The following is a 144,179-nucleotide window of genomic DNA, read 5'->3' on the forward strand; positions in this document are numbered from 1 at the left end:
TAGAGAAGTGACAGGACAAAAGAAAAGGACTTTGAGCTTCTAAGGGTGGCAAATTGTTGGAAGGTAAATATATGGGAAAACTAATGGTAGATAAGGGCTAGTTTTAGCAAAGTTTGTTATGTATATTCCTCTGGTGCTATCTCTGGGCCGACAAAGGTCTAGAGTTGTCTCTGGTCATTAACTTCTGTACTTCCTGATAGAGCAGGGAGGAAGGACATCTTTACAAATTTATGTCCTGCTTTTAGGCAAATAGGTGGAGGTCAGACAGCTTTTCTTATATCTGCTTTTTCTCAACTGTCTTTGTCTCAAAATAATCAATATGCTAAAGTGGCATACTTTGGGGAGGTATATTCTGCTACCCTTCATTGCCAAGTTTCTATAAAATGTAGTCCTTGCCAATAATAAATTCAAGAGATATATTGGTGCTTACCGATAGGAAAGAAAAAAGGGCCCCAAATGACCTAAGATATACTGAGATATGAACTTCTACGGCAGTGGAGTAAGTTTGAGCTTATTGATTATTGAAATTCTGTCATTTCTGCAGAGAAACCAAACTAATTTTTACTTTAAAATTTGATAAGTATCACTTTTACTCTAACATATATCATGGTCTTAGATATTTTCATCTTTGAAATCATTACAGTGCTTCCTTTTATGTGTTGTGCTGTAAATACTATATCAATATTTTACATAAGTTTATCACTTGGGTGAGGAAATGGCAAGGTCTCACCGTTAAACCTCTAATACTGCTGTTTCTTCCCCAGCCAATGAGATATTGAGCTCATTTCTCTCCTGTGTGTCTAGGAGCTTTCCTCTTCAGAATCAATGAAAGTATGATAACTGAATAAATGGATGAATATGAGAAACCAGTCCTATCGGGGTTTATGGCCCTATAAGAGTTTCACTGCACAGTGAACAAGTAAGAATTATAAGCCAAAACACTGGTAGTCTATAATAATGATATCTGGATTGGGTTTCATAGCAGCAGTGTAGAACTTGAACAAGTGAGAATTGATTTTTTTTCAGGCACAAGTGATAACCATGAAGCAATTATACCACAAAAAGCATGAATTGATAGTAGCAACTATATTTAGCCCATTAAAATGCATCTCCCATTCTTCTCATTTGATCCTTGCAATAACTGTGGGATTAAGTTGAGCATGTATCATTATCTTTAGTGAGACTGAGGCCCAAAGATAGGTAGATTGGGCAGAATCTAACCCGCCAGAGTATACGAAATAAAAGGAAGAGAAGTCAAGTAACAATGGTGGAGATTCGCCTGAGCACGACACTGACATTTCTGAGGTTGATCTGTTCCAGCTGCAATTTATAGTATGTAATTTATATTATCTGGGATTCAATTTATAGTGTTATAAACAACACCAGACCAGGGTTCAATAAGGCCCAGTTAGCAGAAACTGTCAGCTGACATTTCAGGAATGTAACAGTGAATGAGAAAAAGACCTGTGCCTATGTCACCTACATGGTGTAAAGTTACAGGAGCAGCCTGGACGACAAATTGGAGGGCAGCAAGCAGTTTAAGTGAGGGCAAAGCACATTTTAAGGGACTGAAGAATAATGCTTAATCCACAGGTGACATCTGTTACAGTTAAGCCCATAAAGACTGTTAAAAAATTTCCTAGTTGGTTGGACAACTAAGACTTCAACCCAGTGATTTGTTTAACAATCTGTATACCTTCCTCTATGCTACTGACATTGTTGAGCTTTCCCTGAGCCCTCTGCTCCTGGAAAACAGTGACAAGTAATTCCTCTCTTTTGTGTTCTGGGAAAGAGCTTACAACACAGAATCACCCTTCTCCAAAAGGCTTAGGGAAGACTCCCAGATGCCCCCCCTTGTTTACCTATGGCAAGACCACCTACAGACCCTCCAATTTCCTGTTCTTTATCTCATAAGTGATTAGCTGAACTGCTTGTCCCCACTGACGAATGGACAAATGCTTACTAACTTGACATGACCAAAGTTTAGTTAGGCTTCTCTCCTCCCAGGCCCCTGAACTTTAGCCCACCTTTGAGCTTAAGCAAGCATTGAATGCATAACCCACTCTGCTTAATGGTCCCTCCCAGGGAAGCAGCTGACCTCAAGAAAAACATTTCCTGCTTAACTGCCCTGTCAGGTGGAATACCTGCTTATCCCATGTTCCCACACCCAGTTCTTTCTAGACTTGTTTCTTCCTCCCTGTAAAAGAAAAGCCATGTGCCTGACATTTGAGATATTTACAGATCACTTGGTGAGTATTTTCCCTATTGCAATAGTTCCCTTCCTCTTACTGCAAGTCTTTTTTTTTTTTCACATAAAATCTCTCCTTACCTAAGTCCACATTTGTTTCTTATTTGACACTGCACTGGCTCTCTGTTTTTAAGTCAATGACTTCTTATAAATAACAACATTTATGATCACACCCCTCCTTCCCCTACATCCACATTTTGTACCACTCCTGGAAGAGAGGAATATAGCAAAAGAAGGAATCAGGGTAGACATGAAGAAGGATACTCTATGCATCAGCAGAGGACAGGACCCAGATGTATCAAATAAACTTTTTTTCTCTCAGAAAACCTAGTAGATATTTTAGAACTATGTTAGGGCCAAGTTCATATATCAATATTGGGCACTATGGAGTTATCTTGGCTCTATTTCTCTCAGACACTGACATCTTAGGTTAGCCTTTAATTTGCTTTTAGCCTAAACGTTAACCTACCCTAATATTACTTAAGTAAACTTGAATCCCTTGATGCAAGTTTATTGTTTTTTAAATGTGCTCTGTTTTTCTCTTAATGTGACATCTAGAAAACTCAAGATTTGACATTATTTGGTTAAATGAAATACTATTTGGGAGACCTGACAATGAATTGAGGATTAAGTTCCATCCTAAAGAAATATCACTCCTTAGCATTTTTCTATACAAGCAATATGACGCATGCAGAGCTGGCTTGTAAGAACGTAGAACAACTTGTGATAAGATCTGAGTCATGAGAAAAAATTATCCAAGCTCTCCGGAGTTTAAAACCTTGTTAATAATTCTTTTAAGTTCTGAAAATTGTGTTAATAGATTTAAATTTTAATATGACTTCATATTTCTGTCCAGATCTAGCCTTGGATGCAGTCATTTGGCCAAAGTTCTGTGAAATAACTTGTATCAAAAACTCCCAGGATTTTATAAAATATTTTTCCAGGCCACTGCATTGAGTGGAGAACTGTCATTGTAAAGGATATACTTAAAAGGAATTTTTCTCAAATATTGAAAAGTAGGAGTAATAATTTTCCTTTGCAAATTTTAAAGTTATAATTTATTCATAAAAGTCACTATTTTTAAAAAAGTCACTATTTTGTTGATGCTTTACATGTTGCTATGTAATATCATATATATCAAAAAAATATTTTCCTTAAAATTTCGGATTGGTGGCAGTATTTTTTCAATTGTGATAAAATACACATAACAAATTTTACCATCATGTTTAACTGTACAATTCAGTAGTGTTAAGTATATTCACTTTGTTTTGCAACCAATCTCAAGAACATTTTCATCTTGCTAAACTGAAACTCTTTCGTTAAACAACTCCTCATTTCCCCCCTCTCTCCTAGACCCTGACAACCACCATGCTACTTTCTGTGTCTGTGAGTTTGACCACAGGCCTATCTCAGAGATATTGTGGGTTTGGCTCCAGACCACTGCAGTAAAGTGAATATTGCAATAAAGCAAGTCACACAAATTTTTGGTTTCCCCGTGCCTATAAAAGTTATGTTTACACTATACCGTAGTCTATTGTGTTCAATAGCATTACATCTAAAACAATGTACATACCTTAATTAAAAATACTTTATTGCTAAAAATGAAAACCATCATCTGATGATGCAGGGTTGCCACAGACCTTCAATTTGTAAAAAATTGCAGTATTTTCGAAGCACAGTAAAATGCGGTATGCCTGTAATCTAGATAACTCATATAAGTGGAATCATGCTGTATTTGTCTTTTTGTGACTGACTTATTTCACTTAGCATAATGTCCTCAAGGTTAATCCATGTTGTAGCAAGTATCAGAATTTCCTTTCATTTTAAAACTGAATAACATTCCATTGTGGGTATATAGCGTGTTTTGTTTATCTGTTCATCTCTTAATGAACATTTGGGTTGCTTCCACCTCTTGGCTATTGTGAATAATGCTGCTATACAGATGGTAGTATTTTCAACCAGTGGTGGTACATCCCCCAAGGGCAACTGGAAATGTGTGGGAGGTTTTTGGATGTCACAATGACTTGGGTGCTACTAGCATTTTGTACCCAACTGGCAAGGATGCTAAATATCATGCAATATTCAGAACACAGATGATTCATATTAAAGAACTGTCCTGCTCAAAATGCCAGTAGCACCCCCATTGAGAAATTCTAAATAAGTCAGGTGGTTGTTAACATATTGGCTCAATTCTTCCCCAGAATCCAGTGAATTTTAAAGCCAGTATGCAGCTGGCCTTCACTTAATGTGCATGATAATGCCCTTACTTATATACTTGGATCTAAGCCTCTACTCCTTGTGGAGGAAAACTCTATAGCACAGAGCTTTAGGGCCAGGCTTGAGTGCATCTGTGTCTATATGATTTCTGTTATAATGGTAACATATAATGTGTGAGGAAAGGGTAAGCCATTAGAACACTTCTTGACTGGGTAAAAAAAACCTTGTCTTCTATCCCTACACATAAGCACTGAAGCATCAGAGATGCATGGGATCTGAAATAATATAAAAACATTAAAGGAAACCATGGTACCTGGATATGGGAATGGGAAACAGCGTATCTGTGCTGTTTGTATGCCACTCTAGTTTGATGTTCTATTTAAAAATAATCATTTATCAGCAGAATTTTTTTTTCAACTAAGAACTTGTATGGCTTTTATGATAGTGATATCTTTAGCTGTCTTTATAATTAAATTTCGTATGTGTACACTCATAAACAAAATAGTTTAGTTTTACCTGTTTTTAGAACTATAAAAATGAAATCATGTTGAATATATTCTTTTATGTCATGCTTCTTTTTCTCAATATTATTTCTATAATATTAATCCTTTTTTTAAAGATTTGTTAAGGAATTTTCATAATCTCTGGAAACAGCTCTCCTTTGTATGATAGGTTTAATATGTAACATAGGGGATTAGAGCCCTGTATTGAATATACAATTCTTGCTTTTCACTCTAACTCCAATAAGTGGAGCATGATATATAAATCCAGTAAGAAAATTATCAACAGCAAATAGGATCAGGAAGTTACTGTAGAAAAAAAATTATGTTTCCATGCAAAACCGTACATACCTCTAGATTACTGGATTCTAGCCTTGTTCCTTACCTTTGAGCCATTTTACAACCTTGTAGGTTGTAGATAACTGATATATGTGTACATTTTATCCTCTCTGATAGAGATTTAAGTAACATCCCCATCCCCACCACACATATACCTCAGCCCTGGAAAAACTAGCTTTGCCTCAACTTGCAATTCAATTCCTCTACACCATGTACATTTGTGCTTTTTGACTTTTCTTTTGAGCTAGTTATACTCTTTGCCTGATTCTCTCATATGAGTCAGAAAATCTTTACCGTGTGGTCATTTTTATATCCATATGAGAGTCGTGATTTTACCTTTTTCTGAACATTATCTTTTAACATTATCAAACAAACAAAAAGCATTAACTTTAACATTATGAGTAGGGCATAATTTTATAAAGCACTCTCACCTTTGACAAGACTCATCCTTGTTTAAGGACTACCACTTTAGGGAAAATCATACATTCCTAAGGAGCAGAGACTTAGCAACTGTTCAAATCTTGTGCTTTGTAGAGCTGTATCTTCCATTCAGTTAGAGTGAATGAATCACTGTTAACAACCACATTCTTGAATGGTTGAATGCTAACATACTTTTCTCACCAAAGCTACAATTTAACAAATTAGTGTAGATAAAATACTGCCCTATAACTTCCTGGTAAGATCCTCTTTCATCATCATAATCCATAATCGGCTCACAATATCATTGACTAAGTTTAGTGGCATATTAGGAAAGGTATTCCATGACACATTTTAATAATCTTCGTGTACAGACTTATGATATCTAACAGGGGAAAAAAACCCACACATAACTTCAAAATTTCAATGTGACAAAAAAGAGATTGGAATTCTTAGTCCATTGACCTTAGAAAGACTCAGCATGTTGTCCTGAAGTCACTTCAGTGAAGGAAGGCTTTACAAAGTTGTTAATTAATCTAGGGCTGGCACCCTTTGGGAAGAATGCCAGAAAATTGGAACAAAAAAGAGGTGCAGCTTACCTCACAGTAGGAAAGAAGGGACCTTTTAATTGGATTAAATCACATCACCACAAAATTTATGGATCCTGGCCACTGTGCCAAAGAGGTGAGAAAATCTTAAATTAACTCATTAGGCTAGTTGGGAGGGGTAATACTCACCATTCACTCAGAAATTTCAAAGGCAAAGTTTACTAATGCAAAGGCATAAATAAAAGTAATGAAAAAGAAGAGTTCTGAGAGTTTTGTGACATACTCCAAGCTGTCCATTATGTCCTGAAAGCACACATTTAGGTTGGCTAGAATCTCTAAGAACATTCCCAGGGAAAATTTTCTCTTATAAGTAAGAAAATAAAATACCAGTCTACTGTATATTTTCTTCCTAAAAGACAAATTTTAATATGGATACAAAATATGTATTGTACATATGCATTAAAAAAAGAATATCCACACGAGTCTTATATTTAATTCATCATTTAAAATGTTGCAAAGATTTTTGACAGAAAATACTATGGAGTTTTATTATAAATCTTTATAATCATCTGAAACTTATAAAATATGTTTATATTTAAGATAATATAATATTGTAAATTCCTAGTTATCTATCTAGAGAACATCTTGGGAAACTTTAAAAATAATAAATTGTTATTAAACTGATTTTTCTGCGATCAAATGAATCACAAATTGAATTAATTAATTCATGTAGAGTCAGTTGGAAGACTCATAACTGAATAAAGTGGATTTTCATAAAGCTAATTACTGTTTGAGGAGTTGGAAAATAATTTAAGAGCTTTGGTTATGTGTATCCTTATTTCTTCAAGGACTGATAATTTATGTTTTGGATTTCCTTGACCTTCTACTTTCTTACTGTTTATCATCTTTCCTTATTCTCCCACATAAAGAAAATTTGTCAAATAAACTATTTTTAAGATAAAATTAATTCAACTAATTTTAATGATATACATATAGGTAGAAAAAATGCTCTCCAGTGTTTTTCTTTTCCTGGACTTAATGATGTCCTGAAATTAGGAACCAGAATAAGTTGCACATTTTGAAAAGACTGAGACCTCCTCTTAGGGCAGAATTTCATCTTAGGTGATCTGTAAAGTCCATGGAGTGGGCAAGAATGTTCTCTTCTTGGGTAGCAGGCAAATTATAAATTATTAGCTGAAAAAAATACTTGCTGGTAGTTTAGCACAGTATTAGTATTGTTCAAGGAAGAAGAAACTATATATACATCTCTGACCTGCCAACTTATGTTTTAAGTTTCCATAGAATGATTTCCTACTATGAAACAATAACCTTGGTTTTTCTTTGCCATAAAACCAAAATAGGAGTTTTCTAGCATTATATCTATGTATATGAATTAAAGTATGGTTTCTATTAACAAGAAAATAACCAACCAGCCAATTTATGGAATTGAAAATCTGAGAATTGGTCAAAGTTCATCACAATTTGTAATTAAAGAAATAAGAAGAAACTGAAGAGGTTAGCACATAGGTTAGCTAATAGTATGTATTAAACTTATACCATGTACATGACATGATATTAAGGGATTTGTAGTTTTACACTAGGTAGCACTTCCCAGTCTGATAGGGTAACATATGAACATTCAATGATAATTACAAATCAAATTATAAGTCAAAGTAATCTGTATTATATGATTTAATTTTTATAAGCTGCAGAGATTTAATATGACAATGCTGAACTTAACCCTGTGTTCCCCAAAAGCAGGAGTGGTTGAGAAATCTCCCCACCATTTTGTTTTCAGATAAACCTTTAAAGGACCACATTACACTTGAATATCTGAGATAAGATTTACTTAAAGATTTACTTATCTTAATTAAATGAGGATCCACTCTTCCTCAATGACTCATATGAGACCCATCTCCATCCTTCTTGATGGCTCTCATAAGACCTACTGATGACTTCCTTGTTTACCTGCTTCCATAAATCCCAGGCTTCCTTCTTCCTCTTTGAGATGTGCCTCATGAATGAAAGTGTTACCTATTACAATAGCCTGAATAAAATAATCTCCTTAATCGTCCAATTCATTTTGTCTTTCAAAGTTTGGTACCAAGACTCAGATGGAATTGGACCCTGCCTTCAGATCCTCATTTACTCCACCCAAATATAAAGGCTTCTTAGAGCCCTTTGTAATCTGTTCTTGACTGACTGAGACACAAGGATGAGTCTGATTCCTATTTCTGTGCTCCATATTCTTGTCCATCCTAAGGATTTGATTTTGATTCTTTGTGAGTACTGGTTTGATTTCTGGTGCCAGCTTCTTTTGGTTTCATGGTCTGACCATTTGTGATCTATGTAAATGAATTACTGGTTTATAGAGATCTTGTCTCTGTTGGGTGAAAGATGACATGAATCTGCTTTGTTAGTCTTTACTATTTGTCTGTTTTATTATGTTGAGGCCAAATCAATGAAGAATTTCATGTCCACCAGGAAGTGGATACCTAGACTGGTAAGGTTTATGTTTCTATGTTTACGCTTGACCTTTGCCTGAAATTTTAGATTTGAAGCTATATGCTTTCTCTGTGTCTGTGTCTGTATATATGTTTGTGTGTCATTAATTCATATAATTTACCCCTCATTGTGTGAGTGTATAATATATTATACAATATATAATATATTCCTACCTGCAGATAGTATTAATAATAAATAAATAAATACATAAAACTGTAAAATCTCTTAAATTAAATGAGATCTATTCTGATTGGCTTATAAAGATTAAAAACACACATTTAAATATAATATTCTTAAAGTTCTCAGACTATAAGGTGATTTAACTTCCACAACTTCCAGCGTGCTTCATTTAAAAAGTATCCTTACGGAAATCAACTCAGAAATATATTAAGAATTCAAATTTACATAATTTAGGTAAATCTTTGGTAAATGAGACTAGTTTTACATTTTTGGTTTAATAAAAATTATACCTTCTCTGATTTATCAGTGTAAAGTATAATATACATTGTTATACTACTTGGATATGAGCTTCCTAAAATTATACAAGTTTACTCAAATAAGCTAGCATTTCTTCTTTTTTTAAATTGAAGTATAGTTGATTTACAATATTGTGTTAGCTTCAGGTGTACAACAAAATGATTCAGATTTTTTCAGATCATATTCCATTATAGGTTATTACAAAATATTGATTATAATTCCCTGTGCTATACAGAAAATCCTTGTCGCTTATCTATTTTATGAAGCTAGCATTACTTCTATCAAATGTTTAAGATGATGAGAAAAGTAAATTGTGCTTAACCAAATCATATCATTATTTGACAAACTTTATTTCAGCAGCAATTATGTTTTGTATTATGTTAACTTGGACATAATTTCCAAGGTTTAGGTAATTTAAAATCTTGTACTGATACTAAAGTTAATTAATTAATGGATATTCATTAGATGTCTAGATCATTCCTAGGTAAAGTGAAATACTGAAAAGTTGATTAGTGAACATAATTTATATATGTCTATGCTACACAGAGATTATAGATATTTGGATCTACTAATGAACACATTCATCATTGCCACTTTGAGGAGATACAGTATAAGAGAAATTTACGGATATAGACAATTGTAGGAGATTTTTGGAAAATGAATTTTATCTGTTGTGGTCAAAGCTAGCCAAGATTTGATGGGTTTTTAAAATAATATATTCAAAAAGAGCTTTAGGGTCAAATATTATACTGATACAAAACTAGAATTTGTTTTTTCTTTCTGTTAAAATGATAAAATTTTCTTGGATCATTAGTCTGCTCTTAATAAGAGTTTGCAAAATATTATTCTTTTTTAATAGTTATTTTTTATGGTGGCATAGTTGACACATAACATTATATTAGTTTCAGGTGTACAACTTAATGATTTGATATTTGTATATATTGTGAAATGATCACCACAAGAAGTCTAGCTAACACCTGTCACCATATATAATTACAAAACCTTTATTTTTCTTGTAATGAAGACTTTTAAGACCTACTCTCTTAGCAACTTTCAAATATGCAGTACAGTATTAGCTATGGTCACCAGGCTGTACATTACATGCTCATAACTTAACTATTTTATAACTGGAAATTTGTACATTTTGACCCCCTTCACCCATTTCTCTGACCACTGAACCCTTGCTTCTGGCTATTTATCAGAGTCTTGCTACTGCTTTGTTTGATATCAGGCAACAATAGGATATAATTGGAAACATTGGTTATACAACCAAGGCCTTGCATGGAATGTCATATTCAAGAGTGATACTCATATAATAAACTATGACCAGACACTTTTGATGAACTAAAGTTGACTTTATGGAGCCAATACTTACAAAGCCCTCCTGGGAAAACTGGTCTTGTACCTGGCTTACAGGGTTTTTAGGTTTACAGGTGAAGAAGGAGGGTCACTTCCTGGAAGGCCCAGGAAACAGGATATTTTGGAGACCTCAAGAAGAGAGGAATTTGCCTAAACCTGTATTACTACAGGTGGATCCTTAGTGTGAGTTCTTGGTTTGGCTTTTTTGCCTCAAGGGGCTTTTAAAAGTGCAATCCAGGGCTTCCCTGGTAGCGCAGTGGTTGAGAGTCCGCCTGCCGGTGCAGGAGACACGGGTTCGTGCCCGGGTCCGGGAAGATCCCACATGCCGCGGAGCGGCTGGGCCCGTGAACCATGGCCGCTGAGCCTGCGCGTCCGGAGCCTGTACTCCGCAACGGGAGAGGCCACAACAGTGAGAGGCCCGCGTACAGCAAAAAAAAAAAAAAAAAAAAAAAAAAAAAATATATATATATATATATATATATACAGCTTTTTGTCTGTCAATCATACCTCAATAAAGTGGTTAAAAAAAAGGAAAAGTCAAAACAGCACACATTTATATGGAGTGAAGTAATGTTGAGATTAATAGTAAACAGAGGCAAACTGTGGTTTTTATTTTGGGCTATGGGAGAGGACGTCAGTTAAATCTATATCAGCCAGGCCGGTTTAATAGACTGCAGAAATTTAATGTGACATTGTTTTACTTTATTTGAGCCTTGTGTCATCATCAGTTACCTACAGATTATAAAGAGGTGCAAAATAACTCAAAGACAATGAACAAAGCTAAAATCTGATAACTCAGAAGAATGTACTATATAAGATGTATAGTTTTCCATTTAAATACAGTTTTTTTCCTACAGTAGACATGCATGCAACCTGTAAAAAAGAGATGATATTTTACTTTATTATTTCAGATCTCCTTTTTATAAAGAAATCAATTATAATAAATACAGTTAAATTGTCAAGCCCTTCTACTCCCATCCCCTTCCTACCCAAGAGTTACCACTACCCTGAAGTAATTATATATTCTCTCCAAATACCTTTTTGTACTTTTACTACTAATGTAAGTGCCTACAAAAATATAGCATTTGGGCTTCCCTGGTGGTGCAGTAGTTGAGAGTCCGCCTGCCGATGCAGGGGACACAGGTTCGTGCCCCAGTCCGGGAAGATCCCCCCTGAGCCATGGCTGCTGAGCCTGCGCGTCCGGAGCCTGTGCTCTGCAACGGGAGAGGCCACAACAGTGAGAGGCCCGCGTACCGGGAAAAAAAAAAAAAAAAAAAAAAAAAATATATATATATATATATATATATATTTATATAGCATTTGTAATTCTGCACTTAATAATTTAGAAAATTGTATCATTATATTTTTATCCATGTGAAAAATTTTTTCCTCAACAATATATTTTTGAGATAGGAATGTGAATTATGCTCACACGTTCCAATTTTAAACCATCCTGTATTTCTGATATAAAACAATTAAAACCTTTGAGTTATTTAAAAACATATAGCTAAATTTGATTTTCTAATTTTTTGGTCTTTTTTTTATAAGCAGGATTTGTCTTAAATTTTTCTTTCTCATATTGCCATGGCTGATTTTGGCATGAAGGTTATACTCAGTTAATAAAATGATTTGGGTGATTTCTCTCTCTTACATTCTTTGGAACTGTTTGTCTAAAATAAGAATGTTCTAGTCCCTGAAGATTTGTTAGACTGTTGTGTGAAAACTTCAGGCTGGTTTCACCCACCATCTACTAGTTTAGCTGGTGATTCAACTTCTTTAGGAGTTATAGATCTATTTAGATTTTTAAAAATTTCTTACTGAATTGATTTTAGTTCATTATACTTTTTTCCAGGAAATTGTCCATTTTATTACATTTTTTTACTTAGTTGATATAAAGATGTACGTGGTATACTCTTTTTTTAAATTTTAATTTTATTGGAGTATAGTTGATTTACAATTTTGTGTTAGTTTCAGGTGTACAGCAAAGTGATTCAGTTATACATATACATGTATTCATTCTTTTTTAGATTCTTTTCTCATATACGTTATCATAGAATATTGAGTAGAGTTCCCTGTGCTATACAGTAGGTCCTTGTTGGTTATCTATCTTATATATAATAGTGTGTGTATGTTCATTCCAAGTTCCTGATTTATCCCTCCCAGCCATGTTTCCCGTTTGGTAACCATAAGTTTGTTTTCAGTATCTGTAAGTCTGTTTCTGTTTCGTAAATAAGTTCATTTGTGTCATTTTTTAAATTAGATTCCACATGAGTGATATCATATGATGTTTGTCTTTCTCTGTCTGACTTACTTCACTTAGTATAATCTCTAGGTCCATCCATGTTTTTGCAAATGGCATTATTTCATTCTTTTTTATGGCTGAGTAATATTCCATTTTATATATGTACCACATCCTCTTTATCCATTCATCTGTCAATGGACATTTAGGTTGCTTCCATGTCTTGGCTATTGTAAATAGGTATACCCTTTTTTGATGATCATTTTTATTGCTGTAAAAAGCACATAATATAAAACTTACCATTGTAAGTTTTTTAAATGTATAGTTCAGTAGTGTTAAGTATATTTATATTGTTGTGTAACCAATCTCTAGAACTTTTTCATCTTGCAAAACTAAAACTCTATACCCATGAAAAAACAACTCCCCATTTCCCCCTCCCCCCAACCCCTGGCAACCACCATTCCACTTTCTGTTTCTGTGAATTTGACTACTATAGATAGCTCACATAAGTAGAATCAGCCAATATTTGTCTTTTTATAACTGACTTATTTCACTTAGCATAATGTCTTCAAGGTTCATCCATGTTGTAGCTTGTGTCAGAATTTCTTTCCTTTATAAGGCTGAATATATTTCATTGTGTTTATATTTTTGCTTATTCATTTATCCATTGAGGGACACTTGGGTTGCTTCCAACTCTTGGTTATTGTGAATAGTGCTGCTAGGAACTTGGGTGTGCAAATATCTCTGAGATTCTGCTTTCAATCCTTTTGGATATACATCCAGAGGTGGGATTGCTGGATCATGGTAATTCTGTTTTTATTTTGGGGGGGAACTATCATACAGTTTTTCACAGAGGCTGCATCATTTTACATTCCTACCGACAGTGCACAAGGATTCCATTTTCTTCACATCTTTGCCAACACTTATTTTCTGTTTTTATTTGATTGTTTCTTTGATAGTAGCCATTCTAATGGGAGTAAGGTGGTATCTCACTGTGGTTTTGATTTGCATTTCCCTAATGATTAGTGATATTGAGCATATTTTCTGTGTTTGTTGGCCATTTGTATATCATTTTTGGAGATGTTCTATTCAAGTCCTTTGCCTATTTTTTTATCTGTGTTGATTTTTGTTGTTGAGCTGTCGGAGTTTTTCTATATTCTGTATATTAACCCCTTATCAGATATATGATTTGCAAATATTTTTCCATTCTGTAGGTTGCCTTTTCGCTGTTTATTGTGTTAATGGTATACTCTAATATGCAACAAGTTTTGCCATAACTACTGCAGTCATGTATTCTATTTTCACTTTTAATACTGGGTATGTGCCATCTCTCTCTCTCTCTCTCTCTCTCTCTCTCATACACACATGTACATGCACACACATGCACGCGCACCAATCATCCTTTCTCAGAGTAGCAGCAGCAACAACACCTGAAGCAACCAGCAGCACTTCATTTCCCTCTTTTATTTCTGACAACTGGGATTGAGGATTACTCTTTCTTTCTCCTGAAATCAGGCTATGCATTAACTTTTTTGTTGTTGGTATAACCAGCATTCCCAGGTGATTTTAGAGTTTTGTTTTTGATTTTGTTTTTGCTTAATCTTAGTCGTTATCTTTCCACAATGGACCAATGATCTTCCTCTTGAACTGCCAAAGGACTGGCTCCAAATTTCAGCTACTTGGTTACGCAGAGCAATTTAGTTGTCCCTTTGTTATATCTCCCCTCTTCTAAGTGAATCTTCTCCAAAAGTGTTATGAAGGTAACCTTCCAAAGAAAAGACCAGAACACCTAACTGCCTTTCTCCCACTTTTAGAGCTCCCAGCTTAAATTGCAACCATTCTTTTTTTTTTTTTTGCCGTACGCGGGCCTCTCACTGTTGTGGCCTCTCCCGTTGCGGAGCACAGGCTCCGGACGCACAGGCTCAGCGGCCATGGCTCACGGGCCCAGCCACTCCGCGGCATGTGGGATCTTCCCGGACCGGGGCACGAACCTGTGTCCCCTGCATCGGCAGGCAGACTCTCAACCACTGCGCCACCAGGGAAGCCCTGCAACCATTCTTAAGTTGGCATTTCTTTTCTCTAGTATATATTAGATTAAGCCAAGAATTTAATGTAGCATATAGATTAGCTATTTCAATCTTGGTGTGCACTGATGAAAAGCAAACAATCAATGGTAGTGGCAGTCCTGTATGCTGTGTTGGGGAGATGTTCCTGGAACCTTATCAAATGGAACAGTATATGGGGGGAAGGCAGGGAGTGAGGATGCTTAACTCCAGAAGAGAAACCTTACAGGCATATGCCCATTGTTTTCAAATGTTTAATGTGTTGCTGTGTGGAACATGAATTAATTTACTCTAACTTGTTCTGGAGTGCAGTATAAGTTCCAATGGGTACATTTATAAAGATGTAGATTTTTGCTAAGTAGAATACAAACTGTCACAAATAAATGGCTCCTCTTTGGCAGGAATCAGGCTTGGAGGAACTTTAGCAGAGGTAGCTGACTCTGTCACGGGTGTTCTAAGAAGATTTTGGCAAGTGGAGGAAGTTCGAACTAGATAGCTTTCCATGTTTCTTTCAAATCAAAGATTCTTCTTTTCTATGAAGCTCCCACATCTTGAAGCTCTTCTATTATTGCATTTTAGTACTGTGAAATGGTGGGAGGTTTGTTAGCGATTAAAATAGACAGTTAACTATAGATTTTTGAGGAAATAGAAGTTGAAGGCTAGAGTGTATAAATAGATGAGCCAATCATTCTAATATTACTTTATCCCTGCCACTGTGCTGTTCCTCATTACTAATTCTCCTTTTTCTTTAAATGGATATACTATCTAGCCTGTATGAAACCTAGGGCCACAGAATTTATAAATTTATATCCCTGTTTTGTCATAAAAATGCTTTGGAATTCTTGCTTCAAAATTTGATTCTTTCTATGCCCAAATTAAAACCTTTTGTTTCTGAAGTGTCCCTTCCCTTTTCAACGACAGTAGGGCTTTTTCTCATCATTATGGTAGGTCCGTGTTTATTTCTGGTTGTTTTTTTAAAGCTACGCTCAAGTTTCAGCTTTGAAACTTATTTAACACTAAGTGACATGGGTTGAATTTTTATTTTTTTTCCGGCATGCGGGCCTGTCACTGCTGTGGCCTCTCCTGTTGCGGAGCACAGGCTCCGGACGCGCAGGCTCAGAGGCCGTGGCTCACGGGCCCAGCTGCTCCGCGGCACGTGGGATTTTCCCGGACTGGGGCACGAACCCGTGTCCCCTGCATTGGCAGGCGGACTCTCAACCACTGCGCCACCAGGGAAGCCCACATGGGTTGAATTTTATCTCCCTCAAATTCATATGTTGAAGTCCCAGTACCTCAAAATGTGACCTTATTTGGCTAAAAGGTAGATGTGTTACCAAACCAAACTTGGGTCCACTCGCCCACGCACAGTAAAACCAATCTATTGACACCAGGTTTTGTTGAAGGAAAGTGCAGGGTTTGTTGCAAGTCCAAGCAAGACGTCTGGGCAGCTAATGCACAAAAGACCCAAACTCCCCAATGGATTTAAGGGAAGCATTTTTAAAGCAAGTTGAGAGAGTCCCCGGGTACGTGATTAGCACGTGCACAATCCTCTGACTGATAGATGGTGAGGTAACAGGGTGATGTTGCAAGGTTTAACATTATCAATTCTTAGGCTCCAGCTGATCTGGTGGCTATGTGTTCCTGGTCATCATGCAGTTAACTTCTTCCATCTGGTGGGGGTTTTAGCATCTGTATAACAAGATGTGCACCAGACACTCTTATCTGTGTCCTTCAGGGAGTAACTAAAGATTCTGTGACTCTACTATATGGCTGATCTATTCTATAAATTGTTACCAGTTCTCCTGGCCCAACTGCTATTTTCTGTTGCTATCAATTCATGTTCACATTCTTTCAATCATTAATTCTTGAGCCAGACTTTTGTGACTCAGGGTAGGCCTGGGAGACTAAAGCTTTTCTACAAACAAGAGGCAGGCAGAAGACATGGGGGTCTGTCCTGGGAAGTCCCCATGGGGTTCTGCTCAGTTATAATCCCCCTTTTCTTTGATACTCCTCAATCTTGAGGGGAACAGGTGTGGGACAAGAAAGGGAATAAAGTTTTGGATAGAGGGGTTGATCATAAACTTGGCAGAGGAACTTGGTTTTAGGGAGACTTCATTTTAGATACAGATGTAATTTGTTAAAATGAGGTCATACTGGAGTAGAGTAGGCCCTTAGTCTGACTGGTGTCCTTATAAGAAAGGGAAATTGGAACATAGACAGGCACACAAGGAAATTATCAGGTGAACATAAAAGCAGAGATTCGGGTGAGATGTCAAGGAGCCAAGGAATGTCAAAAGATTGCCAGCAAACCATCAGAAGCTGGGCAGATGCATGGGACAGATTCTCCTCATAGACTTCAGAAGGAGCCAACCCTGCCAACACCTTGATCTTAGACTTTTAGCCTCCAGAACTGTGAGACAATAAGTGTTTGCTGTTTAAGTCACCCAGTTTGTGGTACTTTGTTATGGTAGCTGTAGCATACTAATACACCAAGAGACGTGAAAAAACTTGACCTTACCACAAAATAAATCAGTGGGCTTTAGTTTGCAATGTAACAGAAGGTACCTTCTCCCCTTATAATGATCTTGTGAAGTTCCAAAATAGCTTAAAGTCTTAAGAATACACTGAAGTCAAGTATTTGGTAACAATAGAGCATGAATATTTTATTAACAAATATTTTAAATAAGGGTGCATTACTATGCACATATTTAAATTGTTTTCATTTAACCATGCGTTTGCCCTTCGTGTTCCTTGTCACTGACAAATATCCAGTCAGAAAAGCTCTTAACTTTTCAGTTACAAATGAAATGTTTTTCAGTGAAGCAGCAGTTCTTCCTCATTAACAAAAAGACCCTTCAAATTTACTTTTCAAATAAAAATCTCAGAGAAATTGTAAAGTAACCCAAATTAGAAGTTTGTTGCCTGAACAAAAATTAGGCCTATGTGAAAATAAATTAAGCTGAATGCATTATTATAATATTATAATATATTATAATATAAATATTATATTTAATATCAAATTAAATATTATAAATATAATATAAATATTAAATGTATAATATAACAATAAATATGATTCATAGGACAATTAAAACAAGTTCTGCCATGGGTCAAAATTTGAAAGTTTGTTTAAAAATACCAGAAGAGCTTTTAGTTACTGATAGATTATTAGGCTAAAATCCAGAAACATTAAAAGTTGACTTAAGAAGCATTTGACTTCTAGTTAAACAAGCTATAGGAGAACCTTCTATACTCTATACCTAGAGAATATTTTTCACCCTCGCCTTGAGAGATTTCTAGTGTATTCAGTTGGCCAAAAAGTTCGTTCGGGTTTTTCTGTAAGCTCTTGCCTGTAGACTATTAGATTTGCAAGTTGAGGGACCAGTATCAAGGAGTAAGAGAGATTTTAATTAAGTAATGTGGATAATGTATTCTGGAGGCAAAAAAGATCTGGGGTCACATCCCAGCTCAGCCACTTAGAAGCTGCAGACAAGCTTTTAAAATTTCTCAACCTTGGCCTCGGGTAGTCAAGGACCTACTTTGAAAGACTTTAATAATTATGAAAATTAAACGTAAAATGCCTAGCACAGTTTCCAGCTTGTGGTAGGAGGTCAATAAGTAGTAGTTGTTATTATTTTTTTTATTAGGTGTTATTATTAGTTTACCTTTCTTCCAACTAAATCTGATGTTATAATCCTTTCTTTTCCCCCATCTTGCTATGGTTGAACTTGGTATTCATTTTTCTTGCCATATGTGAACTTTCTACTGCTAATTTTAAAAAAGGAAAGAATATGGCTGTAGTGGCTTTAAGGATAAAGTAGGGTGGAGCCTGAATATTGGTCCTCAATTATATCCATGTCCTAATCTCCAGAATCTGAATACGTTACCTTATAGGGCAAAAGGGACTTTGCAGAGGTGATTAAGTTAAGGACTTTGAGATGGGGGATTATCCTGGAGTATCAGATGGGCCTGATGTACTCACAGGAGTACTTATCAGAGGGGCACAGGAAGAGTCAGATTTAGAAGATATGGTGATGTGATGAGGGAAGTAGAGATTGGAGTGATGTGCTTTGAAGGTGGAGGAAGGGGCCAGTAGCCAATGAATACAGGCAGTCACTAGAAACTGAAAAAGGCAAGGAAACAGATTCTCTCCTGGGGCCTCCAGAAGGGACCAGTCCTGCCAAACCTTGACTTCAGTTCTGTGAAACTGATTTCAGACTTCTGACCTACAGAACTGTCATAGAATACATGTATGCTGTTTTCAACCACTAAGTTTGTGGTAATTTGTTACAGTGGCAACAAGAAACTAATACAGGTAGAGATGGTCATTTGAGGTCTGCATCTGTTAGCTAGTGTTACATCATAAACCACCCTAAATTACAATGACTTAAAATTAACACGTATTTATTTAGCTCACATGTGTTTGGATCACATGTACGGTTCTGCTGATCAGGTCTGGGATTGGCTGATCTCAGATGGGCTTACTCATGCATCTCAGGTCATATTGCCAGATCTCCTGTGTGCTGGCTGGTCTAGGGAGGCCTTAGCTGGAGAGGGAAGGTTGATCTCTGTTCGACATGCTCCCAAGAAGAGCTAGCCCCAGCTTGCTCACGTGGTGGGTGGACAGATTTCTGAGAGAGGACAAGGAAGGGTATTTGACTTCTTGAGGCTTAGGCTCAGAATTGACACAGTGTCATTTATGCTACATTCTATTGGCCAAGGCAGATCACAGGGTTAGCCTAGGTTTTAGTGGTTAGTGAAATAGATTTCACTTCTTAATGGGAGAAGTTTCAAAGTCATATTGTAAGGGATGGGGATATGGAGAAAAGTGAAGAATTTGAGATATTTTTGCAATCAATGTACCACACAGCCTCTCTTGGAAAAACATGTATCTTGGTTTTCAACTGATTTCCCAGTTCCTGCATTTGGCCATCCCTTTAACCATCTCATAATTTCCTCTTTTTGCATGATGCCCACATGCCGAGGAGCTTCTGATAACCTACCGTTGGCTATTAGTTTTGAAAAGCTCTGATCAACTAATTCACTTGATGGCATTCATAGCTATTTACCAAGTGAAATTTGCCCCCCTTATATTTATCTTTTAGGGACATATGTCTAATAGTTTTTGTCAAATTGATTTTTCAATATGTGATTCCAGGTTTAACAAGCCTCATCCATATGGAATTACTAATGGGGTATTATTTCAAGACTTTTCTGAGCTCCTTCTAACACAGCTCAGCTGAGGTCTAAAAAGACCGTACATTGCATGCTGCTTTTTCTACATAAGATCTTTCCTTTCTGTTTCTTTATCCAGGTGTTACACTTTTGAAGAAATAATGGTGTAGGCACGTATGTAGATGAATATTAGAGTAAGAGAAGTTGTTGGGCTTGTGTCATGCAAGTTCCAGAGTCCAGATGGATTTGTGTAGCAGCTGTGACTTGATCAACTGTGAAGATATTTGTCCCAGGAAGACTTCACAACAGCAACGCCAATTCCCCAAGAGCCATCTGGGTTAGTTTTTTTTAAATTGAAGTGTAGTTGATTTACAGTATTGTGTTAGTTTCAGGTGTATAGCAAAGTGATTCAGTTATATATATATATTTTTTCAGATTATTTTCCATTATAGGTTATTATGAGGTATTGAATGTAGTACCTTGTGCTATACAGTAAATCCTTGTTGCTTATCTGTTTTATGTATAAGTAGTGTGTATCTGTTAATCTCATACTCCTGATTTATCCCTCCCCTGCCCTTTCCTCTTTGGTAACCATAAGTTTGTTCTCTATGTCTGTGAGTCTCTTTCTGTTTTATGTATAGAGTCATTTGTATCATTTTTTAGATTCCACTTATAAGTGATACCATGTGATATTGTCTTTCTGTGTCTGACTTACTTCATTAAGTGTAATATTCTCTAGGTCCATTCATGTTGCTGCAAATGGCAATATTTTAATCTTTTCTATGGCTGAGTAATATTCCATTGTATATATATCACATCTTCTTAAACCAATCATCTACTGATGGGCACTTGTGTTGTTTCCATGTCTTGGCTATTGTAAATAGTGCTGCTAATAAACATTGGGGTGCATGGATCCTTTTTTTTTAATAGATCTTTATTGGAGTATAATCACTTCACAGTACTGTGTCAGTTTCTGTTGTACAACAAAGTGAATAAGCCATATGCATACATGTATCCCCATATCCCCTCCCTGTTGAGCCTCCCTCCCACCCTTCCTATCCCACCCCTCTAGGTCGTTGCAAAGCACTGAGCTGATCTCCCTGTGCTATGCTGCTGCTTCCCACTAGCTATTTTACATTTGGTAGTGTATATATGTCGCTGCTACTCTCACTTCGCCCCAGCTGCCCCTTCCCCGCTGTCCTCAAGTCCATTCTCTATGTCTTTATTCCTGCCCTGCCACTAGGTTATCAGTACCTTTTTTTTTTTTTTAGATTCCATATATATGCATTAGCATATGGTATTTGTTTTTCTCTTTCTGACTTACTTCACTCTGTATGACAGACTCTAGGTCCATCCATCTCACTACAAATAACTCAATTTCGTTTCTTTTTATGACTGAGTGATATTCCATTGTATATATGTGCCACATCTTCTTTATTCATTCATCTGTCAATGGACATTTATGTTGCTTCCATGTCCTGGCTATTGTAAATAGTGCTGCAATGAACATTGTGGTACATGGTCTTTTTGAATTAGAGTTTTTGTGTTTTCCAGATATTTGCCCAGGAGAGGGATTGCTGGGTCATATGGTAGCTCTATTTTTAGTTTCTTAAGGAACCTCCATACAGTTTTCTATAGTGGCTGCACCAATTTACACTCCCACCAACTGTTTCGGAGGATTCCCTTTTCTCCACACCCTCGCCAGCGTTTATTATTTGTAGACTTTTTAATGATGGCCATTCTGACAGGTGTGAGGTGATACCTCATTGTAGTTTTGGTTTGCATTTCTCTACTATTAGTGATGTTGAGCATCTTTTCATGTGCCTGTTGGCCATCTGTATGTCTTCTTTGGAGAAATGTCTTTTTAGGTCTTCTGCCCATTTTTTGATTGGGTTGTTTGTTTTTTTGGTATTGAGCTATATGAGCTGTTTGTATATTTTGGAAATAAAGCCCTTGTTGGTTGCATCATTTGCAAATATTTTCTCACATTCTGTAGGTTGTCTTTTCATTTTGTTTATAAGCCTTTGCTGTACAAAAGCTTATACATTTGATTAGGTCCCATTTGTTTATTTTTGCTTTTATTTCTTTTGCCTTGGGAGACTGATCTAAGAAAACATGGCTACGACTTATGTCAGAGAATGTTTTGCCTATGTTTTCTTCTCGGAGTTTCATGGTGTCATGTCTTTATATTTAGGTCTTTAAACCATTTTGTTTATTTTTGTATATGGTGTGAGTGTTCTAACTTCATCGATTTAGCTGTCCAGCTTTCCCAACACCCCTTATTAAAGAGACTGTGTTTTTCTATCTGAGTTAGTTTTTATTTGTTTGTGATTTGTTGTTGTTCTTCTTCTTAAGATCTTGTCAAATCCAGAAAGTGAATGATGAATGAATGGATGAAGCTCACTCATTGCCACTTTTTTTTTTGGTTTAATTTTTATTTATTTATTTATTTAGGGCTGTGTTGGGTCTTCGTTTCTGTGCGTGGGCTTTCTCTAGTTGCAGCAAGTGGGGGCCACTCTTCATCGTGGTGCATGGACCTCTCACTGTCGAGGCCTCTCTTATTGTGGAGCACAAGCTCCAGGCGCACAGGCTCAGTAGTTGTGGCTCACGGGCCCAGTTGCTCCGTGGCATGTGGGATCTTCCCAGACCAGGGCTCGAACCCGTGTCCCCTGCATTGGCAGGCAGACTCTCAACCACTGTACCACCAGGGAAGCCCATTGCCACTTTTTTAGTTCAGTTCATTATCACTTTTTAAAATTGTGTTTGGAAATTAACATATAGTAAAATTAACATTTATGGTCTATAGTTCTACAAATTTTAACCTATATATAGATTTGTTTAACCACCATCATAATCAGAAAACAAAATAGTTCCTCTATGCATGAATGTTTAAGGCAGCTCTGTCCACAACCTCAAAAAACTGGAGGCAACCCAAATGCCCTTCAGTGGGTAAATGGATAAGCAAATTATGGTTCATCCATACAATGAAATACTACTCTGTAATAAAAAGGATGGAACTACTGACACAAGCAACAACTTGGGTGACTCTCACAATCATGCTGAGTAAAAGGCTAGTCTCAAAAGGTTGCATGTTGTATGATTCCATTTATATAACATTATCACTCTTTGCTTGAACTTTATAATCCCTTCCTATTAGGTTCAAGTTCAGTGTTGCTTCAGTTTTGAATATAGCTTCAGACCATTTTGAAGCAAATGGTCTTTCAAAAATAAAAATCAAATCATACCATAGAGCTGCTTAAATCACTTCAGTCATTCTGAAAATTCTTGGATATGATTTAGGAAGTTCCTTATGATGTGGGTCTTGCCTCCTTCTCCAGACTAATCCCCTTCCTCACCCATCTGATCACCAGTGTTCACCATATTACTACAGTTCCTTGAATGCATCAGCCTCTCCAGTTCTTCTGTCTTTCTCTCTTGTCTAAAAATCCCCACACCTCCCCAGCCACCTCATTGTCTTTCTTAGCACTTAAACTTCTAAGTCAAGCACTCAAGAAACAACTCTTCTGAAACAAATTCACTGATTTTTTTCAGGGAGATCATGGGGAGCCTCAAGTTTCTTAGTTTTTATCTGTGATTATAGAAGTGCTTTAAAAAGGAGCCTGCCTATGAATCCATTAAAATGATTTGGAAGGGGTAGGATTGGCAGGTGCGAAGGCTCTCTAAGGCAAAGTGAATTTCAGCTTCTTCATTCAAAGCTTGTAGAGATCACAGTTTAGGTCTCTGCCTACATTTACAAATGGAATACACTGAGGAGGCATAAACACTTACTGAAACCTTTGTAGGAGCACATTTTGCCTGCCAGCAACTCTTTGCCAAGCAAACATTTTTAAAGAACTTGGACGATCCTGGCTGCCCCAGTGTTTTCATAAATATTTCCATCCGGCAGTCACAGAAGCCTTGCAGAAGAGAGTGGTCAACAGGAAAACTTGAAATGGAAGAGGTTCAGTGAGCAGCTGCTGAGTTGTAAAAATGTATGCAAAAACATATGGCTGTCTTTAGGGCCTTAAGGCAACATTTTAATTTAAAAAAATTTTTTTACCCTGCAAAGATCAAAACATGATTCCATTTCAGAAGGTTTTCTTGTAAACAAACTCTTCACTTTGAAAAAGAGTGCATAAATGTTTAGCATGACATAAATATTTGTTTATCTAAATATATGTTTGAGATATAAAAATTTTGGCATAATTTGACCTAGTGGTCATCATGGATTTCCGATAATCTCTTTGGCATTCTTGTCTTATGTGTTCACCTTTATTTGGGAAGGTGTAACATTTAATTTTCTACCATTTTAAGCTGAATTGCAGAAGGATATCTAGGTGAAAACCATTCAGAATTTGATGCTGGTGCAGAAAGCTGCAATTTGCTTACTTGAGTATAAATGCTGAGCTTTCAACACTTCTATATAGTCAGCTATGTTTTGTGTTTAATTCAAGTATTGAATTATATCTAAAAATATCTCCACTGTTAACCTGCAGGTCATCCTTCTTATGTATTGGAATGGTGTTGGTTTAGCCACTAGGGATGAATCCTCTGCAGTGTGTCTCTTTATGTAGGCAAGAAATTCTCCGTGGTAATCCTTTTCTTCTTGTTTGGAAAGGTCAGTTTTTCTGACATGGGCAAGAAATCTTCTCCAGGCATAAGTGGATTTAAATTGTGATAGCTTTTTCTTCCCTGTTTTGTTAGGTCCCCACCCAAAAAGCACCATATATATACACACACACACACACACACACACATATATTTAAGGGTCCAATTGCCACTTTGAGTTCAGCACTTCCCTTAGAACACCAGTGTCTTGGGATATTTCACCCCAAAAGTATTCCGTGACCAAATAAATTTGGGCAATTCTGCAACTGTATCAAACCTCAGTTCTTGTAGATTCTCAGTTCTCATTAACATGCTCAACCCCTAATTAGCATTGCATAAAGATAGGTCTTTTTCACTTGTTTAACACAGTATTTCCTAACTTATTTGACAATGGAATCCATGTTTTCTTAGCATGTAGCGCTTATTACAATTTGGGAGAAAACATATTGGGAAATGTAGTTTTAAAACTTTTATGGAATTTTTAATAAGATGAAGCCATCATCTAAATGTCCCCTTTCATAATGCTAACTTTGTGGCAGTTGCTAGTTCTCAAAAATTCAAAACAAATTAATGAAGCAGCCAAAAAAACTTTACTAATCAAAATAACCACTCGTATGTATAACACAGCTAATAATATTTATAGCTTCTAAGCCACTGGAAACAGAATTTTAAATCAGGCTGAGATGTGAAAGGTCTGTTAAGCTAGTCCACCTTCTTCAGACATAGATGGGAAAACAGCTGACATGATGAGGTCAGTCAGTGAGAAACAAGGGTGGAACAGGAATTAAAATGTCTGCATCCCCAAGCCATCATTCTTTTGATTCAAAAGATAAAGGCCCAACTTAGATGTTTAGAAATCATAGTGATTCTTAGTATTTGAACTCCGTTCTTATGACCTTCCCAACACAATCTGTAACTCTATCATAAACCTCTAAACAAGGATATACTAACATCTTTTAAGTTTCTGTTTTGCTACAATAGTTCATTTTGAGAAACATTTATTACTTACTTAGTTACAAAAATATGTATTTTGTCCTTGGTAGAGATGTTTTAAACTCCATGAAACTTAGGCATATGTGTGTGTGTGTGTGTGTGTGTGTGTGTGTGTTCCTAACACATTTCCAAGTAAAAATGATTTTACAGTCCTTAATTTCTGGTAATAATTGGAATTTTGTACATTCAAAAATATAGATTGACAGATTATTATTATTATTATTACTTTTTTTTGCGGTACGTGGGCCTCTCACTGTTGTGGCCTCTCCCGCTGCGGAGCACAGGCTCCGGACGCGCAGGCTCAGCGGCCATGGCTCACGGGCCCAGCCTCTCCGCAGCACGTGGGATCCTCCCAGACTGGGGCACGAACCGGCATCCCCCACATCGGCAGGCGGACTCTCAACCACTGAGCCACCAGAGAAGCCCTGACAGATTATTTTTTAAAAGAGGAAGATATTCTAAAAGATATCAGGAAGCTCACTTGGTAGGACTTTCCCAGGGTATCACTTCCAGCCTTATGTCTCAGACCCATTTCTTCCCACTGGTTGAAAATCTAACTTTTACTCCATGTTTTTTAAATTGATGAAGGTAATTGATTAGACATCTGCAAGCACTGGGCATTCTGTGCTGTTTCCTTCCCTCGTGTGTGACTATGTTCTTTGGTGTGTCTGCTCTGAAAATTTTTCTTGAAACTATTGTCCAAAACTCTGAATTGGAGAGGAGGGAGTTAGAAGCAGGACCAGGGAGACTTAACAAGCCTATTTAGCTCTCACACCTCAGCTTCATTGGGTAAAATCTTTATAAGCAAAACAGGTGACATTTTGTCAAAATAAAAGAAAAAAGAAAATGAAAAGAAAATTCTCTGTCAAGAATTGGAAAGCCAAAACCCTTTTAAGCATCGTGGAGCTTTGCCACAATTTAAGGCTTGAATGTATAGAGCCCAAATGTCTCAGAGCTAAAAAGTTCTTCAACTATCTTCTGGTTTAAGGACCATTTTGCCACTTCGTGTAGTCAGAAGCTGAACACACTTTGAGACCAGGGCTGCTCCATCTTTAATGTGAATTTAGACCACCTGGGGATCTTGTTAAACGGCAGTTTCTGTTTTAGAGGTCAGAGGTCAGGCCGTTTCTAACAAGTTCCCAGGTGATGCCAGTGATGCTGTAAACACTTCGAGGAGCAAGGGCTTAGAGAAAAGCTGAAGGAAACAACTGGTCTCAATGAGGCTGAAAGAGCTTCATGATTGGCTCTCGAATCTTCAGAGCTGTTCTTAAGGTAAAGTAACTGCTGCTGGCTTTTTCAGGTCTGGCGTTTTTGCAAGTCTCCCTGCTCCAGGCACCACAGATACCTCTTTTCTGTGGATTGAGGGACTGGAAACAAAACAAAAAGCAAGTCTCCTGGGACCAGATCCAGGGCCACCTTACTCCCTGGCCATGGCGTTGACCTTCCTTTGCACTAGTAAGTTGCAATTTATGATGTTACTCTTTCTACTCTCCAACAAAGTGGGTCTTTCCATGAATTTAAAAGTACTTTATTTGTGCGTGCCGGGGCCCGCGGTGGTGGGGGGAACCTGGAATAGGTTAACTGCTTCTTTGAAATCTCCCAAGGTTTGATATGTAAAGCCCAGTGAAGGTACATCTCAGGAGAAGGTTTTGAAATTGTGGAAGCAGAGGGATGGAAAAAGAGGTATGAAGGAAGTGATACGTACAAAGGATTTTTCTTAAGTAGCAAAATGGACATGGTGGGATGATGACTAAAGTCGGAATATAGGTTTTAGGTCTCAGGTAAGTTTTCAGTGGAAAACGGCCTGTTTGGTTAGACTTAGTGGCAGGGAATCAGGAATAATCTTGTTGACGACTTTGATACTATGAATTGCCCAGAAACTTCTTTAAACTATTTTCTGCCTGTTCATTTTATTCTCTATCAGAGGTATCATGCAAATGGATGGAGTTTTAATTTCCTTTAATGCTTTGGGATATTTGGATAAAAAGGTGTCCTCAAGTATTTGTATGACTATAAGCTCACATTCATTGCTCTGTGATAGAATATCATTAGTAGAATAGAACACTCTCAGTAACTCACCTCCAAAATAGATTTTTTCCCTGGAAAATGCTTATTTTCAGTTTGGAACTGAAAATATCAAAATTTTAAACGTCTCTCTCCAACATTCAAATGAAGTAAGATGTAGTTGTTTGCCTTTCCTTCGGCAGATAATGTTATTGGAAAGTAATCAACAGAGAAAACATTCAGTGGCATTATGTAAGGACCGATTGTAATGCTTCCAGAGCCAATTCACCTTATGATAAGAGGTGGGGGGTGGTGACGATGGTGGTGGAAGTAATTTACAAAAAAGACCGCTTTTTTGTAAATTTGCATACATTCTTTTATTTTTAGCATCTTTAATTTTGGGAGGATATGCATTTTTCCTAAGCACGTTTACCAACTCAAAGCCAGAATTGTGTTTAAAAATATCAATTTAATATAACTTAGAGCAGCAGTGTTTTGTCCCCTTCCATTTATGTTGTGCAGAAAAACAGACTTCTGTGTGGTGAACGTGTGTTGAGATGAAAGCTTTAAATTGGTGGCTAGTAGCCCAGTTATGAAAAACTTGGCTGCCTGCTGCTCCTTGGTAATGTATTCTACAGGCTGTTGTTTTCTGCTGATCGCCTATTTACAGTGATTTACTCCAAATATGTGGGTGTCTTAAGTATATGGGTGTTGTCCAAAAAAAAAGTCAGTTTACAAAAAAATAAATAAATAAATCAGAGGTGGGGGGAATGTCAGTTTATTCTAAAGGATGAAATGAGAAGCAACAAACAATAGCTTCTGTTGATCCACTATTAATTCTCAAATTGAAAAAAGACCTGCCATAGAGGCTTGGAGGCCAGCAGAGGAATCAGCTAAGAGGGAGGGAAGCCGTAAGAACCGAATGGTCACCTAAAAAGGGCCCACTGCACACCCACTGTAGGCATAGCCCTGAAGTTAACGGCGTGGGCAGAGGGAAAGAGGTAGATAAAGCCTGAACCTTTAAGAAATGTATTAATCTAGTTGATGAGGCTGAATACTATCCAAACAAAATGATGAGCTCAATTGCAAATCAGAATAAAAACTGACACTGTACCAATTTAATACATTATGACACACTGGTACAAGATAAGGCAACACTTCTTTCTAGGATTAAAAATTTACTCAGAGTGAAAAAGCCTGGGGTGATTCTAATTGAGACCTTTCTCTAGTTTATATAGATCCATTAATCAGTGCATTTGAGGTTAATATTTTTCAATTGCTTATAAGTTTACCTATTATGTCATAATTCAATATAAAATATTCAATCTTTGAGCACACCTACAGTATGACAAGCATTGTACTAGGTCTTAGTGTTATATGGAAAGATAATATATGTTCATTGACATTCATTCAGAAGCTCCAAATGTTGGGAGGTGAGCGACAGATGTGAAAATGTAACCATAAACTAATATGATAGTAATTATCGTATAAGAATAAACAAACTGATATAGGAACATAGAGGGTAGTTATCAAGTTTACTTGAGGGATCCAGGACAGGATTCTCAGAGGAGGTTACATGAGGAATTTTAACTGCTCTCTGAGATGCAAGTATACCATAAGTTTGGGACTGTACTGATTTTCTAATGGAAGGTCTCCATCAAGAAACAAAGTTAGCTTGCCATGACATTAATTTAGTGATTCTATGCTAGCCTTGCATGATCCCTTTTGTTCTATTTTAAAATGATCACAACTTCATTTACTGTTCTAGAATTCTGCTCTGTCTTGAGTTTAAAGCTAAATGTCAATGATATGAAAACTTACCATTTTTCCAGTTCTAGTCTTTTCAAAAGTTTATGAGTAACTTTCTAGGTTTAATGTAGTGAACTGACCATTCTAAGTATTTAAGCAAAAAGGGATTTAATATAGGGACTTATGTGTTTAAAAATGGAGGAACGAAAGTTAGCAGCCTGTCACTGGGCTCACTATAGCTGAGATTCAAAGATGAGGAAGATGCTGTTGGCACCATACTTGCTGGGTCACATCTTCCTCTTATACCCACGAGTTAACGGCTTGTCACCAGGACCCTGAGTCAGGCCACAGACAGACATATCTTTGTGAATGCTTTGCAAGCAGTGACCAATAGTCACAGCAGGAAGATGGCCTCCAAGCCATTTGATCCTCAGAGTGGGTCTCACTGATGGAAACTAATTACTGTTCAGAGACCTAGGTTAAAGAGAATATGAGAATGTAACTTTAGCTTTCTACATTGTGGAATATGAAGGTATATAGAAGGGAAAGGAAATAAATGACAGCTACCAATTAACTGTTTTGTTCTCACTTTTATTCTTCAAATGTTACTAACACTTTCTTAGGATTTGATTAGCCTTGACAAATTGTTTAACTGTACTTAACCTAAATACTAAATGTGTTTTATTAGCAACTAGCTTACCTTACTCATTAAACATAAATTTACTGAAAACTCTCTGTGCCAGGCAAGTTCCCAGATGTTGAGGATACAGCTGTGTATTGAGTAAACCATGGTACCTGTCCTCAAGGAATTTACAGTCTATCAGGGAAGACAGGCTGTAAGAAATGACCCTCCCAAAGTATGTAATTAAAATTATTGTAGGGAAAAGTAGGAGGTATGATAAAACATCAAAACACGGGAGCAAAATATTGATTTGGATGGCCAAGAAAAGTTTTTCTTTTTTGTTTTTTTCTGAGAAAATAACATGACCTGAAATCTTTGATGACAGCTAGGGGATGAACTGAGGGGAAGAGGGTTGCAGGCCAAGAGAAAAAGAGCTATGTTTGGAGACAAAAATGATCTGGAACTTTCATGGGATTGTACAGAGTTCAGTGGCTTAGGGAGGATCGGTCTAAAGGCTTTTCCAAGATGTGATGAGTTATGTTTGTTTCTTTCTTTCTAATTGTTATGAAATATACATAACATGAAATTGACCATCTTGATCATTTTTAATATATTTTTAGATTTTTATTATGGTAAAATACATATAATGTAAAATTTACTATCTTAACCACTTTTAGGTGTACAGTTTAGCAGTATTAAATACATACACAGTGTTGTGCAACCAATCTCCAGAACTTTTTCATCTTCCCCAAATGAAACTCTATTACCATGAAAACAACTGTCCAGTGTCCCCTCCCCTCAGCCCCTGGCAACCATCATTTTACTTTCTGTCTCTCTGAACTTGACTACTGTACATACCTCATGTAAGTGGAATCATATAATATTGGTACTTTTGTGATTGGCTTATTTCACTTAGCATAATGTCCTCAGAGTTCATCTGTGTTGTAAGATGTGTCAAAATGTCCTTCCTTTTTAAGGCTGAATAATATTCCATTGTATTTATATACCACATTTTGCTTATCCATTCATCAGTGGAGGGACATTTGCGTTGCTTCCATATCTTGACTATTGTGAATAATGCTGATATGAACATGGATGTAGAAAGATTTCTTTGAGACCCTGCTTGTCTAATTTTGTGTATATACCCAAAAGTGGAATTGCTGGATCATACGGTAGTTCTGTGTTGAATTGTTTTAAGAATTGCCATACTGTTTTCCAAAATGGCTGTACCATTTTACATTCCCACTCACAGGGCACAAGGATTCCAATTTCTCCATATCTTTTAGGCATATACACAGAAGTGTAATAGCTGGAACACCTGGTAATTCTGTTTTTAATTTTTTGAGGAACATCATAACGTTTTCTATAATGTCTGCACCATTTTATATTTCTACCTGCAGTGCATAATGTTTCCAATTTCTTCACAGCCTTAACAACAGTTGTTTTCTGTTTCCTCGATAGTAGCCACCTCAGTGAATGTGCGGTGGTCTTCATTGTGGTTTTGATTTGCATTTCCCTAATGATTAGCAATGTTGAGCTTCTTTTCATGTGCTTGTTGGCCATTTATATATCTTCTTTGGAGAAATGTCTATTGAACTCATTTGCCTATTTTTAATTTTTTTATAGGAGTTCTTTTTATACTTTGGATATTAATTCCTTATCAGATATATGATTTGCAGATATTTTCTTCCATTCCTTGGGTGTCCTTTTCACTCTCTGATTATGTCCTTTGAAACATAAAAGTTTTTAATGTTGGTATAGTCCACTTTACCTCTATATAATTTTGTTGCCTGTGCTATTGGAGTCATATCCAAGAAATCATTGCCAAACTCACTGTCATGAAGCTTTTCTCCTGTCTTTTCTTCTAAGAGACTTATAGTTTTAGCTCTTAAGTCTTTGATCCGTTTGAACTTAATTTTTTATGGTGTAAGGTCCTACCTCATTCTTTTGTATTTGGGTGTCCAGTTTTTGCAATAACATATGTTTAAAAGGCTATCCTTTCACCAGGATGAAGTTTTTAATTTTATTTTACAATAAATGTGAAGGTTCTTGAGATAGCCCTCTCTCTTCTTTATTAATTTTTGGTTTATATACATATTTTGAATATGTTTATAAACAAAGTTTTTGGTATTGATAGGATTTTTCAAAAAATCTCAGTTCATACTTTGAGCTGTCTAGCACTGTTCTTAGAGATGCTGGTCACCCTGCTTCATCTTATTCTTAGAATGTTCTCTTGCCATTTATTTACTTCCTCCTCTATGCTTTCTTGTCTCTTTTCACTACCAAAATGCTTAGGTGCTTGGGGAACAATTCTTCCAACACTCGTCTTGCAACATGGCATTTGTATATCTGCATTCCACTGAATGGGCATTCCTGAAGTTTCTTCTTCATGGCCTGTCTGAGGAGCTTTCCTTACTTAGTCTTCATTCTGCTCCATTTGACCATAACTCATTCCATCCTAAACAGTTTTCTACACCCTCTCCCCATACTGACTTCCTGATACTACATTTTTCTGGTTCAATGAATTTCAATTCAAAATGATTTATTTAATACCTTTCTTATTAGGTGCATGGGATATAAATAAAAAATACAATACTCCCTATCAATAATTTTTATATTCCTCAGATTCTTCCTATGCTGGCTCCCTCACTAATTCTTGCACTTTCTTCTGGTATTTCTAGTACAGCCTTTAGTTATCCGTGCTCTTCTTTGTCCCCTTTCCCCATATTATAATTATATACATTCCTTCCCTCTTCTAATGGGCAGGGACTGGGACCTGTATGCCTCAGAGTTTCTAGTACAAAGTCTTGCTTTTGCAGAGAGTGGATACTAATTTACATGACTTGAATTATGCAAAGTTTGTGAAGATCAGGATCCAATTGATGATAGAAAAGCAGCTTAAAAAAAACCCACCACTCATTGTATGCTAGAGCAGAAGAAAATGGACCACAACAGCAGGCTTAAGAAATGAAAATAGACTAGGATGATATTAAGTAAGACATTAAATAATATCCCTACAAATAAGGGAATTGTTAGAGACTTATTTCTGAATCCAGGGCACAAAGTTAGAAAGACCAAGGTTCTGCGAATGAAGAAACAGTTCAGTTTTGAAAAGACAAAGTACTCTTGGTCGTATGGCCTCAAAACTGAGTTCTGGAAGATTCTGAATACAACCTAAGTAATTACTTAGCTGCTATATCCACATACTTTTTTTTTAGAGAAAGGTGAAATGAAACATGATGTGAGTGGATGAAGGGAGTGTTTTAGAATTCAGAAGTTTCTGATATTATTAAGCATTAATTACTAGGTTCTTACAGGAATCAGGATGGAAGGGGAGGGAGAATAGCTGATGGAATGAAGCATGAGATAGAGTGGATGTTTCTGAAGATGCACATGTTTACAAAAAATCACTGGCAGTTATATAATAGCCTTTAGGCAGGAGACAAGATCAAGTGATTTAAAATATAAAACAAAACTTACTGATGTTTTTTTCTGTATAGGCAGATAATGAAAATGTTTAACATAAAAAGTGAACCATTAATAAGAACAAAATAAATTGATCTACATTATGGATTCTATAATTTCAACACAGAAAGGTAACTCTAAGTGTCCTCTGAGTCTACAACTCTGTTTTGAGGAAAGCAAAAAAAAGTAGCTCCTGCACACACCACCGTGCTTTGTGTCATGTGACTTTGTTGTCCTAGACAAAAGTAACTGATTTATGAATTAATGCTGAAATCAAAGGTAAGCAGCTAAAGACTGGACCAGGAGCTAGATAGGTAGCCTGCCCTAAGAACTCTACCCAGTGTGGGTATGCTATGCTGGACGTTAACTGCCAGGCTCAGTAGGGTCCTCTCCTTTAGGGGGGTTTGTATGTGACACACAAATATGCACACTCAGGGACACACAAACAAAAGTAATAATAACAGATTTAGAAGACATAGAAAGAGAAACAATGAATAAGAGGTAGAAATAAGAAGAGAGGGCTTCCCTGGTGGCACAGTGGTTAAGAATCCACCTGCCAATGCAGGGGACACGGGTTCGAGCCCTGGGCCGGGAAGATCCCGTATGCTGTGGAGCAACTAAGCCTGTGCGCCACGACTACTGAGCCTGAGCTCTAGAGCCCGTGAGCCACAACTACTGAAGTCCGCGTGCCTAGAGCCCGTGCTCCACAACAAGAAGTCACCGCAATAAGAAGCCTGCTCACCGCCACGAAGAGTAGCCCCTGCTCGCCGCAACTAGAGAAAGCCCATGACCCCGTGCAGCCATAAATAGATAAATAAATAAATAAATTTAAAACAAAAACAAAAAAATGAAGAGCGAAGGTTGGAAGCAACATGTGTCCATTGACAGATGAATGGATAAAGAAGAGGTGGTACATATATAAAATGGAATACTACTCTAAAAAAGAATGAATTTTTGCCATTTGCAGCAACATGGATGGATCTAGAGAATATCATACTAAGTGAAGTAAGTCAGACAGTGGAATACAAATATTGTATGATATCACTTATATATGGAATCTAAAAAATAAACTAGATTTGAATAATGGTATTCATAATTTACACATAAAAGTGAATATCAAAAAAAGAAAGAGGGAAGGCAAGAAAGGCAGAATCATTACAGAAGAGAATAGATGCCTACTTATAGAGGAATGATGGAATAACTGATTCCTCTGAGCTGGTTGGTTTCTTGTCCTGAGTTATGAAGGACTATTATTAATTCCTGAGCCCTGAACAGGAAGCTGTTGAGAAGGGTTTTCTGTGGCTCTTCATTTCACTGGGCACACATTATAATACCATTTTATTACCTATGTTAATTTAAGCAGTTCTTACGGCTAAAAGATTCTATAGGATCACGGTGTGCAGTTTTGGAAGCTTTTTTCATATAACCATGAATTATGAACATCTTATTATGTCAGTTAATGTATTTCTAGAATATATTTTTCTTGGCTGCATAGTAGTTCTTCTCATGGGTATACCATAATTTATTCAAATCATCCCCTTAACTTAGATATTTAGATTGTTTGTGATTGTGGGTGCTAAATAATACTGCAATGAACCTCTCTTGGCTATAGTTATTAGGATAAATTCCTAGGAACTTTGTATGTCAAAAGACATTATCATTTTTAAGAAAAATTTCTGCCTAGAAAGTCATACTAATTTATATGCTTACTAGAAGTATATAAAATTACCATTCACTTTTATTCACATCCCTGTCAATACTGGGTAGTAATGTTGCATTAAAAAATTAACCTCATGGAAGATAAATAATCTTATTCCTTCAATTGCAATTTACTGAATAACTGGTAAATTTAAGACTATTTTTACGTTATTAGCCATGTGTATTTAGTTTCTTTTTGGATTACCTGTTCATATTCCCTTACAGTATTTCTACAAATGTAATTTTCCCTCATTTTTGTGTGTCAGAACATTTGTGTAGTAAACTAGTAACTCTTCGTCCTAACGTTTAATTTTTTTCTCGTAGATTATAATTCAACTTCCATTAAAAAATGATATTTATAACATACAGGCTTTTTATAAATTTATATTGAAGCATATCACTTTATATTTTGAGATTCTTTCTAGATTATATGATTCTGTTACGTGACATAAATCTCCAGGGGGAAATTTTTAAAAATGTTTTCTCATTGGGTAATAAGAAATACCAATTAAAGATTAAAAATCAGATAACTTCAGGCAGTTTCACGTAGTAATATTATATGTATTTGAAAGTTTCATTACTTAATTGATATAAAATAACAAGTAGCTAAATATGTGAACTGATCCTTTTTGAAGTTTTATAACATGATTCTCTTGGAATCACAAATGTGTTATTAAACTCTCAAGAGGCATATCTTGTGATATGTTCAAAATGGTATGGATGCTGTATTTCCTCATAATACGTGTAATTTTGTGCATAAAAGTATATATTCAGATGTCAAATTACTTAGAGAAAATAAGTGATGGGAAGAAAGAAAATTACTAAACTAAATCACATGGAGTCAGACTATCAAGGAAATCTGCATTATACCCTTGATGTCAGAAAAACCTTATACAATAGATCTGATAAAAGTTATTATTGTTTACTTGGTTTTCCTTTTACCCATTATTTCCTCTGGGAATAGTTCAGATGATGCAAGAGCATTACTGCAGACAGGATGGCTCTGCTTACTGTAATGTTGAATTCATCACAAGTTTAAAAAAATAGTTTCAAAAATTCTCAAGTAAACATTTGTTGTGGGAGCATCAGTGGAAGATTTAATCGTGAACACATTTTTGAGAATTATTTCAAATATGTTTTACGTGTCTTCCTTATAGTTCTGCATTGCTCTGATTAATTTATATTTGTAACTCTTTACCATAAGAATGCTCTAGAGTGTGCATATTGTATTTTCCATGATAACAAAATTAGCTGAAAAAAATCTGTTAGGAAAGAAAAGATAGAGTGGAAGTACACACACACACACACACACACACACGCACGCACGTGCTCATATAAGGACATAATGGTGGCTACACTATCTTCCATTTCATACACTAGTTGTAAGTTTCACCTTAAAAAATGTATGGAAAAATGTATAGTACTTTTCTCTGCCATCATTTTACTAGCTGATTATAAGCTATAGTGTTCTATTTTCTCCTTATTTTAGAATTCTAGTCCTGTGTTTCCAACTAAACGACAAATTCTTATGTTTCCTTATATAATCTACATAAAGTAGCATATTTTCAAAAGTAGATATATCAGGTGCCATACAGTTCCTTTGCTGGAACAACCCAATTATCCAAGTGTAGCTCATGACAGATATTAGACACATTTTACTATTCCCTTATTTTATATTCACCTGCAAATAGACCTTGAAAGCATCTTAAGAGGGTCTAGTTGGGGAGTCCAGTTACTTGCATTCCTTTTACTGAAGAATGTGCATCTTTTATGTGAAGTGATCCTTTCTGTTAATGTGTAGATGATAACCTGTAAAACTAGGTTATGTGAAGCTAGATTTCCTTTGCATCAATATCTGATCAAATCCTAATAATAAACTTGTTGCTTTGGTATTTTCTAGTCACAGTTCTCAGAAGGAACTGGGAATCAAAGAGGTTAGTTTGCCCAAGGACACACACTAGTAAGGTGGGTTCATATTTCAAACCAGTGTCATTCTGACTCTGAATCCCATGCATGTTTCCACAAAACCATGTTTGTAGATCACTGAAGCTTGGAAGGATGAGAAAACCCTTCACTGAACTGAAGCTTGCAGAATGAAGTTTACTGGGCCTGTGTGTAAGCGAGGAAAGGGCATTTCAGGCAAAGGACATAGCATAGATATATGCCACATTCAAAGGCTCTTGGTGAGGCTCAGGGTTTCTAAGTCTCTGCACTGTTGACATCTGGGACTGGATAATCATTTGTTGTGGGGGCCTGTTTTGAACATTGAAGGGTCTCTATCCACTAGATGCCAGTGGCACCACCACACCTAGTTGTGACAACCAAAAATGTCTTCAGATATTGCTGAATGTTCCCTGGGGAGCAAAATTCACCGGTTTGAGAACCACTCATTTAAAGTGTAGAATATGGTGGGAAGCAAATGTGTCATTAGGGCCATATCTATTGAAGAAGTAGGGAATGGAAGTGGAAATGTCTAAACAAGGAGTTATGTGATCAGATTTTCATTCTGGAATGCTGAGTAGCAGTTAGAAAATTATAGAACAGTCCAAGGAAGAATTAATGGGGGGGCCCTAAACTAGAACAGTGGCTGTAGGAATGGAATGGATGGAAAAAATCTGAGAAGAGTCTTAGCTGATTAGACTTAGGGGTTGGCGTTGGGATTGAAAAAAGTGAAGTTGCTTTGGCAAAAGAAATAAGGAATCCCATTTTGGGCACGTAGATTTAGAGGGGCTAGTAGTATATCAAGGAAGAAATACCTAGTGAATATGTCTAGATCTTAGAAAAGAGCCCCAGAGGTTATCAACGTTTAAGTGGGAGTGGATCCTGTGGGAAAAGATGAGAAGATGAATAGAGTGAGAAAATGAAATGCTTAAGTAGAGAACCATGTGAAACATTAACAATTAAGTTAAGAGGTCTTGGAATAGGAGGTGCCATAAAGACTAGAAGGAGTTGCTGACAAGGTAGGAGAAAGGAGGTGTCACAGATACTGACGATGTCGGGAACAACAGTGCCGACTGTTGATGAATATTCGTGTAAGATAACTCAACATGGTTTTTGTTCTTTGGTAGCACGGAAGTCTTTAGTAACTTTATGAAGAGCTGTTATAATAGAGTGGAAAAGATAGAATCCAGTTTGCTTTGGGCTACTCAGAAGCCCACGGAATCTAAGCATGAAGAGAGTGAAGCACTACTTCCTCTGAGCTCACAATAACACATTACTGTGGGAGACTCAAGCTACTCCTGTTGTTTTGGCCGTGAGATATAAATGGACTGTTACAAACAGGCATGACATATGAGGGTCCGGAAGTAATTCATCCACTGCACTCTGTGTTAATAGGGCCCATGTAAGAACATTTTGTCCAGGTTTGTTCGCATCACCTTCAAAAGAACTTGTAGACATTTGTTAAAAATGATCAAAGGTACAGAAAATAACTCCTATGGAGGAAAGCTGTTTTGTGGGTATTTTTAGCTTATAAGTGGAAAACTTACTGTGTGACTTAATTACAGTTTTCTAGAATATGAGAATTTGTATGGAAAAGATGCATATTAGATATTTCCATGCTCACATAAGAGAAATGGGCTTAAATAAAACAAGAAAGGTGTTCTGGAAATGGCTATCAAAGGAGGTTTTGAGATTCATATTTTTCAGAAGATAGTGTCCATTATGTAAGAACTATTCCATTAAAAAGGAAATTTACCAAGTAAAATGCATTTCCTTGATTTATTAATACTAACTTTCAGAGTTTTGATTTACATGCATTAACTTCCAAGAATCAGGTACAGTGCTTTGATTTATACATCATGCATGTAGAAGTTTTTATTAACGAATCCTAAATTTTAAAGTTGTGATTTAGTATGTTAGTTTATAAATCTTATCTTTAAACTTCCAATTTAGTGCTGTGATTTATGGGTGTCAAGTTTCATGCTATTTATGAATCATAATGTTAAAGTTCTGATTTAATATGGTAGTTACTGTAAGAAGCATTAGTGCGATAAAATGCAATTCTTAAGAGACTAAGTTAAAGCTGATCGATATTCCTATATGCAGCACCCTGTACATAGGCTCAGTTACAAAGCCATCCTCAGTGGTATATTTTGAATAGAATGCTGCGATAAGGCTGGAAGAGAATTCAGTAGACTTTTAATAAATCGTGTTGAAGGAACTGTCTTCCCTTTTAATTAGACCCTTCATGGTAAAAGTGAGCAGTTTCAGTGTGTGGCTATGGAGCGCTTGCAGTGTGGCTGGCTGGTCAAAATCGAGATGTGCTGTAAATGGAAAATACAGATCAGATTTTGCAGAGGGAAAAAATGTAAAATATCTTGACAATTTTTATGAGTTACATGGAATTATGATATTTTAGATAGATTAGCTTGAACAAAGTAAACTTCATTTGTTCCTGAAGTGTGGGCTTTAGTAGTCGCAGTGTGTGAACTCAGTAGTTGTGGCTCGCGGGCTCTAGAGCACAGGCTCAGTAGTTGTGGCGCACAGGCTTAGTTGCTTCGAGGCATGTGGGATCTTCCCAGAACAGAGATCGAACCTGTGTCCCCTGCATTGGCAGGTAGATTCTTAATCACTGTGCCACCAGGGAAGTCCCCCTCGCCCCGGTTTTTTAAGTAAAAATTAAAGACACACTTTTCATTTTCACCAAGGACTTTATTGAACAATGTATTCACCCTTTTGTTCCACTACCTTCTGCCATTTTCAGGCAACTTAATAATTCCATCTTCCCAAAACTTTATCTTTTTGAGCAAAGAAATGTTCAGGTACCTTTTACAGTCTGCTAGAGAATTGAAATTTTTTCCATTAAGAGAATTTTGTAAAGACTGAAATAAGTGGAAATCCGAAGGTGCAATGTCTGGTGAATAAGGCAGATGAATCAGAACTTCCCAGCCAAGCTGTAACAGTTTTTCCCTTCCAGTCCCACCATATACACATCACCTTCTTTGGATGAAGACCGGCCTTTGGTGTGGTTGGTTGTGGTTCATTTCGCTTGCCCCACGATCTCTTCCATTCCACACTGTTGTACAGTTGAAATGAAACAAATTTCATCGCCCGTCACAATTTGTTTTAAAAATAGAAAGTTTTCATTACATTTCAGTAGAGAATTGCATGCGGAAATATGGTCAAGAAGGTTTTTTTTGCTTAACTTATGTAGAACCCAAACATCAAAGCGATTCACATAACCAAGCTGGTGCAAATGATTTTCAGCACTTGATTTGTATATTTTGAGTATGTTGCCTATCTCCCACGTGGTATAACGTTGATTGTTTTCAATTATTGTTTCAATTTGATCGCTATCAGCTTCAACTGGTCTACCCTACCATGGAGCATCTCAGTGAGAAATCTCCAACACGCAACTCCACAAACCACTTCTGACACGTTCGATCAGTCACAGTACCTTATCCATACACTGCACAAATCTTTTTTTGCGTTTCAGGTGCATTTTTACGTTTCTTGAAATAATAAAGCATAATATGCCGAAAACGTTGCTTTTTTCTTCCATCTTCAATATTAAAATGGCTACACTAAAGTTCACCAATTTTGATGTCTTTTTTTAAATGCACACTGATACATACAATCTAACAAAATTGTTTGGAATGAAATTAAAGACAACTAAGTCCTGCTAGAGCCACCTTACGGAAAAACCAAAGGAACCTTTTGGCTCACCCGTTATGTTTCCATTGAACAGCAGGGCTCTGGTCCTTCCACTGTTTTTCAGAATAAAAGCACGTGCGAACTGCAATCCTTTCCCGAAAGTTCATTGATGATGTTATGATCAGCGTACTAAAAGGAGAAAGGATGGTCAGACAGGAATATAATTTGTCTCCCTTTACCCTGACCAACTTGATTCTCATTAAGTGAGATATATAACTTAGAGACAAACATTATTGTTGTTTACTGCATTTGTTTACTGCATGTTGTTTACTTCCTGGAATGGGTTATACTTTCACTTAATCTTTCTAAGTTAGCGTTTATTGACTGCTTACTATGACTTGAATTCTTATGTGAAATGCTTTCTTTATATAATATTTCATTGAATCCACATTACAGCTCTATAAAATGGATACTATTAATACATTGCTACTATTAACATCGACTCTGAGGCACAGATAAGTAACATGATAAAGATCACACGTTGCCAGAGTTCAGAGTCGAACTTAGAATCTATTTTCTAGACTCCATACGTTAAACAGCCGTTCAAGGCAGACATTTGGATTCTGCAGCTATAAGCCGTGCCCCAACTTGTTTTCTAAAAAGGGATATGTAAAGCGGAAATGTCAGGATCTCAGCCCAAACCCCTTACTTTATACTTTACATTCTTGCCTTTCTTTTTGACTAAAGATATGTTAGGAAAACCAGCCAAGGCAGTCTGAGCAAGGAGTAGGTTTGTCAGGCAAGCTATCTGGTCACGCCAAGCTCCAAAGCTGGGGCTCCAAATAAATCTAGTGGAAAACAAAAGCAGTCAGTATTCTGAAGATACGATGGAGCTTTTCTGTTCCTGTTTTCCTAACAGAAATGGCCATTTGTGGCCTTTGGGGACTTCTGCCTTAATTAGAAGTAACCACTCAGGTGATGGTAGCTTATCTAATCCTGCCTTTCACATGTTTCTGAAAAGGAGAGCAGGAGGTTGGCAGCTTCACGTTTTTAATTTGGTAGTGTTCCATGTAGCTTTTTAAACCATAGTCATTCTGCTTTGCTTTACTACAAATCCAAAAGCAAACTCTAACTTTGCTTTGAATGTTCCATTCTCAAGAGATAATATGTAGAGTTCAGAGAAATTCACTGAAATATTTAATAATAATATACTTGGAATTGGAAGATGGAGTTTTGAATTTAAATCTGAGCCAGAAAATATCTTTTAAGCTCACTGAGGGAAAAATAGCACCTTGATGTGGAGTGACCATAACAACATCCCAAAATCCCCAGACAGTCAAAGCAATAAACACAAAAAATCTGTTACTAAAAACTAAAACACTCATGATGACAAAAAGTAAAATTTAATAACACCTCCTGTTGTTGAAGTGAAAATAACTATATTTAAAAGTGCTGACTAAAAATAGAGATAATGCACAGTATTTTTTCTTTTTCATAGATGTAAAAAATATAATAAAGTGTTAGATGTAGTAGTCCGCACGCACAAAAGGTGAAGATAAATTGTGAGCAAACTGGGACTCTAAAGACATTTTAGTATCTTCTGAGTTAAATTCCTCGAGGCCGTTACCAAATAAAAATTTAGTTGTCTTGTGCAATGTAATAGCTATTCTTTGCTTGCTAGCTAGCACAAAAGCACTATATAACAATGAGTTTGAATGTTCTTTTCAGACATTGTCAAGGATCATTCCGGGACCAATAATTTCACCATCAATGAAAGCTTTAATTAAAGCAGGGAAAAATAAAAACTGCAATAAATGGCATACTTAAACTTCAACTCTGTATGCATGTCCTAGCAATGTTAATTTTATCATTCAGAGAGGAAGTATGATAAAGTGCTCAACACATGTCACTTATTTTTATTTAAATTTCAAGTTTCAGAATATTATGTCTGGGTTATTCCTTAGGATATATTATATAAACACCATTGATATATGCTGAAGAAAATAAACATTAAATCAAGTGGAGATGATAGATCAGGATACAAGAGTGAGACTAGGTTTTAGTCGTTGACATGTGCACTGATCATTTCAACTTTTAACATTTCATAATCTCACCAAAGCTCACACAGCTTCCCAGATCCTCTTATCATTTTCCTTGGTTGAAAAGTATCATTTCACATCTGCCAGTTGTCTGTGGTTCCCAGTTTTCACCTGAAAATTCAGCAGGATATTAAGTTTCTGGAGGGTCCTGACTAGAAAATATGTAATAGATTGCATTCTTGTTTAGAAAATCTTCGCTCCTCTCCCTCACCCCATCATAGAAGGAGTGGACTTCACTGCCCCATTGATGATGGGTTCACCATGTGATTTACTTTGACCAGTGGACCAGTGGAATGTGGAGGGGAATGACAATATGCCAGTTTTAAATGGAGGCAGTCCTGAAGAGAAGTTTTTTTTTTTTTTTGAGTTATATTTCTTTCTTTATTTTTATTTTTTTCCCATTCTATGGGTTATCTTTTGACCTTTTTTAAAAAAAAATTTATTTATTTATTTTTGGCTGTGTTGGGTCTTCGTTGCTGTGTGCAGGCTTCCTCTAGTTGCGGCGAGCGGGGGATGTTCTTCCTTGCGGTGCCCAGGCTTCTCATTGTTGTGGCTTCTCTTGTTGCGGAGCATGGGCTCTAGGTGCACGGGCTTCAGTAGTTGTGGCATGTGGGCTCAGTAGTTGTGGCTCGTGGGCTCTGGAGCGCAGACTCAGTAGTTGTGGCGCACGGGCTTAGTTGCTCCGCAGCATGTGGGATCTTCCCAGGCCAGGGCTCGAACCTGTGTCCCTTGAATTTGAAGAGAAGTTTTAAGAGGCACTGAGAATTTCTGTTACACTCTGACCCCTGCATGAGAACACTCCATTATAGGTAGGAGGTGTTTCTTCAACTCTGAGTCCCAAAATAAGAAGTCACTTGAACCTGAAAACTACCTGAAACTGAGTTATCACAGCTAACCTACAGATCCATGATCAGGAAATAAAGGTTTCTTGTGAACCAATGAGATTTTTGAGTTGAATATTATAGATAATTATCATAGTAAAAGCTTTTACAGAATGTAAGGAGAGTGAGGGCTGTCAATCTAAGGACGATCTTGGAATTCCCGCAGTCAGGGCAACAATTATATAAGATGGTAAGAATTAGAACTTGGATTTGTCACATGATATTTTCTTCACAAGCTGAGAAAAGTGGAAATAGTTATATAGGGTACAAGATAGGACAACGGCCTTGCCAGTTGTGTCACTATGTCCAAGTATTTAATAAAATATCTAGATATTGCGATATGTCTGTCTAGCTATCATTTGTCTGGTTCCAAAGCCCATAAAACCATATAACAACGGAAGCAAACTCTTTTAGAGAACTCTTTAGTAACTTGCCCAATATAATGGTGGATGTAGGTGGACACAGTCTCTGAGTACCTTTCTCCACGTGAGAGTAAGTCAGTGCTAGAGACAAAGCAGTGCCTGAAATTCCTTTTTTTAAATTAATTTTTTTTGGAGTGTAGTTGATTTACAATGTTGTGTTAGTTTCTGCTGTACAGCAAAGTGAATCAGTTATACATATATATATATATATATATATATATATATATATCTCCACTCTTTTTTAGATTATTTCCCTATATAGGTCATTACAGAGTATTGAGTACTGTGCTATACAGTAGGTTCTTATTAGTTATCTGTTTTATATATAGTAGTGTGTATATGTCAATGTCAATCCCCCAGTTTATCCCCCCCACCTTCCCCCTTGGTAACCATAAGTTTGTTTTCTACATCTGTGACTCTATTTCTGTCTTATAAATAAGTTCATTTGTACCATTTTTTTAGATTCCACATATAAGCAATATCATGATATTTGTCTTTGTCTGACTTCACTCAGTATGGCGATCTCTAGGTCCATCAGTGTCACTGCGAATGACATTATTTTGTTCTTTTTTTATGGTTGAGTAATATTCCATTGTATATATGTACCACATCTTCTTTATCCATTCATCCGCCAATGGACATTTAGGTTGCTTCCATATCCTGGCTATTGTAAATAGTACTGCAGTGAACATTGTGGTACATGTCTCTTTTGGAATTATGGTTTTCTCTGGATATATGCCCAGGAGTGGGACTGCTGGATCATATGGTAGCTCTATTTTCGGTTTTTAAAGGAACCTCCACACTGTTCTCCATAGCTGTAACAATTTACATCCCCACGAACAGGGTAGGAAGGTTCCCTTTTCTCTACACCCTCTCCAGCATTTATTGTTTGTAGATTTTTTGATGATGGCCATTCTGGCTGGTGTGAGGTGATACTTTGTTGTAGTTCTGATTTACATTTCTCTAATAATTAGTGACGTTGAACATCTTTTCATTTACTTTTTGGCCATCTGTATGTCTTCTTTGGAGAAATGTTTTTTTCGGTCTTCCACCCTTTTTTTTTTTTTTTTTTTGCGGTACGCGGGCCTCTCACTGCTGTGGCCTCTCCCATTGCGGAGCACAGGCTCTGGACGCGCAGGCTCAGTGGCCATGGCTCACAGGCCCAGCTGCTCCGCGGCATGTGGGATCTTCCCGGATTGGGGCACGAACCCGTGTCCCCTGCATCGGCAGGCGGACTCTCAACCACTGCGCCACCAGGGAAGCCCTTCCACCCATTTTTTGATTGGGTTATTTGTTTTTTTGATATAGAGTTGCATGAACTGTTTGTATATTTTAGAGATAATCCGTTGTGGGTTGCTTCATTTGCAAATATTTTCTTTCATTCTGTGGGTTGTCTTTTTGTTTATGGTTTCCTTTGTTTTTACACACTGTATCTGCTCTTGAGTCACAACCCCCATATTCTTCAGAGAGTACCTTGCGTGTTGGGTCATGTTAAAATACATTTAGACATGTAACTCCCATGATTACATGCCCTTGAATTTTAACTGAGGGTATTTGTCAAGTTCTAAGGAACCTGTTATAATTTAGATTCAATTTCACAGGCCTAGAAGTTGCATGCTGGGGAGTTCTCTTGGCTCAGTAACGTCTTGATTAAAAATCTGGGTTAGGGACACTTCTCTGTGCTTGTTTCCTTATATGCAATTGCTTATTTGAGACTATATTAACCAGCATGGTCAGGATTAACTTATAAGTTATCGTTAAGGATTTTGAAAAGATGAAGTAACACAAAAATGTATTATGATGTCCTAAGATTACTAAATAGATCAATTTTTTTCTAAAAAAAAAAAAAAAATCCAGTGATTACACCTTTGAAATACATTTTGACTGGCTCCCCAGCAATCGTTGATTTCTCTTATATGCAGATGTTGAATCCTCAAAGAGAACCAAAGCCAAATGTTTGATATCCTGGAAATGCTTTCAGTTTAGTGATACGTTCTAGAGTTTATACATTTCTTTGAACCAAATCTCACCATTTGGTAATTTTGTCATTTTATAATTTGAAGTTATACACAGTCCACAGTTTTGACACCAAGTGTTCTTAACATCAGTGATAGAAAGTCAGTAGAATTCTGAATTTTTGGTTGAAAATAACAGAAAGTAACTCTGGCTAGCATCACCAATAGAAGATAATTAGCAGGATGCAGGAAGAGCTTAGAGCACAGTGGACCCCTGCAGAAAGAGTCCAAGCACCTAATCGATATGAGTGCTTCAATTAGTATAGCTCCCCTAATTCCTACCTTCTTTCCCTCTTGTAATTACCAGGGAAAAAGTATCTGATTAGCCTAGTTTTGATCCTGGTTCCACCCCAAGGTCATTCAGGTATTACTAAAAAGCTGAGGCCGCAAAATATGGAGGAGGTTCCCAGCAACCAGGCAGTTATTAGAGAAAGGAAAGTCTTTGGAAGCTGGACCAGGCAACTACTATAAGAAATACCCTTTTCAAATTCTCTAATGCAGGCTCTGCTTTGGTTGGAGGTTGTTTTGTGTCTAAAGTTTAAGTATAATAAAATTTAGAGTTGATCAGCAATGTCAGAAACATGGTAAATACAGTTAGTCATTTAAAATAGTAAAACACGATTTTTAATGTAAAAAGCGGACGTAAGTGTTTCCTCCCTCCTTCCTTTTTCCCCTTCCTTTTCCCCCCTCTTCTTCCTCCTCCTCCTCTACCCCCCATTTTTAATATAAGGACTGGTGATGGATATAGTATGCGTATACACATGTGCAACATAAACACACAAGTTTGCCAAGCTGTTTTGTACTTGCCCCTTTATAATGTGAACACAATTTCAGTTCTCATAATGAGCCAGTATCTGCACACAGGTCACTTTCCTCAGCCCCACTGTTCTTCTACTCAGTCTGAAATCTTCTCTTTCCCAAACAGTCACAATGCTGTAATCCCAGTGTGCATTGTTTATTCCAAATACATCTATTGCTGTCCTTTTTTTAAAATTTAGAAGGCTTTGGAGAGGTGATTTATTTGGCATATATCTTTCTTTTTAAGCCGTCAAAGAAAATTTGGATGAATGTCTTATGTGCTCACTAAATTTGCTTCTAGCAAGCTGGTTCATCCAGATCCATTCCCTTGACCTTAGTGGTACATCTGTGATAGTTGGGGCAATACATGTTTTTTGCTGTTAACAATGGTGATTTAGAATTTCTCCATCTGAATAGCTCGTAAAAAAATAAGAGCCAATACAACTTTTATTCTTTCCACAGCCTCAGTCAAGGATACAGTTGCCTAGAAAGAGAATGAAATACGTTGTGGAAGGAAACAATTAGTGTGAATCAGTTCTTTATTCTGCTGACACTGTTGTGGAGAGGTGATACATTGCTTATAACTATCCAAATCCTTCTTAGCTTGTTGGAAATTCATAAAAATAATGATCAGCTTACTAGCCTAGACTTTTAAATAACAAATTAGATTCTCTGTAGGCCATTAGACTATTAGAATAAATATTTATTGACATTGACTATTGAAATACATTTAAACTTTTAAAACAAGTTAGATATATTTGAGCCTGTATTTACTTCTCCTCCCATCTTAAATTCCTTTTAAATTATCCAAGAAATATGAAAACAGCAAATGATGCCATTTAAAGGCCAGAAACTTTGAGTAATTTCTGAAGATTTGATGTAACCATTTAAAATTTCAATACAAACACAGTGTTGCCAATATATAGAGTGGACAGGATTCCATAATGACGTCAATAGAGCACAGGAACTTGCTTCCAGCCATTAGTTTGAATAAAGGAGGGCCCTCAGGAATGATTTTAGGGTACCACACAAAAAGAATGGGTTGTATTCTCAAGCTCACATGACATAGAGAATGCTATTGTTTGTTTCCCTCTCAAAGATGATGGTCACGTCACTCAGAGAGCTCTTGCAGCAACCCAGACAATGTCAATGTCAGGCTTCCACAACAAAACTAAACACACACAGGGACACACACACACACACACATACACACAGGGGAAAATAAATGATACTGCCCCTGTGTGATAGCTACCTCCACATTTCTAAAGGTCATCGGAGCTCTGGCCAAATACAGGGCTCCCAAGCTGAGACTTGTTGAGCCAAGGGGTAAAGTTTTGCCTGGAACAATGGCAAAGAGGAAATCTTGATCCCAAGAAGGTCTAGGGAATTTTCTCCAGTGGTGCCTCTATATGCAATACTGAAAATTAACTGCACACCAAAGTAATAAAATTACCTGCATTAGATTGCTTTCAGAGTCACATTTTAGCAAAATAAAAACAAAATACGAACTTCTTTCTCTTTTGTCTAGTACTACAAGACTTGAATAACAGACACTTAAGATTTCTTGTAAAATCTATCTCTAATTTGAGGAACAAGGAGAAAAAGGAGAAATGAGCAAGGACAAAGGGAAACATATAAATATTCTATCATGTTGCTGACTCCAAATAGATATTCTCCTGTGGAAAAACAGAAGAAACATTTAAAAATCTCTAATTTTTGCCAGAGGAATCAGTGACGCACAGTTACTAGTCAAGTGAAGCCTTTCTGGATCCTTTACTACTCTTGCCCCCTCTCGCCTTATTACCAGAGGAGCCAGATACAACCTGAAAATGGGGGAGGAGGGCAAAAATGCCAGGAGGGATTTATTATAAAATAAAAGAAGCAAAAATAATGTTTTGATAACGAGATAATTTTGTGGAGGAAGAAATAACTTTCTAGCTCACACTACCCAGCAATTTCTGAGAGAAAAAAGATTTAAATATACAAAATGTAACCCAAAACTAACTTGACAAACACTTGGGAGAATTCTTTTACAACCAAGCATTGGGGAAGATATTTATACTTTGGCCAAATTTTAGAAACCACATATGAAGGACTGATAATTCAACTACAAACCATTAAAAAATCTGCATAGCAAAAACAAACACAAAACACCATAAAGTCAAAAGACAACAGATTATTTAAAAAATTGCATATTTTTTCTCAAGTACTAGGAGGATATTCTTCCTAATATCTGAATACTACCCCCTTCCCCCAAAGGTTAATGGACCTAAACAGATAATTTACAGAAAAGGAAATACAAATGGATATTAAATACATAGAAACATACTCTTTTTTGCTGTTAAAAGGACATGAAAATTAAAATACACTGAGATAAGATTTTTACCTCCTGGTTTGGAAAAAAAATGAAAATACATAGTGTTGGCAAGGCTATTGGGAAATACACACTCTCATTCATTTCTGATAGAAATGTATACAACACTCTGGAGGACAGTTTGGCAATATCAGTAATTTCACTTTCTGGAATTTATCCCACAGATATACTCACTGTATGAAAAGATTTTATTTCTCCATTGTTTATAATAAATAGTAAAAAAATGAATATCTGTCAATAGAATACTGGTTAGATTAATCATGGAAAATCCATCAATAAAATAAAGCTGGATAAAAGGATAGAGAAGCTCTTTATATATTGATAGAGTAAGATCTCTAAGAAATACTAAGTAAGAGCAAACTGAAAAACAGTGTATTGAAGTTGTTTTGTTTGAAGAGGGAGGACATAATTTTCATATTTGCTAGCATTTGCTTTTAAATCTTTGGAAGGATGCACAAGGATTCTTCTTTTTTTTTTTTTATGTTTTTCCTTTTATTCATTTTTTTTTGGGGGGGGGGTTAATTTATTTTATTTATTTTTGGCCACGTTGGGTCTTTGTTGCTGCACATGGGCTTTCTCTAGTTGCAGCGAGCGGGGGCTTCTCTTCGTTGCAGCGCACGGGCTTCTTAGTGTGGTGGTTTCTCTTGTTGCGGAGCACGGGCTCTAGGCGCGCAGGCTTCAGTAGTTGTGGCTCATGGGCTCTCGAGCGCAGGCTCAGTAGTTGTGGCGCACGGGCTTAGTTGCTCCACGGCATGTGGGATCTTCCCGGACCAGGGCTCAAACCCGTGTCCCCTACATTGGCAGGCGGATTCTCAACCACTGCGCCACCAGGGAAGCCCGGATTCTTCTTTTTTTGATAGATCTTTATTGGAGTATAATTGCTTCACAATATCGTGTTTGTTTCTGTTGCACAACAAAGTGAATCAGTCATATGCATACACATGTCCCCATATCCCCTCCCTCTTGAGCCTCCCCATCCCACCCCTCTAGGTCAACACAAAGCACCGAGCCTATTTTCCTGTGCTATGCTGCTGCTTGCCACAGCCAACTATTTTACATTCAGTAATGTATATATGTCCATGCTGCTCTCACTTCGCCCCAGCTTTGCCCTCCCACCCCATGTCATCAAGTCCAGTCTCTATGTCTACCTCTTTATTCCTGCCCTGCAAATAGGTTCATCAGTACCATTTATTCATTTATTTTTTTAGATTCCATATATATGTGTTAGTGTACGGTATTTGTTTTTCTCCTTGTGACTTACTCTGTATGACAGACTCTAGGTGCATCCACCTCACTACAAATAACTCAATTTCGTTTCTTTTTATGACTGAGTAATATTCCATTGTATATATGTGCCACATCTTTATCCAGTCATCTGTCGATGGACACTTAGGTTGCTTCCATGTCCTGGCTATTGTAAACAGAGCTTCAATGAATATTGTGGTGTATGTCTCTTTTTGAAATGGTTTTCTCAGGGTATATGCCCAGTAGTGGGATTGCTGAGTCATATGGCAGTTCTATTTTTAGTTTTTTAAGGAAACTCCATACTGTGTTCCATAGTGGCTGTATCAATCTACATTACCACCAACAGTGTAGGAGGGTTCCCTTTTCACAACACCCTTTCCAGCATTTACTGTTTCTACGTTTTTTGATAATGGCCATTCTGACTGGTGTGAGGTGATACCTCATTGTAGTTTTGATTTGCATTTCTCTAATAATTAGTGATGTTGAGCATCTTTTCATGTGCCTCTTGGCCATCTGTATGTCTTCCTCGGTGAAATGTCTATTTAGGTCTTCCACCCATTTTTTAACTGGATTGTTTGTTTTTTTGATATTGAGCTCCATGAGCTGTTTGTATATTTTGGAGATTAATCCTTTGTCTGTTGTTTCATTTGTAAATATTTTCTCCCATTCTGAGGGTTGTCTTTTTGTCTTGTTTATGGTTTCCTTTGCTGTGCAAAAGCTTTGAAGTTTAATTAAGTCCCATTTGTGTTTATTTTTGTTTTTATTTCTGTTACTCTAGGAGGTGGGTCAAAAAAGATCTTGCTGTGGTTTATGTCAAAGAGTGTTTTTCCTATGTTTTCCTCTAAAAGTTTTATAGTGTCTGGTCTTACATTTAAGTCTTTAATCCATTTGGAGTTTATTTCTGTGTGTACGGTGTTAGAGAGTATTCTAATATAATTCTTTTACATGTAGCTGTCCAGTTTTCCCAGCACCATTATTGAAGAGGCTCTCTTTTCTCCATTGTATGTTCTTGGCTCTTTTGTCATAATATAGGTGCCCATATATGTGTATGGGTTTATCTCTGGGCATTCTATCCTGTAACATTGATCTATATTTCTGGGTTTTTTTTTTTTTTTTTTTTTTTTTTTTTTGCCAGTACCATACTGTCTTTTTTTTTTTTTTTTTTTTTTTTTAATTTAAAATATATATATATATATATAACAAAACATAACTAATCTGGAAAATGGTGAATAATCTAATTTACATAATAATTTGTAAACATTTTCCACATACAATTGTATGAGATAAAGGGTATACTTTGAAAAAAACAATCACTCATATCAATGTTAGTAAGCTGCAAATAGGATTAAGTTCCTTTCATCATAAAACAGTTGTTGAATCAACAATTTGAACAATTTATTCCTTAGGTATCTTTTGGGTAAACTGTATTTTATTTATTTTTTATTTTTTTTTTAACATCTTTATTGGGGTATAATTGCTTTACAATGGTGTGTTAGTTTCTGCTTTATAACAAAGTGAATCAGTCATACATAAACCTATGTTCCCATATGTCTTCCCTGTTGCGTCTCCCTCCCTCCCACCCTCCCCATCCCACCCCTCCAGGCTGTCACAAAGCACCGAGCCAATATCCCTGTGCCATGCGGCTGCTTCCCACTAGCTATCTACCTTACTGCGTTTGTTAGTGTGTATATGCCCATGACTCTCTCTCGCCCTGTCACAGCTCACCCTTCCCCCTCCCCATAACCTCAAGTCCGTTCTCTAAGAGGTCTGCGTCTTTATTCCTGCTTTACCCCTAGGTTCTTCATGACATTTTTTTCTTAAATTCCATATATATGTGTTAGCATACGGTATTTGTCTTTTTCTTTCTGACTTACTTCACTCTGTATGACAGACTCTAGGTCTATCCACCTCATTACAAATAGCTCAATTTCGTTTCTTTTTATGGCTGAGTAATATTCCATTGTATATATGTGCCACATCTTCTTTATCCATTCATCCGATGACGGGCACTTAGGTTGTTTCCATCTCCGGGCTATTGTAAATAGAGCTGCAATGAACATTTTGGTACATGACTCTTTTTGAATTTTGGTTTTCTCAGGGTATATGCCCAGTAGTGGGATTGCTGGGTCATATGGTAGTTCTATTTGTAGTTTTTTAAGGAACCTCCATACTGTTCTCCATAGTGGCTGAACCAATTCACATTCCCACCAGCAGTGCAAGAGTGTTCCCTTTTCTCCACACCCTCTCCAGCATTTATTGTTTCTAGATTTTTTGATGATGGCCATTCTGACTGGTGTGAGATGATATCTCATTGTAGTTTTGATTTGCATTTCTCTAATGATTAATGATGTTGAGCATTCTTTCATGTGTTTGTTGGCAGTCTGTATATCTTCTTTGGAGAAATGTCTATTTAGGTCTTCTGCCCATTTTTGGATTGGGTTGTTTGTTTTCTTGTTATTGAGCTGCATGAGCTGCTTGTAAATTTTGGAGATTAATCCTTTGTCGGTTGCTTCATTTGCAAATATTTTCTCCCATTCTGAGGGTTGTCTTTTGGTCTTGTTTACGGTTTCCTTTGCTGTGCAAAAGCTTTGAAGTTTCATTAGGTCCCATTTGTTTATTTTTGTTTTTATTTCCATTACTCTAGGAGGTGGGTCAGAAAGGATCTTGCTTTGATTTATGTCATAGAGTGTTCTGCCTATGTTTTCCTCTAAGAGTTTGATAGTTTCTGGCCTTACATTTAGGTCTTTAATCCATTTTGAGCTTATTTTTGTGTATGGTGTTAGGGAGTGATCTAATCTCATACTTTTACATGTACCTGTCCAGTTTTCCCAGCACCACTTATTGAAGAGGCTGTCCTTTCTCCATTGTACATTACTGCCACCTTTATCAAAGATAAGGTGTCCATATGTGCATGGGTTTATCTCTGGGCTTTCTATCCTGTTCCATTGATCTATCTTTCTGTTTTTGTGCCAGTACCATACCGTCTTGATGACTGTAGCTTTGTAGTATAGTCTGAAGTCAGGGAGCCTGATTCCTCCAGTTCCTTCTTTCGTTCTCAAGATTGCTTTGGCTATTCGGGGTCTTTTGTGTTTCCATACAAATTGTGAAAGTTTTTGTTCTAGTTCTGTGAAAAATGCCAGTGGTAGTTTGATAGGGATTGCATTGAATCTGTAGATTGCTTTGGGTAGTAGAGTCATTTTCACAATGTTGATTCTTCCAATCCAAGAACATGGTATATCTCTCCATCTATTTATATCATCTTTAATTTCTTTCATCAGTGTCTTATAATTTTCTGCATACAGGTCTTTTGTCTCCTTAGGTAGGTTTATTCCTAGATATTTTATTCTTTTTGTTGCAATGGTAAATGGGAGTGTTTTCTTGATTTCACTTTCAGATTTTTCATCATTAGTATATAGGAATGCCAGAGATTTCTGTGCATTAATTTTGTATCCTGCCACTTTACCAAATTCATTGATTAGCTCTAGTAGTTTTCTGGTAGCATCTTTAGGGTTCTCTATGTATAGGATCATGTCATCTGCAAACAGTGACAGCTTTACTTCTTCTTTTCCAATTTGGATTCCTTTTATTTCCTTTTCTTCTCTGATTGCTGTGGCTAAAACTTCCAAAACAATGTTGAATAATAGTGGTGAGAGTGGGCAACCTTGTCTTGTTCCTGATCTTAGTGGAAATGCTTTCAGTTTTTCACCATTGAGGATGATGTTTGCTGTGGGCTTGTCATATATGGCCTTTATTATGTTGAGGAAAGTTCCCTCTATGCCTACTTTCTGCAGGGTTTTTATCATAAATGGGTGTTGAATTTTGTCAAAAGCTTTCTCTGCATCTATTGAGATGATCATATGGTTTTTCTCCTTCAATTTGTTAATATGGTTTATCACATTGATAGATTTGCGTATATTGAAGAATCCTTGCATTCCTGGAATAAACCCCACTTGATCATGGTGTATGATCCTTTTAATGTGCTGTTGGATTCTGTTTGCTAGTATTTTGTTGAGGATTTTTGCATCTATGTTCATCAGTGATATTGGCCTGTAGTTTTCTTTCTTTGTGACATCCTTGTCTGGTTTTGGTATCAAGGTGATGGTGGCCTCGTAGAAGGAGTTAGGGAGTGGTCCTCCCTCTGCTATATTTTGGAAGAGTTTGAGAAGGATAGGTGTTAGCTCTTCTCTAAATGTTTGATAGAATTCGCCTGTGAAGCCATCTGGTCCTGGGCTTTTTTTTGTTGGAAGATTTTTAATCACAGTTTCAATTTCAGTGCTTGTGATTGGTCTGTTCATATTTTCTATTTCTTCCTGATTCAGTCTTGGCAGGTTGTGCATTTCTAAGAATTTGTCCATTTCTTCCAGATTGTCCATTTTATTGGCATAGAGTTGCTTGTAGTAATCTCTCATGATCTCTTTTATCTCTGCAGTGTCAGTTGTTACCTCTCCTTTTTCATTTCTAATTCTATTGATTTGAGTCTTCTCCCTTTTTTTCTTGATGAGTCTGGCTAGTGGTTTATCTATTTTGTTTATCTTCTCAAAGAACCAGCTTTTAGTTTTATTGATCTTTGCTATTGTTTCCTTCATTTCTTTTTCATTTATTTCTGATCTGATTTTTATGATTTCTTTCCTTCTGCTAGCTTTGGGGTTTTTTTGTTCTTCTTTCTCTAATTGCTTGAGGTGCAAGGTTAGGTTGTTTATTCGAGATGTTTCCTGCTTCTTAAGGTGGGCTTGTATTGCTATAAACTTCCCCCTTAGAACTGCTTTTGTTGCATCCCACAGGTTTTGGGTCGTTGTGTCTCCATTGTCATTTGTTTCTAGGTATTTTTTGATTTCCTCTTTGATTTCTTCAGTGATCTCTTCATTATTAAGTAGTGTATTGTTTAGCCTCCATGTGTTTGTATTTTTTACAGATCTTTTCCTGTAATTGATATCTAGTCTCATGGCGTTGTGGTCAGAAAAGATACTTGATACAATTTCAATTTTCTTAAATTTACCAAGGCTTGATTTGTGACCTAAGATATGATCTATCCTGGAGAATGTTCCATGAGCACTTGAGAAAAATGTGTATTCTGTTGTTTTTGGATGGAGTGTCCTATAAATATCAATTAAGTCCATCTTGTTTAATGTATCATTTAAAGCTTGTGTTTCCTTATTTATTTTCATTTTGGATGATCTGTCCATGGGTGAAAGTGGGGTGTTTAAGTCCCCTACTATGAATGTGTTACTGTCGATTTCCCCTTTTATGGCTGTTAGTATTTGCCTTATGTACTGAGGTGCTCCTATGTTGGGTGCATAAATATTTACAATTGTTATATCTTCTTCTTGGATCGATCCTTTGATCATTATGTAGTGTCCTTCTTTGTCTCTTTTAATAGTCCTTATTTTAAAGTCTATTTTGTCTGATATGAGAATTGCTACTCCAGCTTTCTTTTGGCTTCCATTTGCATGGAATATCTTTTTCCATCCCCTTACTTTCAGTCTGTATGTGTCTCTAGGTCTGAAGTGGGTCTCTTGTAGACAGCATATATAAGGGTCTTGTTTTTGTATCCATTCAGCTAATCTGTGTCTTTTGGTGGGAGCATTTAGTCCATTTACATTTAAGGTAATTATTGATATGTATGTTCCTATTCCCATTTTCTAAATTGTTTTGGGTTCGTTATTATAGGTCTTTTCCTTCTCTTGTGTTTCTTGCCTAGAGAAGATCCTTTAGCATTTGTTGTAAAGCTGGTTTGGTGGTGCTGAACTCTCTCAGCTTTTGCTTGTCTGTAAAGGTTTTAATTTCTCCATCAAATCTGAATGAGATCCTTGCTGGGTAGAGTAGTCTTGGCTGCAGGTTTTTCTCCTTCATCACTTTCAGTATGTCCTGCCACTCCCTTCTGGCTTGTAGGGTTTCTGCTGAGAGATCAGCTGTTAACCTTATGGGGATTCCCTTATGTGTTATTTGTTGTTTTTCCCTTGCTGCTTTTAATATGCTTTCTTTGTATTTAATTTTTGACAGTTTGATTAATATGTGTCTTGGCGTATTTCTCCTTGTATTTATCTTGTATGGGACTCTCTGTGCTTCCTGGACTTGATTAACTATTTCCTTTCCCATATTAGGGAAGTTTTCAACTATAATCTCTTCAAATATTTTCTCAGTCCCTTTCTTTTTCTCTTCTTCTTCTGGAACCCCTATAATTCGAATGTTGGTGCGTTTAATGTTGTCCCAGAGGTCTCTGAGACTGTCCTCAGTTCTTTTCATTCTTTTTTCTTTATTCTGCTCTGCAGTAGTTATTTCCACTATTTTATCTTCCAGGTCACTTATCCGTTCTTCTGCCTCAGTTATTCTGCTATTGATCCCATCTAGAGTACTTTTAATTTCATTTATTGTGTTGTTCATCGTTGCTTGTTTCATCTTTAGTTCTTCTAGGTCCTTGTTAACTGATTCTTGCATTTTGTCCAATCTATTGTCCATTCTATCTCCAAGATTTCGGATCAACCTTACTATCATTATTCTGAATTCTCTTTCAGGTAGACTCCCTATTTCCTCTTCATTTGTTAGGTCTGGTGCATTTTTATCTTGCTCCTTTATCTGCTGTGTGTTTTTCTGTCTTCTCATTTTGCTTATCTTACTGTGTTTGGGGTCTCCTTTTTGCAGGCTGCAGGTTTGTGGTTCCTCCTGTTTTTGATGTCTGTCTCTAGTGGCTAAGGTTGGTTCAGTGGGTTGTGTAGGCTTCCTGGTGGAGGGGGCTAGTGCCTGTGTTGTGGTGGATGAGGCTGGATCTTGTCTCTCTAGTGGTCAGGTTCACGTCTGGTGGTGTGTTTGGGGGTGTCTGTGGCCTTATTATGATTTTAGGCAGCCTCTCTGCTAATGGGTGGGGTTGTGTTCCTGTTTTGCTAGTTGTTTGGCATAGGTTTTCCAGCACTGTGGCTTGCTGGTCGTTGAGTGAAGCTGGGTGCTGGTGTTAAGATGGAGGTCTCTGGGAGATTTTCGCTGTTTGATATTATGTGGAGCTGGGAGGTCTCTTGTTGATCAGTGTCCTGAAGTTGGCTCTCCTACCTCAGAGGCAGAGCCCCATACTGTCTTGATTATCATAGCTTTGTGGAATAGTTTGAGGTTGGGGAGCCTGATTCCTCCAACTCCGATTTTCTTTCTCAAGATTGCTTTGGCTATTTTGGGGTCTTTTGTGTTTCCATATGAATTGTAAGATTATTTGTTCTACTTCTGTGAAGAATGCCATTGGTAGTTTGATGGGGATTGCATTGAATCTGTAGATTGCTTTGTGGAGTATAGTCATTTTCACAATATTGATTCTTCCAATCCAAGAACATGGTAAATTTCTCCATCTGTTTATGTCATCTTTGATTTCTTTTATCAGTGTTTTATAGTTTTCTGAGTAGAGTTCTTTCACCTCCTTAGGCAGGTTTGTTCCTAGGTATTTTATTCTTTTTGTTGCAGTGGTAAATGGGAGTGTTTCCTTAATTTTGCTTTCAGATTTTTCATCATTAGTGTATCGGAATGCAAGAGATTTCTGTGCATTAATTTTGTATCCTGCAACCTTACCAAATTCATTGATTAGTTCTAGTAGTTTTCTGGTGGCATTTTTAGGATTCTCTATGTATAGTATCATGTCATCTGCAAACAGTGACCGTTTTACTTCTTCTTTTCCAATTTGTGTTCCTTTTATTTCTTTTTCTTCTTTGACTGCTGTGGCTAGGACTTCCAAAATTATGTTGAATAAGAGTGGCAAGAGTGGACATCCTTGTCCTGTTCCTGATCCTAGTGGAAATGCTTTCAGTTTTTCACTATTGAGTGTGATGCTTGCTGTGGGTTTGTCATATATGGCCTTTATTATGTTGAGGTAAGTTCCCTCTATGCCCATTTTCTGGAGAGTTTTTATCATAAATGGGTGTTGTATTTTGTCAGAAGCTTTTTCTGCGTCTATTGAGATGATCATATAGTTTTTATTCCTTAATTTGTTAACGTGGTGTATCACATCAATTGATTTGCACACATGGAAGAATCCTTGCATCCCTGGGGTAAATCCCACTTGATCATGGTGTATGATCCTTTTAATGTGCTGTTGGATTCTGTTTGCTACTATTTTGTTCAGGAGTTTTGCATCTATGTTCATCAGTGATATTGGTCTATAATTTTCTTTTTTTGTGATATCTTTTTCTGATTTTGGTAACAGGGTGATGGTGGGTTCGTAGAATGTATTTGGGAGTGTTTCTCCCTCTGCAATCTTTTGGAAGAGTTTGAGAAGGATCGGTGTTACCTCTTTTCTAAATGTCTGATAGAATTCGCCTGTGAAGGCATCTGGTCCTGGACTTTTGTTTGTTGGAAGATTTTTAATTACAGTTTCAATTTCATTGCTTGCGATTGGTCTGTTTATATTTTCTAATTCTTCCTGGTTCAGTCTTGGAAAATTGTACCTTTCCAAGAATTTGTCCATTCCTTTGTGTTTGTCCATTTTATTGGCATATAGTTGTTTGTAGTAGTCTCTTGTAATCCTTTGTATTTCTGCAGTGTCAGTTGTGATTTCTCCTTTTTCGGTTGTAATTTTATTGACTTGTGTCCTCTCCCTTTTTTTCTTGATGAGTCTGGCCAAGGGTTTATCAATTTTGTTTATCTTCTCAAATAACCAGCTTTTAGTTATATTGATCTTTGCTATTGTTTTCCTTGTTTCTATTTCATTTATTTCTGCTCCGATCTTTATGATTTCTTTCCTTCTACTGACTTTGGCTTTCCTTTGTTCTTCTTTCTCTAGTTGTTTTAAGTGTAGGGTTAGATTGTTTATTTGAGATTTTTCTTGTTTCTTTAGGTGAGATTGTATTGCTGTAAAGTTCCCTCTTAGGCCTGCTTTTACTCTGTCCCATAGGTTTTGGGTCATTGTGTTTTCATTGTCATTTGTTTGTATGTATTTCTTTTATTCTTTGATTTCTTCAGTCATCTCTTGGTTATTTATTAGCACACTGTTTAGCCTCTATGTATTTTGTTTTTTACAATTTTTTTTCCTGTAATTGATTTCCAATCTCATAGCGTTGTGCTCAGAAAAGATGCTTGATACGATTTCAATTTTCTTAAATTTACCAAGGCTTGCTTTGTGACCCAAGATATGATCTATCCTGGAAACTGTTCCATGGGCACTTGAGAGGAATGTGTATTCTGTTTTTTTTGGATGGAATGTCCTATAAATGTCAATTAAGTCATCTTGTTTAATGTGTCATTTAAAGCTTGTGTTTCCTTGTTTATTTTCATTTTGGATGATCTGTCCATTGGTGAAAGTGCGGTGTTAAAGTCCCCTACTCTTATTGTGTTACTGTCGATTTTTACTTTTATGGCTGTTAGCATTTGCTTTATGTATTGAGGTGCTCCTATGTTGGGTGCATAAACCTTTATAATTGTTATATCTTCTTCTTGGATTGATCCCTTGATCATTATGTAGTGTCCTTCCTTGTCTCTTGTAACGTTCTTTATTTTAAAGTCTATTTTATCTGAGTATTGCTACTCCATGTATAAATTTTAATTTTTGACCCATGTAAAAAAATTCATTCTAAAATTTTTTAAATGGTTAAAATATACTAAGAAGAGTAGTAAAAATTTTTAGTAGAGCAGATGATGATATGATAGAGTTAAAATAAATAACTTGGAAAATTAATAGAACTTAGAACTTTAAAAGAACAATAAATTAGACGAAATGCTGCCAATTCTGACCTAGAATAAAGAACTAAAGATGAAGCACATGGGATTATGAGTAGGAAAATTATATAACCACATATACAAGGAGTTTCTAAATATAAAAAAGCAATTGTATGGCAATGAATGTGAATTCCTCTCTCTAGCAATGAAGTTTTTCTAGGAAAATAAAAATTAATAAAAGTGACTGAAGAAGACCCCAGAATGCAGAATTCTGGATTACAGAAGAAATTGAGTGAGATTCTAAGAATTACCTTTGTGGAATATCGCCTGAATGGACATCCATGGATGAGTTCTCCCCAGTCTTTAAGAAACAGACAATTGTAGTGGCATTCTAACAGTCTCACAGCAAAAAGCAAAGAGACATTTCATATTTTGTTTCAAAAACCTACTATCATATCATGGTAATATGCCTTCCTAGTGAGCAAGTTGAGGTGGTAAACATGTTAGTTCTTATGCTTTTTCCTGGCAATAATTTTATCAGTTATATTCTCAGGTTAAATAAACATGCATACATTTTCATATCATTGTGGCTCCCTTCACAAACATTGTTTATGACAGCATCTTCCGTAGAAACTTCTGTTTATAAAAGTTAACTGCCCTAGGAAGTATATTACAAGAGGAATTCCAAGAAGCACAGAGTTTCTCCATGCCTTGTAAAATTATTTCTATTAAAATGAGATTTTTATGAACACACAGGTTAACAGATTATGCTCTCCTTCCCCCCCGTAAAAGTCATGAGTTTCATTTGGGAGCTAGTTTTTCTCTTTTAATTATAAAGTGGAATAGTTAAGACATATCTACTTTTAGTTAATCCAAATGAACAAAGGCTGCAAAACAGTTTACTGATATAATCCTTGAGATACATTAGTACATTTTTAAGGGTTACCTAAAAAAGGTGACTCCAAATATATATGATATAACTATAAAATCATAAATATCATTCATTCCATTAAGAATAATACCATGCAGAAAATCATATCTGTTCTTTACACTAAGAATGGACAAAGGGTAAATAATGTATTATAAGAGCATATTTATATACAGTAGAAGTACTTACAATTAAACTGTTATACAAATTAAGCTATATATATTTCTAAAGAGTCTGCAAAATGCTGACAAGTGATTTCTTGATGATGCTGAATAAATGCACATGTTACATACAGAAATAGAAAAAATTCTGTACCTAACTAGTTTGAGCTTTGCTATTCAGCACTGTCTAATTTGTAATATGGAGGATGATTGTAGATTCTTTTTTGTAAGCCAAGAATTAAGATTTTCATTGATTAAGGTCCTAAGAAATAATGTCAGTGGTCAAAAATATTTTGCAACTAAAATCCCCCCAAACAGCTATGAACAAGTGGAATTTGAAATTAAAAACACAGTACCATTTATATTTGCACCTCAAGAAAGTGAAGTATTTAAATATAAATCTAACAAAATATGTACAAGATCTACAGGAAGAAACTGTAAAACTCTGATGAACAAAATCAAGGAAGTAAATAAATGAGATATTCCATGTTCATGGATAGGAAGACTTATTATTGCCAAGATATCAGTTCTTGCCAATTTGATCTATAGATTCAATGCAATCTCAGTCAAAATCCCAACAAATTATTTTATGAATATTGAAAAACTGATTCTAAAGTTTATATGGAAAAGTTAAAGACTGAGAGTAGCCAACACAATACTGAAGGAGAAAAAAAAGTTGGAGGACTGACACTATCTGATTTAAAGACTTATTATAAAGTTACAGTAATCAAGAAAGTTTACTATTGGTCATAAAATGGACATATGAATCAATGGTACAGAAAAGAGCTCAGAAATAGACCCATATAAATATATTCAACTGACCTTTGGCAAAGGAGCAGAGGCAATGCAATGGAATAAACATTGTCTTTTCAACAAATGGTGCTGGAACAACTGGACATCCAATGTAAAAAAGAAATGAACCTAGACACAAATCTTACACCTTTCACAAAAATTAATTCAAACTGAATCACAAACCTAAATATAAAATGTAAAACTATGAAATATCTAGACATGACATAGGAGAAACCCAAGGTGATCTAGGTTATGGTGATGACTTTTTAGATATAACACCAAAGGCACAATCCATGAAAGAAAGAATTGATAATCTGGACCTCTTTAAAATTAAAAATTTCTGCCTTGTGAAAGACAATGTCAAGAGAATGAGAACGCAAGACACAGACTGGGAGAAAATATTTGGGAAAGACATATCTGATAAAGGACGGTTATCCAAAATATACAAAGAAATCTTAAAACTCAACAATAAGAAAACAAACCACTTGATTAAAATATGGACCAAAGACCTTAACAGACCCTTCACCCAAGAAGATACACAGATGGCAAATAAGCTTATGAAAAGGTATTCCACATCAATGGTCATCAAGGCAATGCAACTTAAAATAACAGTTCGATGCTACCACACACCTGTTAGAATGGCTATAACACTGACAACAACTCTATAACACTGACAACACCAAATGCTGGTGGGGATATGGAGCAACAGAAGCTCTTATTCATTTCTGGTCCAAATATAATGGTACAACTACTTTGGAAGATAGTTGGGTGGTTTCTTAGAAAGCTAACATACTTCTATCATACAATCCAGCAATCACATTCCTTCATATTTACCCAAAGCAGTTGAAAACTTATGTTTACACAGAGACCTGCATGCAGATGTTTATAGCTAAACATCTAAATTGTTAAAACTTGGAAGCAACCAAGATGTCCTTTAGTAGGTGAATGGGTAAATAAACTGTAATACATCTAGACAATGGAATGTAATGCTAAAAAGAAATGAGCTATCAAGCCATGAAAATACATGGAGGAAACTTAAGTACATATTACTAAGTGCAAGAAGCCAATCTGGAAAGGCTACATATTGTATGATTCCAACTACGTGACATTCTGGAAAAGGCAAAAGTATGAAGACAGTAAAAAGATCAGGGGTGGTGGGGTAGAGAGGTGAATAGGCAGAGCACATAGGACTTTAGGGCAATGAAAATGCTCTTTATGATATTACGATATTTTACATTTGTCCAAACCCATGGAATGTATAATATCAAAAGTGAACCCTAAGGTAAACTATGGATTGTGAGGAATAATGATGTATCAGTGTAGGTTAATCACTTAAAACAAGTGTCCCACTCTAGGGGGATGCTGATAATAGGGGAGGCTATGCGTGTTTCAGGGCAGGGAGTATATGAGAAATCACTCTAACTTCCCCTTCAATATTTCTGTGATCCTAAAACTCTGAAAAAATGAAGTCTTTAAAAAATCCTGGAACACCCCAAAGAAAGAGTAAGTGGAGGTTATGTAAGATTTAGATACTCCCCTGAGCTACATAGCCATTCTTGTTCAATGTTCACTGTTTCTTCTGATTTAAATGTTTTCTTTTTCTTTGGAAAAAGAGCCTGTAATTCTTACTTTCCACAGTCTAGTCTAATTGACCAACCTTATCTCTCATCATGTTTCACACAGATTTCTTCAGGCAAAAATCCCCCTTTTTCCCCCTACTGAGACATATTCTACTTATTCCAAACTATGTCTGCTTTCCTAATTGCTTATACTCAGAACATAATTTACAACATTCACTTCTCAAAATCTTACCAATTCTGGTAGCGCTATCTAATATTTTACTAACTCTGTGATGTGTTCTTTCAAGAACCTAATGACCTGATTTTTTCATATATACACTTTATATTTTGACACATGCATAAGATTAAGTAATTATTTTGTATGGTTTTATTGTGCTCTCTAAATATTTAATGATTGTTAGACCTGTGTCCTAAAAATACTGTGGTGGAAATTTACTGAGGGCAGTATTCTTTGCAAATATACTTTTATATTCATTGCAGTACCTAACATATTGTTCAATACTAGTTCTCAAAGTGTGGTTTCTGAAACCATGGCAGCATCATCATGTGGTGTTATGCATTGAAATGTGTTCCCACCAAATTCATATCGTGAAGCCCTAACACCCATTCTGACTCTGGAGATAGGACCTTTAGAGTGGTAATTAAGGTTAAATTAGGTCAAAAGGTTGGGGCCCTAATGTAACTGGTGTCCTTATAAGAGGAACAGACAGTAGAGGATCCCTCTCTCTGAATGTGCCCAGAGAAGTAGTCATATGAGCACATGGTGAGATGGTGGCCACCTACAAGCCTAGAGAAGAGGTCTGAGAATGAAACCTACCTTACTGGCACCTTGATTTGGACTTTCCAGCCTCCAGAACTGTGAGAAGTAAATTTCTGTTGTTTAAGCCACCCAGTCAAGTGATACTTTGTAATGGCAACCCAAGCAGACCAGTACACTGGGAAGCTTGTTAGAAATGCAAGTTTTTGGGTTCCACCCCAGACCAGAAACTCTGGAGTTGAAGATCAGGGGTCTGTGTTGTAACAAGCCCTCCAGGGGATTCTGATGCCAGCAAAAGTTTGAGAACCACTGACTTAACACATTGCTGTGTATGTTAGTACATACTGAGGGATTTGAAGAATGCGTTTGATACTTTGATTAGAAAAACTTGTTCCCTATATAGGTTTGAATCGTTATGAGTTTGATATACATTCTTGAGCCAATTTCACTAGGCAAGCCCATTACATTTTAACAACTACACAGTAGATACCGAGTTTTGAACACTCCTGAATTTTACCATTAAATCCTCATTTGGACATCTAAAACTATCTCCTTCAAACTGGGCTTCATTTTTTCACTGCTCATTTGTCCCTCTCGTTGTTGTTATTCATTTCTTCTCTGCGTTTTTGTAGTGTGGAAAGGGCTGCAGGAGATTAGGATAATTCATTTCCCAACTAAGTAGCTTCTGGCTTTAGTCTTCACATGCAATACTTAAAAAGCTTGAAGACTTTTTAGACAGTCCATGTGAGCATGAAGAAAAGGTTTCAGTGGAAATCAAAATGAATTAGTGAGAAAATCTGCACCCTATTGATAGTGGCACTTTTGTTCTGAGGGCTTGGTAATACGAGAAATTGAAGAATGCCATTAGAGTTATTGACTTGAAACATATCCAGCATTACTTTGTAAAAGTGTTCTGTACTGCAGACAAAATATATTTTTAATAGTCAGACACTTTGCCATATTCACTGCATAAATATGATTTTAAATGTTATGGAAAAGATGACATATAAACATGTACCATTGTGCACACTTTGAAAAAAAGAACTTGCCATTTGCCCTTCTTTAGCAATATCCTCTCCTAATTATGGAACACAAAAGTTGTATTTCTACAGTTTGTCGTTGTGTGAAAGGAACTCAAGTAAAATTCAGTCCTCCCAAACATTTAAAGATTTATAATTAACGAGCTGTCTGCTGAACAATTGAGTTTATTCATGATGCAAGTCATTCACCTTCAAATGCCTTTTTCCATGACAGATTGAAAAAAAGAGTACGAATCAAGTATTCCTCTGTAATTCAGATTATAAAATATACTAAATAATTGCACCAACTCATACTTTGAAAGCCCATGAATACCTTTGTTTAAAAAAATCGTGACACAATGTTCATGAAACCCAAAGTTTTCTAAAAGTGAAGGTTGCCTTTTATACTTTAAAATCCTCTTGAAACGTTTTCTAGTGCAGCGTGACCTCAATTCCAATTAAGATGAACTCATAAATTTCAGTAGATTGTGACTGCTTGTTGGCAGCACCCATGTCGTATTTTTCTTTGTATCCCCCAACAGATAGCACGGGGCTTGAAACATAGCTGTTTCTAAATATTATTGAATGGTTTTGATTTAATAGAGATACAAAGAAAGCTCAGTATAGAAGCCCTATAATTTGGCTGAGAAATGCTTATTTCCTAGATTTGCATAAACTAGCATTTATTGAGAAAGTGTACATAATTAAATTGAAAGAATGAATTGCAGCAGGGTTTCATTACCAAAAATCATGATATGGTTCGTTGAATTTTCCAAACTGTCAATCATATATTATCCTCCTCACTAGTGCTATCAGCAGTGGATCAAAATTTCAAATCTTTCTGCTAGTGTGTGTGTGTGTGTGTGTGAATGTGTGTGAATAAGGTATACCTGTATATGTGTGTGTATATATGTATATGTGTATGTATGTGTGTGTGTGTATATATATATGCCTTAAGTAGGCCATTGTGTTCAATTTAGGAGAACAAGTGGCTCAGACAATTCATCACTAATAATTATTTTGTCTTATGAGTTGAAAGGTAGGAGTCAATTTGAATGATTCCGCTCATGATTTTCCTGTGGATTACAATTCATTTGAAGCTATTTTCTGGATTTGACTTTTTTCTGACTGATAACTTTTTAAAAATGTTTTTGAGGGAAGACTGCCTTTTCTGACTTTGGATATGAACTTTTTCTCCTACCTAGAAAGGTTTTAATTTAGACCTTTTAAGTCTGCATTTGTATCTGTTGGAAACTCATTTTGGAAAGACCATACTTTCTTTTTCATGACTCTCATTTGAAACTTTGGATTGTTTTGTGATAATTGAATTTTTAAATGTAATCTTTCTTATAAATGTTAACTTTAACTTTTTAAAAAATAGTTAAAATTTTTAATTAAAAAATTCTGACACATGATCAATTTTTTTCAGTAATTTGTTCCTCTGTGAAATAAATCAGTTAAAAGGGAGTCCCAAGGCTGGATGTGTGTTTACGTAGAGAGGTAGTTTGAGTACAAAAACATCTTCAGATCATCTCTATTATTCAGGTGTATTTTACTAAGAGTAAAGGTTGTGCAAAATCACAATGGAAGATTGAGGGTGGGACAGAGACATTAGGCAGCAGAGTTATAACAGGCAGTTTGGGGGCTTCCCTGGTGGTGCAGTGGTTAAGAATCCACCTGCCAATGCAGGGGACACGGGTTCAATCCCTGGTCCGGGAGGATCCCTCATGCTGCGGAGCAACTAAGCGCGTGCACCACAGCTACTGAGCCTGCACTCTTGAGCCCGCGCTCCACAACTACTGAGTCCACGTGCCGTAACTACTGAAGCCCGCATGCTCTAGAGCCTGTGTGCCACAACTACTGAGCCCTCGTGCTGCAACTACTGAAGCCTGTGCACCTAGAGCCTATGCTTTGCAATGAGAAGCCCACGCACCACAACGAAGAGTAGCCCCTGTTCGCCACAACTAGAGAAAGCCCAGGCACAGCAACGAAGACCCAACGCACCAAAAACAAACAAAAAACCCCAAACAAACAAACAAACAAAAAGCAGTTTGGAGACTTTCAAAGACATGACCATCAAGTTAATGGCAATCCACTAGTCTAATCTGATACTGCACTTTTAAAATCTTCACTATCTTTCCTTACCAGCCGTCAGGATTCTCAGTGGAGAGAGTCATAAAGCCATGAGCCTCTGCCTAAATAGCGTTTACAGTCAATATCATTATCTTCTGTCCACTTCACCATTCTGCTATACTCTAAGATATCATAATATTTGGAAAAATAAAAATGTCTTCATTGGAGAAGTTTGGAGATTCTTTCTCCAAAGTAAAAGAGTTAACCTGGGAAAGAGGTTGTTAAGGAAGTTCTCAAGATAGATTAAAAGAAAAAAATAAACCTATAATTTTCATGATACAGTTTTTGCTTATTGGATTTATGCCATAAAAATAGTATGTAGGGGGAAGGGGGTGAATCTTAGTTCAAACAAGCTTGGAAAACACTAGATTAAAGCAAATTGAAGAGATTCCATGGCAACAGGGTTTGTCAGGGCTAAATTACATGGGGAAGCACCAAGTGAGGGGTAGACCCCTCCTAATAGGACTTGGAACATTGGGGGGGGGTGAGTATGCTTTTTGTGTATATGTTTTTTTTTCCCTAGAGCATCTCTTCATGTACAAATTATTCAAAAGTATGACACATCCGGAAAGCCTGGTAGAGTGCAAAACACTGCAAAAATCACTTTCACATCTGTCACAGCGCAGGAGGGAAGAGATATGGGAACATGTGTATATGTATAACTGATTCACTTTGTTATAAAGCAGAAACTAACACACCATTGTAAAGCAATTATACTCCAATAAAGATGTTAAAAAAATTAAAAAACAAATCTATCACAGTATTATGGCTTACAGAAAAGAGCGTAAACTTTGGAGTAAGACTTTGTTTTGAAGCTAGACTGTTTCAGATGCCAATTTTATGTAATTTTGGAATAATTGCTTAATCTCTTTGAGCCTCATTTGTTAGTTTATGGAACAGGGTAAGAAAGTCAGCATCCTGTCTATAATAATTGTGTTCCATTCTCTCTCTTTCTCTTCAAATTAATAATGTCCCTTATGCCTCATGTTCTTTTCCATATTTACATAATTTTTCTTCACTGTGCTTTCATCTGAAATATGATTTCTCTTCTAGTTCACATATGTTTTCTTCTGGATTGTTTATTTTGTAGTTAAACCCATCTAATAATTTCTTAATTTTAGTTAGTGTGTTTCAGTTCTAGAACTGCTGTTTGATTCACTTTTATATATATGCCAGCTCTCTAGTGGAATTTTCCACATTTTTGTTTATTTTACTGAATATATTAATCATAGTTATTTTAAAATCTGCTAAAATCTGTATTGGTTTCATCTCTTTCATTTGTATGTACTTTTTTCTCTTAGACTTTGGTCATTTTTGTCTTATCTTTTTAAATGAGTTATAATTTGGGGTGAAATGCCAACCACTCAATGTATTTAATTTTTTCCAACATGCAATTAGAATCAAGGCAAATCATCTCAGTCTCATCATATCTTGATATGACTCAAGGCTGTGTTTTAAACTTTGGAAAATCTGATTTACATTTGTTTGCCTTATTCCTAGGGCATAGCCCCTTAGAGGCCCTGGGCTCTAATATTTGTCTCCCTAGCACTGTGAGACTACACAGATATCTGCTTGGCATCATAGCCTCTTAGCCTCTGCTTTTTTCCTTAGTTTTTTTGGCCTCTCACTCCATTCATTTCTCAAGGAAAAGGTGAGTACAGATCAACAGCCCTGTAGATCCGAGTTCTTTGATATTCTCAAATTCTGGGGTCTTGACACCCGAAGTATTGACTGTCTTTGTAGCTCTGAACTCCAATGTTTGCCTCTACGTCCTAGTGAGATTGCTGCAAGCTGCCACTGTATTTGGTTAGGTCTCAAGACCCAGTGAAGATAAAGGCCTCTAGAGGAAAAATGTTAGCAAGTGCATGTCCAGTCTCATTTCATGTCCCTTATTTCCTGGATCTTGATTCCTCTTTGTCTGTCTGTCTTGGTTGCTCTTTGATGCTTTCACAAAATTGTTTTCTGTATTTTATTTAGCCTGTCTAGTTTGTAGGAAGGCTAGTCTGATACAACCTACTTTTTGCATAGCCAGTAGCAGAAATCTTTGTTTCTAGAATATTTTAAAGTCCTAAATATTATACAATTAATATATTTTCCTCAAATCCTCACTACTAGATTTTTCTTCCCAAAGATTGTGGTCTTGAAAAAAGTTTTCTGGGTTATTAACTATGTCCTGAGCTGTTCACTAGGCCTTCCTTTTAGATTACAAAAATACTATAAAACTCATTGGTCATATTCCAAATCAAGATATAATTGCTTGATATAATTTCCACTTTAAATTATATATAGAAAGTAAATAAGATTTAAGTTATATTAAACATTTCTGGGAGGTAATCCAGTGTCCTCAAAATGCATAATGAATTTGAAGATGTAAATAAAATTCTTATCAAATCTTTAAAATGGAAGCAAATGCATAAAATTTCTTTGGAAGATTACAATAATAACAGGTAGTTGCAGTGACTTCTGAGAAGGGAGACTGGGGCACTGAGGGCCAGTTGAGAGGAGGTGTCATTAAAGGAGAGTTTTCAACAGCATGTGTTGACTAAAAATAATGAATGATGTGAGAGTTGTGAGTTAAGTTTTATCTGGGGCAAAATGAGAACTATAGCTCAAAGGACAGCACTTCAGATAGCTCTTAGAAACTGCTCCAAAGAGGTAGGGGGAAGTTCAGTGTTACATACGATCTTAGCAAGGGCGGTAAGTGTAGTCAAACACACATTTTGTCAGAGGCTTGCTTCTAATCACAAGGAGGAGATGTCTCCATTAATGATTCTAGTGCTTTTCTAGATATGAGGAGATGTAAAAATTGGGCTCATAAAATCTCCTGAAAATATCTAGCTATCTGAAGGCCCTTTCTGCCAGTTTCTCCCAGAGCACAGAGTGCCTCATGCCTGATCTCCTCCCTGAACTCCTTTCAGGGGGTGTTGAAGGTGAGCAGCTGCAGCAGCACATGATTTAATCCTTCTAGAGATAAATGGCTAGTGCTAATTTTTAGTTAGCAATGTATTATAACAGAAGTTGAGTATGGTACCTTAGCCAAATCTGAAGTAAGTAAGTAGGTTTGTTTCTTTGTTTGCACAAAACAGGGGATCAGTAAATGAGTAAGCAACAGCCAATGCATCTGCTCAAGGAACTGAGATACCTTTTCCCCCCTGCTCTGCATCTCTTGAAGTGTAGGGTTAGTCTTTGTCATTACAAAGATGGCTACTCCACCACTAAGAATTCAGTTTACAATCTAGGCAGCAAAAAAATGAGAAAAATTGTAGGGCAAATTTGCCTGCTATGTGACACTCTTTCTTTTTATCAGGAAAGTAATTTCCTGGAAACCCACCCAGTAACTTATGCTTTTGTCTTATTTGAGGGAGGCAAGCCATAAGGCCCCATTTAGCTTCAAAGGAGCCTGGGGAAGTGCACTGGGTATCCTGAATAAAAGAGTTTGTCTTCACAAGAAAAGCATGAGAGTCAATGTAATATAAACAACTAGCATTGTCTATTTTTCACAGTATGTACTTATATAATGTTTGATTTTTTTAAAGTGTCGTCATTTAAAGCCATTTAAAATAAATTATACATTTTAAGCACAGATGTAAACAATAACAAAAATTACTGTAGATATTCTGTATGCATGTGTGTGTATGTGTCTGTGTGTATTAAAAGTGCTAGTTTTACAAAAGTAAATGAAGTCATATTTTTGTACACATATGCATAGTTTTTCAGTTTTACAAATAACAAATATCTTAATATATTTTAAATAATATTTATAACTCTAAAGTTTGGAAAAAGTGAAATAAATCCAGCTTATATAACATTCAGTGAAGAGTTAGTTGAGGCACATGACTACACTATTATGGATAGTGTTCTAAAAAGCCCCAAGTTCCTAACAAAGTCACTCAAATTTTGCAATATAGGAAGTTGTTACAGTGACATACACCAAAATACACTTAAAAATTTGGGGCTTTAGTGATATTTTTCCATTGGCCTTGTAGCAGCATCCTTTTTCCCTCTCATCAAGTATCTACCCATCTTTTAACAAATTCCATGGTAACTGCCTGAGCTGGCATTGACAGATGATTTTAAGGACAAGAGAGAAAAGTAAGTCCAGACAAGAATGTATATTTTATGTGTTATGGCAGCTTCAATCAATAATGGAGATAAAGGGCATCTATGAAAACCCCACAGCTAACATCATCCTTAATTGTGAAAGACGGAATGCCCTCTCCCTAAGATCAGATACAAAACAAGGATGTTTGCTCTCATCATTTCTGTTCAACTTTGCACTGGAGGTTCTAGCTAATGCAGTAAGGTGAAGCAAAACAAAAAGTAAATTCAGATTGGAAAGGAAGTAAAGCTGTGTTTATTCACAAGTAACATAATTGTCTATGTAGAAAATATTTTCTCTCTAGAGAAAACAAAGGAATCAACAAAAAACTTCTAGAACTAAGAAATGAGAATGGCAAGATGGCCGGATATAAGATTAAATATAAACATGAAGTGTGTTCCTATATACTAGTAACGAACAATTCAAAAATGAAATTAAGAAAATGATTCCATTCACAATATCATCAAAATGAATAAAATACATAGAAATGAATTTTAACAAAATAAGTGCAAGACTTGTAGACTGAAAACCATACAACATTGCCGAGAGAATTAAAGAATATCTAAATAAATTGAAAGACAGTTCATATTCAAGGATGAGAATACTCACTATGGTAAGGATGGCAGTTCTCCACAAATTGATCTCCAAATTCAATGGATCCATGTAACTATCCTAGCTGGAATCATTGTAGAACTTGACAAACTGATCCTAAGATTCATTTGAAAATGTGGGGGGTCCCAAATAGCCAAAGCACTATTGAAAAAGAAGAACAAAGTTGGAGGACTCACACTTATCTATTTCAAAACTCACTACAAAGCTACAGTAATCAAGACTGTGCTACTGGCCTAAGGTTACACCTATAGACCGTTGGAATACAATTGAGAGTTCAGAAATAAACTGTTACATTTATGGCCAATTGATTTTTTTGATTGAAGTAAAGTGACTCAGTTATACACATAGACATTCTTTTTTTAATATTCTTTTCCATTATGGTTTATCCCAGGAGAATGGATATAGTTCCCTGTGCTATACAGTAAGACCTTGGTGTTTATCCATTCCAAATGTAATAGTTTGCATCTACCGACTCCAAATTCCCAGTCCAACCCTCTCTCTCCCCACCTCCCCCTTGGCAACCACAAGTCTGATCTCTGTCTGTGAGTCTGTTTCTGATATGTAGACAGGCTCATTTGTGCCATATTTTAGATTCCACATATAAGTGATATCATATGGTATCTGTCTTTCTCTTCCTGACTTCACTTAGTATGATAATCTCTAGTTGCATCCATGTTGCTGCAAATGGCATTATTTCATTCTTTTTTATGGCAGAGTAGTATTCCATTGTATATATATGTACCACATCTTCTTTATCCATTCATCTGTCAGTAAACATTTAGGTTGTTTCCATGTTTTGGCTGTTTTGAATAGTGCTGCTGTGAACATAGGGGTGCATGTATCCTTTTGAATTATAGTTTCATCTGGGTATATGCCCAGGAGTTGGTTTGCTGGGTCATATGGTAATTCTACTTTTAGTTTTCTGAGGAACCTCCATACTGTTTTACATAGTGGTGGTACCAACTTGCATTCCCACCAACACTGTAGGAGGGTTCCCTTTTCTCCACACCTTCTCCTGCATTTGTTATGTATATACTTTTTTTTTTTTTTTTTTTTGTGGTACGCGGGCCTCTCACTGTTGTGGCCTCTCTCGTTGCGCAGCACAGGCTCCGGATGCACAGGCTCAGAGGCCATGGCTCACGGGCCCAGCTGCTCCGCGGCATGTGGGATCTTCCCAGACTGAGGCACGAACCCGTGTCCCCTGCATCGACAGGCCGACTCTCAACCACTGCGCCACCAGGGAAGCCTGTATATACTTTTTAATGGTGGCTATTCTGACCAGTGTGAGGTGGTACCTCATTATAGTTTTGATTTGTATTTCTCTAATAACTAGTGATGTTGAGCATCTTTTCACATGCCTACTGGTACGGCCGATTGATTTTTGACAAAGATATCAAGACAGTTCACTGGGGAAAGGAAAATATTTACAACAAACGGGGCTGGTAAAATTAAATATCTACATGCCAAAAAAGACCTTCACACCATGCATAAAAATTCATGCAAGATGAAACATAGATGTAAATTTCAGAGCTAAAATTACTAAACTTCTAGAAGAAAACAGAAAAAAATTTTGACATTGAATTATGCAGAGTTTTTAATATAACACCAAAAGCTTGATCCATAAAAGAAAAAAACTCATAAATTGGACTTTATAAAACTCAAAACTTTTGTGCTTCAAAAGAGACCACTGAGAACATGAAAAGACAAGCTACAGGCTGGGAGAAAATACTTGCAAATCACATATCTGATAAAGGAATTATACCCAGATATCCACTGTTACAACTCAGTACTAAGACAAACAACCCACTTGAAAAATGGGCAAAAAATTTTGTATAAACATTTCACCAAAAAATATAAATAGGCTGATGAAAAGATGCTTCTCATCATTACTCATTAGGAAAATAAATATTAAAAGCACAGTGAAATAGCACCTCACACCTTCCAGAATGTATATAGTGCAAAAGACAGAAAATACTGTTTACAAGGATAAACAGAAACTGGAGCCCTCATGCATTGGTGGTTTCCACTTTCCAGATAGCAGTTTCTTAAAAAGTTAAACTTGCCATGCATCCCAGCAGTTGTACTCCTAAGGATCTGCCCGAGGGAGATGATAAATGTCTGCACAAACACATGTAAGTAGGTGTTCAAAGCATTATTCATAATAGCAACAACTGGAAATAATTCAAGTGTCTGTTGACTGGTGAATGGACAAAAGTATATTCATATAACAGAATACTACTCAACAACAAAAAGGAAGAACTGTTGCATGCAACATGTGTGAGCCTCAAACACAACACACTAAGTGAAAGAAAGCAGATGCAAAACACTACATATTGTATAATTCAATTTATATAAAACGTTTAAAAAACAAATTTATAGAGACAGAAAACAGGTCAGTAGTAACCTAAGACTGGGGGTGGGAGTAGAGATTCATTGCAAACGGGAATGAAGGAAACTTTGAGAATGATAGAAATTTCTAACATTGGATGTTCATATGGTTATACAGCACTGTCAATTTACTAAAATCATTGAATTATACACATTAAATGGGTGAATTTTATAGTATGTAAGCTGTACCTCCTTAAAGCTATTAAAACATAATGGAGACCATTTTGGCAGCTGTATAGTAAGTGGCCATGGATTTTTCTGTGACCTTAAGATCATTAGTTTGCATAGCTATAAACAAAGGCCAAAGAACTTGAGGATTTCATAAGAGTAGTTTGAAGGTTTTAGTTAGTTCATATTTGTATAGAATTTATATTCCTGAATAGCAAGTCCTATTAAGGGATGAAAATCATAGCCTGTATTATATCCTCAATCACTTTGGGATATAAAATCTTTTATCCAAATAATGTTCTTTCTGTAAGCCCTTGTCTGGAGAGTTCTCACAACTTTTGTGAGAATTGGAACTAATGAATAGAGTTACATCTTATTCTTGCTCCTTTAAGAGATAATACCTTCTCTGAGGAAGAACAAATTGCATTACAAATGTCCTCATTAATTCCTACAACAGACTTTTTCAGAGAAAAATAAAAAATATATCCTTTAAAACAGACGCACAGCTATTTCAAGATCTTGCTTCTTAGATTTCAGAAGTTCAGTTAATACTGATATCAACAACAAAATTACGAGGAATTACTTGACAAGTTTAGCTTGGCAAGTGTTATGTTAGTAAAACTTTGTTATGATGTGTTTATACGATTCATAAAATATGTAAAATTTACTCTGAAGTTAAAAAATAGACTTAAAATATGCAGCTGAAAAATATTCTACTTCAAGGAAAACTGCAATTAGAAATGCATTACACGTAACATGAGTGCTATGTTGTTCTCTCTTTGAAGAAAGAAAAAATATGTCACCTCCTTTTTTTCTCGCCCCAAATTAGTTTTTATTCACTATGATTTTTTTCGAGATTTAGAAAAAAATGATCTTAAAATATCAACAATATCAGAAGGAAAATGAATATGTTAAATAAAGGAAAGCAGACTGAATGGAATCCTCTATCACAGTGTTGGCTATCTGGATACTCTCCTACAAGCAAAGATTTTCTGTCACTTTATAAAAGTTGTCTATGGTTAAAATGAGATTTTGGCTATAAGCTTGAAATCATCATAGATCTTCCCTATATATCATTTTCCTCCTCCTACCTCTGGACATGTATAGACTTAGCTGTGCCTGTCCTGGAACCTGGTTGCATCATTAATTGTGCTACGCTGTTCTGTCACTGTCACCCCAAAGCACATGCTGAGTCTGAGCCATTTTTCCCCTTGTCACTATTCCTAACTATCATAGTAGGTTCTCTGTAAATGTTGAGTGAATACAGCTTACTTCATCCCTTTTAATGATGTTGCAGTGCCACATCTTTGACATTGCCTACTGCTGAGTTAATCAAGGGTATCTATGATTAGGAGATGCCCCAAAATGTTATTTGAATGCTAGAATGTCATGAAAGTTGAACAACCCTACTTCTTTAAGTATTTCTTTCTTTTTTGTCCTTTATTTATTTAAAAATTGAGATATAACTGACATATAACGCTGTATTAGTTTAGTTTCAGGTGTTCAACATAAGGATTCAATATCTGTATACATTGTGAAATGAGAACCACAAGTCTAGTTACCATGCATCACTTTAGATAGTTATACAAATTTTTTCTTGCAGTGAGAACTTTTAAGATTTATTCTTTTAGCAACTTTCAGATATGCAATACAGTATTATTAATTATAGTCACCATGCTGTACATTATATCCCCATGACTTATTTTATAACTAGAAGTTTGGACCCCCTTCACCCATTTCTCTCACTCCCTACGCCCTGCCTCTGGCAACCACCACTCTATTCTCTCTATACATGGGTTTTTTGTTAGTTTGGTTTAGTTTTTGTTTTAGATTACACATATAAGGGAAGTCATATGGTATTTGTCTTTCTCTGTCTGACTTACTTCACTTAACATAATGCCCTCGAGGTCCATCTATGTTGTCACAAAAGGCAAGATTTCATTCTTTTAAAAAATGGCTTAATAATATTTCATTATATACACACACACACACACACCACATTTTCTTTTCTTTAATTTTTATCGGAGTATAGTTGATTTACAATGTTGTGTTAGTTTCAGGTGTGCAGCAAAGTGAATCTGTTATACATATATCCACTCTTTTTTTTTATTAACATCTTTATTGGGGTATAATTGCTTTACAATGATGTGTTAGTTTCTGCTTTATAACAAAGTGAATCAGTTATACATATACATATATTCCCATATGTCTTCCCTCTTGTGTCTCCCTCCCTCCCACCCTCCCTATCCCACCCCTCCAGGCTGTCACAAAGCACCGAACCAATATCCCTGTGCCATGCGGCTGCTTCCCACTAGCTATCTACCTTACGTTTGTTAGTGTGTATATGTCCATGACTCTCTCTCGCCCTGTCACAGCTCACCCTTCCCCCTCCCCATATCCTCAAGTCCGTTCTCCAGTAGGTAGGTCTGCGTCTTTATTCCTGTCTTACCCTTGGGTTCTTCATGACATTTTTTTCCCTTAAATTCCATATATATGTGTTAGCATACGGTATTTGTCTTTTTCTTTCTGACTTACTTCACTCTGTATGACAGACTCTAGGTCTATCCACCTCATTACAAATAGCTCAATTTTGTTTCTTTTTATGGCTGAGTAATATTCCATTGTATTATGTGCCACATCTTCTTTATCCATTCATCCGATGATGGGCACTTAGGTTGTTTCCATCTCTGGGCTATTGTAAATAGAGCTGCAATGAACATTTTGGTACATGACTCTTTTTGAATTTTGGTTTTCTCCATATATCCACTCTTTTTTAGATTCTTTTCCCATATAGGCCATTACAGAGTATTGAGTAGAGTTCCCTGTGCTATACAGTAGGTACTTATTACTTATCTATTTTATATATAGTAGTGTGTATATGTCAGTTACAGTGTCACAATTTATTCCCCCCATCACCTGGTAACCATAAGTTTGTTTTCTGCATCTGTGACTCTACTTCTGTTTTGTAAATAAGTTCATTTGTACCCCCCCCTTTTTTTAGATTCCACATATAAGTGATATCATATGATATTTGTCTTTCTGTGTCTGACTTCAGTATGACAATCTCTAGGTCCATCCATGTTGCTGCAAATGGCATTATTTTGTTCTTTTTTATGGCTGAGTAATATTCCATTGTATATATGTACCACATCTTCTTTATCCATTCTTCTGTCAATGGACATGTAGGTTGTTTCCATGTCCTGGCTACTGTAAATAGTGCTGCAGTGAACACTGGGGTGCCTATATTTTTTTGAATTATGGTTTTCTCAGGGTATATGCCCAGTAGTGGGATTGTTGGGTCGTATGGTAGTTCTAGTTTTAGTTTTTTAAGGAGCGTTCATATTGTTCTCCATAATGGCTGTATCAATTTACATTCCCACCAACAGTGCAAGAGGGTTCCCTTTTCTCCACACCCTCTCCAGCATTCATTGTTTGTAGATTTTTTGATAATGGCCATTCTGACTGGTGTGAGGTGATACCTCATTGTAGTTTTGATTTGCATTTCTCTAATAGTTACTGATGTTGAGCATCTTTTCATGTGCTTTTTGGTCATCTATATGTTTTCTTTGGAGATATGTCTATTTAGATCCCCCCCCCATTTTTTGATTGGGTTATTTGGTTTTTTGGTATTGAGCTCCATGAACTGTTTGTGTATTTTGGAGATTAATCCCTTGTTGGTCGTTTCGTTTGCAAATATTTTCTCCCAATCTGAGGGTTGTCTTTTTGTTTATGGTTTCCTTTGCTGTGCAAAAGCTTTTAAGTTTCATTAGATCCCATTTATTTACTTTTGCTTTTATTTCCATTACTCTAGGAGGTGGATCAAAAAAGATCTTGCTGCAATTTATGTCAAAGAGTGTTCTGCCTATGTTTTCCTCTAAGAGTTTTATAGTGTTGGCCCTACATTTAGGTCTTTGATCCATTTTGAGTTTATTTTTGTGTATGGTGTTAGGGAGTGTTCTAATTTCATTCCTTTACATGTAGCTGTCCAGTTTTCCCAGCACCACTTATTGAAGAGAAAAACAAATACTGTATACTAACACATATATATGGAACCAAAAAAAAAAAAAAAAAGAATGGTTCTGAAGAACCTAGGGGCAGGACAGGAATAAAGATGCAGATGTAGAGAATGGAGTTGAGGACACAGGGAGGGGGAAGGGTAAGCTGGGACGAAGTAAGAGAGTGGCATGGACATATATACATTACCAGATGTAAAATAGCTAGTGGGAAGCAGCCGCATAGCCCAGGTGCTTTGTGACCACCTAGAGGGGTGGGATGGGGGGGTGGAAGGGAGGGAGACACAAGAGGGAAGAGATATGGGGATATATGTATATGTATAACTGATTCACTTTGTTAAAAAGCAGAAACTAACACACCATTGTAAAGCAATTATACTCCAATAAAGATGTTTAAAGAAAAAAAAAAAGAATAGACCCTTACTACATATCACTTTCAGTTTCTAGAGTTTTACTTTTAATTGGGTTTATAGGATACGGAAATACTACTCTCATTTAAATTCGTAATCAGTCCAGTATCCTTTATTTGACTCACAGATGGTTTATTAGAGATGGAAAAAACAGATGGTAAGTGCAAAAGATGTATTCACTCAACATTCATTTAGTGCTGACTATGGATTAGATAAAAAGGCAGGGTAAATGAGAAAGGGGTTTTGATGGTGGGGAAATGTCATTATTTTATATGTGGCATAAGGAAATATCTCTCTAATGTGGTAAAGTTTGGGTGTAGAAATTGAGAGAGCGCAAGCTATGTAGATATCCAGGGGAAGAGAATTCCAGGAGCGGGAACAGCAAGTTGCAAATCTCTGAGGTGGAAATGTGCTTGTGATATTTACCTCGAGCAAGCCATTGCAGTAGGAGCAAGATAAGCTGCGGGAGAGGAGAGGAAAGTAGATGAATGTGAATCATACTTTCCCTAATATAAGGGAAAAGAAAAAAAAACTTCTTTGGTGATGTTCATTGCTTTCTCCCCAAGTTCTCCTGCTCTTTCATTTTTGAGACTCACTGTATTAAATCAGTGTGTGTTTTTTTTTTAATTTCTGACAATTGAATGCCTGAGTGGCTCATCATTAACAAGACTTACGCACATATTAACAGCACATGGTCCAGGCTAACAGTTTGGGTTGCCTATCTTGTTGGCATCACATCCTCAAATGTTGTCTGCCAATGTAGAACATAACGATTCAAATGCTACAACTGGATTTCCAGTTTAATCTGGTAGGATACCTCAACATGTAATCTCTCTTGAAATATCTAAGGAAATAAAACCTTAAAAACAAAAAGTCATGAATAGTATCACATATAAGGTAGGGATGTGAAAGGCAAAATGCATTAAGGAGACAATTGTATTCAGCCTTTTGCAGTAGGGGGAATGTTAATGAGAGAGGACCTTCTCATCAAAGGGGGAGAAAACCTGGGGTTTTATAAAACGGGAGTTGTTAAGGAAAGGGGAAGGTCTTGGAAAGTTAAGGGCCCGTTGGTCCTTTCAGTTAGCCATTTCTGGTGTACCAAAAGGGCAGAGGGTTTCTTAAGCATTGTTTTCTGGGAGAACAGGAATCAGGTAAATTTCAGTACCATCTGGGGCACAATCCAGGAGTGCTGGCAAAAGAAATAAAGAGAGAATTCTGGGTCAGCTCTGAGGGGCAGAACTTTTATCCCACAAACACGCCCCCTGCCCCCATCCCAAAGGAACTATATATACCCTGGTAAATTGAAAAAATATTCTGGGAATTCTCACCAAACTCCCCAAACTGCAAATAAGGAAAGTGAGTATTCTTATTGTTTCCATCTCTGACTATGGGCTTAGGAAAAAGGCTCACTGAGAAGAAAGTGAAACACAGAGCTGACTCTTCGTAATAGGAATGAAATTTCCAGGCCTTGCCCAATTGAGAGCAGTTTGAACTCTGAGGTTTGAGAACTACAAAAACTGTGAGCACAGCACTCCATTCACATCCCCAAACTAAGGGTCTTGGCCCACCCTAGTCTGGTTTATAGCAGCCCAAGGTGGTCTCTGGGATGACCCAACCCACTTTGGAGTTCCAGTCTGGGTAAGCTCAGGGCTGTCAAAAGAACTTACTGTTTGTTCTAGCCAACACCTGAAGATAGACCCCTAACCTACTTCTCTTAGAACTTTACTAAAAAGGGCTTGTGGTTGTGAATCCTTCCTCTGTCTCTTGGAGATGTACGTGTGTCTCCTATAACTCAGAAGTGTCTTTCTCAGTGACCTGAAAGTCATTCCTTTGAAATGTAGCCATCAGGAGGGATAGGGCCTCCATCTCCCAGCCTCTGTAGGAAGGTAGAATCCTAACTTTGATAAGTGCCAGCTAGCAGAGACCTAAGCACATTTTCACTGACAACCCTTTGTAATTTTCTACTTTCGTGACTCGACTTGAGCCTGTCCCCACTCCCATTTGCCCCCTTCCCTCTCCCTCAATCTCCCTTTAAAACACCCAGTCTCCCCTGCACAAATTGGAATTGAGCTCAGCTCTTTCCCCTACTGTCAGTAGTTAATAAATAGTTTTTACTGCTTTAACAAATGTCCAGCTTTGTTTATCTTTGATAGGTTTATTCCTCTATGTCAGTGTTATACACCACTCTTCAACTAGGAGGTGTGAACCCTGACAAGGCATTTAACAGACTCTCCCAAGAGTGAGCAGAGTCTAAGAAATTGTAACAAAAAACAACTCACTGCCTGAAGGAAACTTTTCTTTCTCTTCTATGATCTCAAGCTATGGGAGCAGGAAGGAGTGAGGGGTAGGGTGAAGTGGAAATGCAAAATGTAACCTGTCTTGAAACTGCAGCTGCTCAGAGTGAAATAGACATGTCTCTGGCATGGTGAGAACAAAGTTAAGAAGTCGTCTATACAATATCAGAAAAAAACAGATGTAGAGAGAGGTTTCTAAGCACCAAAAAGATGAAACAGCATGATAACCAAGCGGGGGGGGGGGGTTGCTTGGCAGGGAAGGAAAGAAAAGGAAGACAGACAGGAAGGAGGGTGATATAAAAGATAAATTACCCAACTTAGAATAAAACATAACCCAAGGAGGAGAAGATAATTCCCCACATATGCTCTGCACTGTAAAATAATGTATGCATTCAATAAAATTAGAGCTCAGAGATGAGATGTTTAAATAATATGTAATTAAATTGAAGATTGCAGATCATAAAAATAACATTGAGGACCAAACCAATGCTATTCAGAACAGATAAATTAAGAATAAATATTCTATTAACAGATACACACTACTATATGTAAAATAGATAAACAACAAGGACCTACTGTATAGCACAGGGAACTATATTAAATATCATTTAATAACGTATACGGGAAAAGAATCTGAAAAAGAATATATATATGTGTGTGTGTGTGTGTGTAACTGAATCATTTTGCTGTACACCTGAAACTAATACAACATCGTAAATCAACTATACTTCAATAACAAATATTTTTTAAAAAGTAAATATCCTAGAGGGGACAGAATCAAAATGACTGAAAATGGAATTACCAACATGGAGGGATGGCTGAAAGAATCATAGTCAATGCAGATAAAACTACAAACAGATTGCAACAATTAGAGAAGAATTGGTAGAGGGTAGACAACTGTGATTCAAAATAAAAATAATTTGTGTACCAAAGTAGAGAATCCAAATTAAAAAGAATTTAAAAATAAAAAACATTTTTTCCCCTGAAATGAAAGAACAATCCAAAGTTGGAAAAAGTACCGTATTCCAGGAAACACATATCCTGGTTAAATTATTGAAATGGAAGCGTAAAAAGCAATTCTTTACTCATCCAGGCAGAAAAATTAAATCACTTTGAAGAATAAAGATTCAGACCAATGGCCATACACTTCTGAAAGAAAATTTAGCTGAAAAATGTATTGCCAGGTATTAGGGACCATTGCAGTATCAAGCAGCCATTTCAGTCATAAAAGAAAAGGGAGTAGAATGACTGAAGTCTTTTTTTGTTTTGTTTTGGGAGGGGAGTGATTTGCATTTCATTACATTATTGAAATTCAGACATTTGAAAACAATTAAAATGAAGATCCCTGGAAAGGAATAGATAAAATAAATAAAATTATTAAATCACTTTATAATAGAGTTAATACCAATTGTGGGAGCTATAGTTACAGAAAAGAATGTAAAATTTATAAATCTTAGTAATATAAAAATAATACAGAAATCAGGAATGTGTGAGAGACAGTGAGCACTAATATTCTCATCTTTCATAGCAGGAAGTTGATCAATATTGTCTTAATTGAAGCTTGGTTAAAAAATACCTAACTTCAGCCTCTTTGTGTTTTCCATGATCTATTTATTAAGTTTAAAGGGGTCTTTCAGGATATGATAAACTCCTGTAGAAAAGAATCATCTATTTGACATGAAACAGGATTTCTTTTGTATTCTTTACTTTAATTTAAAATAAGCTACATTTTATCTCTTTTTTTGGTTAGTTTTAGATGTACAGCAAAGTGATTGGGTTATACATATATATGTATATATTTATTTTTTGATTCTTTTCCATTACAGTTTATTACAAGATATTGAATATAGTTCCCTATGCTATACAGTAGGTCCTTGTTGTTTATCTGTTTTGTAGTGTGCACCTGCTAATCCCATGCTCCTAATCTACACACCCCCTCCAATTTTATCTCATTTTAAAACAAAAGTAGAAAAGACATAGCATCATGTTAATACTATTCAGACATTACTAAACTGTTGTTCTGTGTCTTTTCACGGTTTAATCTTTCGCAATATTTTTTCCTGTTTTTTTTCTATTTTTAAATAGTGATGACTAGTTAAAACTACACATGAAATTCATGTGCACATTTTAAGGATCAATAATAAATGTCGTGTGAATCATGTAAGTCATAAATGAATGTGTAAGGATGAATATGTTTGAGGAAAGTAAAAAGTGCTGGAAAACAAACCGAAAAAATATAAAAGGACACTTTGCTCCTAAATTTCAGGTGTTTCACATGGAATGTATGTCATTCATCTGCGCATGTCACTTTATAAAATTTAATACATAAACATAAATAAGTTTGATTTTACCTGCTCTTGAAAAGTTAGCTCCATCATGTTTCAAATCGAAAGTGTTCCCTCTTTTATTACCAACAGTAACACAGGTCATTTTAGTGCTCAGTAGTAATGTAGGTCTTTGAGTTCAGTGTAAGTTAACTGAATGACTCCTAACCAGTTTATCTGATAGCATCCCTCTACCTTATTTGATTAAGAAATGCGTGAGAACCTTGAAGATAAATCTTAAAAAAAATCTTTACAGACTGTATGTATCAGTGTCCTCCTGATTCTCTCGTCAATACCAATGTTTGTTTATTTTTTGGTTAAATTCTTTCATAAGCTGTGAGTTAATATGTGTGTGTACACAACCACATGTATATATAATATGGATGAACAATCGGATATTTGGATTCCAAGTCCAGTACTCTTTTGACTCCTTTTTTATTCAGGATATGAAGAGGAAAGGAAATATATAGAGTCTGGTTTTGAAACACATGACACTCCTTACTAGTAAGTAACTGTGGAGGTGGAAGTCTGCAATAGGAAGTAAAGTGTATTAACCTAGTGAATCTATACATACTTGATTTTGAGCTCTCTTAAAAAATACGCATGCCTAAATTCAGTAGGTATAACTATATTAATTTGTGACTTTGCGAGGTTATTTGTCCTCAATTTCACACTCATAAATTGTTACTATGATCAAATCATTCTGGGATAAGTGAAATCAATGCCTATAATGTTAAAACTGGTAATCAATGAAAATATGACGGGCTCTCGGGATGTAGCACAATATAGACTGAAATCAAGAAGCAAAACCTGCTAAAAAACACTCACTGTTCAGAGCTCAAGTGGGTAGCCTGGCAGAGGTTCAGAGTGTGGTAACATCACTCCAAACCTTGTATTGTTGGACTGATAGGAATATGGTGAGAAGCAAAATAAAAGTAACTTTTATTTTGAAACCGCAATGCAGTTTGAAGCTATTTCTTGCAGAAAACTGGCAAATGAACTTGCCTTTAATAAATAGGCAACAGGAAGAAAAGGCAGATTGATCTACTGTGTGCATATTCCATTTGTGTAGAAGCACAAGTGAATTTGCAGCATATGGATAATTTAAAAGTTCTAGAAGGAAATTTTGAGACTGATTCTTGCTGGCAGTTATAAAAAGCAATTAAATAATAGTAATTAAGGATAAGGATGGCATTTACTAAGAGAACTCTAAAACTCAATAAGCTATAATCAAAATCTAACTAGTCAGCAAAACCTCAAGTTGAATGCCGACTGCAGATTTCTAACAGCTTTCCAGAGTTAGATTTGGAATTCAAACAACGGACAAGGACTAATTAAGTTGTCTAATATCAGAGGTTCTCAAACTTGAAGGTGCATCATAATGCCTTGGAAGGCTTGTTAAAATACAGGTTGTTGGGCTTCATCCTCCAGAGTTTCAAATTCAGTACGTCTGAGATGAGGTCAGAGAATTTCTGTATCTAACAAATTTCCGGAAAACACTGATGATGCTGTCTGAGGGCCACATTTGAAAACCACTGGCTCAGATCGTACTGTGCTGGGAAGACCAGAGTGAGGAGCCCTGATTTTCCATCTCTTATTCTAAATGTTTGAAATTCTCACAGGGAGATCAGAAAGGCTGCAGTCATTTAAAAATCAAGAAAGAAGTTGTAAAAACCCTTTGGTTGAGGCACACTGTAAAATAATTCTTTAAAATAGTGTTTAGATCTTGAGCTTAGCATTCCGAATAGCTGGTGTAACCTCACTGTATAACAACTGTGTTATTAGAATTCACTTTGGAAGACAAGAATTGAGCCAATCATTATCTTTGTCTAAATGGAGTTTCGAAAAGAGAAAATAGTTTGCAGTTTGCTTTTTTCAGAACTGCTGTCTAATTACTCAGGGTTTGAGTTATCAATACATACTTTTCTTCATAAATAATTTGACATTAATTTTCAGTGCTTTTTGAACACTGAAAAACACTTAGTATAAAGAAGTATTACTTTTGGGCTTCCCTGGTGGCGCAGCGGTTTAGAGTCTGCCTGCCGATGCAGAGGACATGGGTTCGTGCCCCGGTCTGGGAGGATCCCACATGCCGCGGAGCGGCTGGGCCCGTGAGCCATGGCCGCTGAGCCTGCGCGTCCGGAGTCTGTGCTCTGCAACGGGAGAGGCCACAACAGTGACAGGCCCGCGTACCGCAAAAAAAAAGTATTACTTTTATTTACTTATAAGGTGTTAGTAGTAGGTAAGTGGTGTGATTTTGCTTTAAACGTTACACAGTCGTCTGGTGTGACACTACTATTTGCATAACAAACCATATATTTCTACTTTGTTTGCCAAGTGTAGAAAATTATATGTTTGTTAAGATGCTGTAAAAATTGAGGAAAAGAAAAATCTCTCCCACAACCAGAATCCTTCTTTGAAAGATCTGTCTGTAAATGTTTCATATGTTTATGAGGAAACCTGAAGAAGTTAGTGACCCATATGAAGTATGCAAATTTTTGTAATCCTTTAATTAAATGTATGGTAAGTTTCTGTTGTTAACTAGGATTCTGCACTGAGAAGTCTCTACACGGAGATGTGTCATCACTGAATAAGACTAAAATCTATAATAAAACCCAGTAAGATAATGTCAGCCAGGAAGTCAAAATAAAATAAAAATTTAAAAAGCATTAAAACTTTATATGCTCTTACTCAGAGGAGTTTCTCATTTTTCAAGATTTGCTAGTAGAATGATAAAACATTCTAAAATCTTATAGTGTTGCAGAGAATGAAATAAGAGAGGAGTAATGATCATATTGAAAGCGAATCGTGCATGTGGTATTAGAGTAGTGTGCACACCGAGGTTGGGAGTAGGAGAGGTGGTGTCCATAGTAAGTGAAGAATGCTCTCCAATGATATAAAATATTAATATATGCTGTTAATATACCAGGAATTGAGGCATGAAAACAAGGAAGCAAAATTATTCTCAGTAACCCTGACCAAATGTCCAAACCACATGTATAATTTCAGCTCTGCAAAGAAGGAGAAGATGAGGGAAGGCAAGGAAGTATGACAAGGGAAATCTAGGAAGAGTAATTTTCTTTAGCTGCATATGATAAAACAAACAAACAAAAAACCCTTGCATCAAATGCAAATAAAGGAAGACAATAAGCAAATTTATTATCTCACATAACGTGGAGCTCGTAGGTAGGGCCAACTCAGGGGTTGGTATGCCAGGACTCCAGATGAATGGCTCAGAGATTCTCTTAGCTTGTTTCCTGTTATACCCTCAGAACAGACTGATAGTGAAGTGTAGTGTATGAGGAAATGTTCTTCCGTTTATTTATACCTCTTAGGTGCCTACGTTTGGCTCTGGACTCTGACACTCAGTAGGTATTTGACACTGGGTAAATTACTTAACTTCTCTGCAACTCAGATTCCTCTGGTTAAAATCGAAGACAGTGTTCTCTTCAGCTTTATAATAGAAAGATATGCATGTAAAGTGCTGAAAACAGTGACTGTCACATAAATCTCCCCCAAATCTTGGCAATGATAATGACGATAATGGCTATGGTGATGATGATGATTCCTTTGTCCCTTAGAGGATTTAGATAGATTTCTGTCCTGTGGGAGACATTGATGTGAACAGAGAAATGGCATACGTCTATGTGTTAACAGCGGAAAGTTGCATATTTCTTTCTAGAGAAATCAGAACCCCACCACAGTGACCCCTAAATACACATTTATATCCAAGCACTCTGTCAGTGGAGATATTAGGTGCTTGGTGTCTGGGCTTTAAGTGCAATAGCTTCTGCTCCTCCATCTGTAGTCCAAAGAAGCCACCAAAGGTCTCAGCAGTAACCTGGCAGGAATAGCATAAGCATTTTTTATTTCCTATAGAGCCTATGTTCCTTCTGGCCCTGGTTTCTTTGTGCTTCACGCAACTGACTTTTCTGTGGCATGCTTGGCCTTTTAAAAGCCCATTCTTATCATTTCCTTAGTGTCACACTTTCTTTTCTGAGCCATCTATACCACTGGTCTCTGTTGTAGACTCTTCCCCCATACCTAGCAATGACTTTTCCCCCAAACACATTTTAAAAATTACATTTGCATTAAGTTTGTTTTTTTCTTAGACAAGTGGATAATATCTAAACTATACATGATGGGTGAGAGAACTTTTTCACAGTGAAAGATAGTAATAATAATAAAATCACAATAATACTAAACTAATAATAATGTTAATACTTTTAAAAATCCTGGACATATAAAATACATTGTAGAATTAGAAACAAATGCATTTGGGAGTTAGCTATCTGGTGCAAGACAGAAAATACCATGATAGAACATATACTCTTACTTTAATCAAATAAGAAAATGATCGAAATTTAGATTTCCAGAAATCTTTTGAATGATTCAAAAATATACGTCATAACTGTGGGAACTGGATTGAGGGACAATATTCAGGCCAAAGAAATTGTTTCAGTTATTTTTACTGGAAGAATACTTCAAACTACTGAAAATGTGATTAAGAACCTGACATTTATTCACTTGGATAAATGACTTGCCCAGTTTACTGACACTGTAAGATCTAAGTTCTCACAAAATGTAAGTTTCATAAAGGCTGGGGGTTTTGATATTTTTTCACAGTTATATTTCTAACATAGAAGTAGGTGTGGCACGTGATAGGTAGTAATAAATATTTGTTGACCGACTTAATTTAAAAACAATCACTGTCTTTTAGGGTTAGAATATATCTTGATTATCTCTAAATTTCCGTGATATATTATCTCATGTACTTTTATTCTCAATATATCTAAAAATTTAAAGTATTTTGATGTAGATTCAGATATACAAACAAATTGCAAGAATAATACAGAGTTCTTGCATATCCTTTAATCCCCAAATATTGTCATGCTCTCTTTCTTTCCTTATTCATATAATACACATAAATACTGAAATATTTAGGGGTAAAGGACAATCATAATCTAGTGTAATTATCAAAAAGGAAATTAGTGTTGTTACAGTATTAGTTCATCTGAAGACCTTACTCATTTCACCAACTGTCCCTATAATGTCCTATGTAGAAAAATAAACCCCTGGATTATGTGTTGCATAAAGTTATAAAGTCTCTTTCTCTCCTTTGATCTGAAAGAGTTTCAGTCTTTCTTTGTCTTTTACGACCTTGATTTTTTTTTGATGCTCAGCTATTTTATAGAATGTACCTCAGTTTGGGTTTGTCATTGTTTTGACTAGATTCAGGCTATGCATTTTACAGCAGGAATACCATAGTCGTGATATTATCACATTTGGGTTCACATGATGTTGATTCCCCCCCACCCCTGACTACTTTTTTTCACTTTGGTCATTTAGTTAATGTATTTGTTTTGTTTTTTATTGCTGTTGTAACAAATTACCACAAGAGGCTTAAAACAACACAAATTTATTATATTGCAGCTCTGTATGTCAAGAGTCAGACATGGGGCTCACTGGGCTAAAATCAAGGTATTGGTAGGGCTGTTTTCCTTCTAGAGGCTCTAGTGGGAGAATTCTTTCCTTGCCTTTTCCGGTTTCTAGAGGCTGCACACATTCCTTGGCTACTGGTCCCATTCTTCATCTTCAAAGCCAGCAACATTGCACCTCTCTGACATTTTCTCTGTAGTTACATCTCCCTCTGACTGGAGTTGGGAAAGATTCTCCACTTTTAAGGATTCATATGATTACACTGGGTATAACTGGATAATCCAATATACAGTTGAGCCTTGAAAACATGGGTTTGAACTCTGCAGGTCTACTTATATATGGATTTTTTTCAACAAATATTTACTACAGTACTATGTAATCCACAATTGGTTGAAGCCGCAGATGAAGAACCACAGATATGGAGGGCTGACTATAAAGTTATACTTGAATTCTTTTTGAATTTTAAACTGTGCAGAGGGTCAGCATTCCTAACCACAGGTTGTTCAAGGGGCAACTCTAGTCTCCCTTCTCTAGGTCCTTAACTTTAATCACATCTGCAAAATCCCTTTTGTCATGTAAGGAACAGACACAGGTTCTGGGATTCGGAAATGGACATCCAGGGCGGGGGGCATTATTATGCCTACCATCCTCAAGGTGGTGTTTGCCATGTCTTCAGGGTACAGTTACTATTTTCTCCTTTGTATTTGATCATTGTATTGTGGGAGATAGTTTGAGATCATGTAAATATCTTGTTACTCACCAAACTTTCACACACTAGTTTTAGCAGCCATTAATGATGTGTATCTTGGGTCTGAAACATTATTTTTTCCCCACATTGTCCAACCTTTTAGGGAATTAAGGGCCACCCTTCAGACCATATATCTTAGATAAAGTTGCCCCCAAAATAGATTCCAAGATAAAGATGTGGGTAGAAATAATTCATTCGTGTTGTGATCCCTGGAAATGCAGAGAGACTGTGGGGGAGACAAGCAAAGGAAGAAATCCAATGAGGAATGTATTAATGAGCAGTGTACTCTAGTACACTCTATTTTTTTTTAACATCTTTATTGGAGTATAACTGCTTTACAATGGTGTGTTAGTTTCTGCTTTATAACAAAGTGAATCAGTTATACATATACATATGTCCCCATATCTATTCCCTCTTGTATCTCCCTCCCTCCCACCCCTCTAGGTGGTCACAAAGCACCTAGCTGATCTCCCTGTGCTATGCGGCTGCTTCCCACTAGCTATCTATTTTACGTTTGGTAGTGTGTATATGTCCATGCCACTCTCTCACTTTGTCCCAGCTTACCCTTACCCCTCCCCGTATCCTCAAGTCCATTCTCTAGTAGGTCTGTGTCTTTATTCCCATCTTGCCCCTAGGTTCTTCATGACCTTTTTTTTTTTTTTTTTAGAGTTCATATATATGTGTTAGCATACGGTATTTGTTTTTCTCTTTCTGACTTACTTTGGTTTTCTTCAGAGATATGCCTAGGAATGAAATTGCTGGGTCGTATGGTAGTTCTATTCTTAGTTTTTTAAGGAACCTCCATATTGTTCTCCATAGTGACTGTATCTATTTACATTCCCACCAACAGTGCAAGAGGGTTCTCTTTTCTCCACACCCTCTCCAGCATTTATTGTTTGTAGATATTTTGGTGATGGCCATTCGGACCTGTGTGAGGTGTTACCTCATTGTAGTTTTGATTTGCATTTCTGTAATGATTCATGATGAGCATTCTTTCATTTGTTTTCAACAGTGTATACTATCTGTTACATGGGCAATTTATTTAAAAGTCACTCATCTTTATGTTCACATTTTTTAAAACATTGGGAAAAATAATATTTCTTTTATTCGGTCATAATAAAAATGAATCAAGTGAGCTATGGTATATGCCAGCAGTGTCTTATAAATCATAAAGGAGTTCAATATAGTTTAATTGGGTATGGAGGTGGGCACACATTGAATACTAGATCTGCACCTGTAGACCCCACCTTGCTAGTTGCAGTTGTTAATTTGAAGCTCAAAGCAGCAAACTTAAGTAGCATCTTTTGCAGAATATTGCTTTAATACAACTCATTTCTGTCTGAATGTTCTACATGGTAGAAATTATTAGTGCTTAGTATAGTGTCTGGTACATAATAAACACTTAAGAAATATTTGCTGATTTAAATGGATTTGACTTTTGACTTTTGTTCTTTCCTTAGACTAATTTAATAACATTCCAGGAACAACCAGAGCTCAGTTTGACCAAGTCATTTATGCTCTTTGTCCATTGGTTCCGTTTGAGGCTTTTGCAACCTGATTTGCTTTTGGCTTTTATGAAGAAATGTCATTAATATTGAAAGCATACTTTTCAGTTATTTAAAAGCACTAACGAATGTAAGTCTCAGGGAAGAAGTATTTTAGTTCTCTTATAAATAACTTTAATATAATGTCCATTTGACTGGAGAGACAAGTTATAGGATTCATTAAAATATACACAACCCTAATGACAAAATATAAAAATATCAAGAACTACATTAGATTTAGAATGATGGGGAAAAAATGACTTTGAGGTACTTTGAGGTAGCATTTTTAACATTTCAACAGATATTTTTTTTTCTGTACATTTTCACTGACACTGTGGCCTCAATACTGTCTGTTTCTAGGCAACCTTGGCAGGATCTTAAATTTTTCCATATTTTCTGTGTACATTTCCAAAAGTGCTCCCTCTTCTATCTATATGATTCCTAATGCTTGTCACTTCTTGGTCTCCAAGACAAGACAAGATAGACAGGGACTTGATCATGTGTAGCTCTTTTCTTGTTGACCTCTCTACTTCTTGCTAATTAAAGACATTGCTTCTAAAATGAATTTCTCACTCTATCCTTATAACTCCTCTAATCAAAATCCTTATCTGTGCAGAACATTCTTTGCAGTGTAATCAGATTAGACTTAAGTAGGTTCAACTGTTGCTTTTCCACATTCCCAACCTGATAATGTCAGTTTAATCAACAGGCTGTGGGATATGTTATTCAATAATCCTAGCTCATAAAAAAATGTCTTTTGAACTTCTGTTGGGATAAGCACAACTTTATGTGAATCCTTGTATTATTTTTTGCATTTATAAGTTAAAGTTGCATGTATTTTTTCTTACACGAATTAATTACGTTCGTAAATCATACAATTTTTTTTTTTTATGTATTCCCATTCTACACTCTGGCCTGAATCATGACACAGGGAAGAGAGAATTATATAGAAAGAAAAATATTTTATTGTAATTCAGCTTTCCTATAATTAATTATTCAAAGCTCTTTGATTATGCAGATTTATATACTTTTCAGCATATACTCGACTTTCTATCTCACTGACAGTGCTCTAAGAACATTTTGAAACTTAATAATTAAAACTTTTTTTTCTAAATAATCCTTTGTATGAACTGATGCATGAGTTTCTAATCTTGGGTACCTGTATCCCTGGGTGAACGAAAAGCAAAAATGGTGGTCCCCGTGTTATGCTTAGTTGTTTGAAAAGCCAAATGTAAATCTCAACATTTTCATAAACTGAGGCTTCAGTACTCATGTGAAACCTGACATTTCTTTGTTTTATTTCCTGGAAGTCTTTGTATGTTGCATGTTAACTGGTTACCTCAGCTTACTTGAAACTGTGACTGCTCTTTTTTACCGTAATGAAATTGAGAAAGAATTATTATCAAGCAGTTTATTGGGAGGAAAAACTTTCAGAACATGAAGTCTGAGGATTGAACTAGGAAAAATTGAAGGCATTAATATTGGGAAAATCTGAGATAACATATTTCAGAATGTACTCTTGATATGGTCTAAGGACTGGTTTATGACACCCAGAGATAACTGAATAACTGATCCTCGATTTAGTTACATGGCATGTGAAATTCAGGGATGTTCTTGGACATGGCTGTAATTATTCTCAGAAGTTGAGGGTAATAGAGATGTCTATTCCTGAGTGTCCTGTACTACCAATGGTCTCTGTGAACTTGCTGTATATTATACAGCTAAGTTCAATGAGGAACTCCTGATCCAGATGAATTTATATCCCTTACATATCCAGACACAACTATATTCAGATTTAATTCAGGTTATGCATATAAAACTGCACAGAACAGGAAATGTGGCTTCCATGATGTCTGAAGGGACCCTCTGTCATTCATATAGTCTCATCCTCAGTGTGCATCTGCCCAGTAAGGATTTGGGGCTCAGGTACTCCCTGAGTACCTAGGTGCTCCCTGAGTACCTAGGTGCTCCCTGAGTTACCTAGGTGCCGGAGCACCTAGACCCTGTCAGCCACACGGCTCTCAACCCTCACTATAAATAATTCCTTTAAAGGTTGGAGCTATGTTTTGTTCATCTCCATATCCTTAGTCATGGAGTAATCCATGGTGCATTCCTTTAACCAGCCTCTTCCAAGTTAAAGAAGCCATTTTTCTGCAAAGCCTCTCGATAAAAAGATAACCATGTTTCCAAGCCTGTAAGCTGAGTGATCAGATGCTGATATTTGAAACTCAACCAAAATGCAGCCACACCTGAAGTCCGTGAGCCTTTTGGTGTGTCTGCATCAAGAAGTGCCTGGCTTCGGAAAAACAGATGGTTTCACTATGTGAAGGGGCTGCACCTGTGCTTCTGACTGACCAGCTGTAAGTGGGAGGTTCCCACAATCCCCTCCTGGGTTCAATCTCATTTGCAAATATTTTCTCCCATTCCGTAGGCTGTCTTCTCATTTTGTTTATGGTTTCCTTTGCTGAAAACACACATTTTAAAAAGTGTACATGGAACATGTGCTTGGACATATTCTGAGCCATACAAGAAGTCTCAATAAATTTCAAAGGACTAAGATCATACAAGTTACACTTTATAATCACAATGCAATTAAATTAGAAATCAGTAATAATAAGACATCGAGAAAATCACCAAATATCTAGACAAGTAATACACTTCAAAACAATCTATGGGTAAAAAAAGAAATTACACAAAAATGAGAACAAGTACTGAAAAATGACTTCATAAAGGAGGATATTCAAATAATCAAATAGCTAGTAAAATATGAAAATGTGCCCAACCTTATTATTCATCTGAGAAACACATATTAAAACTACAATAGGATATAACTAAAGACCTGTCAAATGGCAAAAATGCAAAAGAATGGCAATATCAGTGTTGGCAAGTATATGGAATAGATAGAGCTCTCATCCACTGTTGGTGGGAATGTGGATTACTACAACTTCTTTGGCAGCGTCTACTAAAGTTTAACATATGTATACTCAAGAAGTTCACTTCTTTAGTAGATACCTGGTGGAAGTGTGTACATGAATCCACCAAAAAGACATGGACCAAAGTTTTCATGGCACTTTGTTTTTAATAACTGAGAACTGGAGAAAATTTAATTGTCCATCAACAGAACATAAATGGTGGAATGTTCATGTAATGGAAGGCTACATAGCAATGAGAAAGAATAAATGTATACAAAACATGGATGAATCTCACTAGCAATGTTACGCCAAAGAGGACAGAAACACAGTTATATACTGCTTCATTTAACTTAGAATTCAAAGCAGGCCAAACTAACCCATGGTTTTAGAAGTTAAGATAATGGTTCCTTTGGTGGGGACAGTGTCTGGGTTGGTGTAGGAGAGGTCTTCTGGATATACTGGTAATGCTGATTTATCTATCTGGGTGCTGGTTATATTGGTATGTTTGGTTTTTGACAATCTGAGCTTTATACTTATTATTTGTACACTTTTCTGAATGTATGTTGTACTTTGTTATAAAGTTTCATGAAAACAGCATTAGTATGACGAAGTCATAGTTGCCTTGAATGTCCTCAATAGCCTTCCTCTTCTGTTCAGTTGAAGCCAAACTTCTAAGGAAGACAGAAAAGTCCCTTCATGATCTGGTCCCTATCCACCGCTCCAGCCTCATCTTGAGGAAGGCCCTATCGCTCATAGCCTACGCGCAATGATTTTCAGATCCCTCAGTGATCATGCTTTGGCAAACCTCTTAGCTTGGGCATAAATTGTTCTTTCTTCCAAAATTGCTTCTACTCCTGTTTTGCCTGCTTATTTCTTGGTCACACGCCTGTGGGAAGTCTACAGTGGTGCTTTCTATCATCTTAAGTGTCTCCAATATTGGGATCATGACTCCTTTTGCTTTTCTCAGCAACTTAATGTTAGTATATTTTATAGCCTTTTCTAGAATTGTCTTCATCACTAGTCTAGATGTGAATTGCTTGGGAACAAATTTCACCTCTCATTAAACATTATGCCCAAGAAACAGTTGGTATTCAATTCATGTTTATTGAACATATGACTGACTCCTTGTATCAAACATCAGACAGTCTATGGACTGTGAAAGAGCTATGTGATCTGGAATCCATTTCCCTCAAGATATTCTGTGTTCCCGTCCACAGTTAATTCTGGGCTGTTTCATGTGAATGGTGGGGGTTGTATACGTCGGGATCAAGTCAGAACACAGAAGTACACCAATTATTTTGAAAGAATTTAAAATAAAGAATCATTATTTATAAATTATTAGAGAACTGAAAAGGCTAAAAGGGGACCCTGAGGCATCAGAGAGGTAGTAACTGCAGAAAGTAGCTACCATCCTCATGGCTGGGGAACAAAAGAAAGAGATTGTAATATTAAAATTTAAACTCTTGAAGGTGGGTTCCCACAGAACAGGCCCTTCCTCCTCCTCTAGCCTTCTTTTTTCCTTCCCCTTGGAGCTGCGCTGTCCCTGATAATACTCTTTATTGGTAAAGCCTGACATGGAGCAGCTAGAACTGCAGAAATGCGGTCTGCAGTCTCAGTAGGGGCAGAACAAAGCACAGTACAGAGGGGTAGGTTTGAGGTTGAGAGGCAACAGCTTAACCAGCACAGTGGGGATGGGGAAGGGGTATCTGAAGTAAATTTCAGAAGCATAACCCTTTTAAGCTTTTCTAAAGGGACAAAGGGTCATTCCTTGAACTGCTCTCTTGAGTATTATTTTAGTCTTCAGAGAGACTCAATGGCAAATGAAAGTTTTCTCCTAAATTCACAGAGGACGTGGAGCTTCCTGGACCTCCCCAGGAACAGACCTGGATAAAGGAGTGTATTTTGATAGAAGGAGACATAGAAGGGATTTCACAAACATTGGCTAAACTGAGCAGAATGGAGGGTCTTGTGACTTAGGGATCAACATGGTAACCATGGTGACTGTAATGTTTATGAGGCAAACTGCATGACTCAGTTTATTTTCTGCTGTTGAAAATATATCTTCATTTACAGATACTATTTCATTTAATAATAGCTAGAAAATGTAAAGCAGTTCTTTGAAATGAGTAATTAGGTTTAATTAATCCTATCAACTCCAGAAGGACAAGAAAGTTGATCGTACACTGGTATTTTCAGCTGCTTTGGAAAATGGAATTCATACTCATCCCTTTGCAATTTTGATCAATTTAACCAAGATTCTAATAAAAATCTATTTCTAAGTCTTATAGAAAAATAAATCTTATCTAAAAAAGCAGTCTACTTTTGCTATACTATGATAGAATACTAAAAAACTTCACATTATTAAAAAATTCCATAATAAAGACAATTGTTTCAAGTGGAAAAGTGGTTTACAGTCCAAAAAGTTCCAGCTAGCAATAATGAAATTCCCTTATCTGTAGCAATTTCAGTAATGATGGTATATTTGTACGTGTCTGTGTCTGTGTGTGTGTTTAACATTATAAATATAACACACCCAGCATAGGCTCATATTAATTTTGGTTTTATAATAATGAATTTTATTTTTTAAAGATCTCATTAGCAGACATTTCTTATACAGCTGTATCAACCTTTATCAATTTCATCACCTATTGTTATGCTAAAGACCACAAAGTCCCTCAGTTTGAATTATGAAAACTATGATATCTCGGGAACACCTGAGTGATGAATTTGGATGGCACCTTGTGTTGGGGAGCAATTCTCTATGGGTGTCTTGTGTTTCTGTATATCTTGCAAGTGCAACACTGACTGCCCTTTGTTTCAGACGGTCTTTTCAAGGATGTTTGTAGAGCAAAGGACCTTGGGATACAGAGATAGTGTGTCCCTCTGGAGCAAAGGACAGGCATGCTTGCTTCTCATTACAAAAGATTCAGGCTTCCTAAACTCAGGATTCCTCTACTGGGAGGCAACCCACTGTGTGGGCAAGTATCACCTAGCTTTCTCTGCATTGCCCTGCGGGAACCGGGGCTTGGGGAAATTGGCACCAAAATGCTGATACTCTGACTACTGCTTGTATTCATTTTCTATCGTTGCTGTTAAAAAATTACCACAAAGTTAGTGACTTAAAGTAGCACATATTTATTATCTTATGGTTCTAGAGGTCAGAAGACCAACAGAGATCTGACTGAGCTAACATCAAGGTGTCAGTTAGGGCTGTGTTCTTTCTGAACACTCTAGGGAAGAATTCATTTCCTTCCCTTTCCCAGCTTCTAAAGGCTGAGCTCTTTCCCAGCCTCGTGGTCCCCTTCCTCCATCTTCAAAGCCAGCAAGGTAGCATCTCTCTGGCCCTGATTCCAGCCTCTCATCCCCTTCTCTGGCCCCAGCCAGGAAAGTTTCTTCAATTTAAGGGTCCCTGTGATTAGAATAGGCCCACCTAGATAATCCAGAATAGGCACCCCATCTCAAGGTCTCTGACCTAGAAGTTGCCTGACTACCAACATCCATGGAACTGTGGCAGGCTAACTTGTTAGCTTGCAAGCAGAGCAAAATCTCAGACCCTTTTTAGTACCCAAAACCATGACCCTTAGTTTGGAAATTGAATTCAATCATTTTAGCAAACATATCTATCTAACTGCGAGTTAAATAAAGCTAAATATGAGTCTCATTTCAAGTAGCCGTGGCTGCTTTAAGATTTTCATGTTCAGAAAGCAGACGTCCCAACGTCCCAGGCCATGTGAATTAAATAAAATTATTAAATGAACTTAAAACTATTCTCTAAGGCAGTGGTTCTGAAGATTTAGCATGTGCAGTAATGTCCTGAAAGCTTATCTGATAATCACATTCCTATCACAGCTCCATCCACCTGAGAATTTGTTCTGGATTTGATTGTAGAAGTCTAAATTTTTAATCAGTGCACCAAGTGATCCCTGCTTTGAGATCCAGTTTTTTACTACCAGTTACTTTTGTTGCTTTAGTAATTACATTTCTCTCTACTTGTATTGAAAATGTATGTACTTAAAATGGAATTCTAGAGTCGTCAGAGCATTCACTAAAGAAAATGTTTCATTCAACAGTGTTGTAGCCATAGTTTGGCCTCTCTTCATTGACACCAAATATAGACCAGTTGAGGCCACCACATTCTAAGAGCTTCCCATGTCAAGTTATTCTAACAGGCATTGTGTTTGTGAATAGAATAACTTCAGTTTATTCTAATTTCAAAGGTTTACATTACATTTCATAATCACAGTTTTGGAAAAGATCATGAGGGTTTATTTTGGGAAGATTTAAACATTCATAGACATCATTGGTGGATACAAACGAATACACTACTTCTGAATATGTTTTAAAACACACACACACACACACACACACTCATATCTGTGCTAACAGTTTGCTTGAACTTGGGACTTATCAAAGGAGTAAGAAATCATAGTCAAAAGAGTTAGGATACCAAAATTACAAAACCTCCTGAACAGATAGAAATGATTAAGCTTTCAGTCACTTCACCTAGCTTTATTTTTTGTAAGATTACACCTGGACATTTATCACTTTGTCCTCATTGCTATTTTGTATCTGTTAAAGGGGACTTGAAATTCATTAGGGGAAAAAAGGTATTTTATGTTATCTTCATAGCCTGTATAATGTGGAAAAAATGGTGGCTATACTCTCAAAGTGTATGTAACTATCAAAATTACTTTGTAGGGATGTTTCAGGGAGAGCAATTTCTATTAAAACATATTTTGTTCCCCAGGCTTTCTGTTCCTCCAAGTAAATGAATCCCCTAGTTTACTAATTTAAGTATATTAGAAATTCTAATTTTTAAAATCACACATTTCATAGGAAACTGGAACCCACTTATTCTCAAACTAGAAGTTTTTTTCTTTTTAATGAGGTGCTCTTTTTCTGTCACTTCACTAAGTAACCAACTCACATTTTCAAAGCCATCTCTTTTAGTCTAAGATTGAAATAGAAATCCATTTTATTTATTATACAGTGCCATTGTCCTTGCCATGTACTCTTTTTTTTTTTGTGGTATGTGGGCCTCTCACTGTTGTGGCCTCTCCTGTTGCGGAGCACAGGCTCCGGACGCGCAGGCTCAGCGGCCATGGCTCACAGGCCCAGCCGCTCCGCGGCATGTGGGACCTTCCCAGACCAGGGCACGAACCCGTGTCCCCTGCATCGGCAGGCAGACTCTCAACCACTGCGCCACCAGGAAAGCCCGCCATGTACTCTTATGTGTGTCGCAAGTTGGCATATTTACTTGACATCTGACAACAAATCATAAGCAGTAAAAATATTTTCATTAATTTAATAAACATTGATGAGGTCCAGGGCCACCATAAATGCTTGTGAGGTTGCGCACTGTATAACTTCAGGGGTGCCATTCACATCATATTTATGCACGTGGTGCCCCGGGAGTTGTGCAGTGCACAACCTGCACAACTATATAAGGTGGCCCTGCCTAATATGAAGTCAGACACTGTGATATGTGCCAGGAATGAATATAACGATGATGACATCAAAGTAGTTTTCCTTTCAGAACTTATAGTTTGGTGAGGGAGACTGATAATTAAAAGAACTGGTGATAAGTCCTATGACAAGGAAAGTACAGGACCTTCCTGTCAATATAGCCGTCCAATTAAAATAGAAGAACAAATAAAGGTGAGCACTTAAGGCTAGAACTTGTTCTGGGAACATTTCGAAGTATGGGATCCTAAGCCAGATTTTCTTTTTCTATTGCAGCTCAGTATTAACATAAAATTTAATCACAAATATTCTACTTGTGTAAATGAGCTAGGTGCTTTTTATAGCACCCCCCTCATGGTAAGGCCATAGCTATTAAATAAAACACTATTTCCCTATGTTTTCTCCCAGGCGCTAACCTGGCTCTGCCTCCTGATCCTGCTAACTGCTAATCCCATCTTGTGTGTCTTTATTGTGTTCATACTCAGCTTTTGATTTTGTTCTTACCTGGTGGTCCATCTCTTGGAACTTGATGCTTCGGAGATTCTAGAGGTTTCTCAAGCCAAACTCAATGAATTTGGTACTTTTTTTTTCTACACCCTGCAGCTATGGCCCAGCTCTACCCATTTCCAAACCCTGATTTTTGAACCTCAGCCCTGGAGTCCACTGCTTACTTCCAATATGATTTTGATTTTTTTTTCTTAAAGCCAAGTCTAGGTGCAAAATTTTGTTCTGATAAACGGAAGCTTCATGAGGGCAGGAATTTTGATGTATTTTGTTCAGACACACCTCCAGTGCCTAGAACTATGCTTATTATTTAGTGCTCATTAAGTATTTGCTAAGTGATTAAATGTATGTGGGACAATACACAAAGATTCCAAAGGCCTTTTGCTGGGACCTGCCTCCCAGATGTTGCTGATTTTTGTTTATCTGGGGGTGCACTCGCTTAGTTTCTGGTTGTGTTCCCTGCGTTCCCAACACAGAACTCCACCCTCCAGCATCCTTGAAAGGTGGAGTCCAGAGCGCTGCCCCAGCTTAGCAGTGCCTCCCTGTGGTAAGGCATCCAACTGCAGCTGAGGGACTCCGCGGTCTCAGAATCTAGACCAAATTCCCTTCCGTCTCACCATGGCAGGAAAACTGCTCATAGGAATATCAACCAGTGACTTAGGGTCTCGATCCACCTTTCCTTCCAGATGTACTTATATAAGAGCAGATTATGCTCTAGGTCCCCAGTGGAGGCAGTATAGACTGTCTTCAGGGTGTCCTGATGGGCAGACAAAACAGATCACAGCACAACTCTGGTAAGGATTCTGGAAAAATAAAAATAGTACTTTGGGAAAGTTTTCCTCTCTCCTTGCCATTTTCACTCCAACTTTAAAATGGAGCTCGTGACAGAGGCCCATGAATCCATTAAGCCGATGCACTTCCTGTTCTGAACTTGAAGCCTGAGCCACTCTCAAGTACGATGATGACACAGTACAGTAGGAGTTCACTGGGACCTCCTCCTCAGGGCTTTGTACATACGATAGTTCTAATGTCACGCATCCCCCCAGAAGAAAGGTTGGTCTGGACTATAGAAAACACATCTGAAGACCTCTTTTTACATCCAAGATGAAATCTGAAGTTCATCCCTAACCAACCTAGATCTTTACCTTCAAAACTGATAGCAACAGCTGAGCCTCTTTGACCTAGGCAATACCAGACCCTCAGACCTCTGTCCTGTGCCTATTTCCTTCACTTGCTGGTCCCAGGAAATAGCACTTAGCCTGTTTGGAATGAGAATTTCTATGCATCACAGCCATCTTAACAGCTTGCTAATATCACCACAAATGACTGTGGAATCTGGTGACTCAGGCCAAGACAGCTTGAACAAATTTGGTGGACTTGGAAACTCTCCACACAAGAGACAGTGTGTCACCTTCTTTGGTGTCTTGTATTTTTCATAGATCACATGCCAGGAACAAATGCTCTCCAGAGAAACATATTTTCAAAAGCCTGTTTTTCTGGATGAGAACCTATATTGGGATATCCTTCACTAACAAACTACGCCTACAACTGATTTAATGAATCAGTGTTCCAGGGCCACTTTAAGAGAATCCTGTGAGTGGCGTAATTCATAAAGGCTTACTGTACCTGCATTTCCTGGCCAGGAAAGCACTGCTAACATAGACTCCCAGATTATGCTAGGAGATGCATTGCCATAACATATGGCCATTTAAGCTGACTGTTGTGGCCTGGATGTTGTGTCCTCCAAAATTCATATGCTGAAGCCCTAACTCCCAGTGTGGCTATATTTGGAGATGGGGCCTCTAATGAAGTTATTAAAATTAAGTGAGGTCATAATGGTGAGACCCTGATCGTGATAGGATTAGTGTCTTTATAAGAAAGAGATACCAGAGAGCTAGCATGCCTGCACTTATTCTCCCTCCCTCCCTTCTTCCCCCCTTCTCTAATATATATATATATATATATATATATATGTATGTATGTATGTATGTATATATCTCCATTCTTTTGCTTGCACATATCAAGGAAGAGCTGAAAATGCAGCCACCTGCAAGTCAGGAAGAGAGCTCTTAGCAGAAACCGATCATGCTAGCGTCTTGATCTGGGACTTTTAGCCTCCAGAACTGTGAGAAAATTCTGTTGTTTTAGCCACCCATTCTAAGGTATTTTATTATGGCAGCCCAAGCAGTCTAATATTGATACACTGACCAAGACTGTAAACCATAGAACCTGGGATACTTGTTGCCATCATCCTTGGGAACATGTACCTTTATTTATTTTCTTCTGTTCGTAACTTAGTAAAGTATTGATGACAGTCAAATACAAGCCCTAGAAATGTAATTTTTCACCAAAAAATGTATATTTAAATTAAGTTCTGATCTTTGCAATAATTTTCTTCTATGTAAAATTCAGATTAAGAACCTCATAATCAAGAAAATCATTACCAAATTAGAGTTCTAAGTCACCTAAAAACTGAGATTTTTGAGAGGTGATAAAATTTTAAATGAGGGACAAGTATATGAAAAGTGGGATTTCTAAAAATGCTGATTAAGGAATTGGGGATATAAGGAATTTCAAATTTAGGGTTATGCTAATTAATATTTTTTTATGTAGAAATTCAGGGCAATATTACAGACAAGTCTCTTTAGTAATCAGAGATGCAATTCATATTATTATTAAAAAACCATAAACTTTGTGAAAAAAGGCTTTAGATAAAATCTTTTTGATTGGAACTATCAAATGAGATGGGTTCTTAAGTGCTATTCCAATGATTATTTTTAAAAATCTTAAATTGTAGTGAGTTTTATATAGTAGGTGCCCAATTAATGTTTATTGAATGAATGAATATGTCAGTAAGGATTAAAGGTACTCTCAGAATGTAATTTTTGAAGTTTTTGGGAAATTCCTAAAGCACTCTTTCCTGTGACAGTTTGGGATGCTGACTGGAAAGTAGTTAGTTTCTCTGTTAAAATAAGGTAATGTTTGATATTAAAGGAAAGCAATATTGGAAGTCTAAGAAAGGGTGAGTTACTTTGAGTTTTTTCACAACAATTTTTTAAATTGCCCATTCAATTATCATCTTACTGGAAGTGGAGTACATATGTTGTCAAATAAAAGTTCAAATAATTGCGGTACATGATATTAGGCTATGTAAAGAAGAAGGATGGATGGATGGATGAGTTGCTCTTCTCACTTTAGGGAGAATTATGTTCGCCATTTCTGCAAATAGTACCTCCTTTTGCTGAAGCACTCTCAGGTGACCAAAAGTCTAGCACATTTTCTGTGACTTTAAGTGTTCTTGACTGAATTTCAATCCCAGTTCTGTTAGCAACTTTTCTTTGACTATAGACATCAACTTTTCTGTGCCTTAGTTATCTAAGTAACATGAGATGGATATATTAGATGGTACCTTCCAACTCTTAAAAATATAGAAAAAACTTACAAATGTGATAGTCCAAAAAATTCAATCAAGTAAACATTTTTGTTGTATTATTGCAAGTTTAGCTAAAAAACCAATATTTTAAATACTTCTTCCAGTTAATGTGTGGAAAAATAAAAGCAAGTTTTCATTTGTAGTAAGTGTAGGATATAAAGAGATACTAAACAGAGAAAGTCTCAAATAATAATGTGGCAGTTACTTTCTAACTCATCTTAGTAGGACTATAGAAACTTCAGCTGTTTGAGAACAGCAGATGATGTATGGAGGCTTACAGATTAATAAGCATTTTATTATGTGTATGTGTATCTATGTGTGTGTGTGTATATATATGTATATATACACACACACACACATATATATCCCACTGTTTTTATTCTTCATAGTGAAACTCTTTATTGAATTAATTCAATGATTGTCTATATCAGAATTTGATGATAAAGAATAATAATAATACTGGTATACAGTATACTTATGCCAGATTTTCACTATGTTTTTCAAAAATATCTACATATTTAGTTCAATTTTATATTTGGCTTTGAGCTGGAAGAGAAAATTATTTAACTTAATTTCCGTAATGGCATAGTAAATGTGTAAAACCACTGCAGGAACAGTAATAAAATTTGGTATTACATTTTACATCAATTTTGAATATCAGTTTAACTTCAAGATGTGGCTTTAGGTGAATTGAAAAGAGACTTAGTGACATAAAAATCTGTTCCAATTCAAAATGTGGCTTTAAGTGAACTGAAAAGAGACTTAGTGACATAAAAATAGGTTTCAAAACTTAAATAGAGGACTTCCCTGGCAGTCCAGTAGTTAAGACTCCATGCTTCCACTGCAGGGGGTGCAGGTTCAACCCCTGGTCCCGGAACTAAGATCCCACATGCCGTGCAGCTCAGCCAAAAAAAAAAAAAAAAAAAAAGAAAAGAAAAGAACTTGAAATTAACATGATTGCATGTTAAATAATGTAACTTGATAGAATAACAGCCCTCCCAGAGATACCCACATCCTAATCCCTGGAACCTGTGAATATGTTATGTTAAATGGCAAAGCAGAATTAAAGTTGCAGATGTAGTTAAGTTTGCTAATCAGATGACCTTAAGGTAAAGATATTATCCTAAATTATCCAGGTGGGCCCATTGTAATCAGAAGGTTCCTTAAAAGTGGAATAGGCCCGCAAAAGTGAAAGTCAGAGGAGCTGTGGCTATGGAAGAGGTCAGAGAGAAGGATTTGAACCCCATTGTTGGCTAAAACACCTACTTAATTTACTTTGTAATGTCTTCTCATATGTAAAATTGTTTTGTTTATTTTTTGGACTTTATGACAGTCTAATCACATTGTATGATTTTATGTCTCATTTCTCTTGTTTAGCATTATGTTTACAAGATCTTTAATAGTTATTGCATGGAGCAGATAGCTGTTCATTTGCATTGCTTTGTAGTATCCACTGACTGTATACAGTACGTCCCCTACAGACGAACGAGTTCCATTCCAAGAGCACGTTCGTAAATCCAGTTTGTTCGTTAAGTCCAACAAAGTTAGCCTAGGTACCCAGCTAACACAGTCAGCTATATAGTACTGTACTGTAGTAGGTTTATAATACTTTTCACACAAATAATATGTACATAAAAAACAAACACAAAAAATAAAGACAACATGTTTAATCTTACAGTACAGTACCTTGAAAAGTGCAGTAGTACAGTACAGCAGCTGGCATACAGGGGCTGGCACGCATGTTCACATCTTTGAAAGTTTGCAACTGGAAGGTTTGTATGTAGGGGACTTACTGTATACCACAATTTATTTATGCATTCTAATTTTGATGGACATTTGTGTTTTCTGTTTGAGCCTGTTACAATGCTTCTACGAACATTTGTGTGTGTGTGTCTAGATGTGGATGTTTTGCTGTAGATTAGTGTCTTTTATAAGTTTTGGTTATTTGTCATTATATCCTAAAAGTTGTCCCTGCTCCATTATTTCTCTCTCATTCTGGGACATCTACTAAATGTAAGTTAGGCCTTCTCATTGTAACTCTATGTCTCTTCTATATTTTCTATCCATTTTGTCATTTTTTGACTGAATTTTGGATAATTTTCATAATAATTGACTATAGTTAGTTTATCTGCAGACATTCTTCATTTTCTTGCACTTGGCTTTACTGCATTTTGCAGGTATTGTGTTTTTTTACAAATTGAAGGTTTGTGGCAACCCTGTATTGTCAGATAAAGGTCAGATGATAGTAATAAAGTTTTGTTTTGTTTTGTTTTTGGCTGCATTGTGTCTTCGTTGCTGTGCATGGGCTTTCTCTTGTTGCGGTGAGTGCAGGCGTCTCATTGCGGTAGCTTCTCTTGTTGTGGAGCACAGGCTTTAGGCACGCAGGCTTCAGTAGTTGCAGCACACTGGCTCAGTAGTTGTGGCACGTGGGCCCTAGCATATGCCGGTAGTTGTGGTACGTGGGCTCAGTAGTTGTGGTGTGCAGGCTCTAGGGCATGCAGGCTTCAGTAGTTGTGGCTCGTGGGCTCTAGAGCGCAGGCTCAGTAGTTGTGGCACACGGACTTAGTTGCTCTGTGGCATGTGGGATCTTCCCAGACCAGTGATTGAACCTGTGTCCCCTGCATTGGCGGTGGATTCTTAAGCACTGAGCCACCAGGGAAGTCCCAGTAATAAAGTCTTCTTAATTAAAGTATGTACGTTGTTTTAGACATATGCTTTGCACCCTTGATAGACTATAGTATAGTGTAACCATAACTTTATATGCAGTGGGAAACCAAAAAATTCATGTGATTCACTTTATTGTGATATTTGCTTTAGTGCAGTGGCCTGGAACTGAACCTGTAATATCTCTGAGGTATGCCTATCCATTGAATTTTAAATTTCATTTATTATATTTAAATTCTTTGGCATATCTACTTAGTTCCTTTCCACACTTACTCCATCACTTTTTAGAAACCTCTATTTCCCATGTGTATTTTCCAGCTTGGGTTTCATTTCTTTTACAAACATGAAGCTTATATAATATGTGCCAATTCCAGTAGCTGAAATTTTTGTGATTTTGTCTGTGTTCTCTATTGATTCAGGTAATTCTCACCCCTGACATATTTTCCCACATACGTATATAATCTGGACATTGTTTTTTTTAAAGCTCTTTGTCTTATCTCTAGAGATTACAATACAAGTTCAATAAGTAAATATTATCAAAATATAACATATTTCTTCTATATCCATAAAAATCAATTTGTACAGACTTTTTTACGTGAATATGTTTTATTCCTTCAATGTTGGGGGAGTGGTTGGATCACACTCCTCACCACAGAAAAAGACGTTGGCCTTCCAAATATTTCCTCACATATAACCTTTTTTTATCATGTAAACTTTTTTAATTAATAAACTTTATTTTTAGAGTTTTATTTTTAGATTTTAGGTTCATAGCAAAATTGAATGGGAAGTACAGAGTTTCTAGATACCCCCATCCCCACACATGCACAACCTACCCCATATCAACATCTCACACCACAGTGATTCATTTGGTACAATCAGTGAACATGGACTGATATATTATTGTCATCCAAAGTCCATGCTTTACATAAGGGTTCACTCTTGGTGTTGTACATTCTATGGATTTTAACAAATATATAGTGATGCGTATCCACCATCTTAGTATTGTACAGAGTACTTTGTCATGAAAACCTCCTGTGCCCTGCTTATTTGTGTATACCTTCTCCCTTACTCTTGGCAAAAACACATCTTTTTACGGTCTCCATAGTTTTGCCTTTTCCAGAACGTCTCATGGTTGAAATAATATAGTATGTACACTTTTCAGATGTTTTTTCACTTAGTAATATGCATTAAGTTTTCCTCCATATCATTTCATGACTTGATAGGTCATTCCTTTTTTTTTTTTTTTTTTTTTTTGCGGTACGCGGGCCTCTCACTGTTGTGGCCTCTCCCGTTGCGGAGCACAGGCTCCAGACGCGCAGGCTCAGCGGCCATGGCTCACGGGCCCAGCCGCTCCGCGGCATGTGGGATCTTCCCAGACCGGGGCACGAACCCGTGTCCCCTGCATCGGCAGGTGGACTCTCAACCACTGCGCCACCAGGGAAGCCCGGTCATTCCTTTTTAACACTGTAAAATTTTCATTATCTGGATGTGCCACAATTTATCCACTGACCAACTGAAGGACATCTTGGTTGTTTCCAAGTTCTTGGCAATTATGAATAAAGGTGCTATAAATGTCCCTGTGCAGGTTTTTGTATGGATATGAGTTTTCAGTTCATTTGGGTAAATACCAAGGAGAATGATTGCTGGGTTGTATAGTAAGAATATGTCTAATTTTTTAAGAAACTACAAAACTGTATTTCAAAGTGGCTGTACCATTTGTATTCCCACCAACAGTGAATGAGAATTCATGTTACTCCACGTCTTTGCCAGCATTTGGTGTTGTCAGTGTTGTAGATCATGGCAATTCTAATAGGTGTGTAGTGGTATCTTGTTTTAATTTGCATTTCCCTTGTGACATATTATGTGGAGCATCTATTCGTATGCTTGTTTGCCATCTGCATATCTCTTTTGGTGAGGGGGTCTGTTAAGGTCTTTGGCCCATTTTTTTAAATCACGTGGTTTGTTTTCTTAGTGTTGAGTTTTAAAACTTCTTTGTAGGGCTTCCCTGGTGGCACAGTGGTTAAGAATCCGCCTGCCAATGCAGGGGACATAGGGTCGAGCCCTGGTCTGGGAAGATCCCACATACTGTGGAGCAACTAAGCCCGTGTGCCACAACTACTGAGCCTGCACTCTAGAGCCCATGAGCCACAACTACTGAGCCCACGTGCCACAACTACTGAAACCTGCACGCCTAGAGCCTGTGCTCTGCAACAAGAGAAGCCACCGCAATGAGAAGCCCGTGCACCACAACGAAGAGTAGCCCCCACTCTCCGCAACTAGACAAAGCCCACGCACAACAATGAAGACCCAATGCAGCCAAAAATAAGTAAATTAAATAAATAAATTAAAAAAATAAAACTTCTTTGTATATTTTGGATAAAAGTCCTGTATCAGATGTCTTTTGCAAATATTTTCTCCCAGTCTGTGGATTGTCTTTTCATTCTCTTGACAATTTCTTTCACAGAGCAGAACTTAGTAATTGTCATGAAGTGCAGTTTGTCAGTTCTTTCTTACATGGATCATGCCTCTGGTGTTGTATCTAAAAAGTCCTTGCCATATTCAGAGTCATCTTGGTGTTCTCCTGTTTTATCTTCTAGGAGTTTTATAGTCTTAGATTTTATGTTTAGGTTTGTGTTCCATGTTGAGTTAATCTTTATTAATAGTATAAGGTCTATGTAAGTCTGTGTCCACATTCTTTGTGTGTGTGTGTGTGTGTGTGTGTGTGTGTGTTTGGCTATCCAGTTGTACCAGCATCATTTGTTGAGATAGGAAGTATTCCCTCTGCTTCTATCTTCTGGAAAAGATTGTAAAGAATATGTATCATTTCCTCCTTAAATGTTTAGTAGAATTCGCCAGAATTCACCTATCTGGTCCTGGTGCTTTCTGTTTTGGAAGGTTATTAATTATTGACTCAATTTATTTAATAAATATAGCCTATTCAGAATGTCTATTTCTTCTTGTGTGTATAAAATAACTTCAGGTTATTCTCCTTCTTATTGTGTAAGTTTTGGCAGATTGTTTCTTTCAAAGAAGTGGTCCATATCATTTAGGTTATCAAATTTGAGGGCAATAAGCTGTTCATAGTATTCCTTGATTGTATTTTAATGTCCATGGACTCTCTCTGGTGAGGTCCTTTCTTTCATTTCTGATATTAGTAATTCATAACTTTTATTTCTTAGTCTGCTAGAGGCTTATTGATTTTAGTGATCTTTTCAAAGAACCAGCTTTCAGTTTTGTTGTTTTTCTTGATTGGTTTCATTTTTTAAACTTCATTGATTTCTGCTCTAATTCTTACTTTGCTTCTCTTCTTCTTACTTTGGATTTAACTTGCTCTTCTTTTTCTAGTTTCCTAAAGGGAAACTTAGATGAATAATTTTAGATCTTTTCTTCTTTTCTAACATATGCATTCAATGCTACAAATTTCCCTCTAAACACTGATTTCACTGCATCCCACAAATTTTGACAAGTTGTTTTAAATTGTCATTTAATTTGAAATAGCTTTAAATTTCTCTTGAGAATTCTTTGACCTACATGTTATTTAGAAGCATGTTGTTTAATCTTCAAGTATGTTGGTTTTTCCAGCTATCTTTCTGTTACTGATTTCTAGTTTAATTCCATTGTATTCTATGAGCAGACATTGTATGATTTCCATTTTTGTACATTTGTTAAGTTGTGTCTTATGGCCCGGAATGTGGTCTATCTTGAAGAATATTCTGTGTGAGCTTGAGAAGAATTTGTATTCTGCTGTTGTTGGATGAAGTAATCCAAAGATGTCAGTTACATCCAGTTGAATGATTATGTTGTTGAATTCAGCTATACCCTTACTGACTTTCTCCTCCTGGATCTGCTCATTTCTGATAGAGGGATGTTGAAATCTTCAACAGTAATGCTGTCTTCATCTATTTCTCCTTGCAGTTCTATCAGTTTTGCCTCATTTATTTTGATGCTATGTTGTGTGGGGCATACATGTCAAGATTGTTATGTCTTATTGGAGAATTGACCCCTTTATCATTACAAAATGTTCCTCTTTATTGCTGATACCTTTCCTTACTCTGAAGTATTCTCTGTCTGAAATTAATATACTTACTCCTGTCCCTTTTATCACTGTTGTCATTCATTTTGCTTACATGTAAGCATACATAAGCATATATTTTTCTCAATTGGTGGATTGCCAGATTCCCACATTAGAAAGGCCCTGGACTTTTTCTTTTCCTGTTGCCCTATGAGACTAAGAAAACTGCAGCTTAGTTTCTCAGATACTTTTTGTAGATTAGAAAATGTCATCAAGGCAAAATTAGCTTTGGAAGCATAGTTAACCTTTCTGAGCTTTCACTTTTTCCTATATTTTCTTGACTATCATGCTGTCTCTGTGATGTTTTTGAGAAGCTATTAAAAACTTTTTTATTATTTGCTAGGGGAGAATAGGTGTTTGTTATCTAGTTTGCCATTTCAAGAAGTGAAACTCTCACAGCGTTGGTTTTTAAATTATATTTTCAGTGAGAATTTCTTTGCAATGCAAACAAAATTTCATGGTCAGTTCTCATCACAGATTTGTGGGGCACTGTCAAGGGTCACGTTTCAGAGAGCTGGCTTCATTATCTCTTCATGGATATACAAGGAAGAAGAGCATGTCTTATTAATCATCCTCTCAAATTGCAGCATAAAAATTCTGGCCCTGAAAGAGAATCCAAGGGAGAGGGAGAGATATTTTTCATAGGATGTTAGAGCCTAAACTTTTCAAATTATTTAGGTCCTGATGTCTACTTGGATATGAACAGTACAAATTTAAGTGATTTTTCTGGAATCAACCTGACTGCAGCAGAGAACATAGATGGTGTGAGTGGGAGACTTCTTTCCTTACGCATGGCATAGGGCATACTCTTGTGATTTTCCCCAGAAACTTTACAGAAAGAAAATTAACCTGGACCTTTCTCAGTCAGATGAATTCTTTTATTTGAGCTTAGGATTTTTCAACTTAAGACTAAATAATAGGCTGGTCACTTTTTTATTTGATAAGAATTAATCCTGCTTATATGGTTTTTCAGCAAAGGCCCTCATCCTTAAAACCTAGAAATTTGAAGAATGTTAGAAAATATCACATGAACTTATTGAAATTGAACTCAGAAGGTGTTCAGTGACCTAGATAATAAGCAATCAGAAATAAACAGGATTTTAATTTCTCGTAAATGTTCAAGCATGTAATTTTTAAATGCCATTTTAAAATCTAAGCTATTGGATAGGAATTGCTCAAAAGTATGTTCCAACACAGTTATTAAAGAAATTGGTGATTGCCTGAGGTAGATAGATATAATTTAAATCTATACAAATTAGTTATCATTGATACAGTTGACAGTACATTTTTAATTCTCCTTGTTTATTAGCCAAAGGCAGTTTGCATAAATTTATAATCATGACTCATGATATGCACCAATTGACTTTATTTTTTAAACAAATGACATTGATTAATACTGTCTAAGAATCATTGCAGTTTTACATTTGTATATGTGAATGTACTGGTATTTTTAAGGCAAAAATATCTTGACAGTTAATCTTTATAAAGAAGTTGTTCAACTGAACTTTGTATTTAGTATAAGATATGATGATTTTTTTTAAAAGAAAATTGCCTATCAAGTGACACAATTGAATTTTTTGTTGTTGAATTTGGATTTCTTTATTCATTCAAGAAAGGTGCCTTTCTCTGTCATTCATTTGTCATATCCTCATCACAAGTGCATCTTGAAAAGTGGTTAAATCAACTTTTTCAATTGAGTGTAATTGAGGAGGTGATGAAGCATGGTTTCTGAAGATTGCATATATATAATTTTCTAACTTTTTTCTTGAATCCAGTATAAAACACTATAATATTGATCCATCACTGAAACTTTGGATAACTCCTAATAATGACCTCTAGACCCACTGATTGAGGGTATTAAGGAACTTCATAAGTAAAACTAAGTCTGCCCTCTACCTGGAGCAGGAGTACTTAACACAAGGACTGGATGGCATGTGGAATGCTGAGTACAAAATGAGTACAAAATGGAGTTGGAGAGAGTAGATTCATATTATAGCTCTGTTCTTAACAGCTAGAGGAAAGTTGCCTTGCTTTCCTAATCTATAGTTTGGAATCCCAATTGTTTGTGCTTCAGAGGGATGTTGTGAAGATTGAGACAAAATGTAATGGCTGAAACTTTTCATATGATTGGAAAAACAGGCATATGAACTAGTAATTATAATGAAATAAGTAAAAAAATAGAACTAAAACCATTGTGCTGTAGAAATAAAGTTATGGGAATGGTCAATTTTCATACATGGCTAATTATTTTTTTAAATTTTATTGTGGTAAGAGCACAACATGATATCTACCCTCTCAACAATTTTTTAAGTGCTCAATACAGTGTTTTAGACTATAGTCACTGTTGTACAGTGGACTACAGTAGGGTTTATTCATCTTGCTAAAATTTGTACCCATTGGTTAGTGACTCTATTTTCCCCTCTCCTCAGCCCCTGGAAACCACCACTTCACAATTTGATTCTACAAATTTGAATACTTTTGATTCCTCATATACTTGGAATCATGCAGTATTTGCATTCTGTAACTGATTTATTTCATTTAGCATAATGTTCTCAAGGTTCATTCATGTTATAACATGCATCAGAATTTCTTCCTTTTTAAGGCTCAGTAATATTCCATTGTATGTATATACCACATGTTTTTAAATTTATTCATTTTTCCCAAAACTGGCTACTGTGAATAGTACTGCAATGAACACTGGAGTGCTAATATCTTGTTGAGATCCTGACTTGAATTATTTTGGATAAATAACCTGAAGTGGGATTGCTGGATTATATAATTAATTTTTAAGAAGTTGGAAGGTGAATGAGGTGAGAAATGATATTTCACTGGTCGGACTTGGTTATTTCTGATAATCACAAGTTCAGCATAATTGCCTTGATTTGAATTTTATCGAAGGTAGTTGATTTGAGAGTGGGAGTCAGGAATGTTCAGGTTTGATGTGATTTTGATGGAATTTTCACTTGTTTTAGCACCTTTCTTCTGTATATTCAAGATAATCTGTTAATATTACCAACACAAAACTAACTTTTCTCCCTGATGAAAGGCTTAAGGACATTCTAAGCCATAAGCTTGTCAAGGGCTTTTAATCATTTTTTTTCTTTATAAAAAGATTAACTAGAAATTTGCTATAAGGAAAATTAAATGTATTTGATGAACTTAACTTCCATTTCTCCAATCACAAATGTCATAATGATCTTCTGTTAAGAATCAACATATAAGAATTTCATGTTACTTCATTTCATCATCAGTTTTTAGTATCTAATGTGCCAGAAAGGCACATAACATTTCAACTTTGCTGATAACTAAAATAGTTCTTAAAATATATGTATAGACACAAGGTTGGACACTAATGTTTGAAATAAAAAGGAATAAAAAGGCATATAAAGAAGACATTTGAAGAGATGGTATTTAAGAAAGGAATTAGGATAAGAAGAAATACAAATTAGTTATCATAGCTAGATCACGGTGACACTCGAAATACTTTAATTTTAATCTTGCTTATTTATAAGCCAAAGGCAATTTCCATACAATTACAATCATGACACATGATGTACAATTGCTTTTTAAAAAATGACATTGATTAACATTTAAAAATTGTTTCGTTTTCACAATGTGTACATAAGCATTTTAAAAATAAAACAGCATTTTGAATGTTACTTTTTATAAATAAATTACTTCAAAAACCCAAACTTTACGTTTTACCATAGTGCTTAATGTATGTATTAATAACACTGTTGGGTACAATTAAAATAGAGGGCAGGGTCTGTCTGCAGGGTAGTTAAGGCTATGACATAATTTAAAGAACACATCTTGTAAATAATAACCAGTTCAGTTTGCAAGTTGATTGTTTCAAGATAAGTCTCAGTGTCTTTTTTAGTATTTGTGTAATAGGTTTAATACTGTGGAGTTGTTGTGAAGAGTAAAGGAGGTAACACATGAAAAAGTGAGGTGAGATATATAAAGCACAGGTAAGGTCAGCATGACAACATTGAGGACCTAAGAGGAACATAGTGTAGGTTTTGCAGAGACAAGCAGCTTGACCTCCATAATCTCCCACCTGGACTGCTTTAGTTGCCTCTCTTCTGCTTTTATCAAAATGCATTTATTCTTTACACAATATAAACCAGATTCTTTCTCTTCTGCTTAAGTTCCCATTACGCTTAGACTTAATCTAAGCTCCCTGTTCTAATTTCTAAAGTCCCAAATTTTCTGGCTCTACTTATCCGTTTGACATCACCCACAATTTTCTCTCTTGCTCACTGTGCTTTAGCAGAACTGGCCTTTTGACTTCTTTTGTTCCTACAAAATACCAAGCTCATTACAACTGTTAGGCTTTTGCATTAATGTGCACCTCTGTTTGGAATGCTTTTCTCTGGTTGTACATGGCTGTTTCTTGTCGTTTTGAGCTGTTGTGTTCTTAGAGGGGTTTTCCATGACCATCTCTTCTTTTTTTTTTTTTTACTTTTTTAACATCTTTATTGGAGTATAATTTCTTTACAATGTTGTGCTAGTTTCTGCTGTATAACAAAATGAATCAGCTATATGTATACATATATCCCCATATACCCTCCCTCTTGTGTCACCCTCCCACCCTCCCTATTCCACCCCTCTAGGTGGACACAAAGCACTGAGCTGATCTCCCTGTGCTATGCAGCTGCTTCCCCCTAGCTATGTGTTTTACATTTGGTACTGTATATATGTCAATGCCACTCTCTCACTTCTTCCTAGCTTACCCTTCTCCCTCCCCATGTCCTCAAGTCCATTCTCTATGTCTGCATCTTTATTCCTGTCCTGCCCCTAGGTTCTTCAGAACCATTTTTTTTTAAAGATTCCATATATATGTGTTAGCATATGGTATTTGTTTGTCTCTTTCTGACTTACTTCACTCTGTATGACAGACTCTAGGTCCATCCACCTCACTACAAATAACTCAGTTTCATTTTTTATGGCTGAGTAATATTCCATTGTATATACATGCCACATCTTCTTTATCCATTCAACTGTCGATGGACACTTGGGTTGCTTCCATGTCCTGGCTATTGTAAATAGTGCTGCAATGAACATTGGGGTACATGTCTCTCTTTGAATTATAGTTTTCTCAGGGTATATGCCCAGGAGTGGGATTGCTGGGTCGTATGGTAGTTCAATTTTTAGTTTTTTGAGGAATCTCCATGCTGTTCTCCATAGTGGCTGTATCAATTTACATTCCCACCAACAGTACAAAAGGGTTCCCTTTTCTCCACACTGTCTACAGCATTTATTGTTTGTAGGTTTTCTGATGATGGCCATTCAACCAGTGTGAGGTGATACCTCATTGTAGTTTTGATTTGGATTTCTCTAATGATTAGTAATGTTGAGCATCCTTTCATGTGTTTGCTGGCAATCTGTATATCTTCTTTGGAGAAATGTCTATTTAGGTCTTCTGCCCGTTTTTGGATTGGGTTGTTTGGTTTTTTTGATATTGAGCTGCATGAGCTGCTTGTATATTTTAGAGATTAATCCTTTGTCAGTTGCTTTTTTGCAAATATTTTCTCCCATTCTGAGGGTTGTCTTTTCATCTTGTTTATGGTTTCTTTTGCTATGCAAAAGCTTTTAAGTTTCATTAGGTTCCATTTGTTTATTTTTGTTTTTATTTCCATTTCTCTAGGAGGTGGGTCAAAAAGGATATGCTGTGATTTGTGTCATAGAGTGTTCTATGTTTTCCTCTAAGAGTTTTATAGTGTCTGGCCTTAAATTCAGGTCTTTAATCCATTTTGAGTTTATTTTTGTGTATGGTGTTAGGGAGTGTTCTTATTTCATTCTTTTAAATGTAGCTGTCCAGTTTTCCCAGCACCACTTATTGAAGAGGCTGTCTTTTCTCCATTGTATATTCTTGCCTCCTTTATCAAAGATAAGGTGACCATATATGCGTGGGTTTATCTCTGGGCTTTCTATCCTCCTGTTCCATTGATCTATATTTCTGTTTTTGCACCAATACCATACTGTCTTGATTACTGTAGCTTTCTAGTATAGTCTGAAGCCAGGGAGCCTGATTCCTCCTGCTCCGTTTTTCTTTCTCAAGATTGCTTTGGCTATTCGGGGTCTTTTGTCTTTCCATACAAATTTTGAAATTTTCTGTTCTAGTTCTGTGATAAATGCCAGTGGTAGTTTGATAGGGATTGCATTGAATCTGTAGATTGCTTTGGGTAGTATAGTCATTTTCACATTGTTGATTTCTCCAATCCAAGAACATGGTATATCTCTCTATCTGTATGCATCATCTTTAATATCTTTCATCAGTGTCTTATAGTTTTCTGCATACAGGTCTTTTGTCTCCTTAGGTAGGTTTATTCCTAGGTCTTTTATTCTTTTTGTTGCAATGGTAAATGGGAGTGTTTCCTTAATTCCTCTTCCAGGTTTTTCATCATTAGGGTATAGGAATGCAAGAGATTTCTGTGCATTAGTTTTGTATCCTGCTACTTTACCAGATTCATTGATTAGCTCTAGTAGTTTTCTGGTAGCATCTTTAGGATTCTCTATGTATAGTATCATGTCATCTGCAAACGGTGACAGTTTTACATCTTCTTTTCCAATTTGGATTTCCTTTTCTTCTCTGATTGCTGTGGCTAAAACTTCCAAACTGTGTTGAATAATAGTGGTGAGAGTGGGCAGCCTTGTCTTGTTCCTGATCTTAGAGGATATGGTTTCAGTTTTTCAACATTGAGAATGATGTTGGCTGTGGGTTTGTCATATATGGCCTTTATTATGTTGAGGTAAGTTCCCTCTATGCCTACTTTCTGGGGAGGTTTTTATCAAAAATGGGTGTTGAATTTTGTCAGAAGTTTTTCTGCATCTATTGAGATTATCATATGGTTTTTCTCCTTAAATTTGTTAATATGGTGTATCACATTGATTGATTTGCATATAGAAGAATCCTTGCATTCCTGGGTGAACCCCATTTGATCATGCTGTATGATCCTTTTAATGTGCTGTTGGATTCTGTTTGCTAGTATTTTGTTGAGGATTTTTGCATCCATGTTCATCAGTGATATTGGCCGTAGTTTTCTTTTTTTGTGACATCTTTGTCTGCTTTTGGTATCGGATGACCATTTCTTCTGAAATAGCACCTAGTAACTATGAAGTCTCCCCCATTTAATTATATGAGCAGCAAATACAGCTAACTGTTATTTCCTTGATTCTTTGTTTATTGATAGATTATTTTATTGTTCTTCATCCACTAAAATGTAAACTCCATGAGAAGAGGAAGTTTGTCTGTCTTGTTCACTGATGTGATCCCAGCACCTGGAATAGTATTTGACACATAGGAGATACTCAATGAATACTTATTAAATTAATGAATATTGGATGGATGAGAATAATGCTTTAAAGATTCGTCTTCTGGATCAGCCAAATTTAGTGTAGGCCTATTAATCCTAAAGGTTCCTGCAGGTAATCATAGTACAGAGTGGTAGGAATCTGCAACATTGGTTCTTAACCCTTTAAGAAACTATTGAAAACGAATGGTCTTTCTTTATAATTCTCATAGGTATATACAAAATTATGCACATTGTCTGTGGATTCACAGATTTGCTATGACTTCTCCACAACTCCTTGGACCCTTGAATAAAAAACCCTAGCCTACACACTCTACTCCATGCAGTGGGCATGGAAAATAAAAGAGAAATTTGAGGGATATTTTAAGGAAAAGTATTAGCATTCAGATTACTAACTTGAGGAGCAATGAGAAGAATGATTCCATTAAAATACTGAATTGAGAAGTATTGATGATGTTAAGGCGACAGTTTTGGATTTTGTGACACATTGGCAATGAGAATTAGAGAACCATAATTCTGGTAGAAATCTCGACTTTGGAGGCAGGTTTAGGTAGTCAGTAGAAAGAGAATTAATGGAATCATGACCTTTTTGGAGTATGACCTTTTGGAGTTGGAGTATAGGGAAACATACATTTAGGGGATGAGAAAAGAAAGAAGCACTATTAAAAGAAAAAATAGAACTCTGAAAAATACGATGGAATTAGGACAATGTATTATCACAAAGTTGAAAAACTAGGGAACTTAGAGTGTTTGTGTCATGTCACATATGAGGGAACTGAATGAGTTGGCCTCATGGATCAGTAGGCTTAAAAGCAATGTCCCAGAAGGGCTAGAAAGAAAAAAAGGAATATTTGAGAGCCAAGGTGGTTCCAAGGAGTTTGTGGGTAATCTGGGGAAGAAGAAAACTGAGGATCTGTGCTGAGGGCCCATTCAAAGCAGTTTAGGGTGAGCTCATTTGACAAATAAGATTCCAGGAAGAGTCAGGAATGGAGAAGGAAAGAAAACTGACCCACAGAACAGAAATATTGATAGGAGCCTGATTCTAGTCAACTTTCTACTTTTAGCTTCTGTTCTCCTTTTGGTTGTCCTTAGAGGGTATCACATATTGAATAACAGTCAGAAGTCTGGATGCTCCATGATACTGAGTACAGAGAGAGCTTCAGAGTAGGAAAAACAAGGATGGCCTTCAAGAAAGAAGGTTTAGTGTATTAGGAAAATACATACTTTTCAATTTTCGTTAATAGCTTTTTATAGAGCTATTTATATATAACAAGTAAGACAAGAGTCTTCTAGAATTGGTGGACTAGGTAATTAAAATGAACCTGCCAATTGAAAATAACTACACAGGGCAAAAATATTGGAAGTGTCTTCTTGAGGACCCCAAATACCTGATTGAAGCGAAGGAAAAGGCCCAAAGACATGAATCTTTGGTGTCTTTTTTTTTTTTTTTTTTTGCGATACGCGGGCCTCTCACTGCTGTGGCCTCTCCCGTCGCGGAGCACAGGCTCCGGACGCGCAGGCTCAGCGGCCATGGCTCACGGCCCAGCCGATCCGCGGCATGTGGGATCTTCCCGGACCAGGGCACGAACCCGTGTCCCCTGCATCAGCAGGCGGACTCTCAACCACTGTGCCACCAGGGAAGCCCTATGATAAAGTTTTTTAAGAAGGAAAGCTAGATAAAAATGTATCATCACATGTAAGAAAAGTGAAGAAAAATTATCTTGAGGGACCAGCATCTTTTCATCTCTTATATTTCAGGAAAGCTTAATTTCCAGAAGTAGCAAATAGAACTTGAGAACAAGCAGAAACCTTAGAGGTTATGAATATCTCTGTTTTACAGGTGATAAAATGAAGTCTAACAAGTTTGAATATAAGCTCAATATCATATAACTAGCTGGAATTGAGAATCAGTTCTCTTATTTACGAGTATGGATTATTTTTTTCTTTTACTACACCCTGATATTTCTTGCTAAATTCCCCTTTGAACTGTGAATTGAAACTTAGATATTATAAAATTTTTAAATATGTAAATAAACTTCCTCATTCTTGGAAAATATTTATACCTCAAATCTATTTCCTCTAACAGATTGGTATCTTGAAATGGACTTTTAAAGATATATATTTGAGGTAATTTTTCTCTGGAAATTTTTTCTGTTAGAAGACAATGTACATCATTAAATATCTTCATCTAGTAAATCCCTTCAGAATTAATCGATGTGCAAACTGGCAAATGATGTACATGAGTTCAATATAGGCTTTTAAGAAAGTGGATGAGTTAAGATTTCTGTTCACATGAAAGGACAAGATTTCACACCAAATATTCAGACTGTTGATTATTTCTTGCATTTACTTGCATCACTTTATTATTATAAAATATAATGGGAAGGTGTGTACATGGCATGCATGTGTACATGGCATTTATTTTATAATTAAAAAAGGATTTTATACAGTACACATTGAAAGGCATATGAATTAGAGATGGTTTTATCCTTGTTCACATGTAAAGCCAACAGAAAAGAATTAAGCTATTAATATTTCTGATTCATTCAACAAATATTTATCCAGTGTCCAGTAACGCAAGTTTAAAAGTGTTGTATTAGCAATGTTTACAAGTTAATGATGTGATACTTGCATTCTAGATATAAAGGTTATTATATTGCCAGTTTGTGATTTAATCCTGGTTCTCCACATGAATCTATGTTTCTTATTATTCCAGAGTCATCTTTATTACCTGTGTATTCATCTGTTAAATAATAATCAATTAGTGATGAAAGCCAAAGCCTTGGGGTGGGGATATGGGCAAAATACACATCCAGTGCGTTAATAATACTCTTGGTTTAAAGGACTGTTTTCATGTGCCAAGTTTTGATTTTTCTGAATACTTGGATGTATTGCTGCCTTTCATCACGCCAGAAAATGTGGAATTATTCATTCCTTTGTTTTCCTTGGCTTTCACAACAGCCCTTGAGATTCATTGTCAATCTGACTGGCATCTTCCATATATTACAGCACCGAGAATTAAGCATAATGCTTTCAGAGTAATATGTTTATTCAGTTTAGAATTTCACTTCATTCTAAATGGAGAGCTCATAATTACATTGTTCAATAATTTGTCACAATGCTCAGAGGAATACTTTAGCAAATTAAAGGGAAGACAAAAAACTATTTCATTATTTAATGACACACTTTCTACTAATTCTTCCTTGTTATAAAATAAGGAAAAATATTTTTCTTCTGAGATTTGTGATCAAAATCAGATCAACAGATATTGAACATTTACTCTTGCAAGAAAGTGTGGAAGACATGGACAAGTACAAGATACAGTGTTTTGCCTTCAACAGATTTATAATTCAGTTAGACAAAGGGAAAAATTAAATACTATAATAATATGATGCAATATTTAAATAATAATTCATATTTATTATAACAAAGTTGTAAAAACATCATATTTCAGCATTAGTATTGACATGTAATTTATAATTAGAATTTAGGAAAGAAGTGTTAATCTATTTTAAGAGGTAGAAATCATTTATTTTTTTATTGCTGGTGTATTCAAATTTGTGATAATATGCTGAATTTCATGCTCATATAAACTGGAGGTAATTAAGGTATATCATTAATTTTAAAATATAAATATTTCTACTAGGATATTTATAAATCCATATTAAACTCGTTTACATGAGTATGTATTTATGAACAAAAACAACAGCTCATCTTTAAAATGCCAGAAAGCAAGAAACTTAGATATCAATTGTTGAAACATTATTAATTTCTAGAGCTCACACTCATGAATACTATAAAATTAGATATTCTAAAAGCAAATAAATACAAATTGAAGGCTCTAATTGGTTGCAATTGACATTTTTCTAGGTAGAACATTTGATTCCATAATATCCACACTACAGACATGAAAAAGAGTTTTAATAAATGTGCACTAAAATGTACAAGTAAGTCTCAAGAAAACAGAGTAGTCAGTTCTCTAATTTGGCTTGAAATGAATTTGAATGTTTTAATTATTCTCAGATCAGTATGTCAGAAATATTTTTTTCCAAATAAGCAAATATCTAAAGTAAATTTCTTGATTTTTAAACAAGAACAGCATCAGAATAAGGGGGGAAAACCATGAAGAATGTACTTTTCTATTGCACGTGCAACTACAAATGGAGAATATCTTTTATATATTATAAAAGGGTCACAGCATCAGTTCACCCTCTCTCAGGCAATTGAATAGGAATGCTCAGCAAAGCTACCTCCCTGCAATCATTCAAAAAATATTATTGATGGCCTGCCGTGTATGCAGCACCTAGTTTTGAGGCAGTAGAGGACACTTGGAAATATAATACCCAGTCCTTTTCCATAAGAAGTGTCAGTCTAGACTGGGCATACTTTGTGACAATGGATGATAAATCACTGTACAAGAACGAATAAAACACTAGACAGCAATATAAAGAATGATTGCAAACACTATGTGATAAGTGATACAGGAGGTATGTACTCTAGACACACTAAGAAGGAAAATATCATTCTTGGCTGGTTATGCATTAAGATCTTATACCAGCCAGTTCTGGAACATTGACTATAGATTTATTATAGAAAGTTACCTGAAATCATGTATGTCATTTATGTCTTTGTAGACATACAAGAGTTTGATTAAAAATAAAAATATCTGGTTTGATGTAATAGATAAGAGGACTTAACCTCTGTGTTTGGTCAAATTACTGGGTATTCATTAAATGTGTAAAGGCTACCCTTCTTATTCATATAGGTAAAATACAGGGAAATTTCGTTTCTTATTCTTATCTAGACCACCTTGTTTGGATTACTTGATCATCTGGAATTCTGGAAATGCCATTTCATGTTAATGATCTCAGCATCTCTTTCCTTTATTTTTCTATTAGCTTTTAAAATGTATTTAAAAGGGAGTTGAGATAAACTCAATGAGGTGGAGAAATCCACATGGTGCTAGATTTCTAAATAAAGAATGTGATTCTCATTTTTGGAGATGTCTCTAATAGAAGGGTCGATTCTAAATTGTATATTTGTCCTCACTTTCTTTCACATCCGAACTGTATTTTATCTTCTTTGGAAAGCCCAATGTTATATATCTACAGATACATGATTTTTGTTTTTAATTGATTCCAAATGATGCTAATACTCACTATCCATACCCCAGAGTAGAAATAACTATATTTCCTTGTACATTTATTCTTACCCTTCTACAGAAGTTTAATCTCTTAGCCAAAGCTGGTAATAATTCCTGCTTATTTATTGCAAGAATAATTTCCACAAAAATTCCTAAACTATTTGTTTAAAAAATATGCACTAAAGAAATGTGCATTATCGATACTTTCAGGACATGTAAGCTTTATAATTTTTAAAATCTCTTTGAAAGCTCACATCATTTTTCAGTTCAGATGTTAGAGGATGGTGGCCTTGGGCTCATGATCGGACATAGATTAATAAGGCCTCTGTCAGGCTTGGGGAACTGTATATATATATATATATATACACATACACACACACACACATACGTGTGTGTGTGTGTGTGTATGGTACTGCTTGTAATAGACAAGTGGCTTCTGCATTTCAGGGAAAATTAAAGCCAAATTGTACAGCCTTCAAAAGTATAGACTAAAGTTATATATCTTTCCTGCAGAGGGTGTCAGTCCTGGGCTGGAAGAAGGATACACAGAAGACTTTTGTTCAGTTATAATCTAGACATAGTTGATCATGCTTAGGCTAAATCCTACCTCCCCATATTTACTAGTTACTTGATTCAATTCCAGTTATTTAATCTGCCTCAGCCTTTGTCTTCACATGTGTGAAATGAATCTAGATTGCTCAAAACTCAGGGCTTATTCAGAGGATTACATATATATCTAAAAGAAAAGTAATCCCCTTTGTTCATTTATTAAACAGATGTTTGGGGAGTGCTTAATGGAGATATAATAATAAGCAAAAACAGACATGGCTTTAGTCATCAAGGATAAGACTGTTAGACGAGGAAGTAAATGTCCATTTACAGATGAATGGATAAAGAAAATGTGGTACATATATACAATGGGATACTACTCAGCCTTAAAAAAGGAAATGCTGCCATATGTGACAGCATGGATGAACCTGGAGGAAATTATGCTAAGTGGAAGGACAAATATGGCATGCTTCCACTTACATGAGCTATCTAAAATGGTGAAACTAATAGAAACAGAGGGTCGAATTGTGGTTTCCAGGGGCTGTGGGGAAGAAGAACTAGGGAGTCACCATTCACTGGCTATAAAGTTTTGTTATACAAGATGATTAAGTTCTAGAGACCTGCTGTACAACATAGTGCCTATGGTTAACAGTACTGTGTTGTGTATGTCCAAACTCATCAAATTGTATACGTTAAATATGTCCAGTTTTTATATGTTAATTATACAATAAACTTGTTTTAAAAATGAAGAAAAAGATGAGGAAGTTGTCTGCTAGACAGAATGAGGATATAGAAGGGAATTGCTTAATGGCACCCAAATATTTAATTACAGGTGCTCACAGAGGCTGAGAGAGACATAGGTTACTTCCATATTCATTAACAGCTTTTGGAATACAATATACATACCATAAAGTTCACCTATTTTAATTGTAAAATTCATTGAATTTTAGTATACTTACAAAGTTGTGTAACTTCCACCACAATCTAATTTTAGAACATTTCTATCACCCTCAAAAGAAACCTTGTGCCCACTTACATTCACTCCCATTCCTACTCTCAGTCCCAGGCAACCACTGATCTACCTTCTGTGCCTATAGATTTTACTTTTATGGATTTTTCATATAAGTGGACTCATATAATATGTTGTCTTTGTGTCTGACTTCTTTCACTTAGCATAATGTTTTCGAGGTTCATCCATGTTGCAGCATGTATAAACACTTTATTCCTTTTTATTGCCAAATTGTATTCCATTGTATGGGTCTCCATTTCATAATGGTACCTTGGAAATTTTTTTAAATGAAGAAATATCAAAAAATGCTTACAGAAACTATAATTTAAATTCTTAATTATAACAAATTAATATCTTAGCATAGAAAGATGAAAATATATGTCTGTATGAATTAATGTACTCTGTTTTGTATCACAGGTCTAGACTTGAAACCTAACCCTCCAATCCCTTGCACACACATACTATTATACTTGACTAATAGTTAACATTTAATCAGTAATTATTAGATGCCTATAACTGGTGTGAATGTTTTACAGAGTTTATATCATTTAATCTTCACAACAACCTTGTAGGATAGATTAAGTTGACTCTGAAATCAGACTGCCTCAGTATCAATGCAGGCCACTAACCAAGTGTGTGATCTTGGGCAAGGCACTTTAGAAGCAGAGTTTCAGTACCCGTTATTAAAAAATGAGAATAAAAATAGGCTCTAAGAATGGGATTATTATGAGGGTCAAATTATACATGCATAAGAATTCTTGGCACATAGAAAGAACAATTTTAGTGTCAGCTATTTTTAACAGAAGAGGAAATTGAAGCTCGGAGTGTTAAATAACTTTTTCCTGGGTAACACTGCAGGTAAATACTGTGACCAGGGTTCACACATAGGCAACAAGACTCCCGACACCAAAACATCCACTGTGATGGAGGAAAACCTAGAGTCCAGATCGTGGACATAGAATTTAAATCTACGACTTCTTTTTCTTTAGGCTAGAAAACAAGCCTCTTTTAAAATATTGAATATGCACAGCATAATGGATAGTGAGTCCAAGGGCTTACTGCCAAAATAAATATAATCACATAAGCTTAAACTTGATGGGGCCTGGGTTAACAATATAGGATTTTGGTTATAGAGATTATTTAAAGCTGCTGTATACTGAGAGAACTTGAATCTGTGGAAATAAGTTAACAGATTTTTACTTAAGAAGTAGTAAATACTGCAGCTTTATATATATACCTGCAGCTTTATATATATATATATATATATATATATATATATATTATTGAGGTAACATTGGTTTGTAACATTACATGTTTTATGTGTAAAACATTATAATTCAACTTCTGTATGTAGTACAGCATGTTCACCACCAAAAGTTTAGTTTCCATCCATCACCGTACAGCTGACCCCCCTTTACTCATTTTGCCCTTCCCCCACTCTTCCCTCTGGTAACTCCAATCTGTTCTCTATATCTGCGTGTTTGCCTTTGTTTGGCTTTGTTTGTTCCTTTATTTTTTCAGATTCCACATATGAGTGAAATCATATGGTATTTGTCTTTCTCTGCCTGACTTACTTTACTTAGCATAATACCCTCAATGTCAATCCATGTCAAAAATGGGAAGATTTCATCTTTTTATGGCTGAGTAGTATTCCACTGTGTGTGTGTATATATATGTGTGATATATACATATATCACATCTTTTAAAAAAATTTATTGGGGTATAGTGAATTTACAATGTTGTGTTAGTTTCAGATGTACAGCAAAGTGAATCAGTTATACGTATACATATATATCCACTCTTTTTTAGATTCTTTTCCCACATAGGCCATTACAGAGTATTGAGTACAGTTCCCTGTGCTATACAGTGGGTCCTTATTATCTATTATATATATAGTAGTGTGTATGTGTCAATCTCAATCTTCCAATTGATCCCTCCCCCCTTACCACCTTATTTTAAATAAATAAAATAAATTTATTTTCTACATCTGTATTTCTATTTTGTAGATGAGTTCATTTGTACCCTTTTTCTAGATTCCACATGTAAGCGATATATGATATTTGTCTTTGCCTGATTTACTTTGCTCAGTATGACAATCTCTAGGTCCATCCATGTTGCTGCAAATGGCATTATTTCGTTCTTTTTATGGCTGGGTAATATTCCATTGTATATATGTACCATATCTTCTTTATCCATTTCTCTATTGATGGGCATTTAGGTTGCTTCCACATCCTGGCTATTGTAAATAGTGCTGCAGTGAACACTGGGGTGCATCTATCTTTCAAGTTAGAAAGATTGCTGGATCATAGGGTAGCTCTGTTTTTAGTTTTTTAAGGAACCTTCTTACTGTTCTACATAGTGTCTGTACCAGTTTACATTCCCGCCAATAGTATAGGAGGTTTCCTTTTTCTCCACATCCTCTCCAACATTTATTGTTTGTAGATTTTTTGATGATGGCCATTCTGACGGTGTGAGGTGATACCTCATTGTAGTTTTGATTTGCATTTCTCTAATAATTAGTGATGTTGAGCATCTTTTCATGTGCTTTTTAACCATCTGTATTTCTTCTTTGGAGAAGCAACTGACAAGGGATTAATCTCCAAAATACACAAAGAGCTCATGCAGTTCAATATCAAAAAAACAAACAACCCAAGCAGAAAGTGGGCGGAAGATGTACCACATCTTCTTTATCCATTCATCTGTTGATGGGCACTTAAGTAGTTTCCATATCCTGGCAAGGTAATGCTGCAGTGGACCTAGGCGTGCAGATATCTTTTCAAATTAGTGCTTTGTTCATTGCAGATATCTTTTATAACCATTGTAGTTTGCTCAGGATCCTCCAGAGTAATTTGATATAATTGTTATTAGGAAATATCTTACAAATGAGCATATCTTCATTAATCTGTGCATACCCAACAAAGGAAGACTCATTTCTACAATAGTAATCCCTGTTCTAAGGAAAAGTACTCTTGTATGTATACATCAATGAAGGAGTTACTAAATTGCTTTTCTTGCAAAGCGGATAATGTGATTATTTTAAAGATATTTCTAGTTCCAGATTTAGTGAGGATATTTGGCATGATGAGGCCAGTCACCGATTATTATTTTTTAAATTAATAGACTCTATTTTTTAAAGAATTTTAAGTTCACAGGAAAATTGAGTAGGAAGTACAGGGTTCTCATATACCCCCTGTCCCCACTGATATATATTTTATTAGCTAACTTTGTCTCTGAAACTGATAAAAATTAGTATATTTGTTCTAAATTATTGTTTCTAAAAAGTATAACTATATTAGTTGACTTCTTGTGATTTTTCTTTATCCCTATACATTTCTGAATTTTAAATGAAGTTTATTTTTTGAACAACATTATTATTTCAGGATACTAAATTTGTAATGCTTATGCCCTTAGTTTACCCCTACTTCAACTTACCCACTTTAATTCAAAACCTGAATTAAACTAGTGTGCCACATCTTTATATAGAAGTTTGACTTTCAGTTCATATTCTGCTGAAAGATCTGCCGTCATAGTAGAAGGTTCTTTGGATTTGTTTTTAATTTTGCAAAAGAATCTTGAATTCATCTCTTGAAAAGGAAGGCCTGAAATTTATGACTTTTGGAAGAGAGAGTTTAACCTTTTATTTACTATATAAAAATGCATCCTTCACTTTTACAGTAAGAAATGCTAGAAACAAATGAAAAAGTATTTTCTTATTATTTTGGCTTCTGCACTATTTTTTGCTTGAAAAAGGGTATTCTCTTTTAGGACTTTTTGACCAAACCGTCATGTTAATTATGAGTGACATCCACAAACTGGTATTTAAATGCATTGTTGTGATTAAAGAAACACATTCAGGAGAAGATGAAAAATGTATGTTAATCATGGGTAAACCAGTATTTGCTGAAAATGTGACATCTAAGAAAAATTCTAGAACAATTAAAAGAAAGTTTTAGACATTATTGTTACATTAAGGTGGAGAACCAAAGAGAGTAAATGTGTGCTAATATACTTTGTTTTTCATGGGGACAATAGAGATACCAGTATGGCTTAAAATATCAGTGAAGCTAAGCAAATATATGGGTGTATCTTAATTTCGGGGCAAACAATGTAAAGCCAAAATAGAATGTTAAAATTTGTCTTTTAATTTTTTAACTGAATATATTTGACATTTAACATTGTATAAATTTAAGGTATACAGTGTGTTACTTTGATAGGTATATTGTAATATGATTGCCTTGGTAACTATTTTATCACATTATATAATTATAGTACAATATTGTTATTTATATTAATTATACTGTGTGCTGGATCACTATGGCTTATTTACTACTTGTTGCAGGTTTGTACCTACAAACAACATAATTTTTATTCCCCCACTTCCCATTCCCTGGTGACTACAATTTAACTCTTTTTTTTTTTTTTTTAAAGATTCTACATATAAGTGATATCATACAGCACTGTCTTTGTCTGACTTATCTCACTTAATATAATACCCTCCAGGTACAACTATGTTGTCACAAATGGCAGGATATTCTCCTTTCCTGTGGCTGAATATTCCATTGTGTGTGTGTGTGTATTTGTGTGTGTGTGTATTACATCTTTTTTATCTGTTCATCCATCGATGGATATTTAGGTTGATTCCATATCTTGGCTATTGTGAATAGTGCTGCTATGAACGTAGGGGTGCATGTATCTCTCCAAAACAGAATGCTTAAATTTCAAACCAAGAAAAAAAATCTTAATCTAGCTAACTGAAAGCTGGAAAGAGAGTAAAAGTAAATGACAAAGAAATTCAAAGAAAAAATATGAAATAAGGCAAATAAATATGTCCTAACATATACAGCATAAATATAAATCCTTTAAAGTCACTGATTCAAAGGCAGAATCTATAGAAGAAGCATGTAATGTAAAAAGTCATGGAAAGTTTGCACATTTTTTAAAATGGGAAAAGATACATATCAGTCAAAAGAAACTTGAGTAATGATTCCAATTATGGACAAAATAAAATTTAAGCCAAATACATCATGAGAACTTAAGAAGAAATTTTATACAGTACTTCTAAAGGGAAAAAATAACAGATATATCATCCTAAACATATCTATACCTTACCCACAGCTTCAAAATATGTGAAACAACATCTAAAATAAATTTTTCATTAAAAAATGAAAACATCAAGTGGATCTGAAGACTGATAACACATTCTTCTCAAAAAATAACAGATCAAGCAAACAGGAAATCAGCAGAGATTATTGAAGGCTTGAATACTACGGTTTCATTTTTAGATATGTATAGAACTCTTCCTCGTAAATATTGGAAACGTTATGAAAAAATAGACCAAAGCTTCGAAAGCCTTAATGAAGTCCAAATATCATATTCTCTGATTACAGTGTAACAAAATAGAAATTAGTAATGAAAGTTTAGCTTAATGTACCATCTTTTTGGAAAGTATCAATACTAAAACATATTCCAAAAGTAATATTTTGAATAAAATGAAATTATAAAAGGATATAAGAAACATTCACAAGTGAAAGACAGTCAAAATAGTACATGTCACAATGCATAGGACACAGCTACAAATGTGTGTAGAGGAAATTTTATAGTTTCACCTTTTTTGTTGGTAAATTTAAAATGTTAATAAATGCTAAAAACATAACAAGTAGTTTGCTAATAGCAAGATGTAAAAGGAAAAAAAAGTAAAAGGGTAGAAATCAATCAAATAATGACTAACATTAATACAGAAGATAAACATAATCAAAGCTTATACTTTGAAAAGATTAATAAAGTAGGCAGACCTTTGGCAATGTAGTCAAGAGGGAAAAAGAGAGGATATAAATAAACAAAATGCAAAATGAGAAAAAATCTATATGCAATAAATAATTTAGAAAATATCTGCATGTGCAAATATATGCTAATATAGTTGAAAGTATGGTTTAAGTGTGTTATTTCTTAGAAAAATGTAAAATGTCCAAATTGGTGTAAGAAAAAATAGAGAATTTTCAATAGGCCAATAAGAATCAAAGAAATAGAAATAGTTGTTAAGCCCTCTTCTCTCAAAAAACTCCAGGACTGGATGGTTTTACATATGAGTTCTACCAAACGTTTGAAGATCCCTTATTTCTTCACTTGTCTCATGGACCACAGTATAAAAACCAAAGCACTTAGGCCCAGGTAATTTTATGATGATGGTTCAATCCTGATTCCAAAATCAGATAACAACAATTTCCCTTTTTCTTATATAGTTGCCAATATCCCAGATAAAATATTAAATCTAATAGTATGTTAAAACAATACAAGATAATCAAGTAAGGTTATCCCAGAAATGCAAGAATGTCTGACATCAAAATCTATCAATGTCGTTTTCCACATTAATAGCTTAAAGGAGGATTCATACAGTTATCTTAACCAATAGAGAATATTTGATACAGTTCTTCATCAACTTAAAATTGATACTACTATCAAGCCAGGAATATAAAGGAACTTCCTTATCTTGGTAAATTTGTATTCCAACATCCTACAGCAAATATTATACTTATGGAAGTAACTTTAATGCATTCTCTTTATGCTTTGGAACAAGGCAAGGATGTCTACTATTATTACTACATTTTAATCTAGGACAGGAAGAACTAGCCAATATTTTAAAAAAAGAAAAACACATGTAAAGATTGGAAGAGGGACTTCTCTTGTGGTCCAGTGGTAGAGAATCCACCTTTCAATGCAGGGGACGCAGGTTTGACACCTGGTCGGGGAAATAAGATCCCACATGCCACAGGGCAACTAAGCCCACGTGCCACAACTACTGAGCTCAGGTGCCTCAACTAGAGAGCCTGTGTGCTACAAACTACAGAGCCCATGCACTCTGGAACCTGTGTGCCACAACTACAGAGCCCAAATGCCGTGGAGCCTGCATGCCACAACTAGAGAGAGAAAACCCACATGGCACAACTAGAGAGAAGCCCACGTGCCGCAACGAAAGATCCCGCATGACTCAACGAAGATCCCATGTGCCTCAACTAAGACCCAACTCTGCCAAAAATAAATAAATAATAAAATAAATCTTAAAAATAAAAAGATTGGAAGATAGCACAGTAAAACTGGCATTTTTGGTGGATGAAATGATTTACTTAGAAGAACCAACAGACTCCAGACAAACTATGAGAATTAATAATTTTTTAAAAGTTCAGCTTCTGTGTTGCTGATAAGATCATCCCATAATAATGATCAGAAATAGTTAATTAGAACATATGATAAAAGAATAACTTTCCATTAATAATATAAGAATTAGTTTAAAAAAGAACAAATAAGATCTTTATAAAGAAACTTTAAAACTTATTAGGGGCCAAAATATTCCATGCTCTTGATTGGGATGACATATTAGGAAGATATTCATTCTCCCCAAATTAATTCATAAATTCAATAATATTCCAAAAAAAATTACAGTATGTTGTTGAGGAATGTGATAAACTCACTTTCTACTCTAAAATGTATATGGATAAAAGCAAATCCAGGAATACCTAGGTCAATCTTTTAAAATAAGAGTAAAAATGGAGGACTACCTACCAGATTTTAAGACATAAAGTCACAGAAATAGAGTGTGCTGTCAAAGCAAGAAAAGCTCAGCAAATGAAGCAACCAAGTGTGTTCAGAGACAAAGATAGGAACTTGACATAGGTGTGACACATACATCAATGGGGAAAATGTTCTTTAATAGATGGTGTTGGGCAGACCAGATGACTACATAGAGTAAAATAAAACTGGATTATTATCTCCTACCACATGGAAAGGTGGATTATAACTAGAATAAAAGCCAAAATTTGAATGGTAAAACAATAATAGAAGAAAAGGTAAATGGGCATGATTCAGAGGAAAGTAAGTACACCTTAAAACTTCAGAAATACCAACCATAAGGCAAAAATTTTATAAATTTGATTATATAAAGATTAAGGATTTCTATTCAGAGAAGAACACTTGACAAATTTAATTCACTTATGACAAAATAGAAAAATATAGTTGTAATATCTAAAATCAAAATGGGTTTTATCTTTTATGTAAAACGATCTCCTGCAAATAAAGAAGGAAAAGATAACACCAATTATAAAAAATAATGGACCCAAATGTAAAGAAGCAGTTTACTGAAGAGAAAGCCCCCAAAAGTAACAAGCATGTGATAAGATTCTCTACATTACTGTTAATTAGAAAAAAAGAAATAAAAAGGAAACAGGATCACTCTATACCTATTAGACTGGTCATAATTGGAAATGTAGATTATGCCAAGCGCAGTCAGAGATTTGGGGACATAGAAATCCTCATCATTGCTTTTGAAACTGTAGACCACTGCAGCCATTCAGGAGAGCAACCTCCACTACTTAGTAAAATTAGATATATGCATACCTAAGCTTTCACAATTTCACAACTGTCTTTGTATTCCAGTGGAATTTTCATAAAGGTACATAAGGGTACGTGTACAGGACGTTTATTGAAGTGTTGACTGTATGCCTGGGAGATGCAGGTAGTCTGCATGTCAATCCCTGGGAGATTGTTCAGGTAAAATGTGGATGACGCACAACTTAAAATACTGCAAGTAGTTAGCAACACTTGAATGTACAAAGAGCAACTTGTGTAGATCTTAAATGCATCAATGGAGGTCAGTGACAAAGATTAATAAACAGAAAGAGAACTAAAACTTACTTTTACACACGTTAAAAATGTGTACGTACAAAACACTATACATTTTGCAAGAACATATATAAAGATATAATTTAAATGGAGACCTAAGGCAAGAGGAGAACAGTGAGAGTAGGGTATGGAGAAAAGGGGGTATTGTTCAAGCATTCACTTCACTAATAAAGACAAAACTGGGTCCTTGTGTGGGACAATGTACCATAAACTGAGTAAAATTATTAACTCACTATACTTGAGATATCTCTCCCTCTGTTCCTGTCTTTCTCCCTGTGTACATGTTGTTGTAACTATAATTGGAACTTCTAAGCAACAGCAGAAATAATCAGATTAGATGTATGATTTTAGCACTAGTAAAAACAATCTGAGCCTCTATTAAAGAGAGAGTGCTACCTGAATTACTAAATTAATTACTATCTAAATTACTGTTCCTGGGGTTACTCCAGGCATCCTCCAATGCCTTTTTCCTTAAGGATTCTAGAGAGGTTTTAAATTATGATAGAAAGAGAGCATTAACTAGCTTAATCCTGACCCTGCAATGATATGAGACAAGATTCTTACACATACAGAGTCTCTGTGCCAGCTGTCTGCATGTTTTCTCTCAGATCCATTCTCCGCCCTTCTTTCCTCTGTTCCTCAGGGCCTGACCTTGGCATACCATATTTCCTAGGCAACCTTGCTTTTGATTAGGTTTAGCCAAATGGGTAGCACTGATGGGACCCTGGACGACAGGACTAGGGGAGAAAGCAGAATATCTCTTCCCTCTTTCTCTACTTAGGGTGGCGGCTCCAGTGGAGCCTGCATATCTTCTCTTGTGGAAGCTTCTGAGGGGCATTTTCTTTTCTCTGGTTCCTGTTCTACCTGGGCCCTCCCCTCCATGGTAGCTGCCTTCCCCATGTTGCCAGTTCTTGCTTGGATAGCCTCTCAGACATCATCTATTCCAAGTTTCCAAGCTCTCTTGCCAACCCTGTTTTCTGAGATCAACTAAAATAATTTCTTCTTTTAATTCCTCCAGCTTTAGAGTTGGCAGGAGCTTTCTATAGTTTTTATTCTCTGGGTTTCTCACCTTGCCCTTGTGTCAGTCTCTCTAGCACCTCTGTGCCTAATTCCCTGTATTAAATTACCTCTATTGAAATACTTGTTTTCCTGACTAGACTTTGACTGGTACAACCTGGCTGCAAGAGAGTTTGGTGTGGAGATTAAATGAGATAGTAAAAATAATATTCATAATACAAATAATAAGAATGTTATTATTAAAGAGATGTAATATGCTTACTATGTGCCAAGTACCATGCTGAGCACTTGACATGCATTTTATACCTATTTTCTATTACAACCCTTTAAGGGCCCTCTTATATCTCCATTTTACTGAGGAAATTGAAGGCCAGAGAATGACTTGCCCAATATCATGTAGATATCCAATGATTCCTCTTAATGCACCACATAAGCATGTAGAGCTTAGTGGCCCCTATCATGATTCCTAAAACTATCTGTGGCAGTCAAAATGGAACCCCTGAATTTAGGTTCTTAAGGTAAACATTGAATGGTAACACACCACGATTAGCACTTTTAAGGGATGCTACATTTGCTGTTAAATTTTTTCTACCCTGAAGAAACTATGACCACTTTTAGAATAAGGCATACAAAAAATTTACTCAAAATAGGTCATAGACCCAAATGTAAGAGATAAAACTATAAAACTCTTAGAAGAAAACACAGGAGTAAATCTTCATGAGCTTGGGTTAGGTAATGGTTTCTCAGATATGATATCAAAACACAAATGACAAAAAAATAGATACATTGGACTACATTAAAATAAAAAACTCTTGCTTCAAAGGACATCATCAAGGAAGTGAAAAGAAAATCCACTGAATGGGAGAAAATATTTGTAAATCATGTATCTGATAAGGGTCTGGTGTCTGAAATATATAAACAACTCTTACAACTCATTAGAAAGAAAAATAACCCAATTAAAAATGAGAAAAGAATTTCAGTAGATATTTCTCCAAAGAAGATGTACACATGGCCAATAAGAACATGAAAAGATGCTCACCATCCTTAGTCATTAGGGAAATGAAAGTCAAAACCACAATGAGATATCACTTTACTCCTATGTGATCACTGTAATAAAAAAGACATTAACAAGATCTGGCATGGATGTATAGAAATTGGCACCCTTGTACATTGCTAGTGGGAATGTAAAATTGTGCCACTACTTTAGAAAAATTTTTGGCAGTTTCTCAAATAGTTAAACAGAGTTACCATATGACTCAGCAATATACCCTAGGTATATACTAAAGAGAAATGAAGACTTATGTCCACATCCAAACTTGTACGTAAGTGTTCATAGCAGCATTATCTATAAAAGCCAACCCAAAGCCCATCACTTAATTGATGGATACACAAAGTGTGATATATCCATATAGTAGAATATTATTTATCTGTAAAAAGGAATGAAGTACCAATACATGTTACAACATGGATGAATATTGAAAACATTATGCTAAGTAAAAGAACTCAGCCACAAAAGACTACATATTGTATGACTGCATTTATATTAAATGTCCAGAAAAAGCAGATTTATAGAGACAGGAAGCATATTAGTATTGCTTAGGACTGGAGCTGGGGATTTGGATTGACTGCTTATAGGTACGAGGTCTCTTTTAGGGTTGAATAGTATGCTTTAAATGAATTGTGTGGTATGTGACTTAAACATCATTAAAGCTATGTAAAAAAAAAAAGCAGTGTGAGTTAAATAAAGCTGTTTCAGGATGTCAACCCACTGAGTCCAACTTGTTCAATAATGTCAGTTTCAGAGGTTTTGACTTTGTAGGTGCCAGAAAAGTGACACAATGTGAGATTTATTTGGAGATGTAAGAGGATAAATTTAAAGGGGGAAATGGGATAGGGATTTTTTGTTTCAATAACTAATGAAAGTAGGAATGAGGTAGATGTTATGTGAAATGGTAACAAAGAAATGAGCACTACACTATGCTCTAAACTTATTAGGTCAATGGTGATAGTAGTACTGAGAAAACAAATGTTGGAGGGAGAATTTTTCTAATTCACTTACTTGTTGGTTGGTTGGTTATTATGCTGCCTTCTAATTAGGCTTTCAAGAGTCCATGACAACACAATGAGGAGAATGCCTACTGTAGACTTGAATAGCTTAAGTGGATTCAGATGACATTGTGGGAAGATATTTCTGGCAGATGAAATTGGGTTACACACGGCTGCCTCAACCTATTGATTCATCCAGAATTAATTTAGTTCATTTGGCTGGCTAGGAGGGTGGCCCCTTCCTATATTTACCACTCCTCTTGTATTCTTTCTGAAGTTTCATGCTTCACTTAAGAAGATAACTTCCTTAAGTGGTTTTGATAAGCATATAGCTGAATCTGACTTCCAGGTAGAACTTCCAAAAATTTCTGAAGGTCATTTTAAAGGAGAATTTAAGCGATCATAAGTCATTAATAACAAAGACTTCTTTATTTCCTCCAGAATGGGATTATTAGTTAAATGTCAATAAGAGTCTTACATTTTAAGCTTGGGGTACCACAATCTGAAAATTAGAGGAAGGGATTGTAGCTCACAGGGCTCTGATTTTGGCAATAGACTGTAGTAGTCTTGAAAGCATCATTAATAACTGGGGTTCTCCAGTAAAAGTGTGAACATAAATCACATTTTATAGATGCTTAATGAATATACTATATGTGTTTTGACAATTTCTTCTTTGAGATGGCACAAGCTATAACAATGAAGAGTGGTAGAATCAGTATACATGAATCCTGTTCAATGATTATGAAAAAAAAATTAAGTGGGAAATTAGGTCCTTGAATTTTTAAACAAGAAAGCTTTCTTCAAGGTTTAAGAAATGATGCTGCACACTGTGATAAGTTCATAATTTGGCACAAATGAAACATTTCATTTCAGAGACGGAATGACTGCACTGCATTTCTAACCTTGACATGAATATGGTTTAGGCTCATCAATCAGGATAGATTCTAAGTTAGTGTTTCTCAACTCAGTCGAACCTAACAATCTCTTTTAATATTAAATATTTAATGCCTCATTTAATATCCTGAGATAAAATTTATAGATAATAGAACCAACGGACAAACAAATTTTTAAAAGTACTATAATACTCTAACTTTAATATAAAGGAGACATAAATGCCAAGCACTTTTTTATTTGAATTTTATTTTATTTTTTTATACAGCAGGTTCTTATTAGTCATCAGTTTTATACACATCAGTGTATACATGTCAATCCCAATCGCCCAATTCATCAGACCCCCCCCCCCGCTGCTTTCCCCCCTTGGTGTCCATATGTTTGTTCTCTACATCTGTGTTTCAGTTTCTGCCCTGCAAACTGGTTCACCTGTACCATTTTTCTAGGTTCCACATATATGCGTTAATATACGATATTTGTTTTTCTCTTTCTGACTGACTTCACTCTGTATGACAGTCTCTAGGTCCATCCACGTTTCAACAAATGACCCAGTTTCATTCCTTTTTATGGCTGAGTAATATTCCATTGTATATATGTACCACATCTTCTTTATCCATTCGTCTGTTGGTGGGCATTTAGGTTGCTTCCATGACCTGGCTATTGTAAATAGAGCTGCAGTGAACATTTCGGTACATGACTCTTTTTGAATTATGGTTTTCTCAGGGTATATGCCCAGTAGTGGGATTGCTGGGTCGTATGGTAGTTCTATTCTTAGTTTTTTAAGGAACTTCCATACTGTTCTCCATAGTGGCTGTATCAATTTACATTCCTACCTCATTGTAGTTTTGATGTGCATTTCTCTAATGATTAGTGATGTTGAGCAGTTTTTCATGTGCTTCTTGGCCATCTGTATGTCTTCTTTGGAGAAATGTCTATGTAGGTCTTCTGCCCATTTTTGGATTGGGTTGTTTGTTTTTTTAATATTGAGCTGCATGAGCTGTTTATATATTTTGGAGATTAATGCTTTGTCAGTTGCTTCGTTTGCAAATATTTTCTCCCATTCTGAGGGTTGCCTTTTAGTCTTGTTTATGGTTTCCTTTGCTGTGCAAAAGCTTTGAAGTTTCATTAGGTTCCATTTGTTTATTTTTGTTTTTATTTCCATTTCTCTAGGAGGTGGGTCAAAAAGGATCTTGCTGTGATTTATGTCAAAGAGTGTTCATCCTATGTTTTCCTCTAAGAATTTTATAGTGTCTGGCCTTCATTTAGGTCTTTAATCCATTTTGAGTTTATTTTTGTGTATGGTGTTAGGGAGTGATCTAATTTCATTCTTTTACATGTAGCTGTCCAGTTTTCCCAGCACCACTTATTGAAGAGGCTTTTTTTCTATTGTATATTCCTGATTCCTTTCTCAAAAATAAGGAGAGCATATGTGTGTGGGTTTATCTCTGCGCTTTCTATCCTGTTCTATTGACCTATATTTCTGTTTTTGTGACAGTATCATACTCTCTCACTTACTGTAGCTTTGAAGTATAGTCTGAACTCTGGGAGCCTGATTCCTCCAGCTCCGTTTTTCTTTCTCAAGTTTGCTTTGGCCATTCGGGGTCTTTTGTGTTTCCATAAAAATTGTGAAATTTTCTGTTCTAGTTCTGTGAAAAATGCCATTGGTAGTTTGATAAGGATTGCATTGAATCTGTAGGTTGCTTTTGGTAGTAGAGTCATTTTCACATTGTTGATTCTTCCAATTCAAGAATGTGGTATATATCTCCATCTGTTTGTATCGTCTTTAATTTCTTTCATCAGTGCCTTATAGTTTTCTGCATACAGGTCTTTTGTCTCCTTAGGTAGGTTTATTCCTAGGTATTTTATTCTTTTTGTTGCAGTGGTAAATGGGAGTGTTTCCTTAATTCCTCTTTCAGATTTTTCATCATTATTGTATAGGAATGCAAGAGATTTCTGTGTATTAGTTTTGTACCCTACTACTTTACCAAATTCATTGATTAGCTCTAGTAGTTCTTGGTAGCACCTTTAGGATTCTCCATGTATAGCATCATGTCATCTGCAAACAGTGACACTTTTACATCTTTTTTTCTGATTTGCATTCCTTTTATTTCTTTTTCTCTGATTGCTGTGGCTAAAACTTGCAAAACTATGTTGAATAATAGTGTTGAGAGTGGGCAACCTGGTATTGTTCCTGATCTTAGTGGAAATGGTTTCAGTTTTTCACCATTGCGAACGATGTTGGCTGTGGCTTTGTCATATATGGCCTTTATTATGTTGACGTAAGTTCCCACTCTGCCTGCTTTCTGGAGGGTTTTTATCATGAATGGGTGTTGAATTTTGTTGAAAGATTTTTCTGCATCTATTGCGATGATCATATGGTTTTTCTTCTTCAGTTTGTTAATATGGTGTATGTATCACATTGACTGACTTGCCTATATTGAAGAATCCTTGCATTCCTGGGATAAATCCCACTTGATCATGGTGTATGATCCTTTTAATGTGCTGCTGGATTCTGTTTGCTAGTATTTTGTTGAGGATTTTTGCATCTGTGTTCATCAGTGATATTGGCCTGTAGTTTTCTTTTTTTGTGACATCTTTTTCTGGTTTTGGTATCAGGGTGATGGTGGCCTCGTAGAATGAGTTTGGGAGTGTTCCTCCCTCTGCTATATTTTGTAAGAGTTTGAGAAAGATAGGTGTTAGCTCTTCTGTAAATGTTTGATAGAATTTTGTTGTTAGAAGACTTTTAATCACAGTTTCAATTTCAGTGCTTGTGATTGGTCTGTTCATATTTTCTATTTCTTCCTGGTTCAGTCTTAGAAGGTTGTGCTTTTCTAAGAATTTGTCCATTTCTTCCAGGTTGTCCATTTTATTGGCATAGAGTTGCTTGGAGTAATCTCTCATGATCTCTTTTATTTCTGCAGTGTCAGTTGTTACCTCTCCTTTTTCATTTCTAATTCTGTTGATTTGAGTCTTCTCCCGTTTTTTCTTGATGAGTCTGGCTAATGATTTATCAGTTTTGTTTATCTTCTCAAAGAACCAGCTTTTAGTTTTATTGATCTTTGCTATCATTTCCTTCATTTCTTTTCCATTTATTTCTGATGAGATCTTTATGATTTCTTTCCTTCTGCTATCTTCGGGTTCTTTGGGTTCTTCTTTCTCTAAATGCTTTAGGTGTAAGGTTAGGTTGTTTATTTGACATTTTTCTTCTTTCTTGAGGTAGGATTGTATTGCTATAAACTTCCCTCTTAAAACTGCCTTTGCTGCATCCTGTAGGTTTTGGGTCGTCATGTTTTCATTGTCATTTGTTTCTATGTATTTTTTGATTTCCTCTTTGATTTCTTCAGTGATCTCTCAGTTACTTAGTAGTGCATTGTTTAGCTTCCATGTTTTTGTATTTTTTACATATTTTTTTCCTGTAATTGATGTCTAGTCTCATAGCATTGTGGTCAGAAAAGATACTTGATATGACTTCAATTTTCTTAAATTTACTAAGGCTTGATTTGTGACCGAAGATATGATCTATCCTGGAGAATGTTCCATGAGCACTTGAGAGGAATGTGTATTCTGTTGTTTTTGGATGGAATGTCCTATAAATATCAATTAAGTCCATCTTGTTTAATGTATCATTTAAAGCTTGTGTTTCCTTATTTACTTTCATTTTGGATGATCTGTCCATTGGTGAAAGTGGGGTGTTAAAGTCCCTTACTATGATTGTGTTACTGTCGATTTCCCCTTTTATGGCTGTTAGTATTTGCCTTATGTATTGAGGTGCTCCTATGTTGGGTGCATAAATAGTTACAATTGTTATATCATCTTCTTGGATTGATCCCTTGATCATTATGTAGTGCCCTTCTTTGTCTCTTGTAATATTCTTTATTTTAAAGTCTATTTTGTCTGATATGAGAATTGCTACTCCAGCTTTCTTTTGATTTCCGTTTGCATGGAATATCTTTTTCTATCCCCTCACTTTCAGTTTGTATGTGTCCCCAGGTCTGAAGTCAGTCTCTTGTAGACAGCATATATACAGGTCTTGTTTTTGTATCCATTCAGCCAGTCGCTGTCTTTTGGTTGGAGCATTTAATCCATTTACATTTAAGGTAGTTATTGATATGTATGCTCCTATTACCATTTTCTTAATTGGTTTGCATTTGTTAATGTCAGTCTTTTCCTTCTCTTGTGTTTCCTGCCTAGAGAAGTTCCTTTAGCATTTATTTTATTTATTTATATATTTTTTGTGGTATGTGGGCCTCTCACTGTTGTGGCCTCTCCCGTTGCAGAGCACAGGCTCCGGACGTGCAGGCTCAGCGGCCATGGCTCACGGGCTCAGCCGCTCCGCGGCATGTGGGATCCTCCCGGACCAGGGCACGAACCCGTGTCCCCTGCATCGGCAGGCAGACTCTCAACCACTGCGCCACCAGGGAAGCCCCTTTAGCATTTATTTTTAAAGCTGGTTTGGTGGTGCTGAATTCTCTTAGCTTTTGCTTGTCTGTAAAGGTTTTAATTTCTCCATCGAATCTGAATTCAATCCTTGCTGCGTATTGTAATGTTGGTTGTAGATTTTTCCCTTTCATCACTTTAAATATGTCCTGCCCCTCCCTTCTGGCTTGTAGAGTTTCTGCTGAAAGATCAGCTGTCAACCTTATGGGGATTCCCTTTTATGTTATTTGTTGCTTTTCCCTTGCTGCTTTTAATATTTTTTCTTTGTATTTAATTTTTGATAGTTTGATTAATATGTGTCTCAGCATGTTTCTCCTTGGATTTATCCTGTATGGGACTCTCTGCAGTTCCTGGACTTGATTGACTATTTCCTTTCCCATATTAAGGAAGTTTTCAACTATAATCTCTTCAAATATTTTCTCAGTGTTTTTTTTTCTCTTCTTATTCTGGGACCCCTACACTTCGAATGTTGGTGTGTTTAATGTTGTCCCAGAGGTCTCTCAGACTGTCTGCAGTTCTTTTCATTCTCTTTTGTTTATTCTGCTCTGCAGTAGTTATTTCCACTATTTTATCTTCCAGGCCACTTATCTGTTCTTCTGCCTCAGTTATTCCGCTATTGATCCCTTCTAGAGAATTTTTAATTTCATTTATTGTGTTGTTCATCATTGTTTGCTCTTTGGTTTTTCTAGGTCCTTGTTAAATGTTTCTTGCTTTTTCTCCATTCTATTTCCAAGATTTTGGATCATCTTTCCTGTCATTACTCTGACTTATTTTTCAGGTAGACTGCCTATTTCCTCTTCATTTGTTTGGTCTGGTGGGTTTTTACCTTGCTCCTTCATCTGCTGCATATTTCTCTGTCTTCTCATTTTGCTTAACTTACAGTGTTTGGGGTTTCCTTTTAGCAGGCTGCAGGTTCGTAGTTCCCGTTGTTTTTGGTGCCTTCCCTCTGTGGGTAAGTTTGGTTCCATGGTTGTGTAGGCTTCCTGGTGGAGGAGACTGGTGCCTGTGTTCTGGTGGATGAGACTGGATCTTGCCTTCCTGGTGGGCAGGACCGCGTCTGGTGGTGTGTTTTGGTGTGTGTGACCTTATTATGATTTTACGCTGCCTCTCTGTTAATGGGTGGGTTTGTGTTCCCATCTTGGTTGTTGTTTGGCATGGGTTGTCCAGCGCTGTAGCTTGCTGGAAGTTGAGTGGAGCTGAATCTTAGCCTTGAGATGGAGATTTCTGGGAGAGCTTTCACCGTTTGATATTACGTGGAGACGGGAGGTCTCTGGTGGACCAGTGACCTGAACTCAGCTCTCCCACCTCCGAGGCTCAGGCCTGACACCCGGCTGGAGCACCATGACCCTGTCAGCCACACAGTCAGTAGAAAAGGGAGAAAAAGAAAGAAAGAAAGAAAGAAAGAGAAATAAAATAAAACAAAATAAAGGTATTAAAATTAAAAAAATAAAAAATTAAAAATATAAGCAATTAAAAAGTAATAAAAAAAGAAAGACAGAAGAGAGCATCCAAACCAAAAAACAAATCCACCAATGATAACAAGTGCTAAATATATCCAAAAAACAAAAAAACACAAAAAAATGGACAGACAGAATGCTAGGACAAATGGTAAAAGCATAGCTATACAGACAAAATCACACAAAGAAACATACACATACACACTCACAAATAGAGAAAAAGGAAAAAAGTATATATCCATTAAGAAAAGAAAGAGAGCAACCAAATCAATAAACAAATCTACCAATGATAATAAGCTCTAAATACTAAACTAAAATAAACCTAAAACCAGAAACAAATTGGATGCAGAAAGGAAACCCCAAGTCTACAGTTATTCCCAAAGTCCACCACCTCAATTTTTGGATGATTCGTTGTCTATTCAGGTATTCCAGAGATGCAGGGTAGATCAAATTGATTGTGGAGATTTAATCCGTTGCTCCTGAGGCTGCTGGGAGAGATTTCCCTTTCTCTTCCTTGTTCGCACAGCTCCTGGGGTTCAGCTTTGGATTTGGCCCTGCCTTTGCATGTAGGTCGCCTGAGGGCATCTGTTCTTTGCCCAGGTAGGACAGGGTTAAAGGAGCAGCTGATTTGGGGGCTCTGGCTCACTCAGGCTGGGGGGAGGGAGGGGTACAAAATGCGGGCCGAGCCTGCGGCGGCAGAGGCCAACATGACGTTGCAACAGCTTGAGGTGTGCTGTGTGTCCTCCCTGGAAAGTTGTCCCTGGATCATGGGACCCTGGCAGTGGCAGGGTGCATAGGCTCCTGGGAAGGGAGATGTGGACAGTGACCTGTGCTTGCGCACAGGTTTCTTGGTGGCTGCTGTAGCAGCCTTAGCGTTTCATGCCCGTCTCTGGTGTCTGCGCTGA

This window comes from Globicephala melas, chromosome X, assembly GCF_963455315.2.
Source record: "Globicephala melas chromosome X, mGloMel1.2, whole genome shotgun sequence".
NCBI lineage: Eukaryota > Metazoa > Chordata > Mammalia > Artiodactyla > Delphinidae > Globicephala > Globicephala melas.